General features: G+C 38.6%; 2 protein-coding genes and 1 non-coding gene across 5 annotated transcripts; all 3 read right to left on the bottom strand.

Annotated features, from left to right (window-relative positions):
* Nucleotides 1–3,808: 3,808 nt before the first annotated feature.
* Nucleotides 3,809–46,811, bottom strand: HPRT1 (hypoxanthine phosphoribosyltransferase 1). The gene is made up of 9 exons (XM_053580164.1): nucleotides 46,616–46,811; nucleotides 38,850–38,956; nucleotides 36,129–36,312; nucleotides 21,596–21,661; nucleotides 17,590–17,607; nucleotides 13,682–13,764; nucleotides 5,391–5,437; nucleotides 5,137–5,213; nucleotides 3,809–4,446 (listed from the first exon to the last, which is right to left on the bottom strand). Exons 1-9 carry the CDS (start codon nucleotides 46,640–46,642, stop codon nucleotides 4,399–4,401), a joined length of 657 nt encoding a protein of 218 aa, XP_053436139.1. The 5' UTR covers nucleotides 46,643–46,811; the 3' UTR covers nucleotides 3,809–4,398.
* On the bottom strand, nucleotides 34,223–34,329 carry LOC128578682 (U6 spliceosomal RNA). The gene has a single exon (XR_008377822.1). It is a non-coding gene; the product is annotated as a U6 spliceosomal RNA (small nuclear RNA).
* A 19,997-nt stretch (nucleotides 46,812–66,808) lies between the features above and the next one.
* On the bottom strand, nucleotides 66,809–128,280 carry PHF6 (PHD finger protein 6). Of its 3 annotated transcripts, none has more exons than XM_053579932.1 (12): nucleotides 128,131–128,280; nucleotides 126,216–126,260; nucleotides 124,055–124,238; nucleotides 123,722–123,823; nucleotides 107,372–107,505; nucleotides 107,066–107,109; nucleotides 90,265–90,431; nucleotides 89,955–90,098; nucleotides 88,592–88,696; nucleotides 85,178–85,311; nucleotides 80,138–80,267; nucleotides 66,809–67,226 (listed from the first exon to the last, which is right to left on the bottom strand). In XM_053579932.1, exons 3-11 carry the CDS (start codon nucleotides 124,190–124,192, stop codon nucleotides 80,138–80,140), a joined length of 1,098 nt encoding a protein of 365 aa, XP_053435907.1. In that variant the 5' UTR covers nucleotides 124,193–124,238; nucleotides 126,216–126,260; nucleotides 128,131–128,280; the 3' UTR covers nucleotides 66,809–67,226. The 3 variants fall into 3 exon arrangements, with proteins under 3 accessions (XP_053435907.1, XP_053435905.1, XP_053435906.1); XM_053579930.1 differs by lacking the exon at nucleotides 66,809–67,226 and adding an exon at nucleotides 76,616–79,805; XM_053579931.1 differs by lacking the exon at nucleotides 66,809–67,226 and adding an exon at nucleotides 76,616–77,874.
* Between the last annotated feature and the right edge of the window lie 15,899 nt (nucleotides 128,281–144,179).

Below are 144,179 nucleotides of genomic sequence, written 5' to 3'. Positions count from 1 at the left end.
AAACTCCCGGGCTCAAGCGATCCTCCTGCCTACCTGGGGCCACAAGCACCTGCCAACATGCCCAGCTAATTTTTTTTATATTTTTTATATTTTTGGTAGAGCGCAGACCCCATATACCAGAGGTGGCGGGTTCAAACCCGGCCCCACCAAAAACTGCAAAAAAAACCAACAAAATAGCCAGGTGTGGCGGGCGCCTATAGTTCCAGCTACTTGGGAGGTTGAGGCAAGAGAATTGCTTAAGCCCAGGAGTTTGAGGTTGCTGTGAGCTGTGACACCATGGCAGTCTACCAAGGGTAACATAGTGAGACTCTTGTCTCTAAATAAACAAACAAATAAATAAATAAATAATAGAAAAACTAGCCGGGCGCTGTGATGGGTGGCCCATACTCTCAGCTACTTTGGAGGCTGAGACAGGAGGATTGCTCAAGCCCAGGAGTTTGAGATTGCTGTGAGCTAGGTTGAAGCCATGGGACTCTAGCCTGAGAAACAGAGTCTGTCTTAAAAAAAACAGGATATGGGGGGTGGCACCTGTGGCTCAGTGAGTAGGGCGCCTGCCCCATGTACCGAGGGTGGCGGGTTCAAACCCAGCCCCGGCTGAACTGCAACCAAAAAATAGCCGGGCGTTGTGGCGGGCGCCTGTAATCCCAGCTGCTTGGGAGGCTGATGCAGGAGAATTGTGGAAGCCCAAGAACTAGAGGTTGCTGTGAGTCCTGTGACATCATGGCACTCTACCGAAGGCGGTAAAGTGAGACTCTTGTCTCTACAAAAAAAAAAAAAAAAAAGGATATGGGGGCTGAGGGTCTAATTGGAAATATAAACACTGAGAGGGATGAGAAAGAAAATTGTTTTGGAAAACAGTGTTTTGGCTGCATTGTGTCAGGCTGAGGACCAAAAAGATCTATACCCAACAGACTCTAGTTGGTAAATCTTTTCCAGGCATATGTAACAAACTTTATGGTACTGGGGTCGAACAAATAAGTGACTAAAATGTGCATAACAAGAGCCACATTTCCCACTGTCGAAGTTACAAATAAGGAAAAAGGCTAGGATGAAATCAGTGGTGTGGATTAGAGAGGAGACATAAGTATGAACCTCTGTTTATTTTAATATGTATACAGATAGATAAGGGACTAGCTGAAGATGTGTATGCCCGGGTTAGTATGCACGCTTTTATCTCCTAGTTCTGTTCTCTGGGAGGATCTGCAAAGCAATGACACGCTAACAGCAATTAGCAGAGACCCTGGTTTCTACTAGCCTTCTCCAATAAAAGAACCAGGGCCCCCTGGAGGAATGGGGCTGATTTTGGAGTAGGACAGGGAAAATACAAGATAAGACTGTAAAGCCCGTGGTGCCAGAAAATAGGAAGTGTTTGAAAAAGGGTGGAGGAATGACACAGGAAGTGATGGGAAGATGGAGGGCAAGAAGTTCAGGCAGAGGAAGGCACGTACGTGCAAAATAACTGAACCTTTGACTTATGTTCAGAGCGCGCAGATATTGTCATAATTAAAGGAACTGAAAAAATGTTAGGAAAGGAAGTTCTACTGAAAAGCCACCAAGTTTGAAAGTCGCTTCGGTCATTAATCATGATGAAGTCCGTTCTTAAGTACACCCATATAGAGCAAAGAGAAAACTTGAAACTTAACTCGACAGTGTTTATCAGCGATGCTGGGAGTTTCAAATAATAATGAAAAACCATTAAAATCATTACTCTTTCAAGTGGTTTGAAGCGTCTATAAAATTCACATTTAAAAATGGCAGAGCACATATAATCTTTCATGCCAGAAAATTACTTTGTCTGAAGCTGCCCACAGGATCATAAAATAAGCCGGCAAAAAAATTTGAGGAGCACACTGGAGAAACTCTGCAACAGTCTTTGAAGATTCTTTCTAATGCCAGAGGAAGTCGGTTTACATTCTTAAAGCTCAGCTGTGACCTCAAAAAGCTGAGTTTAATGTACAAGTCATTTGGAATGATTACCTTCAAAGAGTTGAATGTTCGCTTCTATGCTATCAGGGTATTCGTTTTTATACAAGAGCTGGGTGGGCACTGTGGGTTAAGTGGCAATGAATTAAGGCAGATTCTGGAATAAAATTGCTTGGGTTCAGATTCCTCATGCCACTTACTGTGTGATCTAGGCACGTTATGCAACCTCTCTGGACCTGCACTTCATCTGTAAAGTTAGGATGATTTAAAAAAAAACCCTTAATGACCTACCTCACAGGGGTTCTCATAAGGACCCAAAAGTGCCCAGTATAGGTCTACTGCGTATATTAATAACTTGATAAATGTTAGCCATTCTTAATAACAAATATTTTTGCTCAGCCTGAAAACTATATTTTGCTTCTAATACAGATAATTAAAATATCTTAATTGCTGTCTAACTTCCTATCATTTATCCAACAAATGTATCAAGCACTGAACATCACTGGCAAGGTCCTGCCCTTGTGGAGCTGACAGTCTACTAAGGGAGACAGTAAATAAGAGGAACAGATCATTTAGCAGGTGACTTCACCATGAATGTCTCCACATAGGCCACACAGACAAGGCCAACTGCAGTCTGACTGTCTTGGAGGAATGACGCCACGCAATCCTCCCAGCACATGGTAACACTGCCAATCTTGTGGGCGGTCCCAAGCCTCTGTTTGTTTCTCACCTCCCCATGTTGTGGCAGCTGCCATAAGGCAGTTTCTCATCTGCCGCCCTGGTTCTGGTAAGGCATGGGACTTTCAACACTGCTGCCCCCGTTAAGAGTTGAGCTGCAAGCTATAAAATCATTTAGCTGGAGTTCGGAGCTGATCCTTCCATGACAGCATGAAAACCCACTATTCATGTCATTTGTGTAAATTATATAGCATGTTATTAAGTCACACCACTCCAAACGGTCAACTGCCAACTATTTTTTTTTACCTACAAAATGGTAATTTTATATGGTTAAATCAAATAGAATGTGGTAAAACCAAGAAAAAGAGAAGGGTAAGGAGACTCAGCAGTTGGAGGCAGGATGAAGTATTAAATAGGGTAGCCAGGTGGACCCCAGTGAGGTGACACGGGGGCTGGCAGGGGAGGAGAGGACTCAGGAGTTATTCTGTATATTGCACTCACATGTGGTAACACCTACTTCAAACTTACAGTGTTAGAAAGATCAAATTAAGTAACAGAAGTGAAAAGGTTTCGTAAACTAGGAAGTTCTGGGACTATGATGGATCATTGTTTATTATTATTTAAAGTTCCCTACTTTGTTGATGGGAATTACAGCAAACTTTCAAAGGGATAAATATATTAGATGGCTCTCAAAATGTTGCTGTTTATACCTTACTTGGAGCCGAGAAGGCATTAAGATTTTGGCTTAAAACTTCTCTCTTGCTCCCAGGAAACAAAAGGTTTTGCTGTTCTTTGATCAGCAAAGCATTATTTACACACAAAAAGTAATAGGACATGTCTGAAAACAATCTGTTGAGATGTAGCAGAAAATACAATCCAAACAATTTAAGGGAATTCCAAGAGAAAGCCATGCTATTTTAGCATAATAAATGTAATTAAGTGTACCATGTGTCTGAAATTCAATGTCTTTGAAACAGGTAAAAATTTTGCTAACTCCACCAACCCATTCTATCACATAATCATTATTTGCTATGTTTGGTAAAGATTACAATTAAACTCACTGCTGAAACTTAACAAACTAGGAAAACATAACCAATAGAAAACTATAGTAGGTTAATTTGTAGAGAAATAATAGGCATGCATAGTTTCTTTTAAAGAGACAGCCCTTATTTTAAAGATTTTTTACACTGAAGAATTCAAAAAGTGGTAATTTTTTTAAAATTTATTGAACTGCATTTAAAAGTAACTGCCAACAAAGATTCACTAGTAATAATATGAACAAGTGGGAAAATATAGTCAATACTACGGAAAGACTGCTAAGGTAATTCCAGGATATTGGTTTGTGTAAAAGAACAAAACCTTCTTAGATGCTGTCACTTATCAAAACATGGCTGCTGCTTAACTTTCTGAATACTCGGTGGTATAATTAACAATAGTCAATCATTTCTGTCTTTAATATATAAAAAATTAAAATACCAATTAAAAAACTAATATATCTTCTCTTTGTTTCTTACAGATACAATTTTAATACTTTGTTTGATAGTGGTATGGTTGAAGAGATTTTTATCATTCACAATCCACCCAAAGGGAACCGATAAACTATAGGCTCATAGTACAAATAAAAGAGTTCAGGAATGTAGCAAGTGACATTTGTAAAGTACAAAACTGATAAATTTCTTAGAAGATACATGCAAAAAGCTCTACTAAGCAGATGGCCACAGAACTAGAATGTTTGATAATTTTATTGTTGATGTCGATAGGACTCCAGATGTTTCAAACTCTATTTGAACTTTCATCTTAGGCTTTGTATTTTGCTTTTCCAGTTTCACTAATGACACAAACATGCTGTAAAAGAAAAATCCAGAAATTCACATTAAAAATTATATTCTGTAATGAAAGTCAAGAACGACATTTTATATAAGAACAGTATTACGCCACCAGGGCTCTTTCTAGACAAACCAAGGTGCTACTACTATTTGGGGGAGTGTGTCTTTTGAAAACAAAGAAGCCTGTCCCATTACTTTGATTTGTTTGTCAATAAATAATTTTCAAAGACAAATAAGGTGGAGAATTTTAAGGTCATCAAAGTGGGGGGCCAGGGTAGTTATAAAAACGATGGAGTGTAAAACTACTTTAGATAGTGTGGTTGGTGCAATCTTCCTCAACATTTACATAAATGCATCCATGGGACTCCAGCCTCCAGAGTAAGAGGCAGATATTCAAAGAGTAAATTAAAAGACTTAAACTTGATCATTTATTTCTTACTTATGACCACATTTATCATTTGTAGTAATAATGGGACAGTTATTGTATATTAAAGCTGTTCAACTAATTCAGCCAGCAAGAAGTGTCATCCTACGTTGGCCAAGTTCCAGTCCTAAGGACGTCTGTACTTGACTACAGCTTTATGCGACTAATGGGAACCATCAGTCTATTCAAATTATGAGGTGTTGGAAGGAGAAAACAATTCTTCTCTTTCCTAAATTTTTATGTGGGTTTTGAAAAATGAGAGTGAGCAAAAGAAGCATTACTTACGTTCAAATCCCTGAAGTATTCGTTATAGTCAAGGGCATATCCTACGACAAACTTGTCTGGAATTTCAAATCCAACAACTAAAACGAATCATAATTCGTCATTTAGATACAGAAAACATCACTTTTAAATCTAATACTTGTGAATGTGCCTTCTCTATAAATACTCTCTACATATAACTCAATTCTAAGCCATTTCACAGAAAACTTTTTTAGGTTAAAGATCGTTAAATGATTGACAAAAAGTAATTCACTTACAGTCTGGCCTGTATCCAACACTTCGAGGGGTCCTTTTCACCAACAAGCTGTTAATAACAAAATGTGACATGACATATTGACTACGGAGCATTCCAAAAGAGAACATTAATGTTTCCAAATACTGTTTCATCTGTACTGAGCATGCCACAGTCACTTTTAGCATATCCAAGCGTTAAATCGTAGGAACACTGGGAAGGGACGGCAATGAGTTCACACTACAGACGAGGCCCTTGATCTCCACTTAGAACCTATGGATGGACAGTTCTGAGAGGCACACTTTGACTACCTACTTGTCCATCGAAGGGCAGCGAATCAGGAGGATGAATGGGTGGTGAATGCCAATGAGCAAAGATGAAAAGACAGGGTTCTTAGTCCAGAATCCCTGGAAATAACAGTCCCTAAGCTATAGAGGGTGAGGGAGAAATAAGCATCACCTTTTATCACAACTTTTACTACTTGGCTTACAAAGAGGAACTTTAAGCTAAAAAATAATAGTCTGCTGAAGGAACCAGTATTTTTTTTTTTTTTTTGAGACAAGAGTCTTACTTGGTCACCCTTGGTAGAGTGCTATGGTATCATAGCTCACAGCAACCTCAAATTCTTGGGCTCAAAGGATCCTCTCACCTCAGCCTCCCAAGTAGCTGGGACTACAGGCACCCCCCCACAATGCCCAGCTATTTTTTTTTAGAGATGGGGTCTTGCTCTTGCTTAGGCTGTTCTCGAACCTGAGCTCAGGCAATCCATCTGCCCCAGCCTCCCAAGTGCTGGGATTACAGGCGTGAGCCACCATGCCTGCCTAGGAACCAGTATTTTTTTAAAAGCAAAAGTTGGGGGTGGGATAAGTCAGCTCTACCAAAAACTAATTTTATAATCCAATGTTGCCTGTTGGAAAATTTTTAGAAATTAAAAAAAGGGACAGAGGTGCTTTGGAAGTCTTTATATATGTTAAAGGAAGCTGCAATATAAGTTATGATTTCACATCTTCCTAGATACAACTGCCTCATCATTCTCTTCCAGTAATTAGATATCACTTCGACTCATTTTCCATTTAGAAAGAAAATAACCCATCACAGTATAAACCCTTCCCTCTACTGGAACTCAGGAACACTCCAGAAAGGGTATCACTAAACTCAGTGCAAGCCATACTAGGAGCTCAGGAAAACTGAGCACCCACTTCACAGGCCTACAGATTGTTTAATAAAGCTTCATCTGCAAGGAATGACTGTAGTTGGTTTCTGAAACATTTTCCATACTTTAAACGGGTAACCCCTCTGAAGAAGATAAATGCAAATGGGTGATAAACAGTTGAAAAGATGTTCAACATCATTAGTCATCAGAGAAATGCAAATTAAAACCACAGTGAGATACCATATCGCACCCAGGAAGATGGCTATACACGGAATGAAAGACAATCAAGGATGTGGAGATATTGGAACCTTCACACTGTTCCACTGCTGGTGGGAATGTGAAATGGGGCATACACCTTGCTAAACAGCCTGGCAATTCCTCAAAATGTTAAACATATTACCATGTGACCTAACAATGATATGCCCAGGAGCACTGAAACCGGTCTGAACATGTACAAGAATATTCAAATCAACATTATTCGTAAGAGCCAAGAAGCAGTACTGCAAATGTTCACTAATAGATGGATGAAGAAACAAAATGTGGTGGATCTGTAGGATGGATTGCAATTCAGCCGCAGCAGGAGATAAGTACTGATACATGCTACGACATGGGTGAACCTTCAAAACATTATTCTAAGTCAGCGGTTCTCAACCTGTGGGTCGCGACCCCCTTTAAGAGTCGCCTAATATCAGATATTTACATTACAATTCATAACAGTACCAAAATTACAGTTATGAAGTAGCAATGAAAATAATTTTATGGTTGGGGGTCACCACAACATGAGGAACTCGATTAAAAGGTCACGGCATTAGGAAGGTTGAGAACCACTGTTCTAAGTGAAAGAAGCCAGACATTGCATGAGTCTATTTATATGAAATGTCCAGAAGAGACAAATCTGTATACTCTCTCTGTAGAAAGTAAATTAGTCGTTCCCATGGGGTGGGAGAAGGGAGAATGACTGCTAATGGATACAGGGTTTCTTTTGAAGGTGATGACAAGGTTCTAACTTTAGATAGTGGTGATCAATACGCAACTCTGGATATACTAAAACGCACTGGATTGTACAACTTTGAAAGAGCGGATTTCATGGTATGTGACTCATATCACCATAAAAAAAGAGTAATCATTTCCAGAACCACCTACGTATAATAACATACTAAAAATTTTACTATCCTCCCTAAATTCTAAAAGGAACAATTAAAAAGCTGCTTGCTATAATGAGATCCATCATATTATAAACAACAGTGAAACAGTGCTTTGCAGTTAAAAAGATTTTCTTTTCTTTTTTTTTTTTTTTTGAGGCAGTCTCACTTTGTCGCCCTCAGTTGAGTACTGTGGTGTCATAGCTCACAGCAACCCCAAACTCTTGGGCTCAAGTGATTCTCTTGCCTCAGTTTTTCATTTTTAGTAGAGAAGAGGTCTTACTCTTGCTCAGGCTAATCTCAAAATTCTGAGCTCAAGCAATCCACCCACCTTGGCCTCCCAGAGTACTAGGATTATAGGCATGAGCCACCAGGCCTGGCAGTTAAAAAGATTTTCAAATACATGATCTCCTTAAATCACCCAGTCTCCCTGTGAGAACAAGATATAACAGTCATCCCCATTTAAAGATGAGTAAATATGTTCAGAGAGTTTAAGTGCAGGATGGTTGCTCTGGTTAAGTGGGAGTGAATGTCAGACTGATATCCCAAGTCCATGCCTTTCTCACTCTACTGTTCTGCCTAGAACCTGAAAAATGAAAATGGGAAGAGCCTTAGAAGTTATCAAGGCAATTCATCCTCAACAGAGGTACCAATGCCTCCAAGGAAGCCAAATTAATCCTCAACAGGGAAGGCAGAGAATTTGGACATTACAATCAATGCCTATGACCCTCCAAAACTCAACCCTATCTGACGATTTTAATCATTAGTACTTAATTTCTCTCTTTGTAGATCCCTTGGGTATATGATCAGCACTGACGTGGAGTTCACAGAAGATACACGAAATGTATGTAAGCTCAGTGCTACAAAACGATGCTAAATAGATGGCTATGATTAGAGGGCTTTCCTTCATCCTCTCTTCTCTCATGAAGTTATTGTGAGAGGCGGTCTATGGGTGTTTGCTTTTTCAAAGATTCTTTTTTGATCTTGTATCTATACTTTATTATTTAATTTTGCAAAAGTTATTTGCCCCATCATTAATGTCAAGTGCAGTCATGCATTACTTAACAACAGGGATACATTCTGAGAAATGCATCATTAGGCAATTTCGCCATTATGCAAACATCAGGGAGTATATTTACACAAACCTGGATGGTGTAGCCTACTACACACCTAGGCTATGTGACGCAGCGTAGTGCTCCTAGGCTACAAACCTGTATAGCAAGTTACCGTGCTCAATACTGTACACAACTGTAACACCATAGTAAGTATTTGTAAAATATGCATAAAAATGCAGTATTACCATCTTATAGGACCATTGTCATATAAACATGATCTGCTGTTGACCAGAAGCACTGTTATATAGCATATGACTGTGCTGAAAAGAAAAATATGTCCCAAAAATCACAATTCATATCTAGAAGTTAAATTTGTTTTTGAGACAGTCTCACTCTGCTGCCCATGTGAGAGTGCTGTGGGGGTCAGCCTAGCTCACAGCAACCTTGGACTCCTGGGTTCAAGCAATTCTCCTAAGTAGCCAGGACTCCAGGCCCCTGCCAAAACTTATCCAGCTAAAATTTTTCTATTTTTAATAGAGATGGGGTCTCGCTCTTGATTAGGCTGGTCTTGAACTCCTGAGCTCATGTAATTTTCCCACCTCAGCCTTCCAGAGTGCTTGGATTACAGGCCTGAGTCACTATGCCTGGTCTCCAGAAGTTAATTTTCAAAAAATTAAAATTTTAGGTGGCACCTGTGGCTCAAGGAGTAGGGCGCTGACCCCATATACCAGGGGTGGCAGGTTTGAGCCCAGCCCCGACCAAAACTGCTAAAAACAAAAAAAAAAAAAAAAAAAAAAAAGAAATTAAAATTTTAATTGTTAGACTCTTGCTGGAAACAAGTTTCTAATCTTTTTTTTTTTTTTTTTGTAGAGATAGAGTCTCACTCTATCACCCTCGGGAGAGTGCCGTGGCGTCACACGGCTCACAGCAACCTCCAACTCCTGGGCTTAGGCGATTCTCTTGCCTCAGCCTCCTGAGTAGGTGGGACTACAGGCACCCACCACAATGTCCGGCTATTTTTTTGTTGCAGTTTGGCAGGGGCCGGGTTTGAACCTGCCACCCTCAGAATATGGGGCTGGCACCCTACCCACTGAGCCACAGGCACCACCCAGTTTTGAATCATTTTTAAAAAATCTGATTATACTTCTGTTATGATGTATTTGTATAAATTTCTAATTTGTATATGTAATTCAATATAGTTACATAAGTAAACAAGTTATATTAAAAGTGACTCCACAAATATAAAGTACAGCTTTTTTTTTTTTTAAGACAGAGTCTCACTTTGTTGCCCTTGGTGGAGTGCCGTGGCGTCATAGCTCACAGCAACCTTAAACTCTTGGGCTCAAGTGATCCTCTTGCCTCACCCTCCCCAAGTAGCTGGGACTACAGGTGCCTACCATGACACATGGCTATTTTTAGCAATGGGGTCTCGATCTTGCTCAGGCTGGCTCAAACTCCTGAGCTCAGGCAATCTACCCACCTTGGCCTCCCAAAGTGCTAGGATTAGAGGTGTGAGCCACTGAGCTTGGCCTTAAAGTACAACTTTTTAAAATTTTTATTTGAAATACAGATTCATAGCAAGGTGCAAAAAAAAAAAAATGCACAAGAGAGAACCTATGGAAGTTCCCTTTATCCAATTTCCTCCAATGGTAAAATCTTAAATAACTATAGTAGATTATTACAACTAGGACATCAATGTTGGTGAACCCACCTTATCCACATTTCACCAGCTTTACATGTACTCATATGTATGTGAACAGTTCTATGCAATGTTATCACATGTAGATCCATGTAACCACCACCATAATCAAGATACTTTGCATCACATAAGCCTTCCTTTTGCACGCACTAACCCCTGGCAACTGCTAATTAGTTCTCCATTTCTATATTTTTGTCATTTCAAGAATGTTCTATAAACGGAACCATATAGCACCTAACTTTTTGATACTGGCCTTTATCAGCATAATTCCCTTGAGGCTCGTCTAAGTTGTTGGGGGTGTATCAATAGCTTTTTCCTTTTTATTGCTGAGTACCATTCCATGGTATAACAGTACTACAGTCTGTTTAACCATTCATCTGCTGAAGGGCATTTTGGCTGCTTATAGTTTAGGGGTATTACAAATGAAGCGCTATGAACATTCACATATACGTTTTTGTATAGATGTAAGTTTTTATTTCTCTAGGGTAAATGCTCAGGAGTGCAACTTCTGGGAGTCTTACAGTAGTTCTATGTTTAACTTTTAAAGAAACTGCCAAACTGTATTCTAGAGTGGTCATGCCATTTTACATTCCTATTATTTAACAGTTTGTATTTTATTTTATTTTATTTTTGAGATAGTGTCTCACTCAGTCGTGGAGTCATAGCTCACAACAACCTCAAATTTTTGGGCTCAAGCGATTCTCTTGGCTCAGTCTCCTATGAGGCTCCTGCACAATGTCTGGCTAGCTTTTCTATTTGTAGAGACAGGGTCTCACTTTGGTCTTGAACTCCTCAGCTCAGGCAACCCACCCACTTTAGCCTCCAAGAATGCTAGGAATACAGACATGGGCCACTGTGCCTTTTCCATTTAACAGCTTTTCAACTTTTAATTTAAGTTAAAAATTTTAGTCATTCTTAAACCTACACTGCATAAAATAACCTTTATACTTACTCTTTTTATACATTAAGCACAGATACACATATATGACATAATTGGGTATATGATATACCAGTGATATTAAAATTTCATGGTGGAAGAGAGATTAGGGGAAAAAAAGTTAAGAAACACTGATTTATGCCAACTGCACTACTAAGAAATGACCTAAGTTTTCTTTGAGCATAAACCATCTTCAGCAACACAAAATACCTTTCTGTCAATTCTACAGCATACTCCAGAAAAAATAACAAAAGAATATCCACTCTGGGAGGCTGAGGCGGGTGGATCCCTTGAGCACAAGATTTTAAGACCAGCCTGAGCAAGAGCGAGACCCCCTATCTACTAAAAATAGAAACACTAGCCAGGCATAGTGATGGGCACCTGTGGTCCCAGCTACTTGGGAGGCTGAGGCAAGGGGACTGCTGAAGCCCAAGAGTTTGAGGTTGTTGTGATCTAGGACACTAAGGGACTCTACCCAGGGCAACAGAGTAAGACACTGTCAAAAAAAAAAAAAAAAAAACTGGAGGACTAAACTCTATGCTATAGTAGGTTGACACTTAAAAACTCTAAACCTAAAGAACACATAAGGAAATCAAGTGTACCAACTAGTTTAAAGAATACCTAAGTATTTCAAATTGTATATAAAACCAGCACATTGCACCCCATAAATGCATTAATGTACACAGCTATGATTTAATTTAAAAAAAAAAATAATACTTAGGGCCCTATAATACGTAGCACCTGTCCCAAATCCATTTAAAAGAAAAACTCACTTACATACACCTGCACTGGCTATTAGAAAAGTCTGTAAGTGTGGGCTGTCATGTTCTGGTATGTAAAAAAGAAGAAAAAAAGAAAAGCCTATGAAGTGTGGACACATGAGTCGTTAATAGGCTTACTCTAATTCAACTACACTTGTCAGACCCTGTGATACTTTAAAAAGAGGTTTATTAAAAACCTGCTAATCATTTAGAAAAAAAGTATAAGATCACTACCTGGCCCCTAAACAAAAATTGCAGATTGAGGAGCCAGGCATGATGGCTCATGCCTGTAATCCTAGCACTCTGGCAGGCCAAGGCATGTGGATTGCCTGAGCTCAGGAGTTTGAGAACAACAGCCTGATTAAGAGTAAGACCCCGTCTCTACTAAAAAGAGAAAAAACTAGCCAGGCGTTGTGGGCGCCTATAGGCTGAGCTACTTGGGAAGCTGAGGCAAAAGAGCACTTGAACCCAAGAGTTTGAGGTTCCTGTGAGCTATGACGCCACAGCACTCTACTGAGGGCGATAAACTGAGACTCTGTCAAAAAAAAAAAAAAAAAGAAAGAAAGAAAGAAAAGAAAAATAATTATAGATTGATCAAAGACTTGGCATGGCGGTACACTCCTATAGTCCCAGCTACTTGGAAGGCTGAGATAGAAAGAACACCTAAACCCAGGAGTTATTAAGGTCAACCTGAGCAATTAGTAAGACCCTATCCCATAATTAATAAATTAAGAAAAAAATTGCAAAAGTTAAGCACTTTTTTTGATGTTTTTTTCCTTTTTTTTTTTACAGTTTATTTTGGCCAGGGTTGGGTTTGAACCCGTCACCTCCGGCATATGGGGCCGGCACCCTACTCCTTTGAGCCACAGGTGTTTTTTTTTTTTTGATGTTTTTGTGATGCTACTCTACTAAAATCTTAAGGTGGTTTACACAAACTCTTCCCTTGGTTCAAATTTCATCTCTATAGCTTATTAGCTATTTGCCTTTGAGCAATTCCTATGCCTCAATATCCTCACTTATAAAATGAGAATAATAATACTACCCCAGAGTTGCTGGGGAAGAAATTAAAATTAGGAATGAACACAGGTAAATCTATCAAAAGCAAAAGTCAAACAACATAGGTAAGGAGAGGAGGTGGGGCTGACTTAGAAAAAAATGAAGCAGACATTGCAAAATTTCACCATGGACAAAAAACCGAAATGTAATATACATCACTCAATTCTAGAAGCTCCAGATCTTCAGGGCCCACCCCTGCCTACCACTTCCTTACTCCACTTTGGAATCCTTAGTCTCAATTCTGCAAGGAGGCTCAAAATTCTCTATCATGCTACTCAGAACAAGTTGATATAATTACCATGCTGAAAAACCAAATACTGAGGTAGTGGTAATGAAGCGCTTTGTTAACACACAACAAAATTATTTTAAAAGATTATTGCCTGAGTCTTATTTGAGATTACATTGCTTTTTGAAGATAAAGTGACAGCTGAGAACATTTATCCTTCCAAAGAAGCAATCACTTAATCCTTCTCCAAATGAAGAAAATATTGTATGTCAAAATAGCATACATACCTTGCGACCTTGACCATCTTTGGATTATACTGCTTGACCAAGGAAAGCAAGGTCTGCATTGTCTTGCCAGTGTCAATTATATCCTTTCAAAAAAGAGAAGACATTTAAATATAAAACCAGCATAGTTTTAAATTCAGAGTTACTATATAAACACAAGATACCTAAACTCCCAGGTGTAATTAGAATACTGCCATTGTTTTCAGTGTAGTAATTCTCACCAAAATCCACACACTGACATATTCTTAAATCTATAAATCATCTGGCCCTCAGCAGTTATGCAAGATCACAACAGCAGGCTGGAGCAAGATTCTCCTACTAGTTTTAAAGAAGTCAGCTGCCATGTTGTGAAAGGGTCATATGCCAGGACATGAAGACATCTGAGAGTAAGCCTGAGCCAGTAGCCAGTGAGAAAATGGACTCATTCCTGCCATCATAAGGATTAAATTGAACTTGGAATTATCATGAGCCCCAGATGACACCTGGATGAGATAGAAAGAGACCCTGGGCAGAGGAACCAGGTGACCCATATTTGAGAAGCAATGCCTGGAAATGATTACATATACATATTCATATATACAGGTATATACTTGTATATGTGTAACTTTAAAGATAGTTATCACATATCTGAGAATGAAGGGCAAGTAAAGAAATGAGGCTTTACCTATATTATGATATTCCATTTCTAAAAAAACTTAGATCTGAAGTAAATATGGCAAAATGTTAATATTTTGTAATGGTACATAGATGTTGAGCATTATCATTTTCTGAGGTCAAAATATTTCAAAGTTAAAACTAAATGAAAAGGGCGGCGCTGGTGGCTCAGTCGGTAAGGCGCCGGCCCCATATACCGAGGTTGGCGGGTTCAAACCCGGCCCCGGCCAAACTGCAACCAAAAAAAAAAAAACTAAATGAAAAAGGTCCAAGTGAGTTGAAGAGGAAAACAGTATAAAGAAAGGCTTTGTGGAGGTGACTTTCAAGCTGGATCTTAAAGGATTAAAACACGGGAAAAGAGGACAATCCAGATACAAGAAATAAGGAGCAAAGAGTGGGAACAACCCCAATGCCCATCAACCAACGAATGGATAAAGAAAGAAAATGTAGTACAGACAGCACCTTACAATGGTTAGCCTTACACTCTTTGACTTGACAATGGTTTTATTGGGGTATTAAATACATTTTCAATTTACGATGGGTTTATCAGGACCTAGTCCCATCATCAAGTTGAGGAACATCTGTATATTCATACAGTGAAATACTATTTGCTAATGGAAAGGGGTGAGTACTGACACACTGCTCAATGTAAAGGAATCTTGAAATGTTTAAGCTATGTGAAAAGTAGCCAGAAACAAAGGGCCATATACTGTATGGTTCTATTTATCCAAAGTGTACAGAATAGGCAAATCTTATAGGGAGAGCAAGTATGATAGATTATCACTTTGCTTGGTTCTAGAGAAAGGGTAAAGGGGGAGTGTTGGCTAAGGAGATCATGTTTCTTTGTGGGGTGATGAAAACGTTCTAAAATTCAATGTGGTGATGATTGCACAACTCTGAGTATAAAACCACTGAACTGTATGCTTTAAAGGCATGAATGGTGTAATACGTGATTTGTATCTCAATAAAGCTATTATTTAAAAAAAATAAAAAGCAAAGAACCAGTGAAAAGTATAGAGAAAAATGAGAGGAAGCTGCTGGAGAATGAAGCGGGTAATGTATACTGAGGTCATACTGAAAAACTAAACAATTAGTCTGAAGACTAAATAATGGGAGGTTAGGCTCTGAGTGAGAGGCATGACCACAATCTGTGCTTCAGAAGTTTATGGAATTCAGTAAGGCAGAAAGATGTGAATAGGGAGATCGCAGACAAAAAAATACATACATACACACACAGAGGGTGTCAAAAAAATGTGTATACTTTTTTTTTTTTTTTTTGCCAGGGCTGGGTTTGAACCCACCACCTCCAGCATATGGGACCGGTGCCCTACTCCTTGAGCCACAGGTGCCACCCAAATGTGTATACGTTTTAAAAAAGAAATAAAACTGTATTAAAATTGTAATGCTCAATATATACTGGTAAAGATGAATATAAAGAACATAAAGAAAAAGATGAATATAAGTCATGTTTGAGCACCTCCTGTAAATGCGAAAGTCAAACGTAACTTAAGTATTACAATTTGTTTTGTTTTTTTTTTTTTTTACAGTTTTTGGCTGGGGCTGGGTTTAAGCCCACCACCTCTGGCATATGGGGCTGGCACCTTACTCCTTTGAGCCATAGGTGCCACCCTTAAATATTACAATTTTAATACAGTTTTTTCCTTTCTTTTTTTTTTAATTTATTTTTTGTAGAGACAGAGTCTCACTTTACCGCCTTCAGTAGAGTGCCATGATGTCACAGGACTCACAGCAACCTCTAGCTCTTGGGCTTCCGCGATTCTCCTGCCTCAGCCTCCCGAGCAGCTGGGATTACAGGCGCCTGCCACAACGCCTGGCTATTTTTTGATTGCAGTTCAGCCGGGGCTGGGTTTGAACCCCCCACCCTCAGTATATGGGGCTGGTGCCCTACTCACTGAGCCATAGGTGCCACCCAGTTTTTTCCTTTCTTAAAATGTGTATACACTTTTGGCACCTTCTATGGGTGTGTGTGTTAAGACAGTGGTAACTGATCAGGATCAGGTAAGTGATCAGGAAAATAAAAGTACTGAAGAGGAATAGGAAGTTAACAGGGTGGAAACATGAGATTTTCTATAGGATGGCCAGAGAAGACCTTAATGAGAAAGTGACTTAAAAATCAAGGGCTCGGCTTGGCGTCAGCCATATACACCTGAGCTGGCGGGTTCGAATCTAGCCCGGGCCCACCAAAACAACAATGACGGGTACAACCAAAAAATAGCCGGGCATTGTGGCAGGCACCTGTAGTCCCAACTACTTGGAAGGCAGAGGCAGGAGAATCGCTTGAGCCTAGAAGTCGGAGGTTGCTGTGAGCTATGATGCCACGGCACTCTACCCAGGGCGACAGCTTGAAGCTCCGTCTCAAAAAGTCAAGGGCTCTTGGGCAGCGCATGTGGCTCAGTGGGTAGGACACTAGCCCCATATACCAAGGGTGGTGGGTTAGAACCTAGCCCCAGTCAAACTGCAACAAAAAAAATAGCCGGGTGTCGTGGCGGGCACCTGTGGTCCCAGCTACTTAGGAGGCTGAGGCAAGAGAATCACCTAAGCCCAGGAGTTGGAGGTTGCTGTGAGCTGTGACACCAGGGTACTAAGGGCGATAAAGTGAGACTGTCTCTTAAAAAAAGAAAAAAAATCAAGGGCTCTTAAACCTTACTATGTATGCATCAGAATCACTTGGGGACTTGTTAAAGCATAGCTTACTGGGCCTCATCACAGAGATTTTGATTCAGTAGGTTCCTGGCTGATGCTTTTTGTCTAGGTACCACACTCTGAGAACCACAGTGATAAGGAAGTGAAGATTTGAATCTTCACTCTATTTACTAGCTAGTAACCTTAGGGAACTGCTTAACTTCTCTGAGTTTGTTTCCTTAGCACCTAGGATGATGCCTGGCAGAATGAATACTGGACAAATGTATCTATTATATACAAAATACTTTAGGATATAATAGCAAATGAAAAATAGCACTACATAAGGTAATGTTTAAGTAAGATAATTTATATACATATATAAATTACGTTTAGAATGAAAAAACTTCAAAGGAAAAAAAAAAGAGGTAGGAAACATACCCTCAATTTTTCCATCATCAGTAAAAACAAATTACTAAGTAGTCTCTACAAAAAACAGTTAAGCCCACCATTAAAACTAATGAAGAGGAATTTCTTTTCCTGGCTTACCTTTAGGGTGGCATATACTAAGTTACAAAACCATAAACACCATTATTAAAAGTAAATGTAGAACTTACTTCAACAATCAAGACATTCTAGAAGAAAAAAGAAATGAAAATCATTATGATGAATCATACAGTATTTCCAAATCACATCATAACAACTCTAAGGAATTTTCTGAATTCTTGTTTTTAGATACCTTACTACATGAATCTCCTGCTTTAAACAAGTGGGCCATCTGCTCAGATTTGGAAATCTTTAATACTGAAATTTTCATTGCAATGGAATTAAAAAAAATAAAATTTGGTCCATGTATTTTTAAAAAGCTTTCAATACTTAATAAGAGATCTAATCTTGGGCAAGTCTTGAAATTTCTCTGGGCCTCAGTTTCCCACGTGTAAAATGAGAGACTTAACAGACGTGCCTATAGTGTAGTGTCTACACTAAAGAAAATACCAATGCTTTTTCTCACCATAAATCCTCACTCCACTTTCTACATCTCACAATTTTACAGCTGACAGAGTCCTTAAGAGACAATGCCATCTAACAATTACCTCCCAAAGTAGAGAAAGGTTCTTATCTGTTCTTAGGCTAGTTGTTAAGAATGAGGCAGCATTTCACATACTGGTTATAAATACTGCCACAAAAAGATTAGTGCCATATTATTTATTTTTAGTTCTCATCATACTCTGTCATATAACTATAGCATCTGAATTTTAAAGTTCTGTATATTCTTCTAAGACAGTAGTTACCAAGGTATGGCACACAAGACCCAGGGGGTTGCTTACAACCTTTTTTTAAACCTCATCTTGTTTAATCTGTATTTTTGCATGTATTTTACAACGTATATGATATTACTGCTGCAATTTATTTATAATCTACAAATAGACACACAAACACACACTCTCTCTCATACATGTTCAGGGAAAATGCTCAAAAAACCTTTTTATAGATTAGGCATGCAAATGTAACTGTGGAGAATCACTGCTTATGTTATTAAAAGTAAACTTATATCCAAGTAAAGCTTCAGCCCTTCCACCTTCCACATCTTGAATCAGTTTATCACTGGAGGTAAGATCTCTTATAAACCTGAACAGGACCAAGTACAGAATGATGTAAGGTGAGCCCATAACTTCTGGTAAGCAATTCACACTACTTATCTCACTCTGACCTATCCTCAGTGAAGGAGCTACAGGAAACTGCAGCCTACTGGTAGCCAATTTTATAAGCAGGAAAAATATTACTTTTTATTCAAAGTGGAGCTTGAGATAAGGAGAGAAAATAAAACCACTTAACAGTTGTAGGACTTTGAGATTCATGTTCCTGATCTACAGAATAAGGATGATAGTATCTTCCTCATAGGGCAGTTGTGAGGATTAAAAGAAATAATACACTACCCTGTTTCCCCGAAAATAAGACATCCTCCGAAAATAAGACCTACTTACAGGAAAGATAAGACATCCCCTGAAAATAAGACCTAGCGCATCTTTGGGAGCACACCTTAAAATAAGACACTGTTTTATTTTCGGGGAAGCAGGGTAGTACGGCAGTAGATGCTTGAAAGTTAGTCCCTCCCTTTCCTTGTACCACAACTAATTTGCCTTCTTCAAAAGATACTGCAATTGGGCAGCACCTGTGGCTCAAAGGAGTAGGGCACTGGCCCCATACGCCGGGGTGGCAGGTTCAAACCCAGCCCTGGCCAAAAACTGCAAAAAAAAAAAAAAAAAAAAAGATACTGCAATTTAAATATTTGGGAAAACTGAATACAATCAATTAATGGATCAATAATTATTTCACTCCTTATTATCCGGTTCTTTTTCAACATTTTCTCTACCCTAGCTAGTACATCTGAATGATAACATATTCTTATCAGTAACTATGGCCCAATGCGACAGGGATTTCACAATGGTATGGAATTATAGTTTGAAAAACAGCACTGAATTATGAGACCCAGACACTGAATTCTAGTCTTGGATTTAATACTAAGTAACTGTATGACCTCGATTAGATCATAACCACAGACCTTAGAATAAGACAGTTTATACAAATAAAAGTCCAGAAAGATTAAATATTTGTCTAATACAAAATCGTAGTTTCTAGAGTGTAATCCCAAGACTGTTTTTAAAATTAAACAGAATTGTAACCACTATTGACATTGATGTCAAGTAGCTAGATCCCTACTTAATAAATGAAAAAAATGAGGCACAGAGGTCAAATGACTTGCCTAAAGTCATAAAGATAGCCCAGTAGTGGTAGAGTAGGGATTTGAACAGAAGTGTATTCAGGATCCAAAGCCCATATTCTCAAACACTAACTGAGAAAAAAAAAAGAAAAAAATATTTATATACATATGTATCTGTACACACATAAATAAAATGAAACAAAGTTCAAGTAATTCCATAATCTCACCACCGAGAAATAATTTCACTCAATTTGTTGATTTTTTTTGCACAAAAATTTGTGCCTTACCATGAATAAGATGGAAAAAAAGTTATTTTGGAGACAGATACCTATGTAAGATCACACAGCTTCACGGCAGGACAAGACACTGGGTGAGAAAGACAAGGTCCAACTAAATAACAGGCCTTGAAGGCTAGGTCCCTTTCAGGACTACAAACTCATTATAGAAGTGAGGGCTTCAAATGGCTTCTAAATATGGACAAAGCATGCTGAAAGGGAAGGAGGACAGGTCTGGCAGTGGTACACAGAATGGACAGGAGGGGGAAAGAGTCAACAGATTCTAATTTCTCCCCTGAAGTTTTCCAAGGGACAATTAGTTTAGTTTTTGGCATGACCCTGATATTAGACTACAGAATTTCACGTATTATATGTTAAAATTTTCTTATACACAGTAAGGTAAGATGTGAGCATTAAAATCTAAAACCTACAGGGAGAAAAGTGCATTGGAGTCAGACATATCTGCATTCAAATTCAAGCTCCTACCACTTACTGGTAGTGTGACTTTGGGCAAGTCCTTCGATGTTACCAAGCCTTAATTTCCTGATATGTAAAATAAGGATTCCATCTCCCTCACAGAATTAAGGCGAAATTTTATGAGATTAATGCCATCCATTCATTCAGATGCAGGGCTCCCTCTGTTGCCCAGGCTAAAGTGCAGTGGCATCATCATAGCTCACTGCAACCTCAAACTCCTAAGCTCAAGTGATTCCCGTGCCTCAGACTCTCAAGTAGCTGGGACTACAAGTGTGTGCCACCAAGCCCAGATAATTTTATAACTGGCAGCTTTAAAAAAAAGCAGCATTCAATCATTTATCATTGGTTACTGAAAAGTCTTTTTAATGTATCAGAAAAATATTCAAATACCTTTGTATGTCCATTGTTTTCAATTAAATAACATACTCCTGAACAATTAATAGACCAAAGACAAAAGGGAAATTAAAAGTGTCACAAGACATACCACAACAGAAGCACAGCACACCAAACCAATGGTCTATACTGGAAGAATTTTACTGTCTTAAGAAAACCCTAAAATTTCTTAAAATAATAGTACGTTTGAATTTATTGAGTATATTTATTTATCAGACACTGTTGTTAAGATTACCTACATGCATTGTATCACTTAATACTCTCTAAACTCTTATGATGTGGCTACTGTTATCACCCTCACCCTGCTTATACATGGGACACAGAGACATTAAGTCACAGAGTTAGGAAGTGCTAAGCCTGGCTTTGAATTGAAGCTGTCAGGCTCCTGAACCTATTCTCAGTCACTACATGATACTGCCTTGCCCTGCTATCTCATAAGAAACTATGCATAAGTCTATGTTTTAAAAGAAGGCTATCTTCTTCCCCATGTATATATTTTTTGAAGGATCCCAAATTAAATTCCCAGAAGTAGCCAGCAATACTTGGCAATATGGACTTTTAAGTTTAAGAGTGGATTCTGCTATCTTTTTACTATATGACCTAGGGAAAGATAATTAACTTGGATTGTTTCCCAGGGTTAAATAACCTCGTTTAGTTATACTATGTAAACTGCCTCTTAGTGATTAATTGAAAGCACAGTGTTACTAATTGACTTTTGGCATGAAATGTTCTTTTCCTTCCCTTCAAGATACATACCTTTCCAGTTAAAGTTGAGAGATCATCTCCACCAATTACTTTTATGTCCCCTGTTGACTGGTCATTCTAGTAAAAAAAGAAAAAAAAGAAAAACTATATATATGTATACCCTTATGTATACACACTTCAAATTATCCACTGAGAACTAGAAGATTTAAGAAGTTAGCTATTTATTATTATTATTTTTTTTTAGAGACAAACTCTCATTTTATCACCCTCGGTAGAGTGCTATGGTGTCACAGCTCACAGCAACCTCCAAATCCTTGGCTTAGGTGATTCTCTTGCCTCAGCCCCCTGAGTAGATGGGACTACAGGTGCCCACTACAATGCCCAGCTATGTTTTTGTTGCAGTTTGGCTAGGGCCAGGTTCGAACCCACCACCCTCGATATGTGGGGCCAGCGCCTTTGTTTCATTTTATTTATGTGTGTACAGATACATATGTATATAAATATTTTTTCTTTTTTTTCTCAGTTAGTGTTTGAGAATATGGGCTTTGGATCCTGAATACACTTCTGTTCAAATCTCTACTCTACCACAGGGGCCACCCAAAATTAGCTATCTAAATTCCAGAGCATTATGATACTCTAAATCAGGGGTCCTCAATCATTTTAAACAGGGGGCCAGTTCACTGTCCCTCAGACCGTTGGAGGGCCGGACTATAGTTTAAAAAAAAAACAAAAACTATGAACAAATCCCTATGCACACTGCACATATCTTATTTTGAAGTAAAAAAACAAAATGGGAACAAATACAATCACACCGCCTCATGTGGCCCGCGGGCCGTAGTTTGAGGACCCCTGCTCTAAATGGTATGAATTATGTTTCCAGAAATACCGGACTAGGTAACTTTCAAATATAGATTAGTAAAAATTTAAAAGTCCTAATTAGCCATTACTGATTTAATATTTTTAAGAGTCCTAAAAATAGGTTATAGCCATTTTTAAGTGAGCAGCGTTACAGTAGCCATTCATCTATACTCACGGTGACTTCTGAATCCTGAGGGAAGTTATTAGCATGACAGGTGTCTGGTTCTGGCCCTGCACCATTCCCATGAGTCAAGCAAGTTGCAGGAGCTGGGCCACATCATACCCAACCCCAAGGATCTGTTCCACAAAAGTCTAGCCCAGGTCATCTTCAGTACTGTCTGGGAAACCAGGTCTGATCAGTAGTCCTTTAACGCACACCTCTTAGGCTCCCACTATTCTGCTATCACAGAATCCAGTGAAACCCTTACAGGAGTTTCCATAGGGAATGCTCAATGCCCACTGTAATTGGTGGTGTTAATGACTACTATAATTTGGCTGTGCTGTATTCAAGACAGAAAATTGGGGTGAAACAATAGGTGAGCAAAGGAGCTTAGACTTGCCCTGCTAGAGAGCAAACCATACTATAAAGCTATAGCAACTGAAGCAGTGCAGCACAAGCAGTTACTGACAAAGAGATCAAGGAACAAAGTGGAGCCCAGAAACAGACCTTGAAATATGTGAGGATTTAGTACATGATAAAGATGGTATTTCGAGTCAGTAAGGAAAAGATGAAGTATTCAATAAATGATGTTTGCTCAACTAATTATCTATCTGGGGAAAAAGTAAAGTATGCTCCCTACCTCACAGCATACTCAGAAATTAAGTCCAGATGAATTAAAATCTAAATGTAAAAAATAAAGCCAAAAGTGAACTGAAAGAAAATATAGGAAAAATTTCTTTACACATTCTTAGGATAAAAACCTAAGCATGCTAGAAACCCAAACTGGAAGAACAGATCTGTAACAAATACACTATTAAATACTGGGCTCCAATAGTAAGAACCCACAGGAAAATGGAGAATGAACACAAGTAGGCAATTTACAGAGGAGAAGGCCATGATATGTAAAATAACATCTGAGAAACAAATACGTAAACAATGTGATTCTATTATTCACCCATCCACACTGGCAAAACTTAAGCCTAACATACTGAGGAGAAACAAGCACTCTTGTTGGTGAGATTATAAAGTGGTATGGCCTCTTCTGAAAATATGGCAATACCTATTAAAACTATAAACACACATGCCATTTGACTCAGCAATACTCCTTACAGAAATCAACATTACAAAAACATAAGTATGCAAAGGTATATTCAGAATGTTCACTGCATCAATTGTTGCCAAAAATAACCAACATGTTTATTAACTGGGAACTACTTAAATTAATCAAGTTCATCCATACGACATAATGCCATGCAGCTATTAAAAAGAATCTGGTAATCCAATACACACTGACATGGAATGCTAATTAAAAGTACCAAGTAGTGGAAAAACATGTTACCTATGAAACTGTTTTTATTTAGCATTTTGAAAAATTTAGAACAGCAATTACCTCTGAGTAGTGAGAACGGGGATAGTGGGATGTTTTACTTTTATATACTTTTATTTTTGTTATATGCTTTCACATAAATGCCCATTTTTAGAAGAATATTATTTATGAAAAATACAATCGAGCTGATATTATTCAATAATATTATAACTTCTATATCAAAAAACTCTTGTATATTACTTCTCAACTTGGGGAAATTACAAATATCCCTTTAGATGAATGAATCATGGTAAGTGATTCATGCTGCAAATCTTGTTAAATACTGACATCTTCTGTAGAAATTTGGTATTACATTTCAATTCCAGTTGATCATTTTTAGAGGAAAGATCCCGACCTGAGAACTGCAAAGTGTAAAGTCATGATCCAAAGGCTATGGGGATAGGGCAAGAGACAGGAGAACTCTAAACACCAAGACATTGTTGCTCTAGTAGTACCCAAATCTCTGCATCCCTGTTTGCCCTAAGGTTTTTAGTTTAAGTCTCTTCAAAGGCTTTTTTCATGGAAGCATTAGCCAGCTTTTAAATGGACGCTAATAAAGATTCATTTAGAGTAATGGTATAGTCCAGTGTCCTGGGAAACAGGTATAAATGCCCAAACTGTGCACAAATGGCATCCCTGGATAAATCACCCCACCTGGGTGGCCAGAGAACTGCACAAACCTCCCCCCTGCTTCCTTCCTGTCTGGAACAAGCTTCCTTCCCACAGTATCCCTTACTGTGTGCCTCTTATATGGCTCGTCTTTAATGATGGTGGTGAAGTCAGTGATAAAAGGGATGGCATGAATGAGGGGAGAGACCCCTCTAGAGTTATCTACCTTTTCTTCTACCATCCCATCTCCTCACTCCTCTCAGCCAAAGTCCAATCTGTCTGCCCTTAATTCAGAGTGTCTCTGTCAACTAAATAAAATTGCCAGAGAAGTTCCTTGGGTATACAAATACATACCCTTATCATGTATGGTTTTATTTTGTCTATCTCTCTAATCTAGGTGAAAAAATGAGAAAGATTGTTTATGCCTATTTGTCCATCTTAGGAATTTTGAAAACCTCTGGGTAGCAATAAGAACTGCAGCTTGGTATAGGAAAAGAGGAAGAAAAGCTATGTAAAAACACATAATGAACGGGCTAGAAAAGAACTACTAGGAACAAACAGGCAGACTGACATTGTAATAAGAGGAAGCAGAAGAGGCCCATCTCCAAGGCTGGGTTCACAGGAGGGTATGACTCAGATAGGAAGCCCTGGCTCTACATCCCCTTCGTACCTTAGCACTATATGGCTTGCTTGTTGCAGTGAACTTCAGGTCATTCTTTAAAGATCCTTGAATGAAATTTCTTATGGATAAATAGTCATTCTCTCGATATCAACCTAGGTCCTAAGTTGACCAAACTCAGTCACATTTTCTCTTCACATCATAATTTCTCAACCATTCTCTGTCAAGTGTTTGAGGCCAGCCCAGGGAACACAGTGAGACCCTGACTATGGTAAAAATAATGTGTGTTGCACAAAACATATTCCAAGCGCTCAACAGCCAAATGTGACTAGTGAGTCTGTAGCAGACAACTCAGACGTAAAACATTTCCAGCATCACAGAAGGAGAAAGGCATGAAGCACTTCATTTGCTATATATATATATATATGGGGAGATAGACAGAAACATGTATAGAGAGATACAGAGGGAGACAGATTTACAGAAGATAAGTTCTATCAGGGGTGTCCAACCTGTGGCCTGAAGGCTGTATGCAAGTTATTTGAGGACTGTTTTATCTGTGGTGGAGGATATGGTGAAAAGCATGCACAGGCACAGACCCTTTGGTTTTGCTCATTAGCTTTCATTAGTGTTTTTGTTTTTGTATTTGACATATGGGCTAAGACAACTCTTATTCTTCTAGTGTGTGGCAGAAAAGAAAAAGGTTGGATACTCCAGCTTGGGTCTAGATAATTTAGTGTCAACATCCAAGTGGCACACTTATATTTAACTTTATTCTAGAGAGGAAAGCATACTTCCAAGAAACTGAATAAATCCATACAGAGAAAAAGGTTAAGCGGAAAGCTATCAATTATTTATAAGCATCTATTATGAAATAAAAACGTAAGAGTAAAAAGATAAAGAAACTGCTAAAGGTGAGGAATAAGGAAATAGGGAGTCGTGGGTCCATGGTTACAAAGCAGCAGATGTGCAGGATGAACATCTAGCGATCTAATGCACAACATGAGAACTATACTTGTACTGTACTTGGGACTCTGGCTAAATGAGATTTTTAGCTGCTCTTGCTACCAAAATAAAAATAAATGGGTAACTATATGAGATATCTTAATGTCCTTCATGGTAGTAACCTATTTACTATCTATACATATCCCATAAGATCATGTTGTATATCTTTAATATACATAATAAAATTTATTTAAAATAAAAATAAATTACTCCAACATTTTTTGCATTTTTCTTTAAAAATATGCTCATGCAAAGAAAATCTATGAATTTGTATGTTTGATATGTTAAACACACAGCCCAATCACGTGACTATCAAGATTGAGGCAAAAAGCTACAGATTTATGAACCTGGACTGCAACCAAGGAAAAAATCCCATAACTGGCAAAATGAATTCTGTCCACTTGCCTAAGTTCTGACTTGTGGAGAATGTAGAAATAATAGGAATCCCACATTAGAGGATCCATGCCAGTTAAAAAGTTTTTCCTGAACTGCCCTAAACTGAGAAGCTTTAGATGAGAAAAAACTAACAAAAGGACCCTGGCAACATGAAAAAACAAGCGAATTTGACACCCCCAAAGGATCATAATGGATCTATAGCAATGGAACCTAACCAAAAAGAGAATGTCAAAATCTCAGAAATGGAATTTGGAGTACAGACAGCAAAGAAGACAAAGGGGCTTGAAGAGAAAGTTGAAAGCCAACACAAAGAAGCCAAAAAAATATTTGAGGCCATCAATGAAAAAAATGAAAAAGTCACTAAAGAGCTAGACAATATAATAAAGGACTTAACAGAACTAAGAGTCATTTAGGGAATTTCAAAATACAGCAGGAAGTTTCAGCAACAGACTAGACCAAATGAAGAAGGAATCTTAGCTCCTGAAGACAACACTCTTAAACTAACTCAAAGACACAGAAAAAAAAAATAAGGAAGAATGAACAATTACTCAAAGAAATATGGAACTATGTGAAGTGAACCAGTATACAAATTACAAGTATCCCTGAGGTAGAAGAACAAAAAGCTAAAAGCATGGAAAACCTATTCTAGGGAATTATTGAGGGAAACTTCCCTGGAATTTCCAGAGATTCAGACACAAAATGGTCACTGAACACTGGGAAGATTCATAGCAAACAGGAAATTTCTAACACAAGTAATCATCAACTCGGTTAAAGTCAAAATGAAGAGGCTCAGCGCCCATAGCTCAAGTGGTTAGGGTGCCAGCCACGTACACCAGGGCTGATGGGTTTGAACCCTGCCCCGGTCTGCTAAACAACAATGACAACTACAACAAAAAAATAGCCGGGCATTGTGGCAAGCACCTATAGTCCCAGCTACTTGGGAGGCTAAGGCAAGAGAATTGCTTAAGCCCAAGAGTTTGAGGTTGCTGAGTACTGAGGGTGACATAGTGAGACTCTGTCTCAAAAAAAAAAAAAAAAAAGTCAAAATGCAGAAAATTCTACAAGTAGCGATATAAAAGCAACAACTAATCTATGAAGGAAAACCAATCAGACTAATTGCAAACTTCTCAAGGAGACCTAAAAATTCAGAAGTGGGGACCCATTTTTGATCTTAAAGAAAACAGAACAACTGGCAGTCAAGAATTTTGTCTCCTGCAAACACTAAGTTTAATAAATGATGGAGGGTGGGCAGAGTAAGACAGCAGACCAGAAGGATCGTTCAGCTGAGCTCTCCTAGAACGACTGGGGAAAAAGAGAGAACCCAGCCATATCTGGCACAGGGATCATACCCAGAGTCATAGCTCAGGGAGCACAGCAAGATGGTAAGCTAGATACAAAGTATAATCCGGAAATCCGACAAATTAGGCAAGTGATTGCAACGGCTGGGATCAGCTGGCTGCCCATAGTGGCCCAGATGGGAGGAATCCTTTCTGGAGTTTTCAGTTGTTTGAGAGAAGTTGCACATTGAGTGGGAAGCTTGGAAGAGTGGGAGGACTTAAACAGTATACAGCAACCAGATTTGAATGCCGGCTGGAGTGGATTGGCATAGGTTTGGTATCTGGTGAGGCAGCCAAAATGAAAAGGTCTCGGTGGCCAGAGGGCTGCCATTGTGGGAAAGTCATGAGAAGGTCTTAGCGGGAGGCCTAAAGCACAGCCTTCTTAATTCCACCTGCCAGGATCAGAACTTCACTATTAGGACAGGCTGAGGGACTCCCGCACCCCACAGGAACTGGAGTCAGGGGGCACTGTGAGAACTGCCCCTGAAGGATTCTTGTGAGCTTTAAGATCCTAACCATGCAGGGTCTGAATGCTGAGGAAATAATCAGGCAACTAAGTTTGGAATAAGGAACACAGAGATTGTTGACTGTGCTCTTTGTCTCCTCAAAAAACCCAGAGCACCACCTTGTGTCCTGGGGACACACTGCAACATACTGTCATCAAGAGCAAGGATTAACATAGCCTTCACCTCACTTTCTTAACTGTTGTGTTAAGACATTTATACTCTACACTTAATAGTTTTGACATGTACCCTTGAAAAATGCACCATAGGTGTGGTCTCAAAACCCAGTACAATGTATCTCATAAATGCATTAATGTACACAGCTATGATTTAATTTAAAAAAAGAAAAAAGAGAGAGCAAGGATTTCTGTTTAAAATAAAGGTGGCAGTGAGAAGTAAAAAGGAGGACAAGGAGGTGATTAAGAAAAAACACATGAGGAGGAACCAAAAGAAAAATTCAGGCAACATGAAAACCCCAAACAGAGGAACTCCCCCAGAGGCAGCTACTGCAGAAGACTACACCTATAAAGAATTAATGGAGTTAACAGAAAAAGAATTTAAAATATGGATAATAAACTATAATCCTAGCACTCTGGGAGGCTGAAGCGGGTGGACTGCCTGAGCTTACAGGTTCGAGACCAGCCTGAGCTGGACAAGACCTCATCTCTAAAAGTAGCTGTGCATTGTGATGGGCACCTATAATCCCAGCTACTTGGAAGGCTGAGGCAAGAGAATCCTTAGCCTGAGAGTTTAAGGTTGCTGTGAGCTGTGTGACACCATGGCACTCTACCAAGGGAAACAAAGTGAGACTCTGTCTCAAAAAAAAAAATGGATGATGAAGACAGTAAAAGGAATGGATGAGAAAATGGAAAGACAGAATCAAAAGTTGGACGAGAGATACGTAGAATATGGAAAGGATAAGGTGGAGCTTAAGGAAATGAAGAAGACAATCAGGGAATGTAAAGATGCAGTAGAAAGTATCAAAAATAGTTAGACCATGGAGAAGAAAGAACCTCAGAGCTAGAGGAACAGAACGTTCTACCTCCAAACTATTGAATACACCTTTCTCTCATCACCGTATAGAACAATCTCCAAGACTTATACCTTAGGTCACAAAACGAGTCCGAGTAAATTTTAAAAAATCAAAATCATACCATGTATTGTTTCAGACCACAGTAAACTAAAATTAGAAATCAATTCTTCTTTTAATTAAATCATAGCTGTGTACAATAATGCAATCATGAGGTACAATGTGCTGGTTCCATATACAGTCTGAAATATTTTCACCGAACGGGTTAACATAGCCTTCATGGCATTTTCTTAATTATTGTGTTCAAACCCTTAATTCTAAGAGAAACACTTAAATCTATACAAAGTCATGGAAATAAAAAACCTGCTGCTGATGGCTCCTGAGTCAACGATAAATTTAAGGTACACATCAAGAGATTCCTTGAAAGGAATGACAAAGGGGACACATGTTATCAAAATCTATAGGATACAGCAAAAGCAATCCTAAGGGGAAAGTTCGTAGCCTTAAATGCCTACATCAGAAAGACAGGCTAGGTGCAATGGCTCATGCCTATACTCTTAGTACCCTGGGAAGCCCAAGTAGAAGGATTGCTTGAGCTCGAGAGTTTGATACCAGCCTGAGCAATAACGAGACCCTATCTCTACTGAAAACAGAAAAATTAGCCAGGCATTGTGGTGAATGCCTATACTCCCAGCTACTTGGGAGGGTGAGGCAAGAGGATTATTTGAACCTAAGAGTTTGAGGTTGCTGTGAGCTATAATGATGCCATGGCACTCCACTTAGGGGGAGAAGTAAAAGGGAGAGGAGAGGAGGGGAGGGAAAGCGAGGGAAGGGAAGGCGAGGGAAGAAGAAAACAAATTTACAACCTAATGTCGCATCTAAAAGAACTGGAAAAATAAAAAAATAAAAAAAAAAGCCATCGGAAGAAAAGAAATAACAGAGCTTAGAACCAAACTAAATGAAATGGAAACCAAAAGAAATACAAAGGATAAATGAAACAGAAAGTTGGTTCGTTGAAAGGATAAACAAAATCGGTACAGTACAAGCCAGATTAACCAAAATAAAAGAGAAAGGTCTCAAATAAGCTCAGTCAGAATTGAAAAAGGATGCATTGGAACTGATACCACAGTAATACAAAATACCCATGAATACCGTGAAAACTTCTATGTACATACATTAGAAAACATAGATTCTATACATAAATTCCCAGAAATAGATAAACTGTGGGAACACGCAACCACCCAAACATGAGTCAGGAAGAAACAGGAAATCCTGAACAGACTAATAATGAGCAGGAAGACTGAAACAGTAATCAAAAATTTACCCAAAAAAAGCCAAATTCTACCAGACCTACAAAGAACTGGTATATATCCTATAGAAATTATTCCATAACATTATGAAGGAGAGAATCCTAACTGATTCTATGAAGCCAGTATCACATTGATACCAAAGCCAAGAAAAGACACAACAACAAAACTACAAACCAAGATCCCTTTGTAACACAGATGCAAAATCTTAACAATACTAGCAAACCAAATTCAAAAAGATAACTCACCCTGATCTACTGGGTTATATTCCAGGCAAGCAAGGATGGTTTAATATATGCAAATCAATAAACATTATTCGCTACTTAAACATTAGAAAAAACAAAGATCACATGATCTCTCAAAAGATGCAAGAAAAACATTTGATAAAATCCAGCATCCCTTCATGACAAACTCTCAACAAACTAGGCACAGAAGGAACACACCTCAAAATAATAAAAGCCACGCATGACAAACATACAGCCAACATTCTACTGAATGAGGAAAAGTTGAAAGCATTACCCCGAAGAACTGGAATAAGATAAAGGTGCCCACTGTCACCACACCTATTCAATATAGTACTAGAAGTTCTAGCCAGAATAATCAAGCAAGAGAAAGAAATAAGGAGTGTCCAAACCAGGGGCGGCGCCTGTGGCTCAGTGAGTAGGGCGCCGGCCCCATATGCCAAGAGTGGCGGGTTCGGACCCAGCCCCGGCCAAACTGCAACAGAAAAATAGCCGGGCGTTGTGGCGGGTGCCTGTAGTCCCAGCTGCTCGGGAGGCTGAGGCAAGAGAATCGCGTAAGCCCAAGAGTTAGAGGTTGCTGTGAGCCCTGTGATGCCACGGCACTCTACCCGAGGGTGGTACAAAAAAAAAAAAAAAAAAAAAAGAGTGTCCAAACCAGAGAAGAGGTATCCCTGTTTGCTGATGATGTGAGCTTGTATCTAGAAAACCCTAAAGACTCCTAGAATTGATAAATAAATTCAGCAAAGTCTCAGGTTACAAGATCAATGTATACAAATCAGTAAAACTTCTACGTGCTAACAACAGTCAAGTTGATAGTCAAATCAAGAACTCAGTACCATTTAGAAGAGCTGCAAAGAAAATAAAATACCTAGGAACATACTTAACCAAGGAGGTAAAAGACAGAACACCAATGAAAGAAATCACAGATAACACAAAGGGGAAAACATCCCGTGCTCATGAATCAATGTTATGAAAATGTCCATACTGCCCAAAGTAATTTACATATTCACAGAATCCCCATCAAAATATCAATGCCATATTTCACAGATATAGAAAAAATAATGCTAAGCTTCCTCTGGAATCAAAAAACAGCTTGAACAGCCAAAGTAATCTTAAGGAAAAAAACAAATATGAAGGCATTAAATTAGCTGACTTCAAATTATACTACAATGCTATAGTAATCAAAACAGCATGTTACTGGTATAAAAGTAAACACATAGACCAACTTAACAGAACAGAGACCCCAGAAATAAAACCATCTGCCTATAATCAACTGATCTTCAACAAAGCAGACAAAAACATACACTAGGAAAAAGAAGCCCTATTCAATGAATGGTGCTGGGAAAACTGGATAGCCACATACAATAGAATGAAACAGGATCCCAATCTGTTGCCACACATAAAAAGTAATTCGAGGTGGATAAAAGACTTAAATGTAAGGCATGAAACCATAAGGATTCTAGAAAAAATACTGGAAGAACTCTTACAGACACTGGCCTAGGCAAAGGATTTATGCCTAAGACCCCCAAAGGCAAATACAGCAACAACAACAACAAATTTAAATGGAACTTAATTAAATTAAAAAGCTCCTTTCTGCACATCAAAAGAAATAAACAGAGTAAATAAGCAACCTACAGAATGGGAGAAAATATTCACACACACTACATCTGATAAATGGTTAACATCCAGAATCTACAAAAAAAAAAAAAAAATAGCAAGAATATAAAAACAATCCCATTAAAAAGTGGGCAAAAGACAATCATCAAGGAAATGCAAATTAAAACCACAATGAGATACCACCTTACCCCTATAAGAATGGCATTATTAGAAAGTCAAAAAAACAATAGATGCAGAGAGAAAGGAACATTTACAGACTGTTGGTGGGACTACAAATTAGTACAGCCTCTATGGAAAACAGTAAGGAGATTATTCGGAGAAATAAAGGTAGAGGGCAGCGCCTGTGGCTCAGTGAGTAGGGCGCCGGCCCCATACACAGAGGGTGACAGGTTCAAACCCAGACCCAGCCAAACTGCAACAAAAAAATAGCCGGGCGTTCTGGCAGACACCTGTAGTCTCAGCTATTCTGGAGGCTGAGGCAAGAGAATCGCCTAAGCCCAGGAGTTGGAGGTTGCTGTGATGCCATGGCACTCTAAGGAGGGCAATAAAGTGAGACTCTGTCTCTAAATAAATAAATAAATTTAGACCTACCATTTGATCCAGCAATCCTACTGCTGGGTATATACTCAAAGGAAATAATTTTATAACAGAGACACCTGCTCTTGAATGTTTATCACAACACGATTCACAATTGCAAAGATATGGAACCATGGAGTACTACTCAGCCATAAAAAGGATGCAGCACAGGGATGGAACTGGAGACCATTATCCCAAGTGAAGTATCTCAGAAATGGAAAAACAAACACCAATTGTACTGTTGAATAATTGGGAACCAAACAATATGCACGCATGGGCACAAAGAAATATAAAAGTTATTAGAATCCAAGAAGGGGGGAGGGTTAAAGGGGGTGAGCAACAAAAACTTACCTAGTGGGTAAAATGAATGCTATTGTGGTGAGAGGCCAACTAAAAGCCCTGATGTAAATATTATACACGGTATGCATGTCACTAAACATTTGTACCCCCTTAATATTTTGAAGGAAATAAAACTGTAGGAAAGAAACTAACAATTCAAAATAATAAAATAAAATAAAGTATTAGAAATTATAAGTGACAGTGATATTTGGGATAACTACTTTTTTATGATTTTCTACATTTGTATTTTTTAAATAAACATGTATTTTTTTAATCAGGAAAATACTGTTTACTTTGAAGAAAAAAGAGATGTGTGTTGACATTGTAATGCTTCTTTATATATTCCGGAAACACTTAATAGTTCATAAAACATTTCTTTAGGATTAGTACAGATCAGCCAGCTTTTTTTTTTGGCCAGGGCTGGGTTTGAACCCACTACCTCTGGCATGTGGGGCCTGCGCCCTACTCTTTGAGCCACAGGCGCCGCCAAGATCAGCCAGCTTTTAACTCAGTTTCAAGTTGATCAAGATCAGCTTATAAAATTCACACTAACATCAATGTTACTGGTGCTGCAAATAATGTAAAATTTCCATTTATGGTTTTCTCAAATCAAGCTGCCTAGCTTTTTTTCCCTCAAATTATTACTTTCATTTTGCTTTGTTGCTATGCCTATACACTGATTTTACTTAAAGTCATCTTCATTTTCCAGTGGTTAAAAAAAATAGGGAACGCCTCATGAATTTGCACATCATCCTTGTGCAGGGGCCACGCTGATCTTCTCTGTATCATTCCAATTTTAGTAGATGTGCTGCTGAAACGAGCACAACTGCCTAGCTTTTTATATGCATATGTGAATATCTTTCATGTCAAGCTGTTGAATTATTAAGTAGGGTAGAAACGTTACTTCACATCAACAGATAGTACCCTGGAGAGTTTTTTTAACTTCTACCCTTAATAGTAAATCTACACAGAATTTTACATAAAATATAACATTTTCTCTAAATGAAAATTAACCTAAAAATATTCTTTGCTTACGTTTAAGACTGCATGTTTTTTTTTTTTTTTTTTAAGGCGGGGGGCAAGACTGCATGCTTTTTATCAGTTGAGAAGTTCAGCTTAATAATTCTCTAAGACCTAAAACTAACAGAGAAAAAAAAACAACTAAAAGTAGAAAATGGAATAAAAATGTCAAAGTGATTTTACCACTCCAAACTGCTCTTACAATTATAAAATACTTCTAGAAAGAAAATATTAAAGTTGCCCTTTCTTTTCATTTGTTTTTCAAAGAAAGAACATTCTGTGCAAATCCCTACAGATAAGTCATAAAGTAACAAAAGTAGTAAGGCTGATTAAGATTGATTTGTGGGGTGGGGGTCTGGGAGGGAAGCTACAGGAGACCCAAAAGATTACTCATACCATGGACTGGAAGTACATGTTCTGATACATTAAAGGCTGGTCAGCTACAATGTCAGCAGTTGTACTGACTAGAACTAAGTTCTGATGTAAACTAGCAATCAATAAATCAATTACGTACATTGAATACAAATCCAAATTTTGTATTTAAATAAGTTAAACAAGTCTTTCTTTAATTCAAGTAAAACTCTGACAAGTTAAAAGGAGCTTAGAGTAGTAAATAATGCTATGATGCATGGGCATAAAGGGTTTGAATGGGAAAGGGAAAATGTCTATGATAATATTTAAATGGTTGGTTGCTCAATCACACATAGGACTGATGAAAATGTGAAAAACGTCAAAGACCTGAGTCATTCATATAGATGATTAATGGAGAGAATGAAGGTTGGATGTTAAATGTAGATAAATGGTCTTATTCTCAGTAAAAATGAGAACATAATGCAAGTTTCTACAAAGATGGACTAGAACACTGATTTATGATATAGTCAAGACACTGGACATATATTCTCATCTTCAAAGAAGTGAGGAAAAAATTCCTATTCTAAAGGAAAAGAATAACTTCGTAGGAAATAACATCCCAACATAAAACCAGAAAGAAAGTAATAGCCTAAATTAATAAACATCAAACATTCACAAGATCAAAGAAACTATCAATGGAATTCACTTGTAAAGATCACACTGATTTTGTTTTATCTCAGAGTGTCAATATTCTGATGCACTCCAGATTGTGTAACACAGGCAGAGTGACTGTGAATCAAAAGTGGTTTCTTCAATTTGCCAATGCTCTAGTTTCACATGTGCTTTCTGGTAGCTCTAGTTTCACATGTGCTTTCTGGTAAACAAGTATTGAGCCATTTTATTTATCAGAGCTATTTCCACATGACTTCAGTGTGACTCCTCCCAAGCCATTCTATCTCAGGAGAGCATATCTGCCACCTATAAGTAAATAGAACCAGAAAAGCATCCCAAGTTCCAACATCAATTCCTCCAAGGTGAGTAGTTTAGAAAAGAAAATATTCACTTTGATGTAAAGTACTACTGAATATATTAGAAATATGTCACAAATGTTGGAATATGTTGGAAATATGTAACAAAGTGAAATGAATGTGTTAAGTATGGTTTGCAGATATTCAAAAAATGTAAGAAAATAATTTTTCTATGATTGCTCCCTTTTCTAAAAAAAAAAAAAAAACATATTAAACATACGTACGTAGTAGCTCTTCAGTCTGATAAAATCTACAGTCATAGGAATGGATCTCTCACTATTTCTATTCAATGCTTTGATGTAATCCAGCAGGTCAGCAAAGAATTTATAACCCCCCTTGAGCACACAAAGGGCTACAATGTGATGGCCTCCCATCTCCTTCATCACATCTCGAGCAAGCCGTTCAGTCCTACAGAAATAAAATCAGAAATTTAATAGAACGTTTCATACACTTAAACTCTATAACAAACATCTCTTAAGCATTAAACTTTCACAAACATACCCTTTGCCCCCATTAAGCAAATCTTTGCTTCATAAAGCAAAGAATTTGATAACTTAAAAAAAGCAAGTATACCATATCATCTATCATACCTGTTAAAAATGCTAATAAAAACAAGATATCATCTTTACCTATTAGACAGGCAAATTTTGACAAATGAGATTTCTCTGATAGTATCAACATTGGAAGAGATTGTGACAAAAAAGGGCATTCTCATGCATCTTTGGGAATATAAAATCATGCGACTTTCTTAGAGGATAATTTGGCAGTACCAAAACATTCAATAAATACCTTTCCCTTGACCCAGAATTTCTACTTAAGATAAAGTTGAACAAATGCTTAACTACATAAAAGAACATTCCTCTCTAACACAGTCTGTAAGAAAAAAATGGGCGGTGCCTGTGGCTCAGTTGGTAGGGCGCCGGCCCCATATACCGAGGGTGGCGGGTTCAAACCCGGCCCCGGCCGAACTGCAACCAAAAATAAATAAATAAATAAATAGCTGGGCGTTGTGGCGGGCGCCTGTAGTCCCAGCTACTCGGGAGGCTGAGGCAAGAGAATCGCTTAAGCCCAGGAGTTGGAGGTTGCTGTGAGCTGTGTGAGGCCACGGCACTATACTGAGGGCCAAAGTGAGACTCTGTCTCTACAAAAAAAAAAAACAAAAAAAAAACGGAGAGATCTTGAGTATTATTAATAATGGACTATTTAGGCTTGGTGCCTGTAGTTCAGCGGTTAAGCGGTTAGGGTGCTGGCCACGTGCACCAGGGCTGGTGGTTTTGAACCCGGCCAGGGTCTGCTAAACAACAATAACAATAAAAAATAGCAGGTTGTGACGGGTGCCTTACAGTACAGGCTACTTGGGAGGCTGAGGCAAGAGAATAATTTAAGCCCAAGAATTTGAGGTTGCTGTGAGCTGTGAGGGTGACATAGTGAGACTCTGCCTCAAAAAAAAAAAAAAAAAGAAAGAATGGACTGGTTAAATTAGTTATGGTATATCTATAAAACAGAACGCTATGTTAAAATATGAGCTAGCTTAGGCTGGTATGGTGGCTCACGCCTGTAAACCTAGCACTCTAGGAGGCCCAGGTGGGAGGATCCCATGAGATGAGGAGTTCAAGACTAGCCTGAGCAAAGCCAGACTCTGTCTCTGCTAAAAATAGATTAGCTGGGCTTGGTGGTGGGTATCTGTAGTTCTAGCTACTTGAGGGGCCGAGGCAGGAGCATCACTTGAGTCCAGGAGTTTGAGGTTGCTGTAAGCTAGAGGCTGAGGCCGTGGCACTTTAGCCTGGGCAACAGAGTGAGACTCTGTCTCAAAAAAATAAATAAAGATTCCTGAAAAAAAAATATATATATATGAGCTAGCTCTAGATGCACTAATATAAAAAAGTTCAGTTATTTTTTTTTTGGAGAGAGGGTCTCAGTCTGTTGCCCCAGCTAGAGTACAATGGTGTCATCATAACTCACTGCAACCTCAAACTCCTGGGGCCAAGTAATCCTCCTGCCTCTGGTCCCAAGTAGCAAGAAGGGACTACAAGTGTGTACCACTATTTCTGGCTAATTTTTCGTAGATATAGAGATCTTGCTCTTGCTCAGGCTCGTCTCAAACTCCTGACCTCAAACAATTCTTCCACCCTAGCCTCCCAAAGTGGTAGCACTATAGGTGCTAAGCCACTACATCAGGCCTGCAATACATTTTAAAACTGTATGCTAGTACATACCCATGTGTTAAAATCTATTCATATAGGGCCTGTGGCTCAAGGAGTAGGGCGCCGGCCCCATATACCGGAGGTGGTGGGTTCAAACCCAGCCCCGGCCAAAAACTGCAAAAAAAAAAAAACCAAAACTATTCATATATATGCACATTTGCTTATAGTAAAATAGCGGGGCGTTGTGGCGGTGCCTGTAGTCCCAGCTACTCGGGAGGCTGAGGCAAGAGAATCGCCTAAGCCCAGGAGTTGGAGGTTGCTGTGAGCTGTGACGCCACCGCGTTCTACTGAGGGCAATAAAGTGAAACACTGTCTCTTAAAAAAAAAAAAAAGAAGAATATTTAGACACACAAATCAAGTATTCACATACTTAAGTAAGGCTTTTCATTGTAATTCATTTGAGGAGAGATTTTCAAGCTAGATGTTCAGAATAATCAAAATCTGACCTTGCTCTACCCCAGCCCATTACCCTGTTCAGGTTTGAAAAATCAAAGACTCTGTGATTAGAGTTCTTTCCAATCTCCCTTCAATGTTTACTTTGTTCTACTCCCTACAGATTTCCATTATACCATGAGTTATACTAGGTAATTAGTAAGGCCACCATCTTTTGTTTTCTTTTTAGCAAAGAAGGCTTTAGAAATAGCAAGTTGGCCTAGTTCATATTCAAATTTCAACTACTAAAGACAATTATAATTAATAGCAAGAAAAAACAAAAAGACTTCAATTTAAGATCTTACTAACCTGTCCATAATTAGTCCATGAGGAATAAACACCTTTTCCAAAACCTCAGCATAATGATTAGGTATGCAAAATAAATCGAGGTCATAACCTGGTTCATCATCACTAATCTGAAAAAGAAATATAGCTGTTTCAATCAGAGCACTACAGGATATAAACATTTGACTGGATTTAGATTATTTAAAAAAACCTTTATGTATCAGAGAAATGTAGTTATGTTATCAAGAACTGTTAACTTTGGAGGTATGATAATAAATTATATTACATAAGAAAACAACCATGTCTTAGTTAAGAATGTAGAGGTAAAATGTTATAATGTGGAATGTCCTTTAGGTCGCAAAGAGAAAAAGAAAAATTTTAAAGACAAATGTGGCAAAATCCTGATAATATTTTAAACATGGGTGATAAGTATATAAGGATTCAGTATATCGTCTCTCCATTTTTGAGTATATTTGAAATTAAGTGAAAAAAACTAATACACTACAGTCTAACAAGATAAAATATCACAATGAACAAGAAAAACTGCTGTCCTTCATTTCAAATCCAAATAGCCTCTCTCATCTCACAGTAGGGTGGGAAATGACCAAAAAAGCCAAATGATCTTTCAAAAACCCAAAATCCTAGAGTCTGAGATTGTTAGTCAACTTGTTGAGTCGGACACACTAGATAGTACATACTCCAAAGCTGTTTAAGTGGGACTACGTACTGGTTGTCTTGATGTGCCTAGCATCTGTCACACAAAATATTTAACACCACTGATGATGAGGTACCTGTGGTGGACAATGTACCGTAATTACAGTGTTATAACAATTTTATTTAGTTCTTTATTCTTTCTTTCTCTTTTTTTTTTTTTTTGAGACAGAGTCTCACTATGTCTCCCTTGGTAGAGTAACATGGTGTCACAGAGCCCAGCAACCTCAAACTCTTGGGCTTAAGCTATTCTCTTGCCTCAGCGGGCTGGGACTATAGGCGCCCGCATGTCCAGCTATTTTTTTTTTTTTTGGTTGTAGCTGTCATTGTTGTTTGGCAGGCCCCGGCTGGGTTCAAATCGGCGAGCTCTGTGTATGTGGCTGGTGCCCTAGCCGCTGAGCTATAGGTGCTGAGCCTATTCTTTGCTCTATATTCCAAATTTTCTTCAATGAGTATATATAACTTTTAAAAAAAATTCAATAGTCTTTCATATAAATTATCTTTGGCAGTATATATTTTTACATATACATATAAAAAGCATAGGGAAATTTTAAGATACATTAAAACAAAATACACATCAATATATAAAAATATAAGAGTGTGGGGCGGCGCCTGTAGCTCAGTGAGTAGGGCGCCGGCCCCATATGCCGAGGGTGGCGGGTTCAAACCCAGCCCCGGCCAAACTGCAACAAAAAAATAGCCGGGCGTTGTGGCGGGTGCCTATAGTCCCAGCTGCTCGGGAGGCTGAGGCAAGAGAATCACGTAAGCCCAAGAGCTGGAGGTTGCTGTGAGCCGTGTGACGCCACGGCACTCTACCGAGGGCCATAAAGTGAGACTCTGTCTCTACAAAAAAAAAAAAAAAATACATATATATATATATAAGAGTGTGAAGGAAGGAAAAGATGGGTGAAGTGTGAGTATGAAGAAATATATCAAATGATAGTAAATGAGGAATTACCACTTTCTACACTTTAATATTTGTTTTTTCATTGTCAATGTCACTATTACTAATGACTAAATCCCATTTACCATTATATTCAAATTTTATTCAGAGAAATAAGCCAGAAAGAACTATAACATCATCTCACATGATATTCAAGATTAAATATCTTTCAAATCTCATTCATAAAGCTGATTACTTAAATGGTGGCAGTTTTCAAGAATACTAGTCAAGCCAGGTGTTGTGGCTCACACTTGTAATCCTAGCACTCTGGGAGGCCAAGGTGGGCAGCTTGCCTAAGCTCAGGAGTTCGAGACTAGCCTGAGCAAGCTTGAGACCCTGTCTCTACTAAAAAATAGAAAAACTAGCCGGGTGTTGTGGTGGGCACCTATAATCCTAGCTACTTGAGAGGCTGGGGTAAGAGGATCACTTGAGCCCATGAGGTTGCTGTGAGCCATGACGCCACAGTGCTCCACCAGGATGACAGAGTGAGACTGTCTCAAAAAAAACCAAAAAACAAAAAACAAAAAAGGAGTGCAGTGTCTGTGGCTCAAAGGAGTGGGGCGCCAGCCCCGTGCACCAGAGGTCGTGGGTTCAAACCCAGCCCCAGCCAAAAACTGCAAAAATAAATAAATAAAAAGAAATACTAGTCAAATCATAATTAAATCTCAGTGTATCAGTTAACACCTATTGGTCGTCTCCTATTTCACTTGGTATTGTATTAGTACTTAGAGATAAGCAGCTTACCTTTTAATAAATTTAAAAAACATAACTTAAGATTTATAATATTGTTCACAGAATTCAGTTATATTTTGAGGTTTCTACTGCTAAAAAAATTTGAGGTCTGTGTTGTTTCTCTTTCAGTCCCAAAAGCTCAAAATTTATTTTGAGTTCTAAGACTTTGGTGGAATTTATTTGTTGTCAGGTTGGCTCATACTACATGTGCCCTACTTTGACCCTGTGCACATGGTCAGGAGGCTGGCCATAATTATCTTCGGGTAAATGGACTGGGACATGACCTTAGGCCTAGCCACATGGGGACACAGTGCTCTGCAGTGGGCAAAAGCCAATACTAATTTCTTTTTAAATAAACATTTAGTACCTTCATAAGCAGAAAAAAAATTCATTTGTGGGTGAAAAACATTATGTTAGATCCACTAAGATTGACTGCTAATATATCTGCTAAACCTTTACATTATGTTTATATTAGAGCACATTTACTACAAAAAGAATGGAAATAGGACATTTATGTCACCTACAGGAGCATTCCAAGAATATTTTTCTACACTTGATCTTAGCCAAAAGGCCGAGAAGCGATTCAAGAATATTTTTCTGGGCGGCGCCTGTGGCTCAAGAAGTAGGGCGCCGGTCCCATATGCTGGAGGTGGCGGGTTCAAACCTAGCCCCGGCCAAAATAAAAAAAAAAAAAAAGAATATTTTTCTAAGCAAATGTTGCTTTTATAAATTTTATGGACTGAAATATAGTTCATGTTTGGGGAAAAAAGAGTTTGTTAGATTATTATAAGATGACATAATACACATTCACGTGAGACACATCAGAATCTATCTGCTATCATCTTACGAGACTAGAAGTGTACAAATTCGGGGCGGCGCCTTTGGCTCAGTGAGTAGGGCGCCGGCCCCATATACTGAGGGTGGCGGTTCAAACCCGACTCCAGCCAAACTGCAACAAAAAAATAGCCAGGCATTGTGGTGGGTGCCTGTAGTCCCAGCTACTCGGGAGGCTGAGGCAAGAGAATTGCCTAAGCCCAACAGCTGGAGGTTGCTGTGAGTTGTGATGCCCTAGCACTCTACCGAGGGCAACAAAGTTAAGACTCTGTCTCTCTTAATAAAAAAAAAAGAAGAGAGAAGAAATTAAAAAAATAGAAAATAGAAGTGTACAAATTCATAGTGCTTTTAAAATCAAGAAGATCCAGACTGCCAAAAATGACTTTCCTGAAGCTTACTTACCCAAGTCCTCCCAGTTATTCACTTCTGCCACAAGAACAAACCAGGCCCCACCTACAACTCTTTGAAATACATACAGTATTTGTAACAGACTCCTGTAACCCTCAAAAAGACTGACTGCCTGGCTGCTGGTTGTGTGGTAGCCTAAGAGCTTCAGGAGTCTTGTTTATTTCAAAGAAAGCCAAAGCGAATTCTACCTGGGATTCATTCCAGACATACAGTTTAAGAATACAGAAAGATCAGCAGGGATGTACTAAAAAATAGAAATTCTATCTCTATCAATATACCAAATTGATTTCCAATCAGAAAAGATCTACATATCATATTTATGTCAAAGTTTGGTTTGTTATTTTTTAATTGAATCGCTGAATCCTAAAATTCTGGGCTTTAAAAAAAATTTTTTGAGAAAGGGTCTTGTTCTTGCCTGGGCTAGGGTGCCATGATGTCATCATAGCTCAGTGCAATCTCAAATTCCTGGGCTCAAACTATCCTCTGGCCTCAGCTTCCAGAGTCGCTGGGACTACCAGCAGTGCACGACCATGTCAGCTAATTAAAAAGTTATTTGTAGAGGTGAGGTGTGGTGGCTCACACTTGTAATCCTAGTACTTTGAGAGGCAGAAGAGGGAAGATCACTTGAAGCCAGAAGTTTGACACCGGCCTGAGCAAAAAATTAGCCAGGCATTATGGCATGTGCCTGTAGTACCTGCTAAGGCAGGAAGATCACTTGAGCCCAGGAGTTTGAGGCTGCAGTGAGCTATGATGACATCACTGCACTCTATCTAGCAGGGGTGACAGAGCAAGACACTGTACCAAAAAATTTTTTCTTTTATAGAGATGGGATCCTACAGTTGCCCAGGCTGGTCTCAAACTCCTAGGCTCAAGAAATTCTCCCACCTTGTTGACCTCCCAAAGTGCTAGTATTATAGGTATGAGCCACCACAACCAGTAGTAAAAAGATTCACTTACGGTTTACTACTTCAAGCTTATATGACAACATAACTCCTCCCCAAAGGCAAAAATAAAAATTCATAAAACTTGGCTCGGCGCCCATAACACAGTGGCTATGGCACCAGCCACGTACACCAAGGCTGGTGGGTTTGAAACCAGCCCAGGCCAGCTAAACAACACTGACAACTGTAATAAAAAAATAGCTGGGTGTTGGGGGCAGCGCCTGTGGCTCAGCAGGTAGGGCGCCGGCCCCATATGCCGAGGGTGGCGGGTTCAGGCCCAGCCCCGGCCAAACTGCAACAAAAAAATAGCCGGGTGTTGTGGCAGGCGCCTGTAGTCCCAGCTACTTGGGAGGCTGAGTCAAGAGAATCGCGTAAGCCCAAGTATTTGGAGGTTGCTGTGAGCTGTGTGACGCCACGGCACTCTACGGAGGGCGATAAGGTGAGACTCTGTCTCTACAAAAAAAAAAAAAAAATAGCTGGGTGTTGTGGCGGGCACCTGTAGTCCGAGCTACTTGGGAGGCTGAGACAGGAAAATCGCTTAAGCCCAAGAGTCTGAGGTTGCTGTGAACTGTGATGCCATGGCACTCTACTGAGGGTGACATAATGAGACTCTGTCTAAAAAAAACAAAAACAAAGGGCGGCGCCTGTGGCTCAGTCTGTAGGGCGCCGGCCCCATATACCGAGGGTGACGGGTTCAAACCCGGCCCCGGCCAAACTGCAACCAGAAAATAGCCGGGCGTTGTGGCGGGCACCTGTAGTCCCAGCTACTTGGGAGGCTGAGGCAAGAGAATCGCTGAAGCCCAGGAGTTGGAGGTTGCTGTGAGCTGTGTGAGGCCACGGCACTCTACTGAGGGTCATAAAGTGAGACTCTGTCTCTACAAAAAAAAAAAAAAAAAAAACACACACAAAAAAACAAATTCCTAAGCAAGTGAACAAAAACAACATCTATTTGTTGAGTACCTATTATTAGTATATGAGAGACCTAGGTTTGAGTCAGTTTCTCCTCTTAATAACTGTGTGACCTACAGTATGTCTGTTAATGTCTCTGAGACAGTGGTTCTCAACCTTCCTAATGCTGCCACCCTTTAATACAGTTTCTCATGTTGTGGTGACCCCAACCATAAAATTATTTTCATTGCTACTTCATAACTGTAATTTTGCTACTGTTATGAATCATAATGTAAATATCTAATATGCAGGATGTATTTAGGTGACCCCCTGTGAAAGGGTCATTGGACCCCCAAAGGGGTCACAACCCACAGGTTGAGAACTGTTGCTCTTAGGCTTCAAAGATTCCTCATCTGTACAAATGGTAATAATATCATTGCAGGATTATTTTGAAGATTAATTAGGACTATGTATGTGAACAGAATGATAGTTATTATCTCTATTGGCAGTCAGGGAACTTGCAAGGGTTGTTTATTCACATAAACTATCCTACAATCTTTTCAGTAATACCAGAAGGTAATCAGCACCTCAGAAAGAAATTTAAAAAACCCTCAACAGGGCTGGGCACGGTGGCTCACTCCTGTAATCCTAGAACTCTGGGAGGTTCAGATGGGTGGATTGCCTGAGCTTAGGAACTGGAGACCAGCCTGAGCAACAGCTAGATCTCATCACCATTAAAAATAGAAAAACTATCGGGGCCTTGCAGCCTGAGCCTGCAGTCCCAGCTACTTGGGAGGCTGAGACATAGGATGCTTGAGCCCAAGAATTTGAGGTTGCTGTGAGCTATGACTCCATGGCATTCTACCGACAGGGACAAAGTGAGACTATCTCAAAAAAAAAAAAAAAAAGTAAGCTAAGGCATTTAATAAGCAGGGGGTTTGGCTATTTTAACAAGCAAGATCAAAAAGGTGGGAGAGGGACAGCAGCCCTTGGCTAGTTCTTCAACTAAGAAAAAGAGGAGACAAGACACCAGATACTGGGTTCGGGGCCCATAGCACAGTGGTTACGGTACCAGCCACATACAACTAGGCTGGCAGATTCAAACCTGGCCCAGGCCAGCTAAACAACAGTGACAACTGCAACAAAAAATAGCTGGGCATTGTGGCGGTGCGCCTGTAGCCTAGGTACTTGGGAGACTGAGACAAGAAAATTGCTTAAGCCCAAGAGTTTGAGGTTGCTCTGAGCTGTGATGCCAGAGCACTTTACCAAGGGCGACACAGTGAGACTCTGTCTCAAAAAAAAAAAAAAGATACCAGACATTGATAAGAATGTTCTTGAAGGCCCAGACTCTTCACGTTTTGTCCCCTGGAGCATCAGACAGCATGGGATCCAGATTCTAGGATACAGGAATTTAAGGTCTGATTTAAAATGTTCTCATGTCTTCCCACTAGTTTCTTAGTGTGTAAAATAGGCATAGTTGGCTCAGCGCCCATAGCTCAGTGGTTAGGGCGCAGGCCACATAGACCAGGACTGGTGAGTTCAAACCCAGCCCACCCCTGCTTAACAACAATGACAACTACAACAACAAAGATAGCCGGGCATTGTGGCGGGCGCCTGTAATCCCTTGGGAGGCTGAGGCAAGAGAATCACTTAAGCCCAAGAGTTGGAGGTTGGAAAGAGCTGTGACGCCACAGCGCTCTACTGAGGGCAACATGGGGAGACTCTGTCTCAAAAAAATAATAGGCATGGCTAAAAAATAGGCATGATTACTGTTACAGGAGCTATTGTGAGGCTTCAAGAGGCAATGCGTAGTCCCACAAATATGAATTATAGTATCTGCAGAGCGAAATGCAAAGCCCAGTGCCCCACACGCCCTCCCACGCTGACGTTTTCCATGCCGAGGTCCCAGCCAGAGATGTCCTGAGGACCTCGTCATCACATCCCAAACTTCCAGAGAAGGGCCTCTCTCCGGAGAAAGCCCCACGCCCTCACCCCACCGATCATTCCAGAATCGGCCCTCTGCCCCTCCCCTCAGTACGCTCACAGGAGGCACATGTCAACCAAAACGCCATTTCCACCTTTCCTTCCCACACGCTGCTCTCTCTTCCTAGGGCTCTCCTAAGGAGGGACCCACCCGAAACCCCGCCATTCCGGCCTCATGTAAAGTCAAGTCCGAACCAGGGAAACTGTGGCCACCCTCGTCCCCGGGCTTCCCCGGGCACAGTGGCCCGAGCCCGCACTGCGGACTCCGAGCCTCAGGGCCCGGTCGCCGCCGTTCTGCCACCGGCCGCGTGGGCCTGGGCCGGGGAGGGCTGGCGAGCCAAAGTGCTCACCACGACGCTGGGGCTGCAGGTCGCCATAACGGAGCCGGTCGGCACGCGGGATGACCGCTGAGAAAGAGGAAGCCGGCTGCAGAGGAGAAGAGGAGGCGGAGGCGCAGCGGGAGGCGGCGCCGCACGGGAAAGCCGAGGGGTTCCCGGGAACGCTCTTCGCAGCCGCGCACCGCTTTACGCTGGGGAGAAGCAGGCCCCGCCCTGCCCTCGCCCCGCCCCCGCCCCCGCCCCGTAGGCCCCGCCCGCAATCGCCCGAGCTCCTCAGCGGGCGCGGACTGGTTTCCGTGCACTCTTGGTGGCCTTGGGAATTTTCTCCCGGAATAAACGGAGACTCCCCCGAACAGCCTCTCTCCCTCTTTCCCTCAGTCTCCCATTCAGAGGTTCCCGAGTCCCCGCACCTGCCGCCGTCTGCGTTTCTTCTAGTAGGTCTAAACTGAGAACCAGCTTTTCAGGTTCCAGTCACCACGTGGCTTCTTGAGACAGGCTTCACCTTCCCAAGACCTTTGCTCTACATCGCAGCTTCCATTTTCCTGACCTGTGGCCCAATTCTTCCAAAAATCCTTAAGTTGGAAGAGTTGATACACCTAGAGCCCTGGAGTTGGTTAGATCAGGGTACAGATCGGGGGGGGGGGGGAACACTTAACTGCTTTGTAACTTCGTGAACATCAGACTTTAAGCCTCTATTTTTGCCTTGGTAAAGCGATCATATCAGCACTACTGTTAACATGATCACTGTGAGGTTTAAAGAAATACATATATGTGTGTGTGCATGTATATGTATATATGCATATATATGGTACAGTACGTAGTACATAATCAGTAAATATGAACTACCGCTTTATTTTTCCTTTTCACAATTTCCTGTATGGAACTAAAAAAAATCTTTCCCCCTGGGCGGCGCCTATAGCTCAAAGGTGTAGGGCGCAGGCAGGCCCCATACGCCGAAGGTGGCAGGTTCAAACCCAGCCCCGGCCAAAAAACTGCAAAAAAAAAAAAAAAAATCTTCCCCTGCAGGCTGGGCACCATGCTCTGGCCTGTAATCCTGACACTCTGGGAGGCCGAGCGGGGTGGATCGCTTGAGCTCAGGAGTTGGAGACCATCCTGAGCAAGAGCAATACCCAGTCTCTACTAAAATTAGAAAAACTAGCCAGGCATTGTGGCAGGCGCCTGTAGTCCCAGCTGCTTGCAAATCTGTGGCAGGAGGATCACTTGGACCCAGCCAGAAGTTTGAGGTTGCTGTGAGCTAAACTGATGCTAGGGCACACTAGCCTGGGCAATGCAGTCAGTCTCTGTCTCAAAAAAAAAGAAGACCCTGAACCCCATAAATGCATCAATGTACAAAGTTATGATTTAATAAAAAATAATTTTAAAAAATTCAAAAAAAAAAGAAAAGATCTTACCCTACTTACTTAATGCCGTTCCTAATGTACATATGTACAGCTCCATCACCCACTACAGGGCTCAGCTCATAGTCGGTGGTCTCACTCTTATTGTAGACACTGAGGGATATGAGAGATATGTTATGGGAGAAGATTTGTGAAACTGGGCAAGTCCTTGCACTGAGGTGCTCCACACCACAATCTCCTCGTGTTAAAAACATGAGAGAAATGACAGAGTGAGGTAGCTGGCACCTGCAAATCCAGGCACTTTGGGAGGCTGAGGCAGGAGGATCACTTGACCCCAGGGATTTGATGTGCCCCAGTGAGCTATGATAAGGCTAGTGCAAGCCAGCCTGGGCCATACTGTCTTAATTTTTTTTTTTTTTTGGACACAGTCTCATTTTTTCACTGGGGCTAGAGTGCCATGGACCTCACCCTAGCTCACAGCAACCTCAAACTCCTAGGCTCAAGCATTCCTCCTGCCTCAGCCTCCCAAGTAGCTGGGACTACAGGTGCACACTATACCTGGCTAATTTTTCTTTTTTTTTTTTTTTTGTAGTAAAGACCAAGTCTCGTTTGCTCAAGCTGTTCTCAAACTCCTGACCTCATGCAATCCTCCCACCTTGGCCTGCCAGAGTGCTAGGATTACAGTCACAAGTCACGCCACCAGCCTTAATATTTTTTTAATTAAAAATGAGAAAAAACTGGGCAGTGTCCGTAGCTCAGTGGGTAGGGTGCCAGCCACATACACCAAGGCTGGTGGGTTCGAACCCAGCCCAGGCCAGCTAAAACAACAGTGACAACTGCAACAACAATAAAAAAATAGCCGGGCATTGTGGCGGGTGCCTGTGGTCGCAGCTACTTGGGAGGCTGAGGCAAGAGAATCACTGGAGCCCGAGAGTTTGAGGTTGCTGTGAGCTGTGATGCCTCAGCACTCTACCCAGGGTGACAGCTTGAGACTCTGTCTCAAAAAAAAAAAATGAGAAAAATAATTCCTGCTGTGACGGGGTTTCATGAGAATTATAAAAATCATGTATGTAAAACATCTAAGTGACTATTTGCCACAGAGATGCTCAAGAAATAGCTGTTATAATTTTAGCATGTATGAATGAGTGAACTCTACTTCCCTATTTTATCTGCCTTCCATTTCCATCATGAGAGGCAGCAAGCCATAATGGAAAAGGTTCATGTGGGTTTTGGACTTAGAAAGAAAGATCTGAGTTCAAATCTTGAGTTCCCCACTAACTAGAGTAATGACTTTGGGCAAGAGCCTTGATCTCTGTGTGCCTCAGTTTCTTCATATGTACAATGAGGTTACTATTTCCATCACAGAATGTAAAGATTAAACAAAATAATGTATACAAAAGTGCCTAGCATAGTGCTTGGTTCAATACATGGTAATACCAATGTTATATGTTCCATAACTTTGCTTTAAACAGTTCTTTGCTCTATCCTCGTAGCCTCTATGACTTCTTCATTTTCATGTTGATGGACATTTGGGCAGCTTCCAGATTTGGGCTATTACAAATATCCAAATGCTGCTATCATCATTTTTGACATATATTTTGGTGAATATATGAATGCATTTCTACTTGATATAACCTTGAAGTTCATATTAGCACATTTTCATTATCTATGCTTTTAATACACATTGTGTTCTACAAGGAATTCACAGAACTCCCAGTTATAAATTCAGCCTTGACACATGTGGACTCAGCTACTCGCATTTGTTGCTAAATTAAGTATCCAACAATTCAGGATCCTTCCAGCTTGCTTCTGGCTTTCAGTTCCTTTCTCCCAAATCCTGTGGTAACAGATACTCCTACATTTTAACAGTAGATTTGAAATAAATAGTAATAGCCAGATGATTGCAAAAACAAAGAAAAGTACTATTATCTCAATTCTGCCATTCTATGTGACAACTTGGAACTTCTTACTTGAGTCTAAAATGGAAAACAGCAAAACAGAGTGCAATCGGCAGGTTATAAGACCTTTGCTGGTAAGTGAAAATCTGGTTCATATATGAAATGTTTTACTGGATTTGGACAAATATATTTAAAATTGAAATTTATTCTTTTAAAATTTTAATTGTTTTCAAACTAAAGAAAATCAGAAAATAATTATTACTAATTATTGCATGATTATTACTGAAAATAACTTTGTCGTGTAAAGGCAAGGGATGTTAAAATTATCTACCATGGGTGTCAAATAGGCTATGTCTTCTACTAGAATATCTACATGCAGGAAGAAGTAAGAAAAGCCTGGATGGAACCCAAGATTCCCCTTCCTCACTCCTGCCTGTCCAGAAACAATTTTGTAATCTACTTGTTGGAACACAATTATGAGTTATTTGTGTACCATAACCAATTCCAACCATGTCTCTTTTCTACAAGTTTCTACTAAGAACCTTCTTTTTAAACTGTGGTGCCGTGTTCCTCCAAAATTTGTGTTTATATGAAAAAAAAAACTTATCATCACAAAAATACTTATCCTAAATGTTGATTTTTTTTTTTTTTTTAAAGACAGAATCTCACTCTGTTGCCCTGGTAGAGTGCCGTGGCATCACAGCAACCTCAAACTCCTGTGCTCAAGCAATCTTTCTTGCCTCAGCCTCCCAAGTAGATGGGACTAGAGACACCCACCACAATGCCTGGCTAGTTTTTCTATTTTTAGTAGAGACGGGGGTCTCGCTCTTGTTCAGGCTGGTCTTGAACTCCTGAGCTCAAGCAATCCACCCATGTCAGCCTCCCAGAGTACTAAGATTGCAGGCGAGCCACCACACCTGTCTTTAATGTTGAATTTTTAAACTGAGTTGGTATTAGCTTTCTCAATAATGTCAGTTTCACTTTCATCAAAACACATTTCCATCAACTTTACTTTTAATCCATAAATTGAATGTAAAATTGAACCATTATTGGAATTAACTAGTGTGATTAATTTTATCTGTCACCGTGGCTGACCACAGTGATCAGATATTTGGGGGTTTTGTTTGTTTGTTTGTTTTTAGAGGTAGAGTCTCACTTTATTGCCCTCGGTAGAGGGCCGTGGTGTCACAGCTCACAGCAACCTCCAACTCCTGGGCTTGGGCGATTCTCTTGCCTTAGCTTCCCAAGTAGCTGGGACTATGGGCGCCCGCCAGAACACCCGGCTGTTTTTTTGTTGCAGTTTGGCCGGGGCTGGGTTTGAACCTGCCACCCTCAGTATATGGGGCAAGTGCCCTACCCACTGAGCCACAGGCACCGCCCTGTGATCAGATATCTGGATAAACATTTTCCTGGATGTTTCTGTGAAGGTGTTTTTGGATGAGATTAATATTTAAATCAGTGGATTGTAAGTAAAGCAGATTACCTTCCATAATGTGGATGGGCCTCATCAGTTGAAGGCCTTCATAGAACAAAGACTGACTTCCCCAGAGCAAGAAGGAATTCTTCAGCAGATAGCCTTTTGATTAGAACTGCAATTCCTCCCTGAGTGTTCAGACTGCTGGCCTATAACATCGGATTTTGGACTTACCAAGCCTGAACAACTGCATAAGCCAATTCCTTAAAATAAGTCAATCTCTCATTCAGATCTAGACAGATCTATGTATGTACATACATCCTATTGGTTCTGTTTTGTGGAGAACTCCAACACAACTGATTTTCTATTTGAAGCATCTAAGGGTATATAAAACTGGCATCATTTAACTATTTGTGAAGTTCTTCTGCTCACAGAGCTACTCAGCAGTATTGCCTCATTTTTCATCATGTACAAAGAAACTTGGAATGGAAAATGAGCACATGAATTTTGAAGAAAAATCATTTGATCTAAACAAAAATCCTTCACAGAGCAATGTATAAATACCTCTCCGCAGCTGTACCTCATTAAATCATCATCTTTGGGCACAGTCTTCTTAAAATAACTACAAACCTTTGAGGTAGATGCTGATGCTCCTTGGTATATTTATGTTTTCTGGCTTTCAGTGACATCATTGAACCCCAAGAGTGGATGATGAATGTTGACAAATGTTTTATGCACATGATACATTCATCATCAACTTTCCTTTTTTTTTTTGAGACAGAGTCTCACACTATTGCCTATGCTATGGGCTCAGCCTAGCTCATAGTTGCAACCTCAAGCTCCTGGGCTCAAGTGATCCTCCTGCCTCAACCTCCTGAGTAGCTGGGACAACAGGCACCCACCACCAAGCCCAGCTAATGTTTTCTATTTTTAGTAGAGACAAAGTCTAGCTTTGCTCAGGCTAGTCCCAAACTCCTGATCTCATGGGATCCTCCCACCTTGGCCACCCAGAGTGCTAGGATTATAGATGTGAACCTTGAGCCTGGTCATCAACTTGTTTTCAAATTCAGTATTTAATTTTTATTAGTGATGCACTTTAGTTTTTGAAATCATATGCTGAAAGAATTGATTGCAAATTTTTAAAAAAGCATTACTGAACAATAAAATAGTAGGTTGTAGATTTGTACCACGTAATGAAGGACATAACCATTGTACCATGCTATATGTTCTACAACAGGACTTCTCTGCCTTTATTTCCTGAATATATTTTACATACATATGTAAATACAGAGTTTGCTATATCCACTGACCTACCAACTGGTGGTCTGGCAGCTTCCCATATCTTGCAGGCTTTGGCATGGGTACAACTGGCTAGCACACCAGGTATCCAACAAAGGGAACAAGGCAAATCGTCCTCCTACACCCATCTAGAGCTGGAATGAGCTAGTTGTTCTGAATCCTAGTGTCTAAGTGTACTTGCTGTATCAGTGAATGCTCTGCATGCCATCCTGGGTTGTATTATGTTTCCAAAAGATTAGGAAAAGGAAGAAGGTTATCATCGGTTGTCCTTCAGGCTTAACTTTGTGTCAAACTGAGAGCTTGGTTCTCTGTATGTGCATCTCACAAGGTACTAGATAAGACCAAGTCACAGGCTGGAGTTAAAAAGTGGTGGTCCAACAGACCCATCCTGGCTTTTTTTCTGATGCAACTATTAATACTTAAACTTCATTAGAAAATGAAAACTGTGGGAAAAATACTAAATTGGACAAAAATGCTGGAATTGCAGACATGAACCAGAATTGCCCCAGGCAATCTGTGTGGTATAAGGGATGGAGAAGCTTTTCAATGCTGCTTGGGGAAGTTCTTAAACTGCAGTAGGCCAATCACTGACTATAATTTTCTTCCTCTTCCATTCTCTCTGGACAACCTAATAGTTCTTCAGACTCCTGGAGACCTCCAATTCCAAAGTCTACCACCTTATTCATGGCTTCCCTTACTTCCCAGTTCCATTTGGATTCCACCTGAACCTCCCTCTCCTAACTCCTGGTTCAAGCTTTGTACCCCTCTGGCTCAGTTCTGCCAAGATGGCTAAACCATCCCATGGCTCAACCCCAGACCTGGTTTTGTCTACCCTGTCTACTAGGCTGCTGAGTTCTTCTATGGAAAATCCCATGACCAGGGAAATTGGTACTTCTACGGATTCATGGTCCTGAATCTCAACTGGGCCCTAAACACCCCTCTAGAATTCTTTATAAGGCCCAGAGGTGAGGAGTCAGTCCCTCCTCTGGCCAGCAGATCCATCTGTACCTTGCTTTCCATCACCTTGTACTTGCCTCCATCAAATAGCTACTACTTTTATTCTCCCAGAGCTTTTGTTTATTCTTCCTTCTAGTTTCCCCCTTAGGCTTATAAACAGAATAAAATTTTCCTTATCCAAAAAATAAAGGAATAATTGAATGAATGAACATGTTTAAAGTCCTCTGTTACTGCTGTTGAGTTGTCCACACACTCGCTATCCACTTCCTTATGATCCTGGAATTTTCCTGCTGGGTCCTTGGTCTTGGGAATCAAAGAATAAATTCACGGACCACAAGTAAGTGAAAACAAGAGAATTTATTGAGAAGAAAGGAAAGAGGGAAAGCAAAGCCTTCAGCATAGTGGAGGGAGTCCCAAGTAGGTTGCCACTTTTGGCTTTTTGCAGTGGTTCTCAACCTTCTTTTTTGTTTTTGCAGTTTTGACCAGGGCTGGGCTCAAACCTACCACCCCTGGTATATGGGGCTGGCGCCCTACTCCTTGAGCCACAGGTCCCACCCGTTCTCAACCTTCTTAATGCCTCCTAATGCCGTGGCCCTTTAATACAGTTCCTCATGTTGTGGTGACTGCCCAACCATAAAATTATTTTCATTGCTACTTCATAACTGTAATTTTGCTAGTTATGAATCATAATGTAAATATCTGATGTGCAGGATGTATTTTCTTTGTTAAAAGGGGGGTCATGACCCAAGGTTGAGAACCGCTGGTCTAGGGGCTTTTAAGCCTTAAGTCTTTTCCTGGTTACTAGGTGCAGCCGTCCATTAGCTCTTTCAAATTAAAATGGCTCACAGTTACTGGCTCCCTGCTCACACCTTCGGTCTTCCTTTGTTTGGGTTTTTTTGCAGTTTTGGGCCAGGGCCGGGTTTGAACCCATCACCTCCAGCATATGGGGCTGACGCCTTACCCCTTTGAGCCGCCCCCTTCGTTTTTTTTTTTTTTTTTGTAGAGACAGAGTCTCACTTTATGGCCCTCGGTAGAGTGCGGTGGCAACACAGCTCACAGCAACCTCCAACTCCTGGGCTTAAGCGATTCTCCTGCCTCAGCCTCCCGAGTAGCTGGGACTACAGGCGCCCGCCACAATGCCCAGCTATTTTTTGGTTGCAGTTCAGCTGGGGCCGGGTTTGAACCCGCCACCCTCGGTATATGGGGCCGGCGCCTTATCAACTGACCCACAGGCGCCACCCTGCCCCCTTCGTTTTTTTTTATTGCTGTTATTTTGCTTTGTTGTTTTTGTTTTTGTTTTTTAAATTGAGACAGAGTCTCACTTTGTCACCCTCCTTAGAGTATTGTGGCATCATAGCTCACAGCAACCTCCAACTCTTGGGCTCAAGTGATTCTCTTGCCTCAGCCTCCCTAGTAGCTGGGACTACACAATGCCCGGCTATTCTTTTTTTGTTCAGTAGGCCAGGGTTGGGTTTGAACCCACCAGCCCCGGAGCATGTGGCTGGTGCCCTAACCACTGAGCTACAGGTGCCCAGCCCCGTGGTCTTCTTGTGCTCAGTCCCCTTGGGGGTCATTCTTTCTGGTATGTCCCACCCAGCAACAGCTGTTGACTAATGGCTGCATAGGTTATATAAGCCCTCAGTGGTGGTTATGAAACTTCCTGCCGGGGATTTTCCAGTCTTGTTGGCTGTGCCCAGCCCCCTCTCCTGACCCTGCCTCAAAGCCTTCTGACTCCTATCACTTATTTCCCATTTCTTCTTCAAACCCAGTGTGGTCCGTCTTCTGCACACTCTACTGTACAGAAACAGCTGGCAGAGAACGCCACTGACTGCTATCTTGCCAAATCCAACGGACACTTTTTTGGCCTTATACAACCATCTGTTCTATTGCTTTTGGAATAATGTGTCATTTTAATCTTAAATCTAATTCTTTAGCTTCTGGGATACCACCTCCCTAAATTCTCCCACAGTACTGCCCTATTTTCTCACGTTTTGAGTTATACCCTTCCCCAATGTTAACATACAACATAACCACACTCAGTACAACTACCAAAATCAGAAAATTAACATTGACACAACGATATTAACTAATCTAGAACACCTATTAAAATTTCAACATTTGTCCTGTTAATGTTATTACTTTAAAGATCTCAATCGGCTCTATTGGGCAACGTTACATTCCATAAAATAGAGTAAGCGCGCCCTCATTAATAGTTTTTTTCTGCACTAGGATCTGATCCAGGAGCAGGTGTTGTGTTTCATTGTCGATTCTCCTTAGTCTCCTTTATTCTGCAAAAGCTCCTCAGTCTTTGTCGTGATCATGACATTTTTCTTTTCTTTTCTTTCTTTCTTGTTTTTGAGATAGAGCCTCAAGCTGTCACCCTGGGTACAGTGCTGTGGCATAACAGCTCACAGCAACTTCCCACTCCTGGGCTCAAGCAATCGTCCTGCCTCAGCCTCCCAAGTAGCTGGGACTACAGGCACCCGCCACAATGCCTGGCTATTCTTTTGGTTGCAGCCATCATTGTTGTTTGGTGGGCCCGGGCTGGATTCAAACCCGCCAGCTCAGGTGTATGTGGCTGGTGCCTTAGCCGCTTGAGCCACAGGCGCCGAGCCGATCATGACATTTTTCAAGGGCATTGGCCAGTTATTTTGTAGAACTTCCCTCACTTTGGGTTTGTCTGATGTTCTGATGAGATTAAATTTCGGGCATTTCATTTTGGGCCAGGAATACAACAGTAGTAAAGCCGTGTCTTTCACAGTGCTTCCTATTAGGAGACACATTACATTGATTTGTCCTGCTACTGGTGATGCTATTCTGTATTACTTAGTTAAGGCATTGTCTGCTAGGTTTCTTCACTATGAACATAGTATATGACCCTCTGTAGTTGAGTAATATGAGGAATGATACTTTGAGATTATGTAAATATTCTGCACCTCATCAAATATTTACTCACTAAATTTAGCATCCATTGAAGATTTTTTTTTCCTGCTTTTCAATTTAAGAAGTGAATTATATGATTTAGACTTGGTGCCTGTAGCACAGTGGTTATGGCACCAGCCACATACACCTAGGGTAGCGGGTTGGAACCCAGCCCGGGCCAGCTAGACAACAATGACTTCTGTAACAAAAACTAGCTGAGTGTTGTGGCAGGCACCTGTAGTCCCAGCTACTTGGGAGATTGAGACAGAGAATCACTTAAGCCCAAGAATCTGAGGTTACTGTGAGCTGTGACACCACAGCACTCTACCAAGGGCATCGTAGTGAGACTCTGTCTCAAAAAAAAAAAATTATATAACTTAGGGTTGTATTGTGAACTATTTGACAGGAGAAATTGAGAAACTGTAGAATTCGCCCTTAATTATTACATTTAGAATCCTTTTCTGAGCTCTACTGTGTACCAGTGCTTTATAGAAGAAAAATATTAAAAAGCTGAGTGTTATGCCGGGCACCTGTAGTCCCAGTTACTTGGGAGGCTAAGGCAAGAGGATCACTTGAGTCCAAGAGTTTGAGGTTGCTGTGAGCTATGATGCCATAGCACTCTACCGGGGGCAAGAAAGTGAGACTTGGTCTCAAAAAAAAAAAGACAGAAAGAAAGAAAGAAAGAAAGAAAATATTTTTAATATTTGAAGGCAGAAGTTATCCCCCAAATTTTAGACATATGTTCACTGTTATTTTCCTTGAAAATTCTTTTTTGAATTTTATTTTTAACTAACAATATTTGTGCATACATTTATGGGGTACAATGTGATGTTTTGATATATGTCCACATTATGGAATGATTAAATTAAGCTGATTAACAAATTCATCACCTTCCATGCTTATCTTTCCATTGATCATTCTTACCTGAATCAGCTAATCCTGGGTCAGTTGTCAAATGATTTCCCCATTAACATCATTCTCCATTTATTAGTTGGAATGTACTACAACGAAGAGCTTTCCTTTCTCCCCATTCATGTTGTTTGTTTTTTGAGACAGAATCTCACTCTGTTGCCCAGGCTAGAGTGCTATGGTGTCAACCTAGCTCACAGCAACCTCAAAATCTTGGGCTCAAGTGATCCTCTGCCTCAGCCTCTTGAGTAGCTAGGACTATAGGTACTCGCCACAAAGCCCAGCTAGTCTTTTTTTTTTTTTTTTTTTGCAGTTTTTGGCTGGGGCTGGGCTTGAACCCGCCACCTCCAGCACATGGGGCTGGAGCCCTACTCCTTTAAGCCACAGGCGCCACCCAAAGCCCAGCTAGATTTTCTATTTTTAGTAGAGACAGAGTCTCATTCTTGCTCAAGCTGGTTCCAAACTCCTGAGCTCAAGGGATCCTCCCACGTCAGCCTCCCGGAGTGCTAGGATTACAGGTGCCCACACTCCCCATTCGATTTTTTTTTTTTTTGAGACAGAGTCTCAAGCTGTTGCCCAGGCTAGAGTACTATGGCGTCATAACTCACAGCAACCTCCAACTTTTGGGCTTGAGTGATCCTCTTGCCTCCGTTTTTCTATTTTAGTAGAGACGTGGTCTCGCTTTTGCTCAGGCTGGTCTTGAACTTGTGCACTCAGCTATCCACCAGCCTTGGCCTCCCAGAGTGCTGAGATTACAGGCGTGAGCCACCAGGCCCAGCCCTTTCCATTCTTTTTTTAAGAAATTACTTACATCATCGTGAAGTCAGGGATTCTGATTTTATCCTACAGGTACATCAGTAGAATTTACTACTTTGTTGCCCACGTTGTCCAAGATTTCATTATTGGGAGTCCCTCCATGTTGGCTCCTGTGTCCTTTTGACATTTCCCATTCATTCTTTTTTTTTATAGAGACTCTTTTTAAAGAGTTGCACTCTGTCACCCTGGTTAGAGTGCTATCATATCATAGCTCACAGCAACCTCAAACTCTTTGGCTCAAGTGATCCTCTTGCCTCAGCCTCCTGAGTTGCTGAGACTATAGCTGCCTCCCCTGGTGCGGCTAGTTTTTCTATTTTTAGTAGAGACGGGCTCTTTTGCTCAGGCTGGTCTCCAAGAGCTCAGGTGATCCACCCACCTTGGCCTCCTGGAGTGCTAGGATTACATGTGTAAGCCACTGCGCCCATTTCCCCATCATTCTTTGAGCACTTCCTTACTTTGTGGCACCAATATTCCAGGGTCATTTTTTTTTTTTTTTTTTTTGTGGTTTTTGGCTGGGACTGGGTTTGAACCTGCCACCTCCGGCATATGGGACCGGCGCCCTACTCCTTGAGCCACAGGCGCTGCCCTCCAGGGTCATTTTTTACTTTCCCTGCACTAGCCATGGAATCAGCCAATTTTGCAAAAGAGCTCTGGTTCTTTATATTGAAGAGTGGTATTATTAGAAACCAAGCTTTGGACACTAGTTATAACATGTAAATTATAATAGTAAGAATTAACAGTGTCTTATGGTAAACTTTTTAAGAGTAACTATATTTTAAAACTAAGGCTTATAGCTTAAATAAAATCATGTATCCTTATTTAATATATGTATTTTAAATTTATATATTTAAATATGCATTTATTGAGGTATAATAAATTCTTTTTTAAAAAGAGAAATTTGGCCAGCTCATGCCTGTAATCCTAGCACTCTGGGAAGCTGAGGCAGGGGATTACTTGAGCTCAGGAGTTCAAGATCAGTTTGAGCAAGAGTGGACCCCGTCTCTACTAAAAATAGAAGAAAAATTAGTTGGGCATGGTGGCAGGTACCTGTAGTCCCAGCTACTCAGGAGGCTGAGGCAAAACGATCTCTTGAGCCCAAGAGTTTGAGGTTGCTGTGAGCTATGACACCACGATACACTAGAGGGTGACAAAGGGAGACTCTGTCACAAAAAAAAGTTGAGTATGCATTGTATACAGTTTTTTCTCAATGTGAGACCTTAAAGAATTTACTTTCTAAGGTAATGGGTATCTCAATTATACTGATTTGATCTTTACACATTATATGAATGTATTAAAACTATCGCATATACCCTGAAAATATGTATATCCATTTTGTATTAATAAAAATAATTCCTTTAAAAATTTACTTCTTCTTTTTGCTTTTTTTTTTTTTTTAAGAGACGGAGGTCTCACTATGCTTCTCAGGCTGGTCTCAAACTCCTGGGCTCAAGTGACCCTCCAGCTCCAGCCTCCCGAGTAGCTGGGACTATAGGTGTGTGCCACCCCTGTCATGCCTGGCAGAGTTTACTTTCTGCAGAGAAAGCAGAGGTTTGCCTCCTTTAACTTAAATGTGTACTCTTTAAAAATGCCTGCTGACTTTCCTTTTTAAGTGCCGCATTTAAGGGTAAAACCATTAACCAAGAGATCATTAAGTGTTGCTCACTTCTAGAAAAGCTCACGTCCCTAAAGTTTTTGCCTTCTCTTGTGGTTTTCAGAAAGCATTGCTAGTCTGTTTTTTTTTAATCTTTTTTTTTTTTTTTTTTTTTTTGAGAGAGAGAGTCTCATTATTTCGCCCTCGGTAGAGTGCTGTGGCGTCACGGTAGAGTGATGTGGTGTCACAGCTCACAGCAACCTCAAACTCTTGGGCTTAAGAGATTCTCTTGCCGCAGCCCCACACCCCCCTCCCCAAGCAGCCGGGACCACAGGTGCCCACCATAATGCCTGGCTTTTTTTGTTGTTGTTGTTGTAGTTGTTATTGTTGTTTAGCTGGCCCAGGCTGGATTCGAACCCACTAGCTTTGGTGTTTGTGGCTGGCACCGTAACCACTGTGCTACGGGCACTGAGCCGCTAGTCTGGTTATTAACATAGCTAAGGCTGTGGCTTACTTGCAGTTCTGAGTATCTGTATTTTGACCTGACATCTCTTTTGAATGTTGCTCTTTTCTAGGATAATGCCCCAAATTCAGAATAAAAAAACTGACAAGGTGTCTGTGGTATATAAGAAATATATTTGGTCTTTGTCCCTAGTTCTAGTCACAGAGCATTTAAAATCTTTGGTATTTCCTGAGTAATAGGAGTGTCTTTTGGTATTTATAATGAGCCCCTTCTGATCACATCTGAGTTTATGCTAAATGATGATTTTGCATATGGCCTCTAGGTAGCTCAGGAGTGGGCTGGTGACCCGAAAGATCAAATGATTAGAGACTGAACTTTCAGTCTCATCCATGGACTGCTGGTAAGTGTGCTGGGGAGGGCTGGAGATCATCTTCTGCAAAAACTCTTGAACTGGGTGGCACCTGTGACTCAGTGAGTAGGGCGCCGGCCCCATATACCAAGGGTGGCGGGTTCAAACCCAGCCCCGGCCAAACTGCAACAAAAAAATAGCCGGGCATTGTGGCGGGCACCTGTAGTCCCAGCTACTCGGGAGGCTGAGGCAAGAGAATCACCTAAACCCAAGAGCTGGAGGTTGCTGTGAGCTGTGATGCCACAGCTCTTTATTGAGGGCGACACAGTGAGACTCTGTCTCTTAAAGAAAAAAAAGAAAGAAAAAATTCTTGAACCATAACACTTGATGAGCTTCTGGGTCTCTGGACACACGGAGGACTGGGAGACTGGTACCTGTTGAAGGCATGGCACGAAAGCTCTGTGGCCCTCTCTCACACCTTGTCCTATGTACTGGCTGTTCATCTGTAGCCATTGTAATATCCTTTATAAAACATTCGTAAATGTTAGTAATTGTTTCCGTGAGTTCTGTGAGCTATCCCAGCAAATTAATTGAACCTGAGGAAGGGTTCATGGGAACACTGAATTTAGAGCTGATTGGTCAGAAGTACAGGCTACAACCGGGGGCTTGCAATTAGCATCTGAAGTGTGTGTGGGGGCAGTCTTGTGGGACTGAGACCTTAACTTGTGGAATCTGATGCTATCTTGGGGTAGTGTCAGAACTGAATTAAATTATAGGACGTTTACTTGGTGTCTGCTGGAGAAGCGCTTAGTGTGTGGGGAAAACCCTACACACATTTGGTCACAGAAATGTTTTGTGTTCTGTTGAGTGAGAGTAGAAAAAAGTTTTTCTTATTACAGTATCTTACATCCAAACCATCTTTTGCATTCTCCCAGATAGCTGCTAACATCAAATGCTTGCTCTCTTATCTCCAGACCCACAATTGAAAGCTGTAGTCCTAGCTACTCAGGAGGCTGTTGAGCCCAAGTGTTTGAGGTTGCAAAAGGAGGGGTGGGGCATTGTTAGAAATAATTAGGTATGACAGATGTGCTTCATATATTCTTTTTTTTTAGAGACAGAGTTTTACTTTGTCACCCTCGGTAGAGTGCCATGGCATCACAGCTCACAGCAACCTCCAGCTCTTGGGCTTAGGGGATTCTCTTGCCTCAGCTTCCCGAGTAGCTGGGACTACAGGCACCCGCCACAACACCTGGCTATTTGTTTTTGTTGTTGTTGCTGCAGTTTGGCCAGGGCTGGGTTCGAACCCGCCACCCTCGGTATATGGGGCTGGCGCCCTACTCACTGAGCCACAGGTGCTGCCCGTGCTTCATATATTCTTACAATGAACGCTATAGTAAACTTTTACACTTCAAGCTCACAATATTCAAGTCAAGAAGAGCTTAATTTACTTTAGGTTGATTTTGTATTGGTAAAATATTTGTATAATTAAATTGTATCTTTTCAAGCAGGGTAGTGACACATTCATCTTCATGTGTATGGGCTAAGTTAACACATTGATTTGTAAAAAGATTTTATTGCTAATTTTAAAATACTTCTATTGTTTGCTAGTGGTTATAGTACACTCTGTACAGGGCAGATTTCAATACCCTGAAGAATTATCTAGGCCTTCTCTTTTCACGGTTTGTTCCTGTCCTCAGGGTTATCATAGACTAGTTACACATAGGTCCAGTCCTTTATCTACTATTTTCCCAAAGAATTTCACTTTCCTCCATTCTGATATTTTTTATTATTATAATAAACGGGCCAGAACTAGTTGTCCTGTCAATAGGTGGGTGGTCTCTGCTCTCCCTTCACAATTGCCTAAAGGTCCCTACTAGAAATTACACAGAGCTGTGCTGTCCACTAGCCACATATTTGGCTATTTAATTCTAAGTTTGAATTAATTAAAATGAAATAAAATAAAAAAAAATTGGTTCTTCTTTGGTAGGACTAGTAGCAGTCACATTTCAAATGTTCAATAGGCACTTGTAGTTAGTGCCTACTGGATTAGTCAGTACAAACATAGAACATTCCCATGATGGGAATGGACAGCCCTAGGTCAGAGAGTGGGTTTTCTGGAAAGAATGCCAAGGAATAATCTCAGAGCCTCAGTAGGAAGGATGTGTGGTAGGCACAGGCTCCTCAGTGTAAGGGGATACTGCTACCAGATGCATTAAACTGACAGACTGTTCCAGTGGGCCTAAGACTTGGGATTTCCAGACTATTTTAGCCCAGGGGCAGATGCCTTCATGAAGATACACTGCTACCAGAAGTGGAAAATGAAGTAGGATTGAGCAAAATTGATAACAGAAATCTAGTTGTGAGTGTCTTAGAATCTTCTGGAAATTGTTTTTTTAAGGCTGTGTTTTCTGACAGGCATCAACAAACCCCTCAAACCCTTGCTTTTTAGAGTCTCGTTTTATCAGACAAGCTGGAGTGCAATGGCACTATCATAGCTCACTGTAACCTTGAATTCCTGGGCTCAAGAGACCCTCTCACCTCAGCCTCCATAGTAGCTGGGTCCACAGACAAGGGCCACCACATCCGGCTAATTTTTTAACTAAAGACTGGGTATCATTGGTCTCAAATTCCAGGCCTCAAGCGATCCTCCTGCCTCATCCTTTCAAAATACTGACATTACAGGTGTGAGCCACAGTGCCCGGCCTCAAACCTCCTTTGTTTTTTGCTCTGCTTTTAAATTTGGTGTAATTGGGATGAACACATTCTCTTAAAAAATGACTAATAGACCTCCGATTTAAACTCCTAACCCCAAAGCATGATTCCCTCCTCTATTGGCATGATATTTCAGTTATCTGATTGGTGGAGGGAGTGTTCTTAAAACTTGGGAGGAGGCAAAGCAGGATAGGGAGAGGAAGAGAGCTGAGTAAGGGATATGGTCTCAAGTAAAGTTTAGCCTTGGGCTGGTCCACTGTGGGAAACAACTGCAGTAGTCCTGCTGTGAAGCAGGGACTGAGACTTTGTATCCATTCATTTGCTACCCAGGGAGAGGGGGAGTGTAGATTCCCAGGCTCCCATCAACCAAGGACAGGTAATCAGAGGGAGGCGACACTAGCTGAAGGGACCTGTACAGGGCACCATCAGCCTGTACTGCACCCAGGTCCACAGGCTGCACGAAATAGATACTAATGAAAATGACTAGCTCAGCGCCTGTGGCTCAAGTGGCTAAGGCGCCAGCCACATACACCTGAGCTGGCGGGTTCGAATCCAGCCTGGGCCCGCCAAACAACAATGATGGCTGCAACCAAAAAATAGCCTGGCATTGTGGCAGGTGCCTGTAATCCCAGCTACTTGGGAGGCAGAGGCAGGAGAATCGCTTGAGCCTAGGAGTTAGAGGTTGCTGTGAGCTGTGATGCCAGAGCTCTCTACCCAGGGTGACAGCTTGAGGCTCTGTCTCAAAAAAAAAAAAAAAAAAGACTGACCATAGGATTGTATTTGGAAATACCTGCCTACATGTAAGATAAACTACTTTAAAGGTATAATATCGGGCGGCGCCTGTGGCTCAGTTGGTAGGGCGCCGGTCCCATATGCCGAGGGTGGCGGGTTCAAACCCAGCCCCAGCCAAACTGCAACCAAAAAATAGCCGGGCGTTGTGGCGGGCACCTGTAGTCCCAGCTACTCGGGAGGCTGAGGCAAGAGAATCGCTTAAGCCCAGGAGTTGGAGGTTGCTGTGAGCTGTGTGAGGCCACGGCACTCTACCGAGGGCCATAAAGTGAGACTCTGTCTCTACAAAAAAAAAAAAAAAAAAATGTAAAGGTATAATATCAGCACAGCTATAAATAATGCTAAGACTATGTGTACTGCATAATTAGGACTATGCCTAATTTGTTAAAAATAGAAAAAGCCTGTTTAAGTAACTAATTTTAATAATTTACTTAGCTGAATCCAGATAGTTTTTAAAACTACATGATATAGAATATTTATACTTCCACTCTGTTTATGGACTCTTAAAAGCATAATATCTGACACATTTCTAATAATATTATTTATTTATTTATTGTTTTATTTTATAGAGACAGTCTCACTTTATCACCCTAGGTTGAGTGCCATAGCATCTCAGCTCACAGCAACCTCCAACTCCTGGGTTTAGGCGATTCTCTTGCCTCAGCCTCCGGAGTAGCTGGGACTACAGGTGCCCGCCACAACGCCCGGTTATTTTTTTTGTTGTTGCAGTTTGGCCGGGGCTGGGTTTGAACCCTCCACCCTCGATATATGGGGCTAGCGCCCTACCCACTGAGCCACAGGCGCCGCCCTCTAATAATTATTTAACAACTGTATTTTAATCTCTATTATTTTGATTCTACTTCCTAATGTTCTTTTTTTTTTATTGTTGGGGATTCATTGAGGGTACAATAAGCCAGGTTACACTGATTGCAATTGTTAGGTAAAGTCCCTCTTGCAATCATGTCTTGCCCCCATAACTTCCTAATGTTCTTATGTGTGTTTGGGAAGCTTAAAGTAGTATAAAAGTAGAGTAATGAGCATTTGATTTTATACAATCTATTAGAATTGCCTGTAAGATATGCCTACATTTAAAAATATCTTTATATATTAAATTATAATATATGTTACATATAATAGTAATTATATATAAAGTGGATTTGGACCTCAAGAAGATTTCAATTAAAATATCAACATACATTTTCTCCCCCTACCATCTGTGGAAATTTAATAAGAACAGCAAACACTTAAAAGCATTTACCATTGGAGAGAAGTTTAAAAACCAGACATATGAAGACACCCACGGATTGTTGTTAAAGTTGGAAAAGGCTTGACTCGGCACCTGTGGCTCAAGCGGCTAAGGCGCCAGCCACATACACCTGAGCTGGCGGGTTCGAATCCAGCCTGGGCCTGCCAAACAATGACGGCTGCAACCAAAAAATAGCCAGGCGTTGTGACGGGCACCTGTAGTCCCAGCTACTTGGGAGGTGGAGGCAGGAGAATCACTTGAGCCCAGGAGTGGGAGGTTGCTGTGAGCTGTGATGCCACAGCACTCTACCCAGGGCGACAGCTTGTGGCTCTGTCTCAAAAAAAAAAGTTGGAAAAGGTTTGATAAGAGTATTGTGATTGCATTTTTAAAAAGGTTCTACATTCTAGAGGTATATAATGATAAATATGAGGATGTGTGTGGGAAGCAAATAGGTAGGAGAATATATGAAACAAGATGGGAAATTTGCTGTTTTTAATTTTTTTTTTTTTGAGACAGAGCCTCAAGCTGTGGCCTTGGGTAGAGTGCTGTGCCATCACAGCTCACAGCAACCTCCCACTCCTGGGCTTAAGTGATTCTCTTGCCTCAGCCTCCCAAGTAGCTGGGACTACAGGCACCCACAACGCCTGGCTATTTTTTGGTTGTAGTTGTCATTGTTGTTTGGCAGGCCCAGGCTGGATTCGAACCCGCCAGCTCTGGTGTATGTGGCTGGTGCCTTAGCCTCTTGACCTAGCTAGCTACAGGCGCCTAGCCTAATTTTTATTTTTTTGAGACAGAATCTCACTTAGTCATCCTCTGTAGAGTGTTGTGGTGTCGTTGCTCATAGCAACGTTAACGTTGTGGGCTCAAGAGATCCTCTTGCCTCAGTCTCCCGAGTAGTTGGGACTATAGGCACCCACCACAACACCTGGCTATTTTTAGATACAGGGTCTTGCTTTTGCTCAGGCTGGTCTTGAACTCCTGAGCTTAAGTAGTCCATCTGCCTTGGCCTCCCATTTTTTTTTTTAAATGGAATCTCACTCTGTTATCCTGGGGTTGAGTGCCGTGGTGTCATCATTGCTGATAGCAACCTCAAGCTCCTGGGCTCAAGTGATCCTCTTGCCTCAGCTTCCCGAGTAGTTGGGACTACAGGTGCCCACCACAATGCCCAGCTCATTTTTCTATTTTGAGTAGAGATGGGTCTTGCTGCTCTTGATCAGGCTAGTCTCAAACTCCTGCGCTCAAAGCAATCCACTTACCTTGGCCTCCTAGAGTGCTAGGATTACAGGTGTGAGCCACCGTACTTGTTGAAGCTGGGTAATGTGGACATGGCAACAATTTTCTGCAGGGCATTTGGCAATGTGAATCAATGAACTTTGAAGAAATGTGCACATAACCCTTTGACTTAGGAATTTTTGTTCTAGAAATTTATCTTAAGGAAATAATCAGGCAAGGACAGAAAGCTGGAGAACGTTCATCTTAGCATTGTTTATTTTTAACCATCTCTTACCCATCTGTCCTATAAGAGAAAAAAGAAATATACCAAATGAACAAGGAATCTAAGATAGATGCGGACATGAGATACAAACAAAACAGTAGCAGCTAAAGGGTAAAACAGCTCAGAAGGCCAATTCTATTTCATGTATACTTCGGTAGAAAAGGTTACACTTTGAGAATCACTTTGAGTTGGGAATCACTTTGAGTCTTGGGGAGGAAGACTTCCTTTCTAGCCCATCTGAACCATACAGTTTGTATTCTTTCCTCCAGATGTGATTCTTAAGTTAAATATCTTGATGACCTCCCCGAGGCTTACTCCTCTTTCTTGAGTTTGCTGAACCTAGGTTTGGAACCTTCTTCACATTCTCTTGGAAAAAGCTGCTGTTTCTGGTGGTGTATTTAACTTCTAAAAAAAATTCAAAATTATCAAAAAGTCACAAGAGTAACACAAAGAATTCCTGTGCATCCTTCACTAAGATGAAACAACTTGTGACATTTTATCCCGTTTGCTTTATCTATTTTTATACACACATTTTTTTCTGAACTAGTAAATTATAGACATGATACCTCATTACACTTAAATACTTCAGTATACATATACTAAGAACAAATATATTCTCTTATTTAACTATAGTACAATGAGTGGAATCAGGAAATTAAGGACACAATTATATTATCTAATATTCAACCCATATTTACATTTAGCCAATAGTCCCCACAACATACTTCATAAGAATTTTATTTTTTCTGAATCAGGATCCAATTCAGGATCAAGCATTACTTTTGGTTGGCATGTCTCTTTAGTCACCTGTATTCAGGAGCAGTTCCTCAGCCTTTCTTGAATATCCTTCAATCTGGGGGTTTCTGCTGTTTCTTCATAATTAGATCAGTACTACTCGAAATAACAAAATAGCAACAACAACACACAGAGACAACTGTCCAATGACAGGCAAGTTGTTACATCCACAAAATGGACTATTACGCAGCCAATAAGAAGGACGGAGTAGACCAGGCATAGTGGCTCATGCCTATAATCCTGGCATTCTGGTAGGCCGAGGTGGGAGGATCACTTGAGCTAAGGAGTTCAAGACAAGCCTAAGCAAGAGTGAGACCCCGTCTGTAATTAAAAAAAAAAAATAGAAAAACTAGCCAGGCATAGTGGCGCACACCTGTAGTCGCAGCTACTTGGGAAGCTGAGGCAAGAGGATTGCTCAAACCCAAGAGTTTGAGTTTGAGGTTGCTGTGAGCTATGATACCACAGCACTCTACTCAGGGTGACAGAATGAGAATCTCTCTCTCACCAAAAAAAATAAATAAATAAATAAAAGGAGAATAATAAGAGTATATCTATTGACCTGGGAAGATGTTTCCAATTCTTAAGTGAAAAAGGCATGTTACAACAAAATAGGTATAAACCCATTTTTGTTAAAATAATATGTTGTTGTATCTCTATGCAACGAAACACCTAAAATATTTTATTAAAATATATCATCATGACCTATGGCTGGTATATTATGGGAGACTTAAAATTTTTATTTTTACTTATCGGTATTTTCTAATTTCTGTATAACTATCATCAATTTACCTATAAACAGTATCAAAAAAAAATATTAAGAGGCTAGCTTCCCTATTTTATACCTGAAGGACAACCGTGTGGAAAAGAAAATAATGATGACTTCCTCACTTAAAAAATGAAAAAATCGATTGTCATCTATTAAACCTGCTGAAAAGCCAAAAAAAAAAAAAATGAAAAAATCAAAAGCACTTATCATGAATCAGTTCATTTCATTTATAATCACTTTATCTTTTGTTGTCCTTGTTAAGATAATACAGTGGGTTAAGGCAGCAGTCCCCAATTTTTTTGGCACTAGGGACCAGTTTTATGAAAGACAATTTGGGGGAGGGTATGGTTTTGGAATGATTCAAGTACATTACATTTATTGTGTATTTTATTTCTATTATTATTACCTTGTAATAGATAATGAAATAATTATACAACTCACCATAACGCAGAATCAGTGAGCAATGGGGAGTAGCTGTAAACACAGATGAAGCTTCACTTGCTCACCTGCTGCTCACCTCCTGCTGTGCAGCTTGGTTCCTAACAGGCCATGGACTGGTATGGTCTATGGCACAGGGGTTGGGGGCCACAGGTTTAAGGAATATTTTACCCTCATTTTGACAGATAGTGTCAGGGCAGAGCCTGAGAGAAGAAAGGTATCTTGTTCAGCGTTACAAGTCAGGAGCGGCAGAACTAGGATTCAAACCCAGATCTTTGACAACATAAAGCTCTTATTTTTTCCACCTCACACTGCTTCTGCGTAGCCCTGCTAGAGGGCAGAACTAGGAGGGTGACAGGTGGGAGTCACGAGGCAGCAATTCAGAACTGAACAATTGTGAAATGAGCTGAGCTCCCTGTATGAGAAGTGTCTGAGTAGAAGGCAGACATGATTCAGAGAAGGGGCTCCTGGAAAAGAAAGGCAGGACCATTTTGTAGCTGTTTGCTTCCTGAGTCCATCTGGATATGGGCTTAGAATGTTAACGACAATTCCTCAGCTTTTGGTCTCACCACCAATCATCTGGCAATTTTCACACGTGTTTGAACTTTTACTTTCTTGACGAGATTAAAAAAAGCATTTTGCTTTACCATGTGCCTCCAGCTTGGTCATCTTTACCATGTGACATTTTTCTTTTTCTTTTTTTTTTTTTTCAGTTTTTGCCCAGGGCTGGGTTTAAACCTGCCACCTCCGGCATATGGGGCTGGCGCCCTACTCCATTGAGCCACAGGTGCCACCCCTACCTTGTGGCATTTTTCATAAGCATGTTGGCTAATCACCTCCATTACCCCTTGACATTATTGGCACCAACTTTCTACCCACTTCTCTTCTTCTCTTTCACTCTTTCACTTTCCTGGTGCCTCCAGTTCACCCCACCCTTACATCTGGGTTTTTCCTTTGCCAAGGAAATATCCGATTTTGTGTATAAATTCCTATTAAATCTCTGCTAGTAGGGAAGGAAGTAGATAGATAGCTCGTGGAGACTGCTGTGTGGTGGAAGGAATTCTGTCTTGGTCCTTTCACCTAATATGTTCACCTGCAAAAGCAATTGGCAGAAGCCCAAGGGACAGCACTTGGACTGTCAGAGACATCAGTGTCAAGAAACATGATAAGAACTAAAAAACATCCATTGAGGGTGGTGCCTGTGGCTCAGTGAGTAGGGCGCTGGTCCCAAGGTCCCAAGGGTGGCGGGTTTGAGCCTGGCCCCAGCCAAACTGCAACAACAACAAAAAAAGTAGCCGTGGCTCGGTGCCTGTAGCTCAAGCGGCTAAGGCGCCAGCCACATACATGGGAGCTGGTGGGTTCCAATCCAGTCCGGGCCTGCCAAACAACAATGACAGCTATAACTAAAAAATGGCTGGGCGTTATGGCGGGCACCTGTAGTCCCAGCTACTTGGGAGGCTGAGGCAAGAGAATCGTCTAAGCCCAAGAGCTGGAGGTTGCTGTGAGGTGTGATGCCATAGCATTCTTCTGAGGGCGACAAAGTGAGATTCTGTCTCTAAAAAGAAACATTGATTTTTCCCAACAGTCATTGGTGAACTTTGCTGGAGCAGTTTTAGTATAGTTGAGAGAGGTGAAGGTGGGTGGACAGAAGCAAGGACAGTGGGTTGAAGAACAATTTATGAAAATACAGAAGCAGAGATGTCAAGTGGGTGACTTGACTTTCAAGAAAATTTTAGAAGGGGAGAAATGGGTAAAAGCTAGACTTGGGAACACAGGCACAAAGGCCGGTGTACTGGGGGATGGGAGAATCTTGAGTCTGTGTTCACTCCTTTAATTCTCTTAAGTCTAGGAGTGAAGCACGTTTTTTTTAAGTCAGAGTCTTGCTGTGTCATCCCAGTAGAGTGCAGTGGCATCATCAGAGCTCACTGCAACTTCCAACTCCTGAGGTTAAGCAATCAGCCTCCTAAACAGCTTGGATTATAGGTATGTGCCATGATGCGCAATGAATTTTTCTATTTTTAGTAGAGATGGGGTCTCCCTCTTGTTCAGGCTGGTCTCGAACTTCTGAGCTCAAGGGATCCTCCCACCTCAGCCTCCCAGAATGCTAGGATTATAGACAGGTGTGAGCCATTGCATCTGGTCCCTGTTTTTTTTTTTTTCTAGAGACAGGGTCTCACTCTGTGGCCCAGGCTGGAGTACACTGGAAGAATTATAGCTCACTGCAGCCTCAAACTCCTGGGCTCAATCCATCCTCCCAGGTAGCTGTGTCCAGCTGTGAAGTACTATTTTTGTTTGCATTTTAAAGATTAGATAATGAGGTGGAGAGAGGTTAAATGAATTAATCACGTTTACATGGAATTTGAACCCCGGCCACCAAAACTGGAGTGTGTATACTTATGTTTGCAAATAGTTTCTAAGAACTATAATTGGAAATGCAGATAAATAAAAAAGACTGAAGATAGAGACTCTGAGACTAAACACCAAATATCTGTGGTGGCTTCCGACTGCATTGGTGTGATTTTCGCCAGCAGGTCATCTTTCCCAGGTACTGGGGTGGGGCAAACCCTTAGGAGTAGTGCAGGTGAAAGGGTAGTACAGAGCTGAGAGAAGTGGGAAAATTGAGGCCAGCGGTATCAAGAAGTACTGGAGGGAATCAACCATCACATCCAGACTGAGTAGTGAAGGAAGTGAGGGCAAGAACTGCCCAATAAAGAAAATGAAAGGACTAAAAGTGAGATGAACATGGACGTGGAACTGTAGTTAAGATTCTGGATAAAAGGTTAAAGAAAAGAATCCACACTAAAGTTATCAGCGGTCAGAATGGAGAAGATGGATCCAAGAGACAGACTGGTAGATTTTAAGAGTAGTAGAGAGCGGATGTGGAGATCAAAGCAGACCAATTGTAACCCGACTTATTGACTGATGGTGTCCTTAGCAGATAGATAATCCAGGTCAGGACAATTTAGTTTGGGACTCTTGCTTGTGTAGCCAGCAGACTGGGAAGAAATGTCCAGAAGAGTTGAGACGTAGCATGAAGCTTTAGTGAGGGGAGGGTAACTGTGTGGAATACACAGGTGACGCCTATAGCAGATCGTGGTGATGGGTGGGAATACAAGAAGGCAAAGACTGGCTTGGCGCCTGTGGCTCAAGCCGCTAAGGCGCCAGCCACGTACACCTGAGCTGGCGGGTTCGAATCCAGCCCGGGCCGCCAAACAATGACGGCTGCAACCAAAGAACAGCCGGGCGTTGTGGCGGGCACCTGTAGTCCCAGCTACTTGGGAGGCCAAGGCAGGAGACTCGCTTAAGCCCAGGAGTTGGAGGTTGCTGTGAGCTGTGATGCCACGGCACTCTACCCAGGGCGACAGCTCGAGGCTGTCTCAAAAAATAAACAAAAAAAAAAAAAAAAAAAAAGGACAAGAACACCAGGGAACACTTATGTTAGGGAGAAGAGTCAGAAAAGAGGTGGTCTCGAAGAAGGAGTCAGCTATGGGAATTAAGATTTCTAAGACAGCATGAAAGGAATAAAAGAACAAAGATGTGACTGTTTCAAGTTTTCTTTCTTTTCTTTTTTTGTTTTTTTTTTTTGAGACAGAGTTTCACTTTGTCAGTAGAGTGCCAGATGCCGTGGCGTCACAGCTCACAGCAACCTCAAACTCTTGGGCCAAGTGATTTTCTTGCCTCAGCCTCCCCAGTAGCTGGGACTACAGGTGCCTGCCACAATGCCCGGCTGCTTTTTAGAGACAAAGTCTTGCTCTGGCTCAGGCTCAGGCTCTTGCTCAGGTCTCGAACTCCTGAGCTCAAGCACTCCACCCGCCTCGGCCTCCCAGAAGGCTAGGATTATAGGCGTGAGCCACCGCGCCCGGCCTGTTTCAAGTTTTCCATCAGTCTTTTTAGGGGAAGTGGCCTACAAACTGTGACTTGCATTTCCAAGTTCCATGGAATGGAGTGACCTCAGTTATTAAATGCTCCAAAGACCATAGCAAAGGCTGACTAAACCTTCTCTCTCCTACTCTGCCTCTTTCCAAGGGAAAAAAGTAATCTGTCAAGCCTCTTTCCTAAGCAACATATGTTTTCTTTAATGCTCTACCTAAGCTGTTTGGGCGCATGGGATAATTTGAAATGCTTAAGAACATCTCTTCTAAGGGATGTCCAGAAAGAATGTTGTATTTGAGGATAATGCCAAAATTTCAGTTCTCTCATCTATAAACTTTCAGAAACTGCTTATCTTTTGTGCTTGCTTTCTAACCAAGAACATATGAGAACAGGGCCCAAAGAATTATTGCTTCCTGGTGATACTAAATCAATACTAAATATAGAACATAAGCTTACTGGGCTTAAGGATCAGGAACGTTTGAAAATAAGCCTTTGTGTTAAATTGTCTGGCTAACCTCTGAAATAAAAATGATAGCCGTCCCTATGGCTGCTGTAGTTCTAACTTACAACTATTTTTTAGTAAAACAGTTTGGCTAATGTTATAAATACTAATTAGTACAAAATGTGATTTTGAAAATTACAAAAAGACTAATTTTCATGTAGCATGAATTCATCTTTGACTACATTCAATTTATTCCTTACTTAGAAACTTCCATGCTGACTGAACAGCCTAATTATCTCTGTTATTTTTAACAACAATTTATTTTCAGATAATGCAGGTAGCTGTTGCTTAAAAGTGCTAAATAAAAAAACAATCTAGCAAATGAGTTAAGAGCATTATAAGTCAATTTTTCTGATTAGTCTTAGACTTTATTCAGACAAGGACAAAATGACTAGTTGAAAAACAAAAGTTCAGATGATTTTATCTTGTTTTACATAACTGGAAAGTTGTTAGACATAGTTATAATAAGAGCTATTGAACCATAGATAAAGGTTAGAGGAGTTCTTCAACAAAACAATACATGACCCCTTCAAATGTACCGAGCCAAGCTAACATACAACCCTGGACACAAGACAGGAAGCCCGTCTGTAACAACGGATAGTAATGAGCAATCTGTCACTTTTCAGAAAGCAAGAAGGGAATGAGTCACAAATCACTACTGTTCATGTAACTGAAACAAAACATTTTGATGTAGCCTTTTCACAAATGAAATATAGAATCGTATGTGAAAATCTAGATATGCTGACACCTTGTAATGTTCAAATGAAAAAGATGCACAACTACACATACGGTATGATCCTATTTATGTTAAAAAGAAAAGTCTATGTCTTATATATATGGAAGCACTTAGAACAGAGCTTCTTAACCTTCCTAATGCCGCAATGTATTTTCATTGTTAAAAAGGGGTCGCGACCCACAGGTTGAGAACCACTGACTTAGAAGGATACACATCAAATACTTCTGGGAGTCAGCTTGTGAAGAAGGGAGGATTTTCACATTTTGTTTTATATACCTTTGTATTTTCATTTTGCACGTGGACAACATATTTTTAAGAAATCAAGATAAAATTCACGTAAAAATGTCACCCTTTAAAATAGTATAATTTGTAGTTTTTAGTATATTCACAAGGTTGTGCAACCATCAACCACTACCTAATATTTCATCACCCCCCAAAAGAAACCCTATACCTGTTAACAATCACTCCTTATTTCTCCATCTCAGCAGCCCTTGGCAACCACTAATCTATATTCTACCTCTATGAATTTGCCTCTCTGGACATTCCATATAAATGGAATCATACAATATGTGACCTTTTGTGGCTTCTTAGCATGTTTTCTAAGTTTATTTACCTTGCAGCATGTATCAGTAATTCATTCCTTTCTACGGCTACCTATTATTTTTATAAATAAAAAAAAATTGAAAATAGATCTGATTTTAAAAATACTCAGAAACACCTTACCCTTCTGTACAAAGCACTTTAAAAAAAAAAAAAGAGAGATAGAGTCTTGCTCTGTGGCTTAAGCTGGAGTGCAGTGATGTGATCACACCTTGATGCAGCCTCAGACTTGTGGGCTTGAGTGATCCTCCTGCCTCAGCCTCTTGAATAGCTAGGATTACAGGCATGCGCCACACTGCTCAGCTAATTTTTAAAATTTCTTTTAGAGATTGGATCTTGCTATGTTGTGACTTTAAACTCCTGGTCTCAAGCAGTCCTTCCACCTTGGCCTCCCTAAGAGCTGGGATTACAGGCATGAGCATTCAGCCACAGATCACTTTATAGAAACTCAGTAACAACAGCTTTAAGTCTAGTGTCCAGGTTAAAGCACAGTTTATTTCTGTCTCCCCACTAATGCTGACTTAAACATTGAGCATATGAGATACCATTTAAGAGGTTACCTCCTCAAATAGTATTCCTGTTTTCATTACGTCTCTTCATTGAAATATTACCATTTACACAATAGACATGGTTAGCTCTGTGCCCGGCTGCATTTTATTTTCTTTATCTCTCCACCACTGCCCCACCCACAACATAAAAATACACATAATAACCACAAGAGGTATAGGCAACGGTATAATTTGGATGTTTATGAATCTGCTGTCATTTGACAAGGATCCAGGTCTGGTTGACTGACTTCTGTACACTGATCATATGAAGAACATGTCTGCGATAGTGTAACACTTTCAAATGTCATCATTAATTTTTATAGTAACTGGTATTTTATAGCTTTCATCTTCTGAATAAAAGTCATGAATATATTTTTTGCTTTATTTCATTAATGTCCAGTTATCTCATTATCTGAACAAGGGAATGTTATGTAATATTGGTTGACATATAAAGCAGCATTTGCCTCTACAACTGAGCACTCTTAACATACAAATATAAAAGGGATTCAGTTTTTCCTCTTAAAAAGACAGACTGGCCGTTTGCTTGCCACAGAATTTTCCTAAGAAATTCTACTAGGTTAATGCTTTGGAATGACCTTGGCAAATGCTGGTGAATGCAGCTGGAAAAACAAAACAAAGCAAAACAAACAAATAATAAAAAACCCCAGCTGTCAATGGTTTCAATAAACTTAAGAAATCCACATCACTGCCGGTGCCTGTGGCTCAATGGGTAGGGCGCTGGCCCCATAAACTGAGGGTGGCAGGTTCGAACCCGACCCCAGCCAAACTGCAACAAAAAATACCCAGGCATTGTGGCAGGTGCCTGTAGCCCCAGCTACTAGGGAGGCGAGGCAAAAGAATCGCCTAAGCCCAAAACCTGGAGGTTGCTGAAAGCTGTGACGCCATGGTACTCTACCGAGGGCGACGAAGTGAGACTCTGTCTCTAAAAAAAGAAATCCACATAACTCTCCATCTCCATATTTTTACTGTGGCAAGTAAAATGAGATTTAATAATGGATTTTAAACACACACAGGCATGTATGTACCAGGCAGTACTGGGTTGTATTTGCAGCCAACACACCATCTTATGTCCTAGCATTAATCACAACCTGTTACTTGATTCCCCCCCCCCCGAGTAATAATGCAGGTTACATCTATAAAGTGGAATCCTTTTATGACAAGGATAGTAATTCTGCACCCTATTACAAATCAGATGAAATGTAGTAGTTTTGGTTTATTTTCAAAATTGCCTTAGGACTAACTTCCAGAGAAAGTGATTTAAGCCATAGGTATTTAAATCATGTAAGAAAAAACTAAAATGTACACTTCTATTGTACTTAAGAGATTGCTGTTTCTCTCCATGATAAAACCTTTATATTGTGAAACTCTGAGCTGAATTCAAATTCACATTTTTCCTCCCATACTTGTTGAACTAGGCATTTCACTTTGAAATAAGGCAAGATTAAAAGGAACACAGTACTATGGCTGTTATCAATTAAGTTTCATTATACATTTTCACAAAAAAGACACAAATAATGAAAGTCATAACTCATTTATTGAATGAATAGTATATGCAAGAATACCAATAAAAGGAAACTAATACTACAAACTACAATTTCAAAAATAAAGCCAAGATAACAGGAACAAAATATACATGAGAGGAATGTTTGATTTTGACCCATAATGCATTCCTTATTTTTACAATTAACCTAAATGTCTGTTAGAAAAGAACTGTATACCTTGGTCTAACTTTAGTGCTTTTTAAAAAAGCAACAACACTCTAGAACACTTTTGCTTTTGCTTTAAGATATTTGAGATTCACACATTTGTTCAAGTACATAGATTCTGATTCAATAGTCAATCTACAGATTTCTTAATATCTTGAGTTGCATGTACTTCTGAGCAAGTACTATCTGAAATTCTAAAATTGTTGATCCTTAAAATAAAATTTATTTCAGTTGTGGGTTTTTAATAGACTGAGATGATAGTAAACTTCATCCCCCTCCCCCCACCAGGAACAAAGAGTTTTTATTAAAGTATAGAAACTCAAGTCTATCTTTCTATTCTAAAGAACATTTCATACTAACATTTCTGGTAAGGCAATAAAATGCTCCAGAATAATCTTCAATATATGCTTGCAAAGATTACACTGTTTAATATCAATAACAAAAAAAAAGAAAAAAAAAAGAAAAAAGATATTTCAAAATTTCAGGCTAAAATATGCATAAAAGACAGTTATGGCAGTATTTTTTGAAATGATGTAAATGTTATATACTTATCAAATAATGTCATGCTTATTAAAACTATAGTTAAGGACTTAAGAGATGTACAGTAAATACACTGCTGAGGTCCATCTTCTAAATATTAATACCACAATGTAATTACTACCCAGATGATGATGATGCTACTTGGGAACTTAAGTACTGTACAATTTTTACATTGTAAGGCACTTTTACTCAGCATGTGATGAAAACATGGTTAGAGAATCAAAATGTTGGAGGTTTACAACCAAACATGATTATTTCATGTGACTTCAATGTACATTTCAGTTTTTAATGAAAGATTGTTTAGCCAATCACACCACAGTGAGAGAAAAACAGGTAGTCAGCCACTTATCTAGCCAACCAAAAGGTAAAGTGCTATTCTGGTTGGTAGTGGCAGAAAAAGGGCTGAAGAAATCCATACAAAGTCATACATTTTACTACATAACAAATCCATCACTGACAGCTATAGTATTTGAAGTCCTTTACATAATTATTGACTGGCCATGATTACCCCAGCACCTTCCATTTTTCCTAAAAAAAAAAAAATGATTACAGTAGTTGTCCAAAAATGAAGGAGCTCTGTTGTCCCATGGGTAAGTCTATGGCACACAATGTAAAAAATGATCTAGACACAGTGATTTAAAGATTTAAGAAGTAATGATTTTCAAGCTGTTATAAGGAAATAAAGTACAGATCCTTTGGGAAAAGTCACATAGCTTGGTAAACAAACATCTAGATCTGTCCTTGCACTTCAAGTCATGATGAATTTTGAAAATTAATCACATACACACAAAAAACCCCAAGGGCATATTAAGAGCAAGAGGAGAAAACACACAGGGCAACCCACTACTAAAGCTAGTTTCCTTCTAAAAATATCAAATACAAGATGGTTAAAATAAAGCAAGCATTGAGTCCCTTGATTTAAGTAAATGTGTCAATACACACTTGACAAACGTGATCATAAGGGACAAGCAGTTAAAAAACATCCGTCATTAATAAGCACAGTGTAATTTTCCACCTGTTACATTTTAAAAATGCTGTTTATCAGCTGCAGAGTATCACAATGTACAGTTAACATGTTATTTCTTATTTGCAAATCTGCTTTATTGTGGTAGGTTAACTAATAATTCAGAAATCAGAATCCCCTCCCCTTGGTTTGAGGTGCTATGGTAATATTAGGCAGACCACAACTAAAGTTTTTTGGTTTTGCCATAAAGAAATATATAAATGTGCTTCAGCAGGTAAGTGGAAGAAAATATCACTAGCTATAAATGCCAGTGTGAAAATCCTTTTTAAAAAGCTGGATTCTTAGGCTTTCATAAACAGTTCTGCTGATCGATCAAACAACACTGAGCCCCACTAGAAGAAAAGCAGGGCACAAAAGCCTATTTTATAGGTAATAAAAGCAATGACTGAAAACGTTAAAAATATTAAATAAACTTTCTAAAATAGTGGTCACAAATTAAAAATAAATACTGTTTTATGCAAAGACTGTCTTTTTTTTCGTTTTGTTTGTTTTTGTTTTTTTTTTTTTGTTTTTTGGGGTTTTTTTTTGTTTTTTTTTTTTGTTTGTTTTTTTTACTCCTACAGCACACGAGATCTCCTTACATACTTTGGGCCAGTATGTGAAGTGTTCCATACAACAGGGCACTTGAGAGGAACAGGTTAGGGACATGGTATCTAAAATCCTTAGCAAATGTTAACCCCTTAAATATTAAAGAGGTTTAATTTGCTCTTGTCAAATACATTAGTTTAAACTTGAAAGGGTTCATTATGCCAGAAGCCCTTTGTATGAAATGATAAGAGAAAAGGTGTACTGTCATGAGAATTTTGGCATAAGCACTGAAGCTCATAGCTTATAATCACCAGTTGCCCGTGTCTGCGCTGGTCAGTGAGAACAACCTTAACAGGAATCAAACAAAAAGCTTTAGCATACTTCTTAGAAGAGATTTTTAGCATGTGCTAAAATAGCCAAGATAAAAAGAAGGTTCATTTCATTTCTAGCCTCCATTACTTGAGTGCGAAAACAAAAATCCACAAATTTACCATGTGTTGCCACCAGCGGCATGTTTGCATTGTAAAGTAAAATTTGCTTATGCTTTCCCTTGAGTATCAATCCACTAAACAAACACTCTAGACAGCAGAACTTTGTTCGGTCCAGAAATATAGCTTACTTCATTTCAATGTCTGTTTGAACTGTTGACACTATACACAGGGTTAACTAGTGTTTCAATTGCTTCTGAGAAACTGCAAACTACAGCTACGTAATATCAACATATCAAACGCAGCCTTCTAGTGAAGGCTCATAAAACAAACAAGACGTTTTAAGCAGTTCAATGAAAGATCTAATAGTTGGGCAGTAAACAGTTACAAACCCTTTTTGATTTTAGAAAACAGTGAAAAAAGAATAGCAGTTATGGATGTCTTATTCATTCTCAGTTTTCTAACTCTGTCCCATGAACCTGTTTAAAAGATGATAAAAAAATGTAAAATACGATGCTTAAAGGGAACACAATTAATATCATGCTACTGAGGAATGAGAATATCTTATTGATTTGACGTTATGACTACATTTATTTGTAAAGTGGAAAGCTTGTTTTTACGATTACAAAATCAGCTAGTAAAAAAAAAACAAAAAACTACTATACAAGCCTACAAAATCCTCAGGATTCTAGTAACATGCTTTTAATTTAACATAATAGGACTAAAAAGTCATACTGTATACCACTACTTCAATATTTTATCAGCTTGTACTATATTCTGACAACATATCCCATAGAATTAACTTTCATACCTAGTTTCCATTAAGTTGCTGCTGAGTTAGCTGTTGCTGATCAATTTCTATTTTTCCCCGGCTTTTACTCTCTCGTTCCTCATCTTCTTCATCTCTTTCATCATTTCCACTATGATTTTTACAATAAAGTCTACAATGACGAAAGACAAAAATCTCAAAATGCTTTGTCATGGTTAATGAGAATACATTTATGCCACTGTTAGGGGGATGCAGTTGGTGCTCATTTAAAACATGGGTTTACTCATCCACACTTTAAACAATGTTACAGGTCTATTTTTCTCTACAATGTACAAAAATATACTATTCTAAAGGTAAAAGTTCATCTGAAATAAAACGTCTGGTTTAGGATGACAGTTATTATAAGGCAGTTCTTCATTTTGCTCAGTGGGATTAAAAGTAAAGTTTTTGACCAACTTGAAAATAACAACTTTCAGGTATATGGACAAAATAATCAAATTCTATACATTTGTTTCATATACATAATTTAAAATCACATTTTAGGAAATATATATTCTATAAATATACTGCTGCTCTCAGCTCAAATTTCATGAAATAATTTTACTCAAACTCTTCAGATGCCTTTTTTTTTTCCTTTTGGAGATAGTGTGTCACTAGGTCGCCCTTGGTAGAGGGCTGTGGTGTCACAGCTCACAGCAACCTCAAACTCTTGGGCTTAAGTGATTCTCTTGCCTTAGCCTCCCAAGTAGTTGAGACTACAGGCGCCCGCCACAACGCCCGGCTATTTTTTGATTGTTGTTGTAGGTGTCATTGTTGTTTGGCAGGCCCGGGCTGGGTTCAAACCCACCAGCTCCAGTGTATGTGGCTGGTGCCCTAGCCACTGAGCTACAGGTGCTGAGCCCCCTTCAAATGCCTTGTCACTGTTAGTGTCCTGGCTTTCACTAGAATACATTTCATGAGTCATCCAACTGTTTTCTGGTGCTGTAGTTGGCTATGTCTTACTTAAGCTAGACTGGTCCCTCCAACTTTTTTTTCTCATGTCACTGACTTTAACTCTCCTGCTATTTATTAGTGATGCTATGATTGATGATTTGGTTAAGGTGGTGGTGATGGCCAGATTTCACTAATGTTAAGGAAGTATTCCCTTTAAAACTAGATAGTAATCCCTGGAGTGATACACTGATATAATGCTGTTCCAACAACCTTTCATTTAGGTATATACACTGTCAATTTGAAATTCCCTGAGTTCTTAATAAAAATAGTAAGGTAGGTGATTTTAGACAATTAAAGAAGAGTGGGCTGATCTGAGCTCAGTTTTAGGTAAATTATACACAAGATGATAATGAAACACTACTTAGAAAATATTCCTTGGACGCCCTCTTGTGGTCAACAACAGATAAACACGATCATATAGGAATTTTCCATGTCACAAATAGATGACCTAAACTCCGTCTAATATTTGAATAGAATAAGGTTGGGGAAGGGTTGGGGGCACTACAACAGACAACAGTAATAACTGACTTCAATCTAGTTAGTTTTGGTCATTTTTCTTTTTAGTCTTAGAACTTTTTTACTAGGGAGAATTTCTACTTTTCAAACTATACACTGGGAACTATTTTTTTTTTTTTAAATCATGAGGGGCTTTCACAGGACAACTTACGGGGCTCTTCAACAAGTAGGGGGAGAGAGGAAGGAGTGGTAGCAATTGCTCCATATTAAGATAGACTTGAGACATATGAAATGCAATGCATGAACCTTGTATGTATCCAGATTTGAAGAAATTATACCTAAAATGACAGTCTCAGCTCAGTACCTGTAGCTCAAGAGGCTAGGGCACCAGCCACATACTCTAGAGCTGGTGAGTTCAAATCCTGCCTGGGCCTGCCAAACAACAATGACAACCGCAACCAAAAAATAGGCAGGCATTGCGGCAGGCGCCTATAGTTCCAGCTACTTGGGAGGCCGAGGCAAGAGAATTGCTTAAGCCCAAGACTTGGAGGTTGCTGTGAGTTGTGATGCCACGACACTCTACCCAGGGTGACAGCTTGAGACTTTGTCTCAATAAATAAATAAAAAAATAAATAAAATGACATTTTCAAAATAATTGGGGAAATGTGAAAATGGATTTGGTATAAGAAGATACTAAGAAATAATTCTCGGGCTTAAGCGATTCTCTTGCCTCAGCCTCCCAAGTAGCGGGGACTACAAGTGCCCACCACAGTGCCCAGCTATTTTTTGTTGCAATTGTCATTGTTGTTTAGCTGGCCCAGACTGGGTTCAAACCCACCAGCCTTGGTGTATGTGGCCAAAGCCCTATCCACCATGGTACGGGCGCCGCCTAAGAAATAATTGTTAATTTAGCAACGGTGAAGATGGGATAGTGACTATGTAAGAAACACCCATACTTTTACAAGATGCATAAACCGAAGTACGCAGGGATAAACTGCCAAGAGATCTGGAATTCTGCTTTGACATACATCAGGAAATAAAACCACAGGTAAGGCCAGGAGCAGAATCCTAGCACTCTGGGAGGCTGAGGTGGGTGGACTGCTTGAGTTTAGGTGTTCGAGACCAGCCCAAGAAAGAGCGAGATGCTGTCTCTAAAAACTAGCCAGGCAATGTGATGGGCACCTGTAGTCCCAAGCCACTTGGGAGGCTAAGGCAAGAGGATCACTTGAACCTAGGAATTAAGAGATTGCTGTGAGCTATCATGCCATCTATCTAGGGTGACAGTGAGACTCCATCTCAAAAACAAACAAAAAAAATCACAGCTTAACAGTGGCAATAAATTGGTGACTGCTAATATGAGGAGTTATTATACTATTCTATTTTTGTTTACATTGGAACATATTTTTAATAGAAAGTTTCCTCTAAAAGCACAGGCATGAAACACTGTGCCCAGCCATTTTCCGTTTTCATGTTATATCAACTTAACCCTGCAGAAGAATATTAAAAGTAATGCTAGCAGTTAGCACCCCTGTCTTGTTCCTAATCTGAATGATTAGTCTACTGGCTCTCAATTAGAGATGAATGATGAATCACCTGGGGAGTCATCAAAATACACAGTTTGGGCCTCAACCCAGACATACTAAATTTAAATCTCCATGGGTTGGGTTCATACATGAACATTTTAAAAGAGGGTTCTATGGACTCCCAGGTGATTCTTTGGCTCACCCCAGTTAAGAACCATTGCTCTTTATTATAACAACAATAAGCTATCTGCTGTTGTTTTCCCATAGACCCCCTATTAAGATTCCTAGCTTACCAAGTGTACTTTGGTTATCTTACTTTAAAATTCAGAAATTGATGTTGAATGTTACCAAATGTCTTTTCACCATCTGTCAGGAAGGTCATAGGATTTTTTTAAGGCAAGTGTAAAACAAAGTTTATTGAAGCAAAGAAAGATAGGTTTAGCAAAGAAAGATAGGTTTACAGAGTAAGATACATTTGCCATAGATAAGGAATGGGTCTCCACTGTCACCACAAAAGGGAAAAGAGGCTAGATTTTTCTTTATAAATTATAATAAAGCACATTAATCTATTTCCTAGTATTGAAATCTTTAAATTCTTAGAATACAGAGTTGGATTTGATTTACTAATATTTTATTTAGGATTTGTATGTATGTGTGTGTATATACTTATTTACAGAAGTGAGACTGGTCTACGGTTTTTCTTTCAATATCTTTAGTATCTTTCTTAGGTTTGGCATCACAGTTTTATGTAAGCTTTACTTATACTCACAGAACGAACCAAGAAGTTTTCCACCTCTTGCTATGTGCCGAACCTCCTTAAATAACATTGGAAGTTTCTGTTCTTTAAAGGGTTGATAGAACTCGCTTGAAATATTTGTGCCTTTATTTTTTATGGTGTATTAATTTATTTAGTACATATTAATTACCACTCTAAAATTCTGGAATGAGGGAGATATCAAATGAACGTAAAGCAACATTTATTAAGTACCTACTACCGTGTATCTAGGCTTTAGACTATCTATAAAAAAACAGAAAAGATGTGGTCCCTGCCCTCATGGAGCTCACAGTCCAGCTGAAGCAGACAGTCACTATCTGTGCCTTTATTATTAAACAAAGTTTGGCACATTTTCTAATACAGTATTAGTACCTTATGCAGGCACCCACGGGACTAGGTGACTGTGTGAACTGTTTTAACAAAGAATCCTAGACTACTCTGAAGTCACTGGTTTACTGCACGCTAAGCACGTGAGAGTAAGGATGTGCTTTACAATTCTAGAAGACAAATCAAAGTTCAGGGATCCCTACAGACTTATTCTCTATTTCATTAAAGGAATGGAACCATTATAGATACACCCTGATACCACAAGCCCAAGGTAGCACAAGTAAGTGGAAGATTCATAAAAAAGAGGGTGACATGCACCCCTAATTCTCCAGACCTTACCCTTCCATCTTTTAGCTTCTATTTTTACAACTACATCTTGTTTTAAGCTACCAATAATTCTCACACGGCCCATCACCAATGGCCTCCTAACACATTTCCCCATTTCCACTCTTGCTCTGTCCCACTGGAGAATCTGCCATATGCCATCCTTTCTACCTAGACTATCCTCTACAATGTTCACTTTTGTCCTTCATATCTCAGCTCAAGCACTATTCCCTTCATAAAATTCCTAAACACTCCCCACTATATGCCACTACATATTAGTTTAGCTCTTCCTTCTTATATGTTCTCATAGTATTTTGTCACTTCTTTAGAACATTTACATAGTCTGTAATTATTTGGCCATTTAATTAATAGGTCTCTCCTAACAGATTGTAGTCTTCATGAGGATACTCTGTGTGTCAGCTTTGATCATTAGCCTAGGCCAAGCTCCCAGCACAATGACTGGCACATAGTGAGCGTAATTAATATTGGATGAATGAATGCTAATCCAGGGATATGTAGTCAGAAGAAAATGCCAGTTGCCACACTCATTCTTTATATGATGTGCTCAGTATTCAATACTTGACTAAATACCACTTAAGAATACAGATCTAGTAAACTAACATCTATGTAATGCCAGTTACTTATTGACATGTTTATGGAAATGGACAAGTGTTATTTTCTTACTTGTAAATTCCTCGTGACATATTTTCAATGTACTTAGCTTTGTCTTGTACCCCACAGTGGTAATGGTAAGTCTTAACACAGGCTTTTATTTCACATCCAATAGTAGCACCAGGCTGACTGCAAAGGGTACACTTCTGTTTAAGGAAAAAAAAATAATAATCATAAGCAGTATTTCAAAGTTTATGCAACCTTATTCTATTTTAGTCATATTTTGGCCAAACATTCTAGTTTACAAAGAAAACAACAGCCATTTTATATTGAAAAAGAGTACATTGAACTTATTATATAGCATGCAATTAAAATAATGCTGCAATTTAAACTAAATTTTGAAAAATTTACTAATATTAAGCCATCCACTTATGTTTCCATTATTTACCATTGGTAAATTACCAGCTTGTTAGAATAACTGTATTAACTATTAGAGTTTTGACATCTAAATATACATAAGATGCACCTTAAATATCCAAATACACAAAAAGAAGGAATAGTTTAGTGGTTGACTTCTTTCCCTCCCTGAGATCAAATCCTTTCCTCTTGTAATTGGGGAAAGAATGAGAAATCAGGAAAGCAGTCCCCCTAGATAGGCAAAAGGACAGAGGAAGAATAAAGGAGATGAAATCTTTACTAGATTAGCCTTGCCTAAAGAATGTTGGAGATTCAGGGCGGCGCCTGTGGCTCAGTGAGTAGGGTGCCGGCCCCATATACCAAGGGTGGCAGGTTTGAGCCTGGCCCTGGCCAAACTGCAACAGCAACAACAACAAAAAAATAGCCGGGCGTTGTGGCGGGTGCCTGTAGTCCCAGCTACTCGGGAGCTGAGGCAAGAGAATTGCCTAAGCCCGAGAGCTGGAGGTTGCTGTGAGCTGTGATGCCACAGCACTCTACTGAGGGCAACAAAGTGAGACTCTGTCCCTTAAAAGAAAAAAAAAAAGAATGTTGGAGATTTGAAGATGCCTGTTGAAAAAAGGATTTCACGGTCAAATAAGTTTGAGAAACAATAGGTTGAACAGTTTGCTTTATTGCAGAATTTCTTACTCCCTGTTCTCTAGGAAGAGGGGGTATAGTAAACAGTTTCCATGTATATGGAACTCTAGATACCCTTTAATCTTTGGAGGGATGGGGAACATCTTAAAGGACTAATTAATTTCCTTTGGCGCACACCTGGGGGAAATGCTAGCTTAGTGTTTACCTTATCTCTCAATGGTGCAGAGGTAAACAAAGTGATGGAGAGATTGGAAGTGTTATCCTAGTTATCTATTTAGACTTTAGCTGTATGATACACTATCACTTGGCATGATATGATGAAGTAATTTCCCCCTAATTTCTGGTACTATGGGTTCTGCTACAAAAAAGTTTCATTTTACAAAGAGTAATCAAGGCTAGGTGCAGTGGCTCACACCTATGATCTTAGCACTCTGGGAGGCCAAGATGGCAGGATCATTTGAACTTAGGAGTTTGAGACTAGCCTAAGCAAGAGTGAGACCTTGTCTCTACTAAAATAGAAGAAAAAAATGCTGGACCATTGTGGTGGGCACCTGTAGTCCCAGTCACTCAGGAGGCTAAGGCAGGAGGGTCACTTAAAACCAGGAGTTTGAGATTGCTGTGAGCTAGGCCAATGCCACAGCACTCTAGCCCAGGCAACAGGGTGAGACTCTATCTCAAAAAACAAAGAAATAGTAATCAAAGCACCAATAAACTAAACTGGATCTAAATGGAATAGATAACATCAACAATGTTCACACCTTCAAATACGCAGTTCTACAAAGAAGGGTCATTTCTTTTTTTCTTTCTTTTTTTTTTTTTTTCCGAGACATTGTCTCACTCTGTTGCCCAGGCTAGAGTAGAAGGCATCATTTCTAATAGATTCAGACAAAGATCATAAATATCTGAAACCATTACAAGAAAGACTGAAGAGGAACTTCACAATGGAGGGATTAGACTCACCACCTGAATCTAAGGCTCAGACATTGCAACTTGTCTGATGTGATGAAATATGGATGATACACATGTCATCCTGTTCTACCTGTGAAGTATCCTTACCCCTCAGAAAGTTGAAACTGAATCTAACCAAACCTATCCACGTAACTACTACTTTAAAAGAAATATGGCAGATAGAGGGACAAGTCAAATGGTATCATGAAAAAAAGCAAACAGACAAAAACGTGGGACATTCTACAGGATAATTCATTTTCATCAACAAGTAAATGGCATACAAAACAAAAACAACAAAGAGAGGGAGGAGGACTGTCCTAGATCATGTAAGGGGTATATAAGAACCAAATGTAACATGTTGAATGTAACATGTTAAATGTAACATTCATCCTCTGTTGAATCTTGATTCACCTAAATCAACCTTACAGAGATAGTTTTGAGACAGTTGGGGAAATACCAATATGAACTAGGTATTAAATGACACTGAAGAATTATTGTTAATTTAGAAGGTACAATGTCATTGTGGTTAGGTAATGTTCAACAATAAATTGTTCAATTCTTAAGAGATACATACTGAACTATGTAGAGGCGAAATTATATGAAGGGTGAACTCTGCTTTAAAATACTTCAAGCAACAAGAATAAAAAAAAAATAGATGAAAGGAGTGCTGCAAATTCTTGATTACTGATGAATCAAGGTGACAGACATGTGTTACTAGTCTTTCTAATTTTGACATATTTAAAAACTTTCACAACAAAAACATTGAAAACTTAAAAGTAATTTCAAGCAACAACTGCTGTCTTGAAGAAAAAACGTTGCATTGTACTGACATTTTGTAATATAAGCTTTAAAGGAATAATCCAGAAAATGTCAATATTTCTTAAAACTACTTATTAGTAATTCAGTATGTTTAAAAACATGAGACTAAGGCACATTTTACATAGGAAACTTTAAATCTATGATAAACTTTTTTTTTTTTTTTTGCAGTTTTTGGCCAGGGCTGGGTTTGAACCCACCACCTCCGGCATATGGGGCTGGTGTCCTACTCCGTTGGGCCACAGGCACCACCCTACGATAAACATTTTAAGGTACATAACCATTTATGTGCATTTTAACTAAACAGAAAGGCCTGAAAAAAAAATTTCCTTTAATTTTATACAAGACAACATTTTAAACTTAGTAAAATTTGTCACATTCATATCCTCATTTATTTTATTAAAGGGCTCACAAATACCTTGAAATATAAATATTTTTAGTATAGTTCTCTTAAGTAATGAAGTTACATAGAGAAATTAAGTGTCAGTAACATTAACATCCTTTATTATAATATAAATAAGGGAAATAAATACTTTAACATATGAACTACTTTATGTTAAATTTTTGGATGACTCGATAAATTTAATAAATTTAATAAATAAATTGTGTTCTAAATTTAAAGCAAAATTTTGAGAGTAATTCTGAATAACAAATATAAAAACTACTGACCATTCTTTTTCCTCGCTTAATCTCCTGAAGTACGGTTTTAATATCAAAATCTCCAAATTCTGCTCTTGATGTTGTTGTGAGCTGGACTGTGCCAGAAGAAAATAACTAGGGGAAAAAAATGCAGGAACATTAACATTCAGAATCCTTGTGAGAAAAAGATTAAAGATAATAACAAATATCCTATATTACTTTAATTTCCTGAGAAATATGATTTTACCTTAATAATCAAGTACTAACTCAAATGTTTTTAATACCTTCACACATCTGATTAAAATATAACCCAAAATATAGACACTGAAATCAAACTAAGATTGCTTGTGTGGAGCTAAGATTAAATAACCCTCTTTGAACAATGAAGAGCTCATTGATGTCACCTCATTGTCTCAACTGTTTTTACATTTCCACAAAGCTAAGAGTAATACTGAATAACAAATATAGCTTATTTAAAGCTTTAAAAAAATAGCTTAAATTGGTAAATTTCATCCGTAGATACAGACAAGAACCACCTGGGGATTTTCCCCCTAAAACAGACATGTCTGGGATCTGCCCCCTGGGGTTCTAGGTATACATATTATAGAATATCCTCCCCAGGTAAATCTGATATGCACTCTGGTTTAGAATATAACATAAATAATAAAATTTAAAAAACCTAATCATAAATGGGTGAGTAATTCAAGACAATGTAATTCTGGCTCAGCGCCTGTAGCTCAGTGTTACAAGCACTGGCCACATACCCGACCTGGGCCTGCTAAACAACAATGACAACAACAACAACACAACAGGCATTGTGGCGGGTGCCTGAAGTCCCAGCTACTTGGGAGGCTGAGGCAAGAGAATCGCTTGAGCCCAAGAGTTTGAGGTTGCTGTGAGCTGTGACGCCATAGCACTCTACCAAGGGTGACAAAGTGAGACACTGTCTCCACAACAACAAAAAAGGACAACATAATTTAAAAACATCCATGTATACTGCAAGTCATGCCTGGATCTAAGGATGCTAAGATAAAAACTTACCCTCATCTTAACTTCAAGGAATTTGAGAGTCTACTATGAAGACAGACTCATAAATGAATAACTGTAATACAGTGAGTTAAGTACCAATAACAGAGATATTAGGTTACAGTGGAGGCCTAAAATATCTTTCACAACATGTTTATAAAACTGCAATGTAATTGCTTCAAATCCTATCAAAACATAAAGGCTATTATTTTTCAAAAGCTAAAGTTTATTGAGATTTGGGCTTATCAGACCTATTATTCATAACTCTAAAATATTAATGCTGAGGGGAAATGCTATATTTGGTTACAAGCTAAATGATTTTCAAAAACACTTGGGCTTAAAAGAACACAGAAAAAACCATGCTCACCATGCACTTGTAATGCGCAGCTGCCTTTTTGGCATTAAATATATGCAGTTTTCCTCTTGCCTCATTTTCTTCCTCCCCAACATGACAAAATCCACATTTAGGCCTGGTGTCACTAGGGCTGCTTCTGTGTGGAGACCTATCTCTCTGCAAAAGTAAAAGAAAACAGAGAACTTTAAAAAATCCACAGAAAATGCTATCAGTACTTCAAGCTTATTTAACATTTCAAATGATGAACTTTACCTATAGATGCTGTTTAAATAAAATATTCATAGTGCAACAAAAAGCAAGAATCCAACTCTTCTGTACTTACATAGGAACTACTTTCCATTTCATCTGTTCCATGGGAGGATGTGGACCTGGTATCTTCAGACAGTCCTTTAAAATTAGTTTTTCTGGGCCTTCCTTTGCGACTTTTCTTTTTATTTTTAGGTGACGAGGGCTCCAGTTCATGCTCATTGAAACTTTCCTCTAAATCAGCTGCATAAAAATGAACAAAAGGTTTTTACAGACCAATCTTAAAATGAGCATTAGTTTATGGGTCCTCAAGACATATGTTTATCCTTAGAATGAAACTGTCTCAAGAAATGAGGAGAAATGGCCTGGGATATGTTCAATATATTAATAGCTACCTAATGTTTTAGATAAATGCAAAAAAAAACAAATACAAAAAAAGTTTAACAAATTAATATTTAGAATTAGCTCTTTCATTATTTAACTACAGGTTTCAAAATAATTTTATGTCACACTATTGGTGAAATTAGAATACTTACCTAGAAAATAAACTTGCTATAACTTAGAAAACTAAGTGAAAATAAAATGTAAGTATATCTATGCTAGCCAATACAGTAGCCAATACTAATATGTGGGTTTAAAAAATTTAAATCATGCTGGGTGTGGCAGCTCACACCTATAATCCTAGCACTTTGGGAAGCTGAGGTAGGAGGATTGCTTGAGGCTGGGACTTCACGACCCCATCTCTGTAGAAAAAATTTTAAAAGTGAGCAGGGCATGGTGGTACACATCTGTAGTCCTAGCCACTCAGGAGGCTGAGGTGGAAGGATTGCTTGAGCCCAGGAGTTCCAGGTTATAATGAGGTATGATCACGCCAAGCCACTGCACTTTAGCCTGAGTGACAGAGCAAGACTCTGTCTTTAAAAAATAATTTTAAGTCAGTTCATAATTAAAAATTAAGAAATTAGTTTCTCAGTCACATTTACCACATTTCAAGAGTTTATTAGCCATATGTGGCTAGTTGCAACTTTATTAGACTGTTTCCATCATTGTAGAAAAGTTCTATTGGACAGCATAGCTATCATGAAAACTGAATGAACAGATTCAACAATTAAGTCATTTATTGAAGTAACTGGTCAAACAACTGAACACAGATTAAGTATAAAAGAAAAATTTTAACATAAGTGGTAAAGGAGCTACGTTCTAAGTTAGTTGTGTATACTTTAATGGATTAAAGAAAACTTATGCCAAAATTTTAGAATTGCATTTCCTGGCAGTTTGAAAAGAATTTATATCATTAGTGGAAGGTGTTTCATTCAGTTATTCACTACAAATATCTACTGAGGGCCTACTATACACAAAACAATGCATTTAGAGTAAAAAAAAGGTATAAAAACCGAGTGGCACCTGTGGCTCAAAGGAGTAGGGCGCCGGCCCCATATGCTGGAGGTGGTGGGTTCAAACCCAGCTCCGGCCAAAAAAAAAAAAAAAAAAAAAAAACTGCAAAAAAAAAGAAGGTATAGAAATCAAGTGTTCATTTGTCTTAGGGTCAAACTATAGAAAGTTTTAGGCATAGCTCTTCATTATTTTGTCCTTTACCATGTTATTTATTGTAATTCTAAAGATGAATTTCTCAATGAGAAAGCATATCAACTATTCTCAGATGCTAATATCTTTTCTAATACATCCGAAGATTTTTGTTTTTTAGAAATAAAGCACATTTACTATGCTAAGAAATGGGTAATTCGAATACATACTTGAGTATATATAGAGAATGTAAGTATTAGATTGTTTGGAAGACAGCAATTTATATAAATATAACTTCACATAACAGGATGTGAGCAGGTTAAGGGGCAAAGGTAAAAGTTACTGGATAGTGTTTTATAGGCAATTAGACAAATTCATGTGAACAACTCTTCCTCTGAAGACAGAGGAGTCAATTAAAGATGTCTTTTGAACATAACACTATAGCAAATATCATTATCAGAACACACTACCCACTTTAAATATTCAAACTGACAATTTTAAGACATGGAATGTCATTAAAGCAGTTAGAATTACTTCCACTTGCCAAAAATCAAACATTCTTTTTCTTTTTTTTTGAGACAGTCTCAAGCTGTTGCCCTGGGTAGAATGCTGTGGCGTCAACCAACAACTCTTGGGCTCAAGTAATCTTCTTGCCTCAGTTTTTCTATTTTTAGTAGAGATAGGGTCTTGCTTTTGCTCAGGGTGATCTCGAATCTATAAGCTCAAGCAATCCACCCACCCAGGCCTCCCAGAGTACTAGGATTACAGGTGTGCACCACTGGGCCCGGCCTAAAAATTCTTAAAATAAAAAAACATAACTAAATGCTCCAATTATTTTGATATATGTATGTCTACATATATAAAACATTGTTACGTATATACATACAGATATGTAACATATTCCATTATCTATAATGAAAGCCATATCATTAACACCATCAATAACATTACATGATTAAGCATCTATAAAGAAATTACTTTAGAACTGATTCCATTATCAAGCCAACACGACTAGCTTTCCACATGACAAAATTTATACTAAATATGAAATCAAAATCAGCATAACATTTTTAAAATAAATTAATTCTGGGTACATAACAGTTATTTAACAGCATAAGATTTTAAAGAACTTCAAAAGGACTCATAGATTTAACAATATTAGATATACAAACTTCTGAAAAGGAAAAGTAATAAAAGGCAAATAATAAACTGGAAAAATATCTGCTGTACCTTTGACAAAGAATCAATATTCTTATAAGCTGATTTAAAATTTAGGCCCAAACAGAAAAATATATCAAGGATATAAGATAATTCACAGAATATAGCTAATAAACATACTTTAAAAATACTTAACTCTTCTAGAATAGAAGTGCAAATTAAGTGATATATTACTCTTACATTATAAGTACATAAGTATATAGACACAAGGAAGATTACTACAGTATTATTCATAATTATAAAAAAAGACCTAACTAATTTTTATTAAGAGACAAATCCTTTAATAAATCGTGGTTGTATTTATTCTATGGAATATATACATGGAATAATATATGTCAGTAACTATTACTATGTTTTAAAAGTGGTAACATGCAACGTCATGGAAATACATTTCCATGTGCTCCTGGAAATTAGGAAAGGGGCAGTTTATACATGCACAGAACTGGCCTGGAAGGATACGTGAGAAACTGATAGTAGGGTTTGCTTTTAGGAAAAGAATTTAGAAGATTAAAGGACAATGGTGGGAGGAAAGCCTACTTATAGGGAATATGCTCCCAAGACAAGAGTCTCACTTTGTCGCCCCTGGGAGAGTGCCCTGGCATCATAGCTTACAGCAACCCCAGACTTCTCAGCTCAAGCGACTCTCTAGAACCTCAGCCTCCAGAGCAGCTGGGACTACCTTCCAAGACGCCTGGCTAGTTTTAGAGACGCAGTCTCGCTCTGGCTCAGGCTTGTCTCAAACTCCTGAGCTCAGGTGATCTGCCCGCCTCGGCCTCCCACAGTACTGGGATTACAGGCGTGAGCCCCTGCGCCTGGCCTGTGAATACGCTTTTGTACTGTTGATTTCTGTATAATGTTCCCCTACTTATCCAAAATACGATAAAAACGCTTACCCTCATATTCACAGCTGCAATTTCTAAAAATCCATACCGATAAGGTAGGTAACAAAATAAGGTTGCCGCAACCTCGTCAAATTTTCCCAACTTCTTATGACCTCCCCTAGGTTATCTACGTCGCTTTAGAACGGCCAGGTTCCTTTCTGTTACCCTTCTTTTCTCCTTTGGTATGGCCGCTATGGGGCATACTTAGCAGGACACCAACTCTCCTCTCCTTCCCCAGGCATTGTAAAGCTTTGTTTGTGCTTTTACTGATTCTCTTCTCTTCTTAATCAATGTTTTACTCATCTAACGTTTTCCTGGTTTATGCTCTATTTTTCTTCCTCCTTCTAAGTTCTCATCAATGTGTTACTCATCTAACGTTTTCCTGGTTTATGCTCTATTTTTCTTCCTCCTCCTAAGTTCTCACATCAGTTAACAGTGTGAAGTACAAAGGAACACTGGACAGAAAGTCTGGAACTGCTACTTATTAGGTCTTAACTTGGCAAGTACTTTACCACTCACATGGACAAGCCTCTTTATTTAGTATTAAATGGGATGAATGCTAATATCTTCCTTATAAGGCTATTTTAAGAAATTATTTGCAGAATTATATTCACAGCCGCTATAGTACGGTTCTTGCTGTCTAAGCCAGTGCCGCCTCTAGTTTGCTGAGCCCCAGCCAAAGGAAAAAGGGGGTAAGGAGGTCTTTATATCACAGCCGGTACAAAGCAGACTATCTGCAAATACACCGGTGGCAAAGCACCCAGAATGCAACAGGTTGCAAAAGCCTCTACTGGGCCAGTGAAGAAACCTCATCGCTAAAGGCTTGGTATTGGTAACCTTGTCCCCACCCACCCCCTGTGAAATCAGACGTCATCAGTTCACTCAACTTGATTCACAAACTTCCTTTCCAGTGTCTGGTAGGAGAAATTGCTTAGAACTTCAAAACAGATTTGCGCTTCCAGAGAATAGCTATTGGTGCTTTGCAGGAGGCAAGTGAGGCCCATCTGCTTAGCCTTTTTGAAGATAGCAACCTCTGTGTGTTACCCATGGGAAACATGTTGGCAATTATGCAAAAAGACATCCAGCTAGCGCGTCACGTATGGGGAGACCATATTTAAGAATCCACTATAGCTCAGCGTTTAGGGCGCCGGCCACAGACACCGAGGCTGCCGGGTTCGAACCCAGTCAGGGCCTGCCAAACAATGAAAACTACGACAACAAAAATCCAGCGCCCCTGGTCCCAGCTACTTGGGAGGTGGAGGCAAGAGAATCGCTTAAGCCCAAGAGTTTGAGGGTGCTGTGAAATGTGACACCACGACACTCTACCAAGGGTGACATGGTGACTGTCTTAACAAAATAGAAGGCGGCTCGGCGCCTGTGGCTCAAGCGGCTAAGGTGCCAGCCACATACACCTGAGCTGGCGGGTTCGAACCCAGACCGGGCCCACCAAACAACAATGATGGCTGCAACCAAAAAATAGCCAGGCGTTGTGGCAGGCGCCTATAGTCCCAGCTACTTGGGAGGTGAGGCAGGAGACTCGCTTGAGCCCAGGAGTTGGAGGTTGCTGTGAGCTGTGATGGCACAGCACTTTAGCCAGGGTGACAGCTTGAGGCTCTGCCTCAAAAAAAAAAAAAAATCCACTATAATGGAACTTCATTTTTTTTTTTTTAAATTCTCTTCTGCCTGTTGTTGGTAGTTTTAAACGTTACTTTTTTCCCTATGGGGTCAAAAGATACCTAAGTATATAACTGTGAGTGGAAAAACGGGACAGATATCAGGTATTGGCGATTTTTCCATTTTCATGTGTATGTGAATTTTTAATATAAATGCAGTGACATGAACCATTAATTTAAGTCAAAATGTTTCAGTGAACAAGTTTCAGGAATTCAACTTTGTAACAATTATAAGCCTATAAACTTTTATGAATAATGTCAGCATTTGGATATATATTTTTTTTCAGTTCTTTTTTTTTTTTGGTCAGGGCTGGGTTTGAACCTGCCACCTCTGGTATATGGGGCTGGCGCCCTACTCCTTTGAGCCACATGCGCTGCCCCAGCATTTGGATTTTTAAAAATCAAGTAAATTTCATATTGATGGCAACTAAATGGTGTTTGTAGCATTTTTTTATCACATGGTAGACTCCATCCATTCACTGTAGTTTTTCTGAGCTGTCCTATATGCCAGTACATGTTTTTAATGTTGTCTGTGTTCTGTTCTGTTCCTATAAGTTTGTTATTAAAATATATTAAACTATCTTGAATAGACGTTAAGTTCTCTGTCCACAAGGGGACTCCCTTCTAAATTCCCCAAGGTACCCACAAGCAGCAGGTACTCAGTAAATGTTTGCTGGAATTTAAAATAAAGAAGAAAAGGTAAAAGAACAGGTTTTAGCATTGAGGCAGGCATCACCACCTCTGCTTTGAATCTTTATGGTTGTGGTTGCTGCAAAAGGAAAACTGGAGGTCACTCCACCTGCCTTTTCTAGTTCAAATGTGATGAGCATTTGCTCTGCACCCTCCAAGTCACTTGTGAACTCAGCTTTCTGTTTTTCTTCAGGAAAGATAACAAATTAAGAATTTATGCATATGTATTTCACATATACACATACATATATAAATATGGAGTAGACTCTTGGGCTCAAGTCATCCTCTTGCCTCAGCCTCCCAAGTAGCTGGGAGTACAGGCGTCTGCCACAATGCCGGCTATTTTTAGAGACAGGGTCTCACTCTTGTTCAGGCTGGTCTGGAACTCCTGAGCTCAAGCAATCCACTCGCCTTGGCCTCCGAGAAGGAGGCGTGAGTCATGGCACACAGCCCAAATATATTAGTCTTTATTCTTTTATTATTTTTTTTATTGTTTGAGATTCATTGAGGGTACAAGGAATTAGGTTATACTGATTGCATTTGTTAAAGTCCCTCTTATAATTGTGTCCCACCCCCAAGTGCTGTGCCATACACCATGACCCCCATCTACTTCCCTCCTTCCCACTTGCTCATTCCCCTAATCCCCCCTGTATTAGATTATCTACTGCCTTCATATTAGAATTGAGTACATTGGATTCTTGCTTCTCCATTCTTGTGATACTTTACTAAGAATGTGTTCCACCTCCATCCAGGTTAATACAAAAGATGTAAAGTCTCCATCTCTTTTTAATGGCTGACTAAGAATGTGTTCCACCTCCATCCAGGTTAATACAAAACATGTAAAGTCTCCATCTCTTTTTAATGGCTGACTAGTATTCCATGGTATACATGTACCACAGCTTGTTAAGCCATTCCTGGGTTGATGGGCATTTACATTATAATATATTGTTATAATAATCTTGTAATATTATTATATTTTATTCTTTATTTTTTTGAGACAGAGTCTCATTATATCACCCTTGGTAGAGTGCCATGGCGCTACAGCTCACAGCAACCTCAAACTCCTGGGCTCAAGCAATTCTCTTGCCTCAGCCTCCCAAGTAGCTGGGACTACAGGCGCCCACCACAATGCCCGACTACTTTTTTTCTTTTGAGACAGAGACTTACCAGGTTGCCCTCAGTAGAGTGCCATAGTGTCACAGCTCACAGCAACCTCCAAATCCTGAGCTTAGGCGATTCTCTTGCCTCAGCCTCCCAAATAGCTGGGACTACAGGTATCCACCACAACACCTGGCTATTTTTTTGTTGCAGTTTGGCTGGGGCCAGGTTTGAACTTACCACCCTCGGTATATGGGCCAGTGCCCTACCCAGTGAGCCACAGGCGCCACCCACCCGGCTATTTTTTTGTTGCAGCTGTCTTTGTTGCTTTAGCTGGCCTGGGCCGGGTTCGAACCTGCCAGCCTCGGTGTATGTGGCTGGTGCCCTACTCACTGAGCTACGGATGCCGCCATATTTTATTCTTAAAATTTTTTTTTAACCAGTCTGTGGCTGGTGAAATATGTATTAATTATTCTTAGTTAACTCAGCTAAAACAAAACCTGTTGTCTGGGATTTATTTCAAAATAATCCAGATGCAGGATGTATGTAGGGGATACAAGATGAAACAAGACTAGCCATGAGCTGATGAATGCTGAATTGAGTGACAGTCCATGGGGGTTCTTTATGCTGTTTTTTCTACTTTTGATTATGTTTGAAATTTCCTATAATGAAAGTTTACAGAGTATCCTAAATCAAAGGTGAGCATATACAATGCCTAACACAGTACTTTGTACATGAGTAGTTAATAAATCTGGTGTAACAACCCCCCTTTCTAAGTTTCTTTCTTTTTTATTTTATTTTTATTTTTTTGTAGAGACAGAGTCTCACTTTATCACCCTCGATAGAGTGCCATGGTGTCACACAGCTCACAGCAACCTCCAACTTCTGAACTTAGACGATTCTCTCGCCTCAGCCTCCCAAGTAGCTGAGACTATAGGCGCCTGCCACAACGTCCTGCTACCAAGTTTATTTCTTCCTTGGGTAATCCTGGTCAGCCATTGGGTATTTTTCAGGGTTCTTTTAATTCCTCTTAGTAAATTTCCTATAGCTAATCAATCATTCTTTATATTAAACTTTCTCTATTAAAAAATCTGCTGCATCAAAGAAAGAAAAAGGAGTCAGTTCTATGTGGTGGAAAGAACACAGTATGTTATTAAAATTTTCCAAGTTAAATCACAAGGACAATTTAAATTCCACTTCTTTCCAAAAAAAAAAGCACAGAAAAAGATGAATAGTAATAAAAGTAGGTAGAATTTTCAAAGAATAATAATGAGATGGAACACAGTATTTACAAACACCCTCAGAGATATTACAGGTTTGGTTCCAGATTGCTACAATAAAGTGAATATCACAATAAAACAAGTTACACAAAATTTTTGGCTTCCCAGGTTACACTATAGTTTATTAAGTGAACAATAGCATTGTCCAAAAAAGTCCATAACATAATTTAAAAATACTTTATTGCTAAAAAAAAATGCTAACAACCATCTGAGTCATCAGCAAGAAGTAATCTTCTTGCTGGTGGAGGGTCTTGCCTAATGTTGATAACTAATCAAGGTGTTTGCTAAAGGTTGGGGTGGCTACGGCAATTTCTTAAAAATAAACCAACAAGGAAGTTTGCCACACTGATTGACACTTTCATTAAAGATTTTTCTGTAATACAAGATGCTGTTTGATAGCATTTTATCCATAGTAGAACTTTCAAAACTGAAGTCAAGTCTCTCAAATTCTGCCACTGCTTTATTAACTAAGTTTATGTAATATATGAAATGCTTTGCTGTAATTTCAACAATGTTCATAGCATCTTCATCAGGACCAGATTCCATCTCAAGAAACCATTTTGTTCATGCATAAGAAGAAACCCCTCATCTGTTCAAGTTTTAGCATGAGATTATAGTAATTCAGTGACATCTTCAGACTCTACTTCTAATTTTAGTTCTCTTGCTATTTCCACTAAATCTGCAGTTATTTCCTCCACCGAAGTCTTGAACCTCTTAAAGTCATCCTGTGAGAGTTGGAGGAATCAGATTCTTCTAAACTCTTGTTAATGTTGGTATTGTGACCTCCCTCGTGTCACAAATGTTCTTAATAGCATCTAGAATGACAAATCCCCTCCAGAAAGATTTTAAATATACTTTGCCCAGACTCATCAGATGCACCACTATCTTTGACAGCTATAGCCTTCTTAAATAATAAGGCTGGAAAGTTGAAACTACTCCTTGAAACTATTGACTATATAATGGATTTTGTGTTAGCAGGCATAAAAACATTAATCTCCTTGGACATCTCCATTTGAGCTTTTGGGTGACCAGATACATTGTCAATAAGCTGGTTGGCATCTTCTATCCAGACTACTAAAACTTTCCCCCTATCAGTAATAAGGAGATTTCACTTTCTTAATATTCATGTGGTCACTGAAGTAGTGATTTTAATTTTTAATTTCCTTCAAGAACTTTTCCTTTGTATTCACAACTTGGTGAACTGATGCAATAGCAAAAGGCCTAGCTTTCAGACGGTCTCAGCTTTCAACATGCTTTTCTTACTAAGATTAATCATTTCTAGCTTTTGACTTAAAGTGAGAGAAGTATGACTCTTTCTTTCACTGGAACACTTAATGAGGCCATATGCGGTTATTAATTGGCCTAATTTCAATTTCTCAATATCACTGTGTCTCAGGGAATACAGAGGCCTGAGGGAGAGGGAGAAATACAAGGAAAGGCCAGTTGGGGGAGCAGTCAGAACACATTTATTAAGTTTGTGGCCTTACATGGGCAGTTTGTGGCCCCCCAAAACAGATGCAGTAGTAACATCAAAGATAACTGATCACAGATCACCATAACAGGTAAATAATGAAAAAGTTTGAAATACTGGAGAATTACCAAAATATGACAGACACATGAAGTAAGAACATGCTATCGGAAAAAATGGTGTCAATAGATTTGCTCAACAGAATTGCTACATAAACCTTTAGTTTGTAAAAAAAAAAATACAGTATCCACAAAGCACAATGAAGTACAATAAAACAAGGTACGCCTATACTGAGCAATCACTATGTGCCAGGAACACTGTTAAAAGCTTTATATACATGATTTTATTTAATCCTTACAATAAATCTATGAGGTAGGTTTAAAAAAAAAATCACCCAAATTCACAGATACAGTATCTAAGGCTCTCTTTTGAGAGTTATCAAATAACTTGCTCAAAATCACCTGACTAGGAACTAGCAGGGCTAAGATTCAAAGACAGATCTGATTTCAAAGCCCGTATTCTATGCCTGGTGCTGTGGCTCACGCCTGTAATCCCAGCACTCTGGGAGGCTGAGGTGGGTGGATTGCCTGAACTCAGAGGTTGGAGACCAGCCTGAGCAAGAGTGAGACCTCATCTCTAAAAATAGCTGGGTGTTGTGGTGGGCGCCTGCAGTCCCAGCTACTTGGGAGGTTGAGGCAAGAGAATCACTTGAGCCCAATAGTTTGAGGTTGCTGTGAGCAATGATGCCATAGCACTCTACCAAGGGTAACAAAATGAGTGTCTCAAGAAAAAAAAAAAAGCCCATATTCTTATTAACCACTGCACAATACTGCCTTCTCAGTGCTTCATAAATCTATCCAATGCTACTAAACATGAAGGTTTTTTTTTTTTTTTTTTGTAGAGACAGAGTCTCACTGTACCGCCCTCGGTAGAGTGCCGTGGCGTCACACGGCTCACAGCAACCTCTTAACTCTTGGGCTTACGCGATTCTCTTGCCTCAGCCTCCCGAGCAGCTGGGACTACAGGCGCCCGCCACAACGCACGGCTATTTTTCTGTTGCAGTTTGGCCGGGGCTGGGTTTGAACCCGCCACCCTCGGCATATGGGGCTGGCGCCCTACTCACTGAGCCACAGGCGCTGCCCAACATGAAGGTTTTTAAAGACTTCAATATCATATTAAAATCTCCCTAAGTTTCCATTTAAGAAAAGGAATGAAGATTGAAAATTGTAGCATTGTCTAGAGAATAAAAACAAGGAAAAGAAAACACAAAGTGAATAATAAAGTAAAGTAAGCAAAGTCTTCAAATCTACATAAATTATACCACTACTTCAACATACTTCTAATATAAATATGGTGACCCTATTCCTTGAAATATAAATAGAATTGTATGATTTGATAAGCAATCTCTAAAACAAAGTTCCAGAACTGTCTATTAGGAAATCTACCAAGTTCTGAACAAAATGATTACAGCCTTCAAGTTTAAGCACAAAAGATTCCTCTACACCAGTGTTTCTCAACCTTCCTAATGCCTTGACCCTTTAATACAGTTCCTCATGTTGTGGTGACCCCCAATTATAAAATTATTTTCGTTGCCACTTCATAACTGTAATTTTGCTACTGTTATGAATCGTAATATAAATATCTGATATGCAGGATGTATTTTCATTGTTACAAGGGGGTCCCGACCCACAGCTTGAGAACTGCTGCTCTACACTGTCTCAGAAAGCATGGGATTTTATGGTCACTGTAATTCTAGAACTTATTACCTTTGTATCATCTGTTTAAATAATTTCAGATGTCTAAAAAAGTTGTTAGAAATTCCTGTATATATGGCAGTGCCTGTAGCTCAGTGGGTAGGGCACTGGCCACATACACCGAGGCTGGCGGGTTGGAACCCAGCCTGGGCCAGCTAAAATCAACAGTGACAACTGCAATAAAAAAATAGTCAGGCGTGTGGTGGACGCCTATAGTCCCAGCTACCTGGGAGGCTGAGGCAAGAGAATCACTTAAGCCCAAGAGTTGGAGGTTGCTGTGAGCTGTGACGCTACAGCACTCTACCGAGGGCAACAGCTTGAGACTCTGTCTCAAAAAAAAAAAAAAAGAAAAGAAAAGAAAAGATAAAAGGAAAGAAAGAAAAGAAATCCTGTATACCCTTCACCAAGTTTCCACAAATGTTACTATTTTACCACATTTGTTTTATCATTCTCTCTATATATACATTTTTTTTTCCTGAAAGATTTAAGAGTAAGATGTGGGCATGATTCCCTTTATTCTCTAAATTCTTCAGAATCCAATGGATGCTTTTTAAACAACATACCAAGTTGACAATTTGGTCCTTTTGGAACTACTCTCTTCCTTCCATTGGTTTCTAGGACTTTAGGCACCTGATTTTCCTCCTCTCTCTAACCATTTCTTCTCTCTCCCTTTGCAGGCTCATCATTATTAAGAATTTAAAGTTCCTCAAAGTTCAGTCCTAGGCTGTCTTCTCTTTTGAACTCTATCCTTAGGGGACGTTTTCCTTCACTCACAAAGATACAATTATCTATACTCACACTTGGCAATTTTCTATCTCTAGCCAAGATCTCTATCTTGAGAACAAGAACCATATAAATCCATCTGTTTATCTGATACTTGGATAGCTCACAATATCTCAAACTCAACATTTCAAATTTAACTCATATTTAAGTAAATTGCATTATCAGTCACTCATTTTTTAGTGGCAGAAACCTGAAGTCATCTCTAATACATTTTCTCCCTTATCCCTATAGTGGATCTACCTTCTAAGTCCTATCGATTCTACCTCTGAACACTCTTATCAAATCAGTCTAGTTCTGTCCACCCCATAGTTACAATCTAAGCTTTCAATAATTACTCATCAGGATTCCTGTGATAGGCCATTCTCCTTTGTGTAAAACCCTCAAACACCTCCTGTTGTCCTTAATATCCAAAATCCTTACCAATCTGACCCATGCATTCTTCTCCCAATCTCAACAGGTGCCATTCTAGCCTTTACTTTCATGCTTTCTATCAATTCTTTAAAAGCATCATGTTCCTTCCTGCCTCTGAGTCTTCAAAGACACTGTTCCTTCTACACTGAATGTTCCTCTGATCCGCTTTAGTCTTTTAAGAATTTAAATGAAATTTCCTCATAGGTCCTCCCAAACACAAGCTCAGAGTATCCTATATTTCTCATTCATGACATTTATTATAATTGTAACCAGTTAATTGTGCAACTATTTATTTAATGCACATTTCTCAAATTTAGACTTACAGCTCTTTGGGAGTAGAGACCCACCTAGTTTATCCCTTTATCCCCAATTCCCTAATAGGCCTGGCACATAGTGGGTGAAATAAATTTACCAACTTATGTATAATTCTAGAGGGACCCTGTACTCACCTGCCACCATCAAAAGGGGAGATATTATTATGAAAAGATATTTTTTCTTGTATGTTTTAAATCATTTTTTAGACCATCATCACTAATAGATAAATATATATAGTTCCTGGGACAAGCATTCTAATAGTCTAGTGACATAGTGACAGCTCAAAACTTCATCAAAATGGCTAAATACCTTGAGCTATAGATAAAAGAAAAAAATTGCTTCTGCAAACTCATAATTCAGGTTTTTTTCTAAGGCAAAACTGAAGGTTTGGGTTTTAGGTATTGAATATTCAATAATATTTTATTTAACTTGGGGAAATTAAATTACTATAGTATTATGCAAATATTCTCAAATCTAATATTTTGATGTTTTTATTACATAAAGCTAATGTAGCAAACTGAATTATATAGTTTTTATTATATAAGTATTAGCAAAGTAAGTATTAAGCCACAGATGGCGAATGATCAAGAAATTGTAGCCAGGTGCAATGGCTCACGCCTATAACACTCTGGGAAGCCAAAGTGACAGATCACCTGAGCGCAAGAGTTCGAGACCAGCCTGAGCTAGAACAAGACTCAGTCTCTAAAAAATAGCCAGGCGCTGTGGTGGTAGCTTGTGGTCTCGACTACTCCAGAGGCTGAGGCAAGAGAAATCACTTGAGCCCAAGAGTTTCAGATTGCTGTGAGCTATGATGTCACAGTACTCTATGAAGGGTGACAAAGTGAGAATCTGTCTCCAAAAAAATAAAAAAATAAATAAAATAAATTGCCACAGATGTTATTTGTTCTAGAGATTTGTACAATTCTCAAAGATAGTACCTGAAATACAATCCTATAGCGCCATCATAAATCATAATCAACATGCTTTTCATTAGAACAAACAAACAATTGGAAGTTGTTTTTGATCAATCACTCAACAGCAATTAAATTCAAGCTAAATTAATGTGATAAAAGACAAAATTCCATAAATATAAACTCTGCAATACTTTTAAATTGTAAAATTATGCTTCAGGTTCTATAACATGAGTATAAATATACTATGTACGCCAATGATGCAAACAGCCCCAATGTTCTATAGATGTGAAGCCAAAGTTCAAATAAATTGCATCAAAAATTTGAAGTTGTTTTAATCCTGCAGTTACATTTAAAGAAAAGTTGCTTTGAAAAGTATGAATTTAGGTCTAACTATTAAATTTCACAAAGCAAAAAGGTGGTCAAAATTACGGTTGACCACCTCCCTACATTAACTACCTCCTTATGTTTACATAATTTTCATTTACCCTAGGTAAATCTTCAGGGTATCAAAATCTGCCCTATATAGGGTGTACTGTAACCACGATCAAACAATAGAAGTATTTTAAATTTAGCAATAAAATCTTTTTTACAAATCACTGTGTTAACAGTTAACTTTGTTAGCCCTTACACATGAAGATGAAGGTGTCACTACCCTGCTTGAAAAGATACAATTTAATTATACCAACATTTTACCAACACAAAATCAACCTAAAATAAATTAAGATTTTTTTTTTGACTTGACAGTGTTCCCTATATTGTGAACTTGAACCGCAAAAGTTTACTATGGTGTTCATTAAGAATATATGAAGCACATCTGTCATACCTAATTATTTCTAACAATGCTCCAACTCCCTTTTTGTTTGTGATGCTATGTTGTGGGTCTTGGAGATGAGGGAGCAAGCATTTGGTGTTAGCGGCTATCTAGGAGAATGCAAAAGATGGTTTGGAAATAAGATACGGTAGTAAAAAAGAAACTTTTTTCTACTCAACAGAACACAAAACATTTCTGTGACCAAATGTGTGTAGGGTTTTTCCCCACACACCAAGTGATTCTCCAGCAGATACCAACTAGACATCCTATAATTTAATTCAATTCTGACACTACCTGGAGATAGCACACATGTACACAACAGTACAATAGGCCTAGTTCCTTATATTGACCACCTCCGTATGTTGACCAGTTTGTTGCAGTCCAGTGGGTAGTCAACTTACAGAGGTCCTACTGTAGTATTCTACAGTCTGCAGTGACTTTTCTCTACCACTAGATGGTACTATCAGCTTCAGAAATCTAGGGAATAAAATAGGAGCCATTTATATTAAACAGTATATATTAATCATCCTTCTTAAATATCTCAAATGTCCTGTCCCAGTATGCTCATATACATGTATTCATCAGATCATGAGTCTCAATCCTCATCTTAACATATATGGTTACTACAATCTTAAAAAGTATCAAATAAACACACTTAAATCTGAAGAAGGTAAGAAAGTTTAATCTTTCATAGAGGATTTTTTTACTTAATTCTAGAATTAAGTGAGAAAAAAACAGAAGAAAAGCACTATAAAAGTTTTTCAGTCATACTTTTTCATCTCAAAAACATTCTCTTCTTATTATTTATCTAGTCTGCTTATCTTTATTTTTTTTTATTAAATCATAACTGTATACATTGATATGATCATGGGTCTGCTTATCTTTAAAACTAGATTTTGCTAATGACTATATTTTTAATCAGCACTTTAAAGTATTTGGATTAGTCTGGAGTCCAGAAGTAGAAGTAATACTGTTTTGTATTATGAAAGCCAAGATCTAAGAGATCAGAAAGGGCCACAAATTTTAATAAGCTATCTCTATTAGGCAATTCTTTATAAAATAAACAACTTCCTAAAATAACAATGCTCAATCCATTCTAATTCTAAGCAACATGTTCTCAGAAGCTAACAAAAAAATGTAAATATCTCTAATCTAATCTAAATGAAGAGATAAAACAATCTCAGATTAAATCTAAGCCATTTTATACAGCTAGTAATAGTATCAAAACCATCTGTTTGAAAAAGCCAGAATTTCCTTCAATTTGAGAACCTGCCCATACCTTTACAGATCAGGTGCAAACTGGCTAACTATATTTATTTATTTACTTTTGAGACAGAGTCTTGAGTTGTCGCCCTCGGTAGAATACTGTGGTGTCATAGCTCATAGCAATCTTCAACTCTTAGGCTGAAGCAATCCTCTTGCCTCAGGTTTTTTTTTTTTTTTTCTATTTTTAGTAGAGACTGGGTCTTGCTTTTGGTAAGGCTGGTCTCCAACTAGTGAGCTCAAGCAATCCACCTGCCTCGGCCTCCCAGAGTGCTAGGATTATAGGCGTGAGCCACCGCATCTGGACAAATTATATTCAAAGAAGACTAAACTGCTTTTGTATAAATTTAAGTGAAAACAACTATAAAATAATTTCTAAAGTTGCTATTTTAAATCTGGTTACTTATTAACAAATGTACATTTTTTAAAAAAGTACTATAATGCAATTAAGAATTTAACAGAAAATATGATCACAAAATGTACGTTAATACTCCCAAGTTCATATTATCTGTATATCTGATAGTAACAAACTCTCAAATATTATCCTTACATATATCCACTAGCATCATTTCTTACATAAAGATAAATTTTCAACATACATTTTATAAGAACTTTGAGGTAAAAACTTACCTAAAAATTCAAATCTTTTTCACTATGCACATTAGTTTAACACTTTTCTCAATTTTTAAATGTACTTAATACTGAGATATGTCTTATTGTAAAAGTAATATAGTATAATTTACTCATTTTACTCAAATTTTTTCTTGGAACTGAAAAGTGGCTGAATGACCTACCTTCAGAATTATGTGCAGTTTTCTTGTGTTTCCGGCAATAAACCCTAAAAGAATGAAGAATTAAAAATTATCAAGTAAGGAAACTAAATTAAACTAATTTTTCAAATTAAAAAAATGATCAGTACACTTAATCCCATTCACAAGCTGGATTAAAAAAATATTACATGTCCTATACCGTTTCTATAAGTATTAAATTCCTTATCAAAACACCCTTTAAGAGATGATGAAATGCTTTGAAATGGGAAAAAGTTTAAAGAGAGTATGATTGTTACAAAACAAAAACTTAAAGAGAAGTTAAATAATTACATGTAAATTCCTTGTGAAGGCTTCTCTCGTATTTGAGCTTTATCATGCAATGCACAGTGGTAATGGTACGTCCTGTGACAAGTTTTCACATCACAACCAATTGTTGCTCCAGGACAATGGCACAAAGAACACATCTACAGCAAAACAAAATAGTACTATTAGCATGTGACTTTTTAAGGCTATGATAATCAGGTTAAAGGCATATCAATTTCTGTCAAGAAAAATAAATTAGTAACTGAAAAATTTTGTAATTAATGTTATTTTTCTTTTTCTCTCTCCAAAAAAATACTTTAAATAAAATTCTTCTGAGGATATTTTTCCCCATGTTAAACAAAAACTTAGAGAAGTTAAATAATTGACAAATTAATTGAATATTAATTTCTATTTTGTTATTGTGGTCAAGAGAAAATTCAAAATACTGCAAATCAGGAATGTGAGCTTTATATAACATTATAAAATAGGCCTTTTTTGCATCCAGGTCTTCTTGGGTATAACTAACTGGGTAAGATGTCTAATTCCAGAGAAAAACTATCCTTAAAATTACCACTTAATCAATGAGAATTTTTGGGAAAAAAAAATCTCACACACTATTTGAAAACCTGGTAAAATAATCTAAAGTGAGGGAAAGAGAGAGGATAAAAAATTGCGTAGTTTGGGGCAGCGCCTGTGGCTCAGAGGAGTGGGGCGCTGGACCCATATACGGGAGGTGGTAGGTTCAAACTCGGCCCCAGACAAAAACTGCAAAAAAAAAAAAAAAATTGGTAGTTTGTCCTCCCTCTTACTTCAGTTTGAGGGAAGGTAATTTTTTTAATAACTCAAGCTCTGACAATATTTTATGGTGCCAGGTTATACTATGAAAATATGCTTGTCTACTTCAATTTAATCTGTTACTTACCCCTTGTGTTATGAATTCAAGCAAACAGATAAAAGAACAGATTCTTTTAATATATTTTAATATACCTTACCTTCTGCTTTTTATTGGATAATTCACATTGATTAACTAATTCATGCTCTAGATTTAGAAAAAAAGTCCTTTAAAGGAAATACTAACAATAACTGTTCGTGGTTTTGTTTGACATGTCACAGTGTACTGTACGGAATGAACTTTTAATGAGGCTATTTTCTAAGCTATAAATGCCATGCCAAAATAGATTCATAATAAGTAAATCTTAAAAACTTTTAATTTGTTTCTTGTTTGCTAGATACCTTGTTCCAAACTGTTCCTTATTAATCAGAACATAAAGAGCACTTTTTATCCTAACTTTTAGATTACTTAGCTCCTAAGCGATTTTGGTATACCAAAAGACTAATATAAATTCCAATAAAATTTCTTATATTTTTCTAAGTAAATCAAACACTCAAACTCTTTCTCAAGCTATCATAAAAAATACTCATATATGTCATAAACAGAAACACTCTCAATATAGTTACTTTTCAGAAAACACGAGGGCTGGTGTCCATAATTACTACTCAAGAAATACCCCACTTCCTTAGAGACTTCAAATTGTAACTGTACAAAGAAATACTGTGCCAAATTATCAAGCAGGGAAAGCTTTTGGATGGCTTCATAAATTCGTAAGGAGGTAGAGCATTTGAACTGCAACTTAATCATGAGGTTCTATTATTTTATGTAGTAATTACATTTCTGATCTAAAATCATACTTACAGAAATTTTGGAAAATGCAAAAGAACACAAGTAAAATTAAAAAATGACTCATATTCATCAAGCAGAGATTCCTTATGTTATAATGCTCATGTGAAAGTTTTTTTTATGTGATTCTACATATACTATTTTGCAACATATTTTTTTGACTTAATAAATCGAATATTATCCAACATCAAGAATTCTGCTGCAAGAAGTTTACCTTAACACTTATGCATAAACCAGATTTGGATAGGTACACTTTGGGAAAAATTACTGAATTCAGTTAGCAAGCAAAACGTGCTCGGGGCAGCACCTGTGGCTCAAAGGGGTAGGGCGCCGGCCCCATATGCCAGAGGTAGCAGGTTCAAACCCAGCCCTGGCCAAAACTGCAAAAAAAAAAAAAGGAGAGGTGCTGTTAAAAATACTGTATTAAATTCAACATTAGCAAAGACACAGTGAGATGGGCACTCTTGTAGACTGCTGTAAATAGGTACCCACTCCTTAAAATGCAATTTCCTTTATTTATCAAAGGTTTTTTAATTTGTATTATCTAATCTAGTAATTTTACCTCTATAAATCTAGTCAAAAAATAATCAGACTTAACCAATTAATGTACAAGCACATTCATTGCAAAATTACTTCAAACAATCCAAATAGCCGGTCAGTATGGAAAACAACTGAAAAATGTTAAATAAATTTAAGTATACCCATATGAAGGAATATTCTCCATCAGTACCACGCATTAACCAATTGTGCCACTGGAGCACTTGAAGGAATATTCTATATTCACTCTTTTCAAAAAAATTCTAATGGTACAGGAAAAGATTTATGTATATTAAGTGAAAAGATGAGACAGGATATAAAAATATGTGAATTATGATCCCAAGTGTGTTCATAACATATATTCTTTGAAAATAGGTGGAAGTAAATATAGCAAAATACTGACTGGCTATTTCTGGGTAGCTAGTTTTCTTTATAATTCCCTACACTTTCTTTCCTTTTCCCTTTTTTTTTTTTTTTTTTGAGACAGACTTACTCCCTGTGCCCTGGCTAGAGTGCAGTGGCATCATGGTAGCTCACTGCAACCTCAACTCCCAGGCTCATGTGATTCTCTTGCCACAGCCTCCTGAGTAGCTGGGAGTACAGGTGCATGGCACCATGCCTGGATGATTTTTCTACTTTTTGTACACACAGGGACTTGCTCTTATTCAGGCTGGCCTCGAACTCCTGAGCTCAAGAAATCCTCCCACTTCAGCCTTCCAGGGTGCTAGGATTACAGGCTTGAGCCACCGCACTCAGCCACAATTCCCTATATTTTCTTATTTTTTTCTACACTGGACAAAAGTCATTTTATATGCAAAATTTTCTTAAAAAAAATGGGAATACTTGGCAAATGTTTCCAATACTTGTCTCTCAGTTTGGTAAAAATGAGATGGAAACCAAAAGCTCAAAATATATCAAAATCGTTGGTTGATTATAAATTCAAATCTGCACAATGTAATTTATTTCAGGCTGCTACAGTGAAATGAATCCACTTTGCAAATAACCTGTTAACTACAGGAATTCCTAAGTGTTTCACTCTAGGTGATTTTTTTTTTTAAAGCTTATTTTTATTATCAATTTCACTCAAGGAAGAAGAGAAAGACACGCTAATAAAAATATTCTCAGGCTTGGTGCCTGTAGCTCAGTGGCTAGGGTGCTGGCCACATACACTGAGGCTGGTGGGTTAGAACCCAGCCCAGGCCCTGCCAAACAACAATGACAACTACAAAAAAAAAAAAATAGCTAGGTGTTGTGGCGGGCACCTGCAGTCCCATCTACTTGGGAGGCTGAGGCAAGAGAATCACTTGAGCCCAAGAGTTTGAGGTTACTGTGAGCAATGATGCTACGCACTCTACCGAGGGTAACAAAGTGAGATTGTCTCAAAAAAAAAAAAAATAATATATAAATATATTTTTCAGAGGGAAAATTCTTTTCAAGATTAGCAGTAGGAATTTTGCTGAATTAGAATTCATAGGATCTATTTTATGCAGCATTCATATGCAAGCAAATTTGTGGCAAGGTACTAACAAAATGGCAAAAAATATTCATAATAATACCAAAATAGAAAGCTTAACATTTACTTGCTTTGAATGAAAAAAAGGAAAAATAACTGCTGTCTTTCTTCCAATTCCTGAAATAATCCTTTTTACCTGAACTCCTGTGACACTTAAGATACATAGTATTCATTTTGCCTCTTCTAAGTTTACTCCCTTATATGGTTATTTTTATAAATGTATCGATTTTATCCATCAATTCCTTCTAGAGTAGTTTTTGTTGGATGACTAACACTATGCCTTATAAAGTAGTGTTCAATAAATCTGTTGACTGTAAGCTTACTCTGTTACTGAAGATTTTAATGCGGCATATTTTTCTCATTCATGTTTCTAATACTTGCAGATTTAACATAATTATCGTTAGGTACTTCTAAAAATATTTGAACAGTCTGATCTAGGATTGAGAATGGTAAAATTGAGAACTATCCAGTTGAAGGGACACACAGTGAACAGCAGTGGCAAGAATGGGGTAAAAGATTAGCAAGGTTGAAAATTAAGAAGAGATAAAAAGAAAAATTAAAGAAGCTGCGAAACCAGATGGGTGGCTAGTATGAGTTTTTTTTTTTTTAATGTTATGGGAAATAGAACTAAAAGATAGAGGCCCTCTCGGCTGGGTGTGGTGGCTTTCACCTATAATCCTCGCACTCTGGTAGGCCCAGGGGAGTGGACTGCTTGAGCTCAGGCGTTTAAGAGCAGCCTAAGCAAGAGACCCCATCTCTACTAAAAATAGAAACCAGGGCCAGGAGCGGTGGTTCTCACCTGTAATCCCAGGACTGTGGGAGGCCGAGGTAGGTGGATTGCCTGAGCTCAAGAGTTTAAGACCAGACTGAGCGGGAGTGAGACCCCTGTCACAAAAAACAGCCAGGTGTTGTGGGAGGTGCCTATAATAGCAGCTACTCGGGAGGCTGAGACAAGAGAATCACTTGAGCCCAAGAGTTTGAGGTCGCTGTGAGCTGTGACAGCACAGTAGGCTCTCTACTGAGAGCAACAAAGTGAGACTATGAAGAAAGAAGGAAAGAAAAGAAAAGAAAAGAAAAAGAAAGAAACATATTAGCATAGTGTTGTGGCAGTGCCTATAGTCCCAGCTACTTGGGAGGCCAAGGCAGGAAGATCGCCTGAGCCCAAGAGTCTGAGGTTGCTGTGAGCTATGATATCAAGGCATTCTACCCAGTGTAAGAATAAGACTTGGTCTCAAAAAAAAAAGTCCCTTTCTTGAAAAAAGTAGAATAATTGGAAAATGGGCTCCCTATCCACCAGTTGGTTATACCCTAGTAATGACATCCAGTATCCCCCTTTACACAAAATACTTGCTCTCCAATTTGCCACAGTCCCTGGTGAGCCCTCAGCAGAACGACTGTGAGCTGCCATTTATCATTACGCTTGTACAGTATCCATGGCTCCCTTAAACATAGGAAAATTAAATTTAACCTGACAAGCATATGTTTTTCAAGAGCAATAGTAGATCTTCCTCACCCCCCTAAAAAGGCCTGACCCACATATCAAATATTCTATCAATAGATAACTTCCTGCCCCCAATTTAGGTATACATCTTAATTCTCAGTTTATCCTGCTTGAATCCTGATACCAAATGCTTGGCTTAAATAGAGGTGAAAACTTCTTCATTGATAACGGTTTTTCTTTTATTTGTACCTCTCTATTCAGTTTGCTACATAGTAAACCCAATAAACTTCAATAATTTATTACCAGTTCCAAAGTGGGAATACTGAAAAAATAAAAACAAAACAAAAACAAAAAAACCCAAAGACCTTGGCTGGGCCAGGTGCTCATGCCTATAAATCCTATAGCACTCTGGGAGGCCAAAGAGGAAGGATTGCTTGAACTCAGGAATTTGAGCCCAGCCTGAGCAAGGAGACCCCTGTCTCTACTAAAAAATGGAAAAACTAACCGGACATTGTGGCAGGCACCTGCAGTCCCAGCTATTCCGGAGGCTGACATAAATCACTTGAGCCCAGGAGTCTGAGGTTGTTGTGAGCTATAATACTGTGGCACTCTATCCAGGGTGACAGAGTTAAGACTGTCTCCAAAAAAACAAACAAAAAAAAAAAAACAAAAAGGCCCTGTCCTATTACAGATATTTGCATGGCATCTCTATGGTATTTTAGAAAAGTTACATTAACTTAAGGTTACCTTGTGCCACATGAGCTGAGTCTCAAGGAGCTGACCCACAGATGAAAGAGGAACTGAGTCATGCATGAGAGGAGACACAGGAACAGAAAGGACCATGACTTAGTTAAAGTCTGGCAGGAGCCAGAGGCTGGGACATACCTGCTTCTCAGTCAAGTGGGCTAGGCCAGGACAGAAATTCAGTTAGCAAAAAGAAGTCTTAAAGAACAAAAGGGAAAATAGTGCTTTTTTCAGTGGCCACAGGGGAGTAAAACTAAAGTAAGACTTCCAACTTTCTAAGCCTGAACCTGAAAGTTAGATATTGCCTCAGGGAAGCGAGGGAGGAAGGGCCCTCTACAACTTAGCTTTGTCTAGCTTAACTGACCCCTTTATTTACTATGCATGTCATTAACTGACTAGCAGTGTACAGATACAAATTCTCTCAACCAAGTAGTTACTACTTTCAGGAAACCTGCTACAAATGCAGAGAGAATGAAGAATGCAAAGCAGAGTACAAAAAGAGGCCAGGTTCCTGAGCCTGTAGGCAAAAAGAAAAAATGCCAAAAGCACTTTACTGGGTACCTAGGATATTTTTACAGGAGATATAGTTCTCCTTACAAAGGTGTTTGGTTTTACTACTTTGTTTTTAACAGATAACATTACCTCTGATAAACACTAGTAAGCAGAATAGTACCACTGGGACAAGTTTTCAGAAATGTCCCCCAAATGCTCCTTAACTCCAGGTTCATTGCTTTATTTATAGTAATATCTCATGCATTCAAATAGAGAACAGAATGGCCTCTGAATTAACTGGTTAACTGATAGCCATCCAATCTATCTGTTAAAAATTCCTAAAAAGGATGCCACTTTGTGGGAATGTGGAACATGAGCTGATAACTGTTTCTATTTGATCCTATAACTACCATTATTTTATAGTTTTTTTGTTATAAAGATATTTATCATAGCATATTTTTAAAAAATACATCATATTGACTGAGGGCTTATAAATCACAAACTTAACACTACTTAGGTCTAAATGGAAAGCTAGAAAGCAACGATGAAATCTGAAAGCTGTCAAAGTCAATAAAAAGTAATAAGCTGATAGGCTGCTTGAAAAATAGATTAGAACCTTAAATTCCAGGTGCTTTCTAAAAATAAGGCCACTAAAAAGTAGTTGTTAAGTTTTTACTAGAGTAACAGACTAAATCTAAGCAGTTACTGAATAGATCACTTCAGACATCTTAGAAATTGGAGGGAAATGAGCTAAGCCTATCATGTTAACCTAATCTCCTGAACTTGCTCTGAATTTCACATACTCCAACACCATCCAACTTTCTGAATCATGATTGATGAGGAATATATATTCTCTTATTCTCTTGAAGATTCTTTTATCTGAAAGGTTCAGACATTTTCTGAGCTCAGATCTTCTCAGGTATGGGTTTTTTCCAGCTGAGAAACTCTAAACTATCATGCTGCTGACTTTATTTTATCTGCGGAGAACACCAAATACACATCCATGTTCAAGTAAATATCAAAACATTCCCCCCAAACCAGACATAAATTACTTTATATTATTGGTTTTGGTTCTCCTCCATTAGCATAAGTAAATGAGAATTATATAATGACATTAATTTACAGTATTCCCAATTACAAAAAAGTATGTTAAAAACTGGGCATTTAAAAAAATAATAATAGCCAAAGACCAAATTTCTCTGTTCTTACACTTGAAGTTTCTACTTTTGACCTTACATTCATTCTGCTTAATCACCTCAAAAGTAAAGCAAAGTTCACTTTAAAATAAATGACAGGTAAAATATCTGCATACATTAAAATGAATCTTCACATAATTGGTGCTTTCTAAAAGAAATTCACATTTATATGAATACATTCACAATTCATGTTCACTTAGTGACACAAATGACAATGAGGACACTGAACAAATCTTCAGGAAGAAAATTCACCTCTTTTCCTCATAAAATATCCTAAGTAGGTGTCCTCTGGGGTCAATCCAGCCTGCTACTTGTTTTTGTAGTTAAGGTTTTATTACAACACAAATACCTTCATTTCTTTGTGCATTGTTTGTGATTGCAAATAAGATTGTTGCAGGAAGATGAGGCCCAACGGAGAGAAAGAGCACCCAAACACCATGTTTATCAGAGGAAGGGTTTATTTACTGGCTGGGAGCTTACGGCATAGAAGAATTCCAAATGGCTGCGCTCCCGGACTGGCTTGGTCTTTCCCTTTTTACTGACAGTCAAAAAGTTCCACCCCACAGGTACCTTTCTCATTGGCCAGTTTGAATCAAGCAGGAGATGCTATTCCGGCCCCTACAGTACTACAGGATTTCATGGAACTTGGAAATTTCCAAGTTCCAGGAAGTTAAGTTCACAAATTCCCAAAGAGCTGAGTCACCATGGAGAGGACCCCGCAAGTGTATCCTTGTGGTCTCCTCGAGAAGACCTGTTCTCCTAGACCTCACCCTTCTTAGGTATCCTCTCTCAAGATCATACGGCTTGCAAAGGCTTAAATATTGTCAAGTCCTTTACAGAAAGTTTGTCAACCCCGACCATAACCAAGGGTGTTTATCAAAAATCACCTGAGAACCTTTTTTAAGACATCTGTCTGTAATTTCCACCCCTCGCTTCTTTTTCTGATTTAGTAGAACTAGTTAGGTACCACTGCTCTAAGGATTTATTAGTACCTATAGTCACCTGGCATCTGCTTCTATGAGTGGCAGCATTCTATATCATGCAGGTGTACCATTTTGATAAGACAAGACAAGAAAGCAAAGTGGCAGCATTCTATATGATGCAGGTATACCATTTTGTCCTTACTGAGTGCTATACGAGCCACACACTACTTTAGATAACACTGGCATTTAGTACTCATTTAACATATTTGACCACTTCTCCTTTAAACTCTTCCTCCATCACTGTCCTGGTGGAACACATTTCAAATGTCACTTTCTACGGAGCCTTTTGACTTCCCAGAATTGTGATCCCCTTTCCCAGTTCTCCCATAGTATTCTTTACATAAGGCTAACCCATATTTATTCATGTTTACATTCAAAGTGGCTAGCATTATGCTTGGTACAAAGTTGGCATTCAATTAAGTATGTAATAAATAAACAGAGGAATTCTAGACTCTGTATGACATGGGGGTATTGACAAATAAGATGCCTAAGGAAATAACAAAAATAGCACTATACTGGGGGAGTGATGGTTGAAGAAACATGAGAATGCTCATGTTTGGGCATGCACAGTTCTCCTCTCCACCTTCTGGAAGAAATGACCCACCTAATTTTCCCCTCTACATTGCACTCCTCCCTTTTCAAACTGCTAAAAGCTGCAAACACCACAAAAACACTGATAAACTAAAATGGATGAATTTTATGCTAGGCCATGACTTCCCTGGTCAATTTCCACCTAGATCATTATTATCCAATCGAAGCCTTTTTTATCTTTAAATTCAACCAAAAAGGAGCACCCACTTGTTAGAATGCTGCTGAGCACAGGGACACACAGCACCATGTTAAGTGTTTTCCATGCATCGCCCCCATGTAATCCTATGCTAGGCCCAGAGATTATAGTATTACTCTCCCACAGTCCACAAAGCAATAAAGAAAAACTTGTGCATGTGTAACAAATACAATGCACATTGTGTTATACTGTGTTACAGAGGCAAACTATAAAGTTTGAGCAAGACCTCAAAAACAGACAAGAATTTTGAGAAGCAGCTAGGAGGAAAAGGGAACCACAAACAGAAGTACATGAACAGCAGGGGAAACAGCAGAGAGAGGATGTTGGGGAAACTGAATGAGATAAAAGATGGAAAAGGCGAGTTAATACAGGACTTCTGCATGATAGGTTGAAACCTCCGGGTATATATATATAAAAAAGAAACCTCTGGGTATTATTTTGTATACAATAAGGAATCGCTAAAAGTTTTGAGTTAGGGAATGACATTAGCTTTTAAAAGCAGAGATCAAGTAACTGCTAGGGGTAAGTTGGAAGGACAAGAAGATAATGACTGGATATAGGGCAGCATTAAGAAAGAAGAAAAGGCAGAGCTATCTGAGAAATAGAATCAACATGACCAATATGGAAGGAGGAGTGGAAGGTAAAGGATGCAGAAAATCAGGTTTCAGGGTGGGGGAAGTGATGAATACTGGTTTAGACAGGTTGAGTTTAAGATGCTCACAGGAAGACATCTATGTGGAACAAATACGCTGCCATCGTTGTATTTAATTTTTTACAGTGACTAATGCATATCACTTGTCTCCTGAAAAATCCTCCTTTCCCCTTCCATATCCCTATCAGAATTGAAATTCCTGTCTAACGTTTAAAGACCCTGCAATTATCACACCTTACTCTACTCTAATGCCTACCTCAATGACCCACTCTGGTATGGCTAATGTATTTCCTAGTCTTATTCCATTATTTACTTATTATTTTTAGGTTTTCTTTCTTTTTAAAAAGAGACAGTGTATAAGCTCTGTCACCGAGGCTAGAGTGCTGTGGTGCAATCATAGCTCATTGCAATCTTGAATGAGCTCTGGGCTCAAGCAATCCTCCTGCCTCAGCCTTCCAAGTAGCTTGGGAGTATAGGCACATGGCACCATGCTCTAATTGAATTAAATTTAATTTTTCATAGAGATGGGGTCTTGCTATGTTGTTCAGGCTGGTCTCAAAATCCTGGGTTCAAGCAATCCTTGGGCCTTGGCCTCCCAAAGTGCTGGGATTATAGGCATGAGCCACCACAGACACCTCATTTCATTTTTTTTAATCTTATCAGCTCTAGGAAGCCATCTTTCTTTTTTTATTGTTGGGAATTCATTGAGGGTACACAGAACCAGGTTACATTGATTGCTTTTGTTAGATAAGGACCCTCTTATATTTGTGTCCCACCCCCAAAAGGTGTACCACACCCCTTGACCCTCCTTCCCTTTCTCAGCTCTCCCCACCCCCCACCCCCCACTGTATACTGGGACCTTAATTGTCCTCATATCAGAATTGAGTACATAGGATTCTTATTTCTCCATTCTACAAAGCCATCTTAACTACCTAAACAGGCAAGGCTCCTCTCAAACAGAACAAAAAGGTATATACCATGAATATCTTATATGCAGAGTCATGGCATGCCCAATATCCAGATCATAAACTCTTAGACACCATGTTTCTCTGAGGTGGCAAGTACCTCACAGTACTGAGTGAATAACAAAATAAATTTCATGTAGAATTTGTCTTTTTATTTTCAGAGGTTACAAGAAATATCTTGAGGGTAATAACCAGAACATTGTTACATAGGATATATATAGGGTTTCTGTCCTAAAAACTAACAAGATAATGTTACTAACAGAACAAATCAATTAATAAAAGTCTGATAATATCCTAAATCTAGCACTATTTCCTTCTTTATTAGAAAAGTATTAAGCTCTAATTTGTGTATTTATTTTTATTATTTTTTTAATCCCTGTGTTTTTAAAAATGTGATTGTGGGTTGAGTAGCTTACAAGATAGTTTAGTATACCTGGTGATTAGGAGTTCTGGTTTTGGAGTCAACTGGCCATGGATTTAAATCCCAGCTGTGCCACTCCCTAGCTGTATGACCATAGCCAGGTTACTTACCTTCTTGAGCCTCAGTTTTTTCATGTATAATGTAGAGATGAATCTCAGCGTATGATTGTGTAGATTTAATATGACCATGTATTTAAAATATTTAGCTTAGTCCCTGGCATATATTAAGTGCTCAACAAATATTAGCAGTTTCTCCTACCAGAAAAAGTAGAAAAAAAATGTTCAGATGATTTTATAAGACATGTAAGTAAAATTTAGTTTGAAAAAGGGAAAGTTGGGCAGCAACTGTGGCTCAAGGAGTAGGGCACCGGCCTCATATACCAGAGGTGGTGGGTTCAAACCCGGCCCCAGCCTAAAAACTACAAAAAAAAAACCCCAAAACGAAACAGCTACAGCTAGTTGGGAGGCTGAGGCAAGAGAATCACTTAAGCCCAGGAGTTGGAGGTTGCTATGAGCTGTGATGCCACAGTACTCTACCCAGGGTGACAGCTTGAGGCTCAGTCTCAAAAAAAAAAAAAAAAAAAAGAAAAAGAAAAAAGAAAAACCCCCAACTATTTCTTAGGGAAGGAGACAGACCTAGAATAAATGACTTTAAGAGAAATACTTCAGTTATAGAGAAGGATGAATTTTCAATTCTGAAGAGTTATGTATAACTGGTTCTGTTTCAGGTTACAGGCAGTAACCAAGTTACAAACATCCAACTTCTGCACAACTTAACACTTATGAACGGAGGCGATTATAGGTAATAGGTAAATCTACCTGTTCCAATTTACATACAGATTCAGCTTAAGAACAAATTTACAGAACCTATCTTGTTCATAGCGTGGCAACTGCCTATACTTGGGTAGAAGTGCAATTTCTTGACTATTTAAAGGACAGGACAGACACAAATCTTATCTGGGATAGCATGTAGGTAATTTTGCCCAAGGGTAAGGAAGGCGAACTAAAAGGCCTTTTGAACTCTTTGTTTTTACAGTCTGATATGTATCTGACACAGGTAGCAATTAGAACAGTAGGCATCCAATGTAGACTGTCCTAGTGATCTCACCACCTAGCTTTATCCAGAATATGTTCTTCAAATATACTCTTCTCAAGTATTTCCTTAAACAAATTCCAAAAAGCAAAGATAACTCACAATTTTACTTGGAAATTTGCATTTTTTGGCTTGATGTTTGGAGCATAAGAATAGACGGTGCAGATGTGGTGTCTCCATATGGCTTCAGTAGGAACTGGAAATCATTCTGGAAAAATATGTATCTGTCTAAACTATAAAAACAGGGCCTCAGTGATAAATGCCTCAGTACTCTGGCAAATTTTTCCTGGTCTGCCTTGGTGCTACATACTTAAAGATGATGAAAAGAGATGACTATATTCATGCAGAATGGCTTTCCTCTGCTGATCCTTGTGGCTGATGTGAAAACCTTGGAAAATTGCCTATGGCAGCAGGAACACAGAAACCACACACCCACATCTCCTCCTGCTCCACTGAACCCTTCCCTCCTCGAAAAACTGACCCACCTGGCCACCAACATACAAAGGCTTTTTTGCCTCAAGCCCCAATCTCTCTCATTTCTGTCTTTTTCTTTGAGGAAAATGAGCAGTTTTGGAGCCAATACCAGGTACAAACTGAAATCTGTCTTGAAAGCATTCATGGGCCAGCACTCCTGTTTTCAATGATTATTCATGACCTAGAAATCCAGATGAACAGGCCAGGGCCAATAAGCTCATGGGATAAAATACCTTCAAAAGTCAATTAGAGAAGCTGATTATTAATTTTACATGTAGCTTATCTAGTTACATGAAAGTTCCCCACTTTTTTCCATCCCTTCTATTTAATTTGTGGCCCTTTTATCACTTAGATCAATCTACACAAGTAAAGAAGAAAACTAAAATCTGGAAGTTTGGTTACTTAAAAGCATGTCATATAAAAATGATGGAAGATATCCTAAAAGTCACCCCTAAAAATATTTACAAAATATTTTCTATGTGTTGGCCACCTCTTTGTAAAATGTTCTAAGGAATATTTTATAAATGAAGGTACATTTACGTAAATTTCCCATTTTTCCCTATGTATAGTGATTTAGGGGTAACTTGGGACAAACACCTTGTATAGGAAAAGGAGGACCACTGAGGGCTAAAAATTACCTTAAAAATTATTTCAAACATGGGCAGCGCCTGTGGCTCAAGGAGTAGGGTGCCTGTCCCATATGCCGGAGGTGGTGGGTTCAAACCCAGCCCCGGCCAAAAACCACACACACAAAAAAATTATTTCAAACTTAAACATATAAATGCTACCCTCTTATTTCCTATGTAAATTATTTAAATTCTGACACCGTGGAGAAAGGAAAAGGAGCAAAGTAGTTGTCCCCTTCTGCCACTATTTCTCAATGCTTGCCGTCCACAGCCTCAAAATGGCATATGAACACTCTTTCTAAGATAACTCTTTGTATCTTTTGCGGCACTTTTAGTTATGCAACATTACTGTTTAGTTAATATGTTTTGTAGTGGCAGCCCAGTATACTTTTCATTAGGCTACAATGATATTAGCAATGCCTTATCTTTATTTATAAACAGTAACTACAGAGGTGGCTACTATTTATCAAGTCCTAACTACGTGCCTAGCACCAGGCTAACTTCTATATATTCTCTCTTTTAATCCTGGCAATAATTCTTGGAGGCAAGTACTATCTATTATTTTTTTTTTGGGGGGGGGCAGTTTTTTGGCCGGTGCTGCGTTTGAACTCGCCACCTCCAGCATATGGAGCTAGCGCCCTACCTCTTTGAGCCACAGGCCCTGTCCAGCAAGTACTATCATTATTCTCTTTTCGCAGGTGAGAAAAACATGGCCTAGAGAAGTAAATAACTTACTCAGGGTCACCCAGTTAGTGACAGAGCTGGGATTCAACCCAGGTCTTTTATGATAGCTTGTGTTTTCAACCTTCAATATTGTTCCACTCCTTAGATCAAAGGACAAGTTTAGTTATTTATAACATAAATTTTGGGAAAAAATTAACTCCTAACATTATAACATTAAAAATTAATCAAAACAATTTATAATAGCGAAATTTATATAAAGTTCTGATGTTTTCTTAACAAATGGGTCCAAATAAATCAAATCTCCATTGAATTTAGCAATGCTACCAGATGTATGCTGCTGCTTCATGTAACATGCAAAACTACACTCTGCGTTTGTTAGTAATATTCAACATTAGGGGCCCAACTGCTCCTGTTCTGACTACAGGAGCCACGTCAAGTGACAAAAATGCCAAGTCAGGATATAGAAGTATTTTCCAGGGATATTCATAATGCCAAAGAATGAATAACCGCTTTTAAGTAAATAGCATTCTTTCTTTGTATCTGCATGTTTCAAGGACTAGGAAATAAAAAAACATTGTTCTCTGGTTCTCAGAAATCAGCACACTAAATAAAAATCATGTTTTTAAAGTGGAGCTTTATATTACTAACTACGGTTTTGAGGGTTGGGAAGATTAACATATTCACAGTTAGGGTCTTACTATAACAAAAACAGTCTGGCCTTCCGACCTCTGGATTCTCACTTGTACCAATACTGATACTAGAATTTGACACTATTTATTCTAAAGCAAATCTCTTATGTTACTTTTTTTTAGTTGCAGCCATCATTGTTGTTTGGCAGGCCCCGACTGGATTTGAACCTGCCAGCTCAGGTGTATGTGGCTGGCACCTTAGCTGCTTGAGCCACAGGCACTGAGCCTCTTATGTTACTTTTGAACTTATATTTATTCATATTGCTTTTTATCTAATATTAGAAGACTGACTACATTTCAAAACATATTACTCCTGATCATCAAAACCATAGCACCAGGCGGCACCTGTGGCTCAAGGGGTAGGGCACTGGCCTCATATACCGGAGGTGGCGTGTTCAAACCTGGCTCTGGCCAAAAATTGCAAAAAAAACTCCATTGAAAACCATAGCACCCATCTCATCACCATTTCATCCAAAAACTACTGTCTCAAATTCTTTGTGAAATAAGAGGTTATACAGTGACTAAAAACATAGATCTGTGTTCTGCCAAACTCATATTTTAAATGGAACACTAAATAGTAAAGCTACTGAAGGTAAATTTATGGATGTAATTTCAATAAAAAGCTCAAAATGAGAAAACTAAAGGAAAATACATCTTTCCGTTAATTTAAACCATAATGTATCATAAATATCAACTGAGATCACAATAATTTTCCAGTAGAGCATACTGTATCTTACCAATTTGATCACTGGTAGCAAAGACAACTACAGGAACATTACTCTAGCACAGTTTCACAAAAACTCCTGTAATATTCACTGAAAGTTATCCAAAGTCATATATACTGTTATATACCTCAACCACAGTAAAATACTTTGTTCAACAAGTGCTAACATTTTCCTCTTGAGAGGGTACTGTCATCTTCATTTGTAATGACAATAACTTTATGAAGAAAGATGACAATATATCAGAATTATGAAAAATGTACTGGAATGAATACATGATATATTCAAATTAATCAAACTGCTTGTTTTCTTTCTTTCTTTTTTTTTTTTTTTTTTTGCAGTTTTTGGCCAGGGCTGGGTTTGAACTCACCACCTCCAGCATATGGAGCTGGCGCCTTACTCCTTTGAGCCACAGGGCCGCCCAAACTGCTTGTTTTCTAAGTAAACATAGCCTCCAAGAAAATTTTAACTGGTTTTTTAAAAAACTGAGTAATATTAACTCCTTTTTCGTTGAGTGGTAAATAAGTTAAACCCAGCCTTGAATTTTGCTGGCTCAGAAAAAAAGCCTGCAATTTTAAAATTAAACTCAGTTAGTAACACAATGCACTCTAAAATAATCAATTTCTTCCTTAATGAGTTTAAAATAATTTTTATTCTCAAGAGGCAGAAATACCAACTTACCAGCTTTGTGCCTCTTTTAATTTCCTTTTGGACATCTTCAATAGAAAATCCACCAAGACTTTCATTATCAGAGTGTGATGATACCAAAGCAGACGAAAAAAGCTATAAATTACATTAAAAAAATTAAAGTTCATATATAAATTAGTTACAGCAAAACAGTGAATCAGATGTTAAATTTAAAAGGAAATTTTCTGATAAAAATGTCATAGCATTAGTGATAAATCATTGCTTACAAATTTAACTGATTTTTCTTTTTTAGTATTCAGGAATATTCACATTATTATGATTCTTGTGAATGGTTTCAAGGTCTCTTGGTTGCTGCGGTATACTTACCATGCACTTATGGTGTGCTGCCACCTTCTGGTTTTCAGATATTAGTAACTGTCCACATTCCTTGTCTCTATTTGACTTACAAAAGCCACATTTGCGCTGTCTTGTAGGCCCTTTTTTCTGTTCAACTGAGCTTGACATGATTTTTAAATTGCTTTTAGAATGCCACTTTAAGCCTTAAGAAATGCTACAGAGAGTAAGATGGGCAACAAAAGAGTTAATTTTGTTTTAAAATCCTTTTATACATATTCATGTAAGTTGTTTAATGTTTGACCTAGGTTTAAATAATACATTTTCAAATGGCTAGTTTGTATAGATGAATCAATATTTAAACCTAAGACACCTCTGTAATAAATACAAATAGATAACTAAATGAAGTTTAGAGTAATTAAGAAAAATCAAACTGCTCCCAAATTAGGGGATATGTGAAAGAATTAGAACTACTTCTATGTGGATAAAAATGTACAATGTACAATAATAAATCATCACCTGCTGGCATAATTAATGTGACATATTTTTCATGTATAGCTGGGGTGCCCTTCAAAGAGAAAAGAATTATATATCCAAGAATAGAGCAAAAACTACTAATAAAACTACAAAATATTCAGAGGTAACAGAATTCTGTAACTGCACAATTTCTTAAAAGTCCACATGTTGATACAACAATAAAAGTAAAATGAATTTACTCAACTATAACCTTTGAACACTTATTTTTAAAACTTGAATTATTTCTGAGTTTTAAAATATCATGTATATGTCTTTAATAAATTATTTTTTACAATTCTATTCTTTGTTCGAGTAAAGAAAAAAACTAAGCTTCTAACAGTCTTTTTAAAAATGCAGGCTCTAGGATCCAATTATTCATAAAACAACTACATTATATGACTCTAAGATTTACTCCAAGACTGCTTATTAATTAAGTCACAAATGGATAGTGGTTTTCTAAATGTAGTAATTTTCACACTTAAATTAGTAGTACTGTGTACAGGAAGAAATGCTTTTCTGAATTAGCCTTAAATTTGGTCACATTTTAATTACAGATAGCACAGTATAGTCAGAAAAGGGAAGAAAAGCTCTAACATGGAAGGTTTCGGATTTAGATCATAAATATCAATATGGATTCTTCTGAACAATAACCAAATTTAAAATTCTGAACAATACTACACAAATTTAAAACCAGTTATTTGATTTGTGTAGCTTTCCCAAATCAACAGGACTAAGCAGTTCAAGTCCCACACCCAAAACACTTCAAGACCAATAAAATTTCAAACTTTTGTTTTAAAATCAATGTACTAAGTCCTTTCCATTTTTCTACACATTTGAACATTTTCATATTACTATGTTGAAAAAATTGGCTAACACTACATTACAGCTTTCTGAGAACAATTTGCTCACCAACAAGAACAGTAGTAGCTGGATACCAACAAGTGAGTACCTACAAACCACTCAGTGCTTTTCAATATAAAAATTCAGACAATCAAAATTTAACACGAAGCCACAAAGAAAACATGTCTAGGATTTTCTTTTAATCAAAACTTCAAAGGCCCTGACAGTCTGCTTTGATGGCGTTAACAAACTCTTAATGATATCTACAATTTTAACTACCTCAATCTTTCAAATGGCAAAGGATACTTTGCAATAGTATTGTATTCATAGCACTGGCTGCGAAACTGACAACAGGCAGCAAATACTTTTAGGATTAAAAAAATAAAAGACATAACAAAGAAGCAAAAGAAACAGAAGGGGAAGTGTGTTAGCATTTACTCAGGCAAGTATGTGTTTAGTTTTCTTATCAAGAATATAGCTGCCCAAATTTTTAGAAGTAACTATGCAAAATACACAAATAGCACCATAATTTCCTGTTTGAGTTTTAAACCAGTTTTCCTTACTGCTATACAATGAACAGTAGGTACTCTAAAATCACTGTAATATATTCCGCATTTCTCTAGGTCATCCTATTTGTATAAATATAATCTGTACAGACATCTTTAATGTGTAATTTCTATACAAATCTTAACACTGGCTATAAAACTGGCTTAAGATAAAGAATACTAGAGTGGAAAATCACTCATTATTCTTAATATTAATTCTGAAATGCCATCCTCCAAATTCCATCCATATTAAATTCTATCTCTTTCAATTTATAAACAGTCAAATTTCTCACCCTAATTTTGAGAATCTGCCTTCCTAGACACTGAAGACCCGAAACCTAAAAGAGAAAAAAGGTACACTTTACTTTGCATTCAAAACTATTCTGCATTTTTTCTGTAATCGGTTTAAATTTAATTTGTAAAATAAAGAGCCACACAAAAGTGCAAATAAACCAATTAAAAACTTTCCCCAATGTCCAATGACTAAATGGATTTTTCCACTATAATTCAAATAATGCATCTGTGCATATCTTGATTTTTTTAAAAACAGCCTCCTTGTAAAACATGAAGTGGAGAACATCATGGAAACAATGACTCCTAGCAAAAACGTATTTATCATAAAAATACAGATTTTTATCTAATACTGTCACATTTGTGGTCTCTAATGAAGTAGAATGAGGGCATTCCAAGGACCAATACTAAGGGGTTCATAATCACAGCTACACGTCATTTTAATTTTAGTCTAAAAGGCTTTTCGGGGCATGTACAGATCAAAGTTTGATGCTTTCACCCAGTGAAACATTGTACTTAAAAGAAACATAACGTGGAAAATGCTACAAAGCAGAAATAACAAGGCAACAGTAGCAACCCGAAAAACAATTTAAATATCTAAAAAAAAAAAAAAAGCTACAAGCAATCAATGCATTTCTCATTTTCCAAGATGCTGTAAAGCACCAAGGTAGAAATAATCTGAAACATCAAAGAGAGCATTCAAGAATCAACTCAAGAGCTCATTCAACGCCTGGTTTCTGAAAGAGCATTTTTCACGGGGGGGGGGGGAGGAGAAAGAAAAAAACCAAAACAAAAACTGCAGTTCCGGAAGATTAAAACACTCCACACGCAAGCTAGTTGAAATATAGAAGTCAAAATATTTGAACATGACCCCCAAAGAAGCAGTATTTCTATCAGGAAAGTTACAGTATACAGAAATAAACGAATAAGAGATGTACCGGAAGGGCACCTGAATTTGGTTGCACGGTATTATTACATGCTTCGCACTGCTTTTGCGGTTATTCAAAAGGAAACTAAAGGAATTTTCCAGTTGTTTTAAACCCAAGGGTCGAGAAAGAATCTGCACTGTATGAATAAGACCTGACATTACGTAGTAAGCTCATGAAAAGAAAAGGTTTTTCAAAAACAAAAGATTTTTCAACTTCCACGCAGAATAATATTGAAACGAATGGAAATTGCAAAAGAATGCCGCGCCGTTCGTCCATATCATAAAGGATGGTACACAGAACGTACTGGATCCTCTCCGTTATTTATTCCCCAGTACACACTGGACTCCAAGATCTCCCTCTAATCAAGCGCTAGATAAAGTCGCAAAACTATCTTCCTCTAAAACATTTCAGCAGGTTCCTTTCAGTCCTTAAGTCAGGGTCCCCTAATTGTCCTTTCCCAATCCTCCCAAATTCAGGAAAATATCCTACCACTTTCTTTACGCCCCCTCCCCCAGGAGTTCGCCCTTTAACAGTCTTCGCTGTAAGGACTGCCTTATACCTCAGTTTCACCCCTAATTGCCCCCACCCCAGAGATTTTTTTCTCATTCTGTAAAGCTAACCCTCTTGCCATCCTAACAATTCTTCCCTTCCTCTTCCCAAACTGGGAGTCTCCCTCCTTCCCAAATATGTCTTAAGAAATGGCAAAGACTAAAAATTCCCAATTTTTCCCTCCTCAAATGTTGCGCCCCCTCCCCCGAAGTCTACGTTTAAACCTAACGTCTCCTTCTGGACCTTCAAAACACTTTCTCAGCAGCCTCTTCGCCAAGTACCTACAATGAGCGGCGCTTCTGGGGTCCCTGACAATAAAGCGAGACCACCAAGAGTCCCCTATAACAACGGGCAGGGGCGGCGGCCTGGCCACCGCCATCCTCCTTGTCTTCTCCCGCCAGGCAGAGAATGGGGGGCCCATGGTTCTGTGGGGACTCACCAGCGGGGCCCAGAGGCGGAAGGCAAGAGAGAAGCGCCAATAAGGGGAAAGAGAAAGAAGTCGGTCTCGGTTCTCCGGCAGCGCCTAAGAGCGGAGCTCTGTCGCCGGAGGTTGTTTCCTTTCATTCGAGGAGATACGGGCTCGCGGAGCGCCCTTACGTCGCCCCCCTCGCACGTAACGACCCACACAACGTTCATACGTCCTGAGCGCGCCGCGGGCTCTGATTGGCCGCAGGGAGGGGGCGGTTGAAGTCGTTTAACTACCACGCATGTGTTGTACAGGCCACCTCCTTTACGGATCGAGGCCGCAGGCCCCGCCTCTTGCTCGCGCGCGTACCTTCTATTCTCCGCTCTGCTGCTCCGCCAAGTGTTTGGGGACAGGATCCGAGGAGATAGAGAAAGAGATTCAAAGATATCGCTGTGGGTTGGGCGAAGAAGGGGCAGGGTTGGGACTAGAAACCGTTGGACAGGGGCCCTGGGTAACTGGTTTTCAACAGTGATTCAAGTGGGTAGGCCTTATCCTTTGCACTTGTTCACTGAGGCCTTTTCACATCCATTATTTCATTGTACTGTTGTGGCATCCCTTTGAAGTCCCCCGTTCGCCTCATTTTACTGCCAGGAAAGACTGAGAAGCTCCTAGTAGAGGCAGCCTGCCTGGATTTCAATCCTTGGGCGAATCATTTTCGTCTCTGACCTTAAACGTTTTTTTGGCTTTAAAAGGGATAAAAGTAGTACCTCACAGGTTTATTGTGAGGAAGAAATGAGAGAATGTAAGTAAAGCATATATTAGCATCTCTGGCATGTAACAGACTCTGTATAAATGCTGGGATTATCATAATCAGAAAAGATAATTGATTTTCTTTATAACCCATACAGGAACACCGGGCACCTAAATGAGCGCTTTCCTTTTTGGTGTACTGGAGCCAGATTGCCTGGTTATGAATCTCAGCTCCTCCACTTCTAGCTCTATGACCTTGATCACGTTGTATTACCTCTCTGTCCCTTAGTTTCATTTCCTGTCCAAAATGGAGATCATAATGGCATTCATCTCAAAAGATTGGCCTGAGAAATGAGTTAGTATATGTAAATCGCATAGAATAATGCTTGGGCACATAGTATGTCCTATACAAGGGCCAGCTTTTGTTATTTTCCACTGGTCTCAGATTTTTTTTTTAAAAAAAGCCCCAACAAATCTGAAAATTTAAAGATGCCCTTACAGTAGCTGTTTTTCCTGCAGTGGTGGGGTGCCTTCCCATCGTTTTGATCTAATGCTATTTCTTTTTTGTTTGTTTGTTTGTTTTTTATTGTTGGGGATTCATTGAGGGTACAATAAGCCAGGTTACAGATCTAATGCTATTTCTACACGTTTTCATCAATTTTTTTATTTGTCTCTACAACGACAACCTTAAAGTGTAATTCCCCCCAAAACAGTGACTTTGGTGGTGTAATATTGATCCTTTCAAATAGGTACTTAACAGGAGTGAACAAATCAGCCATTTATCTGTAAGGAACCCATAGCCTTTTTATTCAAAGCCCTGTGCTGTGAAAGGGAGTGTCTCAGGATTAACATAAGAAGATCCAGAATATGTATTCCAAACATGGTGTATATGAAAGCAGCTTTCCCAGCATCATTTTTTTTTTACCAGTTTATACACTTACGAATGCCAGAATGAGACCAATGATGGATGTGTAAGTGACGAAATGCAGTGCTTGTACAATGTGTCATCTTTTTGAAATCCTTTTTTTTTTTTTTTTGCAGTTTTTGGCCGGGGGTGGGTTTGAACCCACCACCTCCGGCATATGGGGCCCGCGCCTTACTCCTTTGAGCCACAGGCACCAAGCAATGTGTCATCTTTTTAAATTTTTGCCCCAAATCCCCACATTTTGCTATCTTTTATTTGTTCTTTCATCCATGCCTTTATTTCAACAAAATTTGATTCAATAAACATTTGCAAAACTAAGTTCCACACTCAATCCCTGCCAGTGAGACAGGCAAACAAATACAGTTCCATGTGATAAATGCTGTATTAGAGGTATGTGCCTGGTACAGACATCTGCCTATTATGCACAAAGTCCTATGCTAAGGTACAACACAGCGGTTGAGCAATTAAGTAACCTACCTAAGGTCACACAACTAGAAAGAGGAAGAATCATGTTTCAAGCCTACACTTGTTTTAACTCCAGGGCCTAAGCTCTTAATCACTATGCTGCCCTGCCTCTCATTTGTTTGTTTATGTGTTTATTATCTGTCTCCTGACTAGAATGAAGCTCCATCAGGGAAGGCATTTGTTTTAAATGTTCCCTAGTCTATCCTCAGCCCATAGAACTCTGTGCCTGGCCCATAGCAGGTACTCAATAAATATGTGATGAAGTAAGGTTCTGGAGAATAGGAAAGACAATGTAATGAAGAATGGGGAGAAGTGGAACTGGAATGGAATGAACATCTCAGGGATTTGTGTCCAAGACCTCCCCGAGTGACTGGCATATGTATGAAAGGAGGCCCAGCAATTATATATTTTAAAAAGCTCTTCAGGTAAGACTGTGATATAGGCAAAAGTTTGAGAACCACTGACTTGCTATTAGCATCAAGGTGAAAAAAAAAAACACAACAACCCATAACTTGTACTCTTTTAGTTACACTGGAATGCCCGAGAGACTTCATCTTGATTAATATCATTCTTAGGCATATATTTTAGCAAGGACACACAGTAATAACTAGCTTTGCATCTTTGTTCCTTTTGGCCCTATTTTGGCTGTTGGTTAAATAACATGATCAGACAGATCTACACTCAAGTATTACAATAATAAGTTTTAAAGCTAGAGGAATTGCAAATGGATAAGATTTGTGGGGAGATGATATTCATGGTAAGACATGATGTGGACTGGGAGGCAAAGAACGAAATAATCTGGTCACAAATCCTGGTTTCAGGTTAACTGTTCGGTGTCTTATTTTCCTCATCTGATTTTTATGAGGATGGTGTGAGATAATCCACATAAAGCCCTTAGCACAGTTTCTGGGTCATGAAGCTCAATAAATGCTAGCTACAAGAGCTAGCTTTATAGTCAGTGATATGCAGTAGTTTTCTATCTTATTCTACTGAGGAGTAGCTAAGTTAATTGTTTCCAGTTTTTTCTGATCAGTGGCAATGGGTACAAAACGTCTTTGTTTCTTTATTCGTGCTGTTATTGCTTCCTAAAACTCCATTATAACTTTCTTGGACTAGCTAAGGCCTTCAAGATTCAGTTCAGGTGTCAGCCCTAGTGTCCCAGAAGCCTTACCTGATCATCTGATGAGGCAAAGCTCTTCTCCTCTTTGCTGCTATAACTCCCTGGCCAGATTTCTGTCTCATCACTTGCCATATTATATTGAAATAATATGTACTTCATTCTGTCTCTTCCACTAGACAGTGAGCTCTTTGAGAGAAGGGACCACTTCTTATTCTTTTTATATCTCTAGACACCTAGCACAGGTCTGGCCAATAAATATTTGCTGAACTTTCTCAAATGAATATGCCAGGGCTGATGGTTACTACTGTCGGAAGCCTTTTGTCTAAGATTGCTGCCTTGTGTCCTGGACCTCCCTGTTGCACTTACAGTCCTGCAATGCTTTTTTGCACTTAATTATATGCCGTATACTGTATATTATTCTTTAATTGCTTCATATGATAATCTACCACTTATTTCCTCTTCCTTCAGGCACTAAGAGAAGGAATGATTATAAATTAAAAGTGAATGATCCAGGTGTAAGCCACACCCAGCTGTCAGTCAACTTTGCTTGCTGAATGACCAGGGCAGTATGAGTACAACGATTAGTCACCAGAGATGAATGCTGATGCAAAAGTAGCATGATTTGTCACAAGGTCCTGCATTAGTACCTTCACATAGTAGGCACTGCAGAAATATTTATTGAAGGAATGAATGAATCAGTGAAAAAGAGCAGTGTACATGGTTAGGCTACAAATCAAGAGCCCTGGCTTCTAATCAGATCTCTATTGCTTCATTTTGAACCTGGAAAGTTACTTCCTTTTTCTAGGATACACTTTTATGTTCTGTAAAAATATGAAGGAATTAGACTAGATGATGTTTAAAGTGTCTTCCAATTTTAATATACAATACTTCCTCCTAAAGAGTAAGCACAGATATATCGCTTATGTAAATCTTCATAGCACCTAGCATGGAGCTGAGCACACAGGAGGATTTGACAAAAATCTTAAAAGTCAGAATCATCACCCTCCCTAGTCTCTCTGAACCAAAATTAAAACAAAACAAAACAACCACCAATGGATATGAAACTGTTGTGAAACATGCCTCATCTCTAAAAACCAGCCCTAAAGAAAAAGTAGGAGAAAACCTAGAAATCTCTACTAATTGTCGCATTTCAAAATCTTTAAAACATTTGTGATTTAAAATTCTGACCTAGGTTCTAGTTTACAATCCAGTTATTTCATTAATCCAAGAGAAAATTGAGTGAATGCAGAATAACAATTTCAGCCTGATCTCAGGCCCTCTCCTCTCTTTTCCTTGGTAATCATTCATACCCTTCATTTTATTTATCACATTTATTACCACTGGAGCTGATGACACACTCATTTATCTCTCCAGCTTATATCTCTCCAGAAACATCTCTACTCTGAATTCTAGGATGATACATCTAATTGCCTATTTGAATTTGCTTAGTCATTTCAAAGGTGTATCAAACTCAATATGTCTGAAAGGGAACTTACAATATTCTCCCTATAAACCTGGTTCTAGTCCAAGGTTTCTAACTCACTGAATAGCACTTCTATCTGCTCAGTTCTGCAAGCCAAATATCAAGGAGTCATCTTTGACTTCGCCTCTACTTCACTCTTCCCATTCATCTCCACCGCATCATTAATCATGGCAATTCTGTTTCCTAACTATCTCTCGAATCAGTCCACTTTTCATTATCTCCAGCATCTCTACTGTCTCTAAGCTGGACCATTGTACTAGCTAACTAACTAGCCTATCCCAGTTTGATTTCTCCCTCCTCCAATCTATTCTCCACATTTCTGTGTCATGAGCTCATTTATCTATCAAAAATATTTATTGAATGCCTACTATCTATCAAGTACAGAGAATACATCAATAAACGAAACAGACAAAAATCCATATTGTCATGGAGTTTACATTCTAGTAAGATGGAGAAACACTAAAAATATGCAAAGTACATAGTATCAGAGATTCATTTCCAGCATGATGAATTAAGAAAGTTAACAAGTTTCCCTCCAAAGCAAATACTATAAGGCTGGACAAAACTGTCCAAATCCTTTCGGTGCTCTGGAAAGTTTGGGTGACTGATCATCTTGATTTTCTTGATACTATTACAATTTTATTATTTATTTATTTATTTTTTTACTCTTAGAAATTTTTATTTATTTATTTTTCAATATGATTATGGGGCACCGTACACTTGTTTCATAGAATATTTGACACATTTTCATCTCATTAGTTGACATAGCCCTGTCAACTATTACAATTTTAGTGTTGAAAATCCTGCACTGAAACTCTTCCCTAGCCTGAAAACCATCTCATTTTTCAGCAATGGTTGCTCAAGTTTTAGGGGAAAGGTACCCCTACTTTGTCTCCAAAAATAGAGTTGAAAAGCAACACTGTGTTTAGCATCAAGTGGATGTGGCATAGATTATCCATAGTCACGGTTGCCATCTTTAACTCTGAACACTTAATGTTGGCAACCATCATTTTTAGTTCACACTCAGTGAGGATACATTGCTACAACACTCAGAGGCATGCAACATTTTACTGCATTGCGATCATGAGCTGTAACATTGTGTCTTTGACTTTGTGGATTAACTGTTGTGATTTGTATGGAGAGAGTGCTGCTTTAATCTTTAACATTATGAATATTGTAACCATGTGCTCTAAGTGGTCAGATAAAAAAAGAGAATGATTACAATACTAACTCCAGCTTGACCCAGAAATCAAACACACACAAAATAAGGAAAGCTAAATGATCATGTTATTTTTATGATACATAGAAGGACATATACAACTAGATTAGGGAGAACAACAACCAAAACAGAGCACACTGGATAATAAGCAGAAAGCAATTTGGTACTGGGCATGGCAGAGACAGAGATGTGAAAACACATACAGATACTGAATATCACAAGTCCAGGATGAGACACATAAGTACTTACAAATCAATCAAAAGTTTTTGGTCTTCCAAAAAGAGCTTAATGATCAGGCAAAATTGGTAGCCTGTGATTTAGCTTAGGTGTGCCACATGAACAAACATGCATCATTGTACCATTCCCTTGATTGCTCTATGAAAGTGAATGAAGTTGCATTTCCTGATTAGGAGGTTTCAACTATTAATAAAATGTCCTGTGGGTGCACAAAAGAGGAAATTTGGGTATGAGACGTGTTCGCCTGTTACAATGTAGAGCTGATTCTGTCAGATCTTACTAGACATCATGCTCTCTGTGGTATATCAAGTGATAAGTCAAATCAGTTTATTCTACTTTTAGGTACTTTGATTTGAAAGATAGGGTTTCAAACCATTTTGATTTCTGTAACGATCATAATGAAACTGAAAAAAAAAGATTGTTGATATCTTGTCTAAATACAAACCAAACTTTGCTCATCTATTTGCATATTCGGTAGACAGTGCAAATGTAAATTTTGGAAATCAGGCAGCTTTAGAACTCAAAATAAAATGTCATCAGAAAAGGGCAGTCAAGTAAAACAGGACTTTAATTTCTTTATTAAAACTGTAACTTAGGTTCACACCTATAATCCTAGCACTTTGGGAGGCCAAAGAGGGTGGGTTGGTTGAGATCATGAGTTTGAGACCAGCCTGAGCAAGAGCAAGACCCTGTCTCTGCTAAAAATAGAAAAGAACTAGCCCCGTGTAGTGGCAGGCACCCGTAGTCCTAGCTACTCAGGAGGCTAAGACAGGAGGATTGCTCAAGCCCAAGAGTTTGAGGCTGCTATGAGGTATGACACCATGGCAACAGAATGGGACTCTGTCTCAAAAAAATCCCCCAAAACTTAGGTTCACACCTAATTTATGTGGAATCCAAATTTGATTTCACAATTTCCATGTATTATTATTATTATTATTTTTGAGACAGAGTGTCATTATGTCGCCCTTGGTAGAGTGCTGTGGCGTCCCAGCTCACAGCAACCTCCAACTCTTGGGCTTAAGCGATTCTCTTGCCTCAGCCCTGGGAGTATAGGCGCCAGCCACAACGCCCGGCTATTTTTTTGTTTCAGTTGTCAATGTTTGGCAGGCCTGAGCTGGATTAGAACCCGGCAGTTCTGATGTATGTGGCTGGCGCTCTAGCCGCTGAGCTACAGGCACCGAGCCACACAATTTCAAATTATTTCTGTACTTTAGTGCTGTTTTCTTTTCTTTTCTTTTATTTCAAGTTAACGTGAAGGTATAAACAACCAGGTCACAACATTTGAATTTGTTAGGTTGCACTGTTTGCATGTGTTAGGTAAAGTCCCTCTTATAGCTACGTCTGGTACCCCAAAGGTCAGCCATACACTCTCACATTGTGCCCATTTAGTGGGAGCACCCCAATTGCCCCCACACCACCACTCTCTCCCTCTTCCCTCATTCCCCTCTTGTCAACTTGAATCAAAATGAGTTTTTCTCCTATGTGGGCAGGAATTAGATCGTCTACTGGCTTCATATTATCATTGAGTACATTAGATATTTGCTTTTCCATTCTTGTGAGGAATGTGGTTCAACTATATACTAGATTGTGTTATCTGCAAATAGAGATCGTTTTATTCTTCATTTCTAAACTGGATGCCTTTTTTTTTTTTTTTTACTTGCCAAAGTCCAACACCGAATATGAGATCAGACATCCATGTCTTGTTTCTGATCTTGGGGCAAAAGCTTCTAATTTTTCACCATTAAGTATGCTGTTAGCTATGGTTTTTTTCACATTGTCCTTCATCAGGTTGACAAATTTCTATAATTCTTAGTTTGTTGAGTGTTTTTATCATTAAGGGGTGGCAAATTTTGTCAAATACTTTTCCCACATCCATTAAGATGATCATGTAGTTTTTATACCTTGTTCTACTGATATGGTGTATTTCGTTAATTGATCTTTGGATATTAATTTGTGTTTCTATTTTTATAAGGGATTTTGGTCTTGCAGTTCCATACCAACAAGGAGGTCAGGAAATGACCCCACCAAAGGGGGTATTTGTACATCTGTTTAAACAGGAAAACACAACATGTGAAAACAAACTGGTGGTGGAGTTAATCCCTAACCACCCTCTCATTGATATACAACATTCCTTTGCTTGCTACGGTTTTACCTGGTTTTGATGTCAGAGTAATACTGGCCTCATAAAATGAATTGGGAAGTGTTCTCTCCCCTTCCATTTTTGGGAAGAGTTTGTGAAGGATAGCTCTTAATTCTTCTTTAAGTATTTGGTAGAATTCACCAGCACAGCCTTTTTGTGTACGGGTAGTTTAAAAATTAATAATTTAATTTATTATAGTTATATTCATATGTTTTTCTTGCATCAATTATAGTTTGTGTCTTTCTAGTAATTTGTCCATTTCATCTGAGTTATGTAATTTGTTGGCATACAGTTGTTCAGAGTATCTCCCTATAATCCTTTTTATATCTGTAAAGTTGGTAGTAATGTCCTCTCTTTAATTATTGTTTTAGTAAATTAAGTTTTCTTTCTATTTTTCTTGGCCAATCTAGCTAAATATTTTTCACTTTTCTTGGTCTTTTTGAAGAATCAATTTTTGGTTTCATTGACTTTTTTCCTATTCTTTTTCTATTCCCTATTTCATTAATTTGCACTCTAGAGTTTATTCTACTTTGAATCTAGCTTGCTATTCTTTTCTAGTCTCTTTAGATGAAAAATTAGGTTATTGATTGAATTGTTTTTTGTTAATATATGTGCTTACAGGTATAAGTTTCCCTCTAAACACTACTTCAGCTGCATTCCATAAACTTTGATATGCTGTGTCCACCTTTTCCTTCATCTCAAAGTATTTTGTGATTTTCTTCGTGATTTTTTTTTTTTTTTTGTCTCACTGTGGGATGTTTTTTGTTTTAGAGACTAGTGGTTCTATGTTGTCCAGGCTGGAGTGCAGTGGCTATTCACACTCACTATCGTAGGGCAATGCAGCCTTAAATTCCTGGCCTCAAATGATTCTCCTTCTTTAGCCTCCCAAGGAGCTGCGACTACAGGCATGTGCCACCATGCCAGGCTTTTGGCCCATTGTTTTTTTTTTTTTTTTTTTGTGGTTTTTGGCCGGGGCTAGGTTTGAACCCGCCACCTCCGGCATATGGGACCAGCGCCCTACTCCTTGAGTCACAGGCACCGCCCAGGCCCATTGTTAATTTAGGAATGTTTTGTTTAACTTCCACATATTTGAGAATTGCTCGATTTATTTAAGTTATTAATTTCTAATTTTACTCCATTGTGATCAGAGAAGATACTTTGCATAGTTTGAATCCTTTTAAATGTATTGCGGTTTGTTTTATTGCCTAACATATGGTCTATCCTGGAGAATGTTCCATATGCGCTTGAAAAGAATGCATGTGCTTTTGTTGTGTGGAGTGTTCTCTCCATATACATCTGTTAGCTCTAGGTGGTTTATGGTTGTTATTCAATACTTTTATTTGCTTTTAATCTTCTGCCTAATTTTTCTGTCCATTATTGAAAGTGAGGTATTGAAGTCTCCAAACTATTATTGTTGAACTGTCTAATTTCTCCCCTTACTTCTGTCAGTTTTTGCTTCATGTGTTATTTTGGAGCTCTGTTGCAGGTGCGTATAGCTCAGTGTTCTCAACCTGTGGGTCACGACCCCTTTAGGGGTTGAATGACCCTTTCACAGGGGTCACCGAAGACCATTCTGCATATCAGATATTTACATTACGATTCATAACAGTAGCAAATTACAGTTATGAAGTAGCAACGAAAATAATTTTATGCTTGGGGGGGGTCACCACAACATGAGGAACTGTATTAAAGGATGGAGGCATTAGGAAGGTTGAGAACCACTCATTTAGGTTGATGCTTGGTATATGTTTTTGATGGATTGACTCTTTTATCAATTTATAATATCATTCCTTATCTCTAGTAATGATTTTTGTTTTAGTGCTTATGTTGTCTGATAGCAGTATAACCACTCCAGATTTCTTATGGCTGCTATTTGCATGATACATTTTTTTTCATCCTTTGACTTTTAACCTGTTTCTGTCTTTGATTCTAAAGTATGTTTCTTCCAGTAGACAACATACAACTTGTTCTCATTTTCTTTTATACAGCCTGACATTCATTCTCTGCCTTTTGATTGGATTCTTTAACCCATTCATTTAACATTTTATTATTGATATATTTGGATTTACATTGCTATATGTAGTTTACTTTTTGTTTCCTATATATGTCGTGTCTTTTATGTTCCTATATTCTTTCCTTACTGCTTTATTTGCATTAAGTGACTATTTCTAGTGTAACAATTTCATTCATTTGATGATTTCTTTTTCACTCTATGTTTGTGTGTGTGTGCATTTTCCAGTAGTTGCATTAGGGCTTTTTGTATACATCTTAACCTATTAGAATTTAGTTAGCATTTATACTAAATTAATTCCAGTGACATATAGAAGTATTATTCCTATATAGTTCTAGTTTCTTCCCCCCTTTTGCTATTATTGTTATACACATTACATTTATAAATGTTCTAAACCCAAACATGTATTGTTACGAATGTTACTGCATACAATTTTATGTCTACTAAGGAAGCTGAGAAAAGAAAAGAGATCAAATATATGTTTATGGAGTTTGTTTTATTAAACTGCTTGTTTACCATTTCTGCTTCTCTTAATTCGTTCCTGTGGACTTGAGTTATCATCTGATATTATTTCTTTACTCCAATACATCTTGCTCTCACTGACTTCTTTTGTGCTCTTATTGTCAAATATATCACATTTTTATGTTATAGGTACAACAATACAATTATACACATATTGTTTAATACAACAGCTTTTTAAATTAAGAGAGGAAAGGAGAGGAAATATACATTTGTACTATTTTTTATAATTACATAATTACTTTACTGGTGCTCTTTGTCTTTTTATGTGGATTCAAATTACCATCTGGGGTCACTTACTTTTAGCCTGAAGAATTTCCTTTAGTATTATCTCTCTTATAAAGTGAGCCTGCTAGACTATATCCAGAGTCCTAAAACAAGACTTAACAAAGTTGATAGAATTGAAAATTTCTTTTACCATAATAGAATTAAAATACAAACCAATTCCAGAAGGATAATAACAAAACAAAAAACTCTCCAAGCGCTTAGAAATCCAGCAAGAGATTTCTATGTAATCTATGGTTCAAAATGAATTAAAGGTAAATTCAAAATTATTTCAAATGATTTAAAATGGAAATACAACATATCAAAATCTGTGGGACATAAATAAAGCAGTGCTAAAAGGGAAATGCCTGCTCAGGTCTTGGTTTGTTTTGTGGGTTTATTTTTTTCTGTTGCCCAGGCTGGAGTACAGTGGTGCAATCATAGCTCACTGTAGCCTTGAACTCCTGGACTCAAACAATATTCCTGTCTCAACCTCCTGAGTATCTTGGATTATAAGTGCATAAAACCGTGTTCGGGTTTTCTGTTCAGGCCTTCTACCCTTTTTTTTGAGATAGAGTCTTACTTTGTCACCCTCAGTAGAGTGCTATGGTGTCACAGCTCACAGCAAACTCCAGCTCTTGGGCTTAGGCGATTCTTTTGCCTCAGCCTCCCAAGTAGCTACAGTCTACCCATTTTTCTATATGGCTGTCTGCCCTAGTCTTACTTATTTGCAAGAATTATTTATATATTTTTGATTATAAGCAAACCCTTTGACAGATATACAATCAACAAATACAGTTTCCCACTCTATGCCTTGCTTTTTTTCTTGTAACAGTGTTTCTTTCTTTTTTTAATTTTTGATCCTTTTAAAGAAATCACTGGAGGCTGGGCATAGTGGCTCATGCCTATAATCCTAGCACTTTGGGAGGCTGAGGTAAGAGGATCACTTGAGACCAGGAGTTCCAGATCAGCCTGAGTAACATAATGAGGCCATGTCTATACAAAAAATAGAAAAATTAGCTGAGTGTGGTGGCATGTGTCTATAGTTCCAGTTACTTGGGAGTCTGAGGCAGGAGGATTTCCTGAGCCCAGGAATATGAAATTGCAGTGAACCATGAGGATGCCACTCCACTCTAGCCCAGGCAACACATTGAGATCCTGTCTCAAGAAAGGGAGAGAGGGAGAGAGGAGAGCAGAGGAGAGGAGAGGAAAAGAGAGAGAAATCATTGCTTTTGCAATCATCATAAAGGTATTCTCTCCTTTCTCATAGAAGTTTTATTGATTCGCCTTTCTCATTTGGATCCACAACATATATGAAATTGATATTTATATATGGCATGAAGTAAGAAATCAAGTTTCATTTTATATATATAGGAATATCTCATTTATTCAATACAATTTACTAAAAAGATCTTTCTTTTCCCCATTTTACTTCACTATCACCTTTATCATAAATCAGATGGCCAGGCTGGGTGCAGTGGCTCATGCTTGTAAGCCTAGAAAGCACTCTGGGAGTCTAAGGCAGGGGGATTGTTTGAGTTCCGGAGTTTGAGACCAGCCTGAGCAAGAGCAAGACCCTGTCTTTACTAAAAATAGAAAAAGTAGCCAGAGGCTGAGGCAAGAGGATCACTCCAGCCTAAGAGTTTGAGGCTGCTATGAGCTATGATGCCATAGCACTCTACCCAGGATGAGAATGAGACTCTGTCTCAAAAACAAATAAATAAACAAAAAACAAACAAATAAATCAGATGGCCATATATACGTGAATGTGTTTCTGGCCATTTTCTTTTCCATTAATCTATTTATCTTTCTGTGCACAAATACCAGACCATTTTAGTTACTTTTTATTTACTACAGACTTACCATAGGCCTCGGTATATTACACTGTAGGCCCTTCACCACTCTTCTTCAGGATCATCTTGGTTTCTCTTGATCCTTTGTATTTCCACAGAAATATTAGAATCAATGTGTTAATTTCTTAATGGAATGAAAACAACCTATTTAGCTTTTATTTGCAATTGCATTGAGTTTATAAATCAATTTGGGAAGAATTGATATATTTAACATATCCTTATAATGCATCAACATGGTATATCCCTGTTTTTAAATGAACTTAAAAATTCTTTTTAATGAAATTTTAAATGAATGTTCTCAATATTTTATGGTTTTTTAGCATAAACTATATACTGAAGTTTAGTTTGGGGCATCAGAATTTTTTCCTAAGTATTTAACTTTTTGATACTATTATAGATGATATATTTTTTCTTTTTTTTTTTATTTATTGTTAGGGATTCATTGGGGTACAAGAAACCAGGTTACACTGATTACATTTGTTAGGCAAAGTCCTTCTTACAATCATAGATGAGATCTTAAACGTTTTTATTTCATATTTATTTAATACTGATATATAAAAGTACACTTGATTTTTTAGATAAACCTTCTATCCAGCAATCTTGGTAAATTTGCTCATTAATTCTAATCAATTTTCTGTACTTTTGGATTTCTTTGTGCACAATCATGTTGGCTACAAATAATAACAAGTTTATTTCTTTTCTACCATATATTTTCTATTGCTTTTTCCTGTGTTATTGCACAGGCTAGGCCACCAAGTTTAATGTTCAGTAGAAGTGGTGATAATGCTTTCTTATTCTAGTTTTTAGGAATTAAGTTTTAAATAATTTATCATTAATAATTTAACCATTATGTTTAATGTTGACTTTTTTGTAGACATACTTTATAATATTAAGATAATTTCTTTCTGTTACTAATTTCCTGTGAATAGTTTTTCTAATCATGAATGAATGTTGTATTTTTAAAGATTGTTTTCTAAAAAACATATTGTTTTCTGCTTCTATCAAAATGATCAGATTTATTCCTTTTCCCATTTATATTGTTAATATATTTATTGATTTTAGAAGGTTAATTTTTGTATTCCTAGAGTAAACACTTATTTCCAGTATATTATCTTTTGTGTATAGTTTTTGATTTATTTGCTCATACAGTATATGTATAGAAATTTTGAATCCATGTTCATGAGAGTGAGTTTTCTATAATTTCCCTTTTTTATAATCCTTGCTAGGTTTTTGTAAAAATGTAATTTTGGCCTCGTTTTGTGAATTTGGATGTGTTCAGCCTTTCTCTATTCTCTGGAAGTATCTGTGAAGATTATCTTTTTTATTGTACTTAGTTTTCTAGATGCATTCACTTGTACAGACATCTGGTTGCTGGGGTTTTCTTTGTGAAGGTGCTTAATAAGCTGTTTTGGTTTCTATAATGGATAACAAAATTTTCTATTTCTTCTTATGTCTTTGTTCATTGCTACTGCTATAACAAAATACTTTAGACTAGGCAACTTCTAAACAACATAATTTTATTTATCACAGTTCTGTGATAGAGAAGTCCAGGCACCAAGATCAAGGTGCCAGAAGATTTGATGTTTGCTGAAGGATTGCTCTTTGCTTCCAAGATAGATTCAGGTTGCTGTGTCCTTACAGGGTGCAAGAGATGGAAGGGCCAGGCAGTTCTTTGAAGCTTCTTTTATAATGTTACTAATGTCATTCATGAGGGTTATGCCCTTATGAGTTAGTTATCTACTAAAGGCCCCACCTCTTAATACTACCGCATTGGCAATTTTTCAACATATAAATTTGGGGGGGACACACTTGGACTATAGCAGTTCTGTGGTAGGTTATGATTCTTGAGCAATTTATTATTTTATACAATTTATCAAGTTTATTGGCCTTAAATTTGTTCATTTTATTCTGATCTTATTTTTTCATGTTTATAGGACCTATGGGGATGTAAGTTTTTCCGTTCTCATATTTATGATTGGCGTTTTCTCTCTCTTTTTCCTTGATTAATCTTTGAAGAGGAATATACATTTCATTATTCTTTCCAGAAAACCAATTTTTATCTTTGTCTTTATTGATTTTTTTCTATTGCATGTTAGATTTGGGTAACATGATGCTTCAAGATTTGTTTTTTGTTTTGTTTTGGTTTTGCTTATGATTGCCTCAACTATTAGCATTCTTTTTTGATTCCATATGAAATTTAAGATTGTTAATTTCTAATTCTGTGAAAAATGGCATTGGTGTTTTGATTGGTGTTTTTGATGGAAATCAGATTGAATCTGTAAATCGCTTTAGGTAGAATGGACATTTTAACAATGTTGATTCTTCTAATCCATGAGACTAGGACATTTTTCCATTTGTGTCATCCACAATTTCTTTCATCAGTGTTTTGTAGTTTTTCTTGTAGAGATCTTTTGCCTTGGTTGAGTGTATTCCTAGGTATTTTCCCCCTCTATTGTAAACAGTATTGAGTTGATTTGATTCCAAGCTTGGTTGTTATTAGTGTATAGAAAAGCTACTGATTTGTGTACATTAATTTTGCAACCTGAGACTTTATTGAATTTATCAATTCAAGGAGTCTTTTGGAAGAGTTTTTAGGGTTTTCCAGATATAAGATTATATCATCAGTGAACAGGAATAATTTGACTACCTCATTTCTGATTTGGATGCCCTTTATTTCTTCCTCTTGCCTGATTGCTCTGCCTAGGACTTCCAGTATTATGTCGAACAGAAGTGGTGAAAGTGAGCATCCTTGTCTTGTTCAAGTTTTTAGGGGAGATGCTTTAGTAAAAGGCAAAAATTTATACAATCTGAAGAGAAACCACAGTATGTGGTGGGGGGATGCTTTCAACTTTACCCTATCCAGGATCATTTTGCTGTGGGTTTGTCATACAGGACTTTTATTATTTTGAGGCATGTTCATTCCATGCCTAGTTTGTTAAGGGGTTTTATTTTCATGAAAGGGTGCTGGATTTTATCCAATACTTTTTCTGCATCTATCAAGATGGTCTTTTTTTTTTTCTGTTTATGTGGTGAATCACATTTACTGATTTGCATGTATTTCATCCATGGGGATGAAATCAACTTGATTATGGTGAA

This window comes from Nycticebus coucang, chromosome X (genome assembly GCF_027406575.1).
Source record: "Nycticebus coucang isolate mNycCou1 chromosome X, mNycCou1.pri, whole genome shotgun sequence".
NCBI classification, from domain to species: domain Eukaryota; kingdom Metazoa; phylum Chordata; class Mammalia; order Primates; family Lorisidae; genus Nycticebus; species Nycticebus coucang.
This window is presented reverse-complemented; position numbering and strand designations above follow the sequence as displayed.

Bases quoted from the DNA above. Each gene is read 5' to 3' on its own strand.
- PHF6 (XM_053579932.1), bottom strand. From the start codon at position 124,192: ATGTCAAGCTCAGTTGAACAGAAAAAAGGGCCTACAAGACAGCGCAAA. The intron at 123,824-124,054 runs GTAAGTATACCG...TGTAATTTATAG, and splicing joins CAGCACACCATAAGTGCATG to CTTTTTTCGTCTGCTTTGGT. The intron at 107,110-107,371 runs GTAATTATTTAA...TCATTCTTTTAG, and splicing joins CCTTCACAAGGAATTTACAT to GGTTTATTGCCGGAAACACA.
- HPRT1 (XM_053580164.1), bottom strand. From the start codon at position 46,642: ATGGCGACCTGCAGCCCCAGCGTCGTG. The intron at 36,313-38,849 runs GTTAGTAAGATC...TTATTTCTGTAG, and splicing joins CATGGACTAATTATGGACAG to GACTGAACGGCTTGCTCGAG. The intron at 5,438-13,681 runs GTATGTATGCTA...TGTTATTAACAG, and splicing joins AAGATGGTCAAGGTCGCAAG to CTTGTTGGTGAAAAGGACCC.